Raw genomic sequence first — 115,594 nt, forward strand, 5'->3', positions numbered from 1 at the left:
TTTCGGTCACAGCCCAAAGCTCATGACCATATATGAGGGTGGGAACATAGATCGACTGATAAATTGAGAGCTTTGCCTTCCAGATCAGCTCTATCCTCACCACAGCGGTCCTGTACAATGGCCGCATTACTTCAAACTCTGCACCGATACGCTTGTCGATTTCACGCTCCAACCTTCCCTCACTGGTAAACAAGACCCCGAGTTACTTGAACTCCTCCACCTGGGGCAAGACTTCAATCCCAACCTGGAGGGTGCAATCCAACCTTTTCTGACTGACAACCAAAACCTCAGATTTGGAGGTGCTGATTCGCATCCCAGAAGCTTCACAATCAACTGCAAAATGCCATCAGGCCATCAGGACCACAACGTCCGCAAATAGCAGAGACGAGATCCTAAGATCCTCAAACCTGGACCCCCTCGATGCCTTGGATGCGCCTGGAAATTCTGTCCATAAAAATTATGAATTGGTGACCAAGAGCAGCCTTGACGGAGGCCAATGTTCACCGGGAACAGGCTCAACTTATTGAGAGGTTTCAATATGTTTTGACTAATAAAACAGTGATCATTAATGAATTTCTGAAAAACCACAATATACTGAGCGAGCATGAATTGAACAGCGCTATTGCAAGGGACGATTGTATTAGAGCCCTCTAAACATGAAATAACACCCATAAAGTCACCTTTATACTCCTATTACCCCGTCTATAGGTGACATAATAAGACCTAATTGTCACACCCTGGGTGTTTGTCAGCGTGACAGCTTGCTTATGTTCATCTTTTATGCATTAGTTCCGGTTCTGTGCTCGCATTTTGTAGTTACTTCCTGTTCTGTTCTGTTCAGTTTCCATTCCCCTTTATTTTCCTGCTCCGTCGCACCTGCTTCTCATTTCATGTTTATTTAGATTAGCCGGTGCGGTCTCTCCTGCTGCATTGTCAATGTCTATGTTGTATCCCGGCCGCTGCATAGCAGTCGTTATTATCAAAATATACTTTTACCTGCATTTGCGTCCTGCTCTCTGCGTCCTCAGGGTCGTTGCCACAACGCCACTAAGCCTAAACATGACATGAATAAGCCATTTAAAACATAAAGAAGACTCATGCGTGTTGCTATAAATGTGGTCCCTGGTGGAGATGAGTGGTGGGTGGACAGGAAGTGACATTGAGTTTTAGCTTGGGTTAACTCAAACCTGCAATAAAAGCCTGTTGTTCTGGCAAACTGTAATCATGCTGTCTCATCACGTTTCCTTTCAGTGTGGCCCTAACACTGTCACGGCTGTGTGATCCACGACCAAATTAAACCACTTCCCAACTGTGGTGTAACCTTTCAGGAGTTGATAACCAAAATGTAACATCAATCGGACTAAAAGTGTTGCTTTTCCTTTTCTACTCGGAGGCAGAGACAGTAGAGTACATTAATAATACTCTTTATGGGGGGAAGATAACAAGTCACACACATACACGGCATGTAGTTTCACAATTCCTGGAACACGGCTGACAGCATCTCCGTCGGAGGACTGAACACACCTCGAGCCTCTCACATGGAATGACAACACCGTTGGAGTGTTACACATTTAGTGACCCATGCTGATGACAAATCAATTTGCACTCAATAATCACTCTTAGACAAAGCAAAAGCAGCTGCTTAATAGAATCCTACACTCACTTTCCCTTTGACATGCAACACTTACACATTAGCTTTTACAGCAACGGTAAGACACATGAGAAAACATCTGTTATGTACAGTGACTTACATTATTGATAGCTCTGTTTTTTTATCAACAATATTTACACAGCAGTGAAGAAACCAAAGCTCTACTTTTCCACATAAAACATGATGGGCGCCACTCGCCAGGTTACAGGTCTGTTATTTGGCTTTAAAGAGTAATTCTCCGAAGCGACAATGATGATGTTTGCAGTAATCACAACATTGGACATCAACGACTCCTCCTCGCAGCCTGGGAAGGATCATCAGTGGGTTATCTGTTTAGAAAAAGCTTGTTAAATGTTTCATCGCATGTATGAAACACAGTAAACTCCTGATGAAAATGTTAAGGCCAGTTGAAAAATTGCAAGAATTTATGTTTTGCACTGTTGGATCTTAAGGAGGTTCTAAGTAGAACTTCAAAATGCAAAAAGAAGACATGGGTGTGAGGCAAAACAATTTTTGAGTAAGCAATTTAAACTTCTGCAAACATTCTGGGGGTCATGAAACAAAAAAGTCAAGTGGTAGACCCAAAAAAATGTCACCGGCCCTGAGCTGGAGGATACGATTGGCTGTTCATCAAGACACAGGACTATCCTCGGCCCAAATGCAGGTTGTTACTGGTCCCGAGTGCAGTCCAATAACCATCAGATGACATCTACGAGAGAAGGGTTTTCAGAACAAAAAACGTCTTCAAAGGCCTCGTCTCCTTCAACGCCACAAAATTGCCCGTTTTGGGATTTGCACAAGATCACCAAACATGGGACATTGAAAGGTGGAAGACATTTGTATTCTCTGATGACGGTCCTGGCATGACAAGGAGATCCCACCTTGACATGTTTTCCACCCGGCACAGTGGAGGGGGTGCCTTCATGATCTGGGCTGCTTTTTCTTTCAATGGAACAATGGAGCTTCAGGTTGTGCAGGGGCGTCAAATAGCAGCTGGCTATGTGGAAATGTTACAGGGGTCATCCCTCATGACTGAAGGCCCTCGTCTCTGTGGTAATGGCTGGCTTTTCAACAGGACAACGCTGCAGTTCAAGAACATTTGGGGATGGATGGTAAGAGAATTTTACAAAAATGGACATCAATTCCAGACAGACTTTGGGGATTTTGGGTTTTTTTTTAGCTATGGTCTTAAAGTTACGATCAGATGAAGAACAGCCTATTTCACTTTACTGGTTGTTTGTGGTAAATTGCTCACTCAAACACTTTTTTGTCTCACTTCCATTTGTTCTTTTAGCATTTTGAAGCTCTACTTAGAACCTCCTTCAGATCCAACAGTGCAAAATGTAAATTCTTGCAGTTTTTCAACTGGTCTTAAAATTCTGATAAGGAGTGCATATCAGCGATTAGACGAGAAACAGTAATGTGTTATTGTAAAGTATAGCTATTTGATGGCTGTCACTGATGGACCAACAAGGACGACATACGTTTCACAGCCCATTCATTTCTTCCAGTTTTTTATTGCAAAGATCCTCCATTCCACCGTATCCGTCAGTTTAGACGATGGATCCCTTGGAGGAGGACAGGTGGATGGACTGGATGCGGACAGCCAGAGTTTTTTCCAGGCTCTGCAGGATGTCACAGCTCGGGCTATCCGGGGGTACGTCGTACAGCAGCTGTTTGAAAGGCTCGAGTTCTATGAGCATGACCATGTTCTTTAGGAAGTAGCCCTCAATGTAGGACGCCAAGTCGGGAGCGTCCAGAAACTGTGTGGCGACAGCGAGACATGAGCTGAAATGGCGTCAAAATGGCAAACGAGAAAAAGCTGCCGTCTTGTTTTCACCTTGGTGTGGTTGTAGACCTCCACGCAAGTCTCTGTGTTGATGTTCTTTGAGCAGATAATCTCACAGTGCCTCTGCAATGCCTCCAACTGGAAGAACTTGGATGCGGACAGAAGCTGCAATAAAAAGTTCAAACGTGATACAGTTGGATCTGGATGTACAGTGTATGTATGGACAGTTTAATCGACTGTAGGAATCACAGCCGATGTATGCAGAGTACTTCCATAGCAGGGGACAATTGGCATATAGTAATCCCTCGTTTATCGCTGTTAATAGATAGAAAATCAGCCATTTAGGACATAAATAAAACTCGTGCTCACGTGTGTCGCAGAAAATGTGTTTTGGGTTACGGACGCAACAGTAGCCCGTGTTATTTTTATGACTGTTATTGTTACGATTATTATGTCATTATTGTGCCTGTTGTGAGATCATTTAAACCTGCAATAAAAAGCCTGTGCCTCCGCTTGTTCTGGTGCTTGTCTCACCGAACATTAAAGTAACATTACTGTCACCTATTACAGTAATGTGAATAAAAACAAAAAACAATTAGCGCCCAACACTCACAATTACGAGTGCGCCTGAACGCCTCATGGCGTGAGGAGAACGGAGCAGAAAGGAGACAGAGCATGAAGTAACTAATTTATTTCATTAATTACGTTAAATGTTTTTGTGTAATTAACGCATGCGCACCAGAGCAAGCACGCCTCTGTTATGACGGCAGGCGGGGCCGTCGCCACGAGCACAGTGGGGCGTCCTCACACAGTCACACAGACCCTGACGCTGTTTTATAACTTCATTCACTTCCAACACCATACAAAGTATGTATCTCCAACTAACAGACGTTTCAAGTCTGTTCAACCTTTCTCATTCTCATTAAAAGAACGAGAGATGCATTCAGGGACACTCTGATAAAATAAAAATTACCTAAATAAAAGTGTAAAAAATAACTAAAAATAAGGAAATATAAAAATGACTTAACCTCCTAAGACCCGAACTCTTGCAAGGCATGCATTTTTATTTTCTCTTTGATATTTAGGCTAATTGGGACCTGATGAGTGTAAAAACAAAGAATTATCTTTTTACATGATGTAGTTTCTGAGAAAAATGATGTCCGCATATGTGGACATTTGTTTTAAATTTGAGTGAACACAATAACGTCACAATTGAGTAATGATGTGCAAAGCTTTATTTGCTGCCTGAACACAGCAGCATTTTTTCCGAGTGCAAAAAGAAAATTCAAAGCAACAACTTGTGCCCCTTTCCGCAAGTCATATGAAGTGCTGCTATCAGTTGCAGGAGGACAGATATAAAACAAGTAAACCTTCAAAAATATTTTTCATTGCTACTGTTGAACTATTCATTTCAATTTCTGAACATGGTGTGAAACGTGAAACTTGCACACCAAAAGTGCTCCAACATTTTTTCCCCTTGGGAAAATGTGATGTCCACACATGTGGACGCCAAGTCGTAGGAGGTTAAATAAAAGTGTTAAAAAATAATTAAAAAGAAATACTAATAAAAATGGTTTAAATAAAAAATGGGTCACGACTAAATGACCATTGAAAAATGTGAGAACCGCTGCCCTAGGGAACATATTTATAGCAACACACACGAGCACAAGTCTTATTTATGCCTTAAATGGCTTATTTACTCTTATTATGCCGACTATATTGGGTAATAGGAGTGTAAGGGTAACTATAGGGATGTTAGATCATATCTAGAGGGCTCTAATAATGTTAAAAAGCATATTTAGAAGGTCCTAAATAGGTTTTCTATGCCTGAACTACGAAAACATTCCATTTATGAATAAAGAATCATCATCAGTCATCATTGAACTGTTCCTTAGCCATGTCGTAACACTCCATCATGCTTCACACATGATGCGCTACGCTATGAGCTGTTTCTTTCCTTTTCCATACTTCTCGTCACACGTTGATTCTTGTGCAAAGAATTTGATTCCAGGAACATCGGAAGCTTCTTTAGATGTTTTCTGTCTAATCTGGCCTCTCTGTGCATGAATGTAACCAGTGCTTTGCACCTGGTTGGGAACGCTCTCTATTTACAATCACAAAGGCGAGATTTTACAAAACTGTTAAAAGACAATTTGCCAGAAGATTAAACTAACCTCCATAACATCAGGGTTCCTAATGTGGAGCGCTTCTGTTCCCCCGAAGTAGAGATACTGCATCACCAGCTGAGAAGGAGATTGGCACAGTTTATTGCGACGCATGAATCCATACAGCACGCTGTTTTATCTAATGGCATTCACATTCAAGTCGCAATGCATTACCTGAAAGATGTGGTATTTCACATGGCTTATTTCAATGCAGGTGTTTTCACCACAAGGCCGGTTTGCTAGAAGAGTTTTGAACCTTCACAAAAAGACATCGAGGGGGGTTGATGTGAAAACTAGGAAGAACTTTGGAAAGATGAGATTTAATTCACTTAAAGCAGGGGTGTCCAAAGTGACGCCCGCTGGCCATTTGCCTGTGGCATATTCTAAAAATATAATTTAACAACAAAACTAAAAAAAAAAAAAAAAGACATGGCAAGAGGGAAAATGGAAAAAGCAGCAGTCATTGTACAAGAATAATGTCAAAATATTAAGAAAAAAGATCTAATATTATGAGAATAATGTTGTAATATTATGAGGAAAAGTGACATCCTTTCAATAACATAAACTTGAAATATTAAAGAAAGATGTTTTTTTTTAAACATCGGAATATGAAAAAACAAACAAAACAGAATATAAAATTGTAACTGGTGGAAAATTAGGTTGCGGAAAAATGTATAATAAAAACTAAAAATATTAAGGGAATGACATCATAGTATTATGAAAATAACATTATTTTTGTAGCATAAAGTTGAAATATTAAAGAAAGACTTTTTTATGTTGACTTGCTATGAAAAACAAAGAAAACAGCAAAAAAAGTTGTATTTTGTAGAAAATTAGACTGTGAAAAAATTTCTAATATTATGGGAATACAGTCAAAATATTAAGAGAATAAAGTAATACTATGAGGGAAAATAACTTTATTTAGGAGCATAAGCTTGAAATACGAAATAAATACTTTTTTTTAACCTAATAGTATGTAAAAACAAACAAAACAGCATATAGAGTTGTAATTTGTGGAAAATTAGTTTGTAGAAAAACTTCAAATATTATGGAAATAAAGTCAAAATATTACGAGAAAAATCAACAAATTAATTCTCTCACAAGAAAAAAACCCTGCATCATTCTGAGTGTATATAAATAATGTCATTTTAATAGCATGGAGTTGAAACATATAATATTAATATTAATACAATATTAATAAATAAATATAAATATTAATATTAATAAAAATTGAAAATTGGGTTGGGGAAATTGGGAAAAATAGAGCAAAAAGGCAGATTGTGAAGCGAAAAAGCTGAAATGTTGATACTAGTAACTAATAATAACAAAAAGCTTTGTCTTGAAATAGACATACTGTATAACAAACATTTTTATTTAGCCTTTTTACCAACCTGCATCTTATGATTTTTCAGTTTGGACACCACTGTATTAAGGTATTAATAATTTGATGTATGTAACACTCATAGTGCATTCAGTCACCAGTCACTTTATGCGAGGAATTACGTAAACAGAAGCGACCCCTTCACAACTACTAAACATAAAACACATGATAAAATACAAAACACTTCCTGCTGAACTGTACCTGTTGGAGGCTGTGAAGAGCAGGACTTTATGGGCATAAAAAGGTTTCCCCTCCACCAGAAAGGTCACATCTGACATCTCTTTATTGTTGAGGAAGTGAGGATCTATGAGATACAAATGCGGTTTATTTCTGATGCTCTGTAAAACACACACGTCCCACTCATGTGCAACTGCCATGAGTAATTAATGCTTTACCTCCTATCCCAGACCACAAGAGGGTGCTCTCTCCCTCTAATTAAGCGTTCATAACGGTTAACAATACATTTGGGATTTGGAATTGCACACCCTTAGCGCCGTTTCATTGTTGTTGTTGTTTTTTTTAATTCCATGCTGATGCACAGTTGTGCTCAGCATCAAATAGCATCTCTTGAACAAACCCAGTCTCACCGAGCCGTGACGACTGCTTGCGCTTGAGCTCTGCCAGTTTGGGGATGGGATAGGGCCCGTAACACTGCGTGAAGATTGCTGACAGCTGCTGGCTGATCACTTCATTCTGACAAAAACACACACAATTCAGCATTTCATTTCACACATACAAAATAGTGTCAAACGCATATCAGATATATTTGACACCTATGGTTCCTAAGAGATGAGTGGAAAGTGGAACACTGCGAAAAGGAAAAAATCAAAACAGGTATAATCTGACAGTTATTCCCACTTCTCCTGTGTGTGGGTTTGCCAAAGCAGAAGGGGAAAGAAGGAGCAGTGTAATTCGCAACAACCGACCCCCCCCAACCCACCCCCCTCCCGTGTGCAGTCAGGCTGTTTGCTCTTAATGAAGCGTGACACCAGCAAAAGGCTTGTATCCACCAGGAATAAATAGGTGTCTACAATGCAGAAGAGACGGATGGATGGAATCAACATACTGTATAACGGCAGGCACACACTAGGCCAGTCGTACCGCGCTTGGGCCCTCCTCACACCTAAACCGCGGCACGTTCGGCAAGTGCGAATGCTCTGATCTGCGTCTATGACTATGAATTTCTTACAAGGCCATTTCTGACAAGCATATAAATATCAACCCATTCAACTTGAATATCGATGTTATCAGGTTTCTTTTTACATGACTACACTTGATGAGATGACTACTTTTGAAAAGTTTGCTGCCTCAAAGTTGGTGTTACTTTTTTCAAACCTGTATTTTGTGAACGCAGGTAAACAGGATGTAGCTAAAAGTGCTCTTATTTTGAAGGCTGGAAGTGTGTTGTGTGACTTGAGACGGTCCCTTGACTGCTGCGAACAGAAACGTACTGTACAAATGATAAACTTGCATAACGGTAGCATAACTTTCACTTTGACACAATTTTTTTGCTTTTGTGACAGCTCATACATCGAAACAAATGTACCACGACATAAACAACACAAAAAAGGTCTGTTTTACAGCAAAATAACAATTTATTTATCAATATAATGCCATCACCTATTTACAATTTACACATCTGGAACTGTGCGCATGCACACGTGTGTGTGTTAAAATTTCCCTACAATGCGTAACCTTCTGCAGGCTTACACTCCTCCATGCTCCACTTCCTCCTTGCTGTCGAGTGTGTTAATACATGCAAATGAGCCGTGTAGAGCTCTTATCAAGTGCACTTCTGCCACCCTGTGGCTGTTTTTATGGCTTAAAACTGCAGTGACAGTGACATGCGCTAGTATGCAGTTGCGTCATCACCTCTTTTTGTCTCCCGTGCAAAAAAAACGTAAAAGATGTATAAATACGTCTTTGGGATCAGGCGTTCGGGTTTGTAAAAACGTATAAATACGTCTTTGGTATGAATGAGTTAATCATGTTGATGGTGCACCCTACTTTGCATGACATAATTGTGTTGCAAATCAGCCGACCGGCACGCTTTTTAGCCGCTTGTTCTTCGCTAGTGCTCGCCGGCCTCTTCTTCGTTGGTGTTCGCGGCGATTTCTTCCGGTCGGCAAAGTGTGCATTGAATCTAGAAATCAAAATAAAAACATTCCAACGATCCTGGGAGAATTGGAATGTCAGTTCCGGTTCCCATCGATGCTCGAGACTCGCTACTCCAACCTTACTCGTGACTACACTTGTGCTTAACATGTGTCATTTCATTAATGCAAGTAATTAAAAACATCCTACACTACAGTATTTCCAATAGAAATAAAATGCAAAGACTCAAAATAATCCAAAAGTCAACCCGACTGCACCTCCGCTCACATGCGACTACAGTAGAGTGCTTCATATGTGTCATTTAATTCATGTCATTGCTCCTCTCACAAGTTCTGAATGATAACCTAAACACCTTATAACAAAGCAGTAAGACTCAAAATAATCCAGAAACTAAACCCGCAGCGCACTCGCTCACCTGCGACTACATTCTACTGTGATTACAATCTTAGTATGTGCCATTTAATTAATGCAACACCCCTCCTCTTGCAAGCAATGAATGACAGCTACCAGCTCAGACAAAAAAAAAAAAATCAGATCGAGTCAAAACAAAACCGGAAATAATCCAATAAGACTATAATGCAGCGCAGGAAACTGCTGAAAATCAGCCGCCTACTGAGCAGGCCAGAGCTATTTGAAGTCTTTTCCTGTTTAATAAATAAATACAAATGCAAATCAGGGAAACTGGAGTAATACAACAGTGAAGAAGTGATGGGACAAGCAAACAGGTACAGTGTATCATCATATCTCTGACGAGCAATGCTTTCGATGAGAAGCTTCGATTGGAGTTTTACAGTAGTTATTAGTTGAGGCTCACTGATCACTGATACCCTTGTGAAAGGGTATACAGAGCGAGAGCGAGAGAGAGAGAGAGAGAGAGAGAGCGCATAAGCGTGACAGCTTGTACCTTGCTGGCTCTGAGGATCTGGAACATGAGAGGCAGGCCGTGTGTGATAAGCTCCTCCGTGTACTCTTCCTCTTCAATGCAGCTGAATTCTTTGAGAAGACCCTGGATGAGCGGTCGGCGGTGCTGGTAGAAACAAGTGCGCAGCGACTCCAGCCAAGTGTGCAACGTCCACGGCACCCCTGGGAAAGAGAAGGAGACGTACCAACAGAGCAAATCCACTTGTGATATCACCAAAAAAATAATCCATTGTAATGTTGATGGAACTAACCGAGGCTCCGTATGTCGATGGTGATGTCGACATGCCCGTGTTCTGAACTGTGATACATGGCTTCCTTGAGAGCTTTCAGTTTGGCCTTCCCTGTTCTGATCAGGTCCGTCTCAGATGAGCTTCTCCCCTCCAGCTCCGAGCCTTCTGCCAGAATCTCTTCTAGGGATAAGACGTCCCCTTTCCCCTTTTCTGTGTGAGACAGCAGCTTACGAAAGACATTTCTGAAAAAGAACCCCCCCCCAAAAAAAGTATATTGAAGAGCGGTGTACATGCTTTTGTGTAACTATAATAACAATTGCATAAAGTAGTTTGTCATTTTTTGTTTGTTTTTTATCAGTAACAAAGTATGCTGAGCTTATGTCATCAAATAAAGTCATTCATTCCGAACAGCAGATGTACAATTGATGTACAGGTGTCCCTTGCCGCTTTGCGGCCCGAATTTCTCGGCTTCACTCGATCGCGGTTTTTCAAAAATATCTAAATTAATAAATCGTGCTCTTATGTGGTTAAATACGGCCTATTATCTGTCAAAAAATATGCACATTGAAGCAAATTTTTCCATATTTTTGCCTAAAATAAGCATTTTCAAGCACAAAAATATAAAACATTAAGAAGACGCATTCAAAGACTCTCTGGATGATATGTGGTATTCTACACGGGTAAAAAGGTGTCAGTAATGTTACTGAAATGAACACAAACGGCAGACTTGATCGCCGGAGGAACAGGCTTTTATTGCAGCGTTGAATGATCTCACAACAGAGCAAATAATCTGTAATACAAATCCCTAATAAAACACGGGCCACTGTTGCTGCAGTAACCCACACCAAGATAAAACTCCCCCGACGTCACTTCCTCTCGACATGCCACTCAGCTCCCCTAGGGAACACATTTATATCAACACACACTAGCATGAGCCTTATTTATGTCCTAAATGACTTATTTACTCTGATTATGCCTACCATATTGGGTAATCGGAGTGTAAATGTGACGACAGGGGTGTTATTTCATGTCTAGGGGGCTCTGATAATGGGAAAAACCTTATTTAGATTTCGTTTTGCTGTTGTTGTTTTTTTATATTCCAAATATTTCTACTTTCTTCTTAAATAATCTTATTTTTTAATAAAATTAACATTTTCTTTTTGTAATATTATGACTTTATTTCCATAGTATAACTTTTCCCGCAACCTAATTTTCCAAAAATGCCAATTTTATTTTGTTTTGTTTGTTCCTCATAACATTAAGACTTTAAAAAATACTGTGGCCTTAAAAAGGCGGTTCATGCTCACCTAATTTTCCAAAAATTTAAACTTTATTCATTGTTTTGCTTGTTTTTCATAATATCAAGACTTAGCTTATTTTCAACTTCATGCTGTTAAAATAACGTAATTTTTCCTCATAATGTTATGACGTTATTCTCATAAAATTACAACATTTTCTCGTTAGATTACAACTTTTTTCTGTTAATGTTTTGACTTTATTCTTGTAAAATGACTGCTCATTTTTCAATTTTTTTGCTGTTGTTTTTTAAATTTTTTTTTCTCATTATATTATATTTTCAGAATGTGCCGCGAGCCAATAAAAAAACAGCCGCGTGCTGCATTTGGACACCCTGAGGTAGCGCAACTACAAGGATAAAAGCAAGAAGTTACTCTCTTCGTATTAATGTTTCATTTACTTCTTGCATTTAATCTTTTTATGACTGTATTTCATAACCATCATGCGTTCTCCGACAAATAGCGTACACATTAAAGTGGACTTCATCTATGTGAGCTTGAGCATGGTATGAAGAATAACAAGATGTACGAACAACAGAAGTTCCGTCACAGAATATTAATCATCTAATGACTCGCACAAGGTGTAAATTCGATGGTGCTGTATACTGCTGAGCTTGACTTTATGGGGTGGATGCAATTACTGTATATCGCGCACACAAAGAAGGAGCAACGGTTCTTTTTTTACTTGAGAGTGTGGAATGTCCACTGAATGTAGAAGCGATGTTTTTGTTGGTATCATACATCAGAGGTGTTCCGACTGTTTCCACCGAGAGCCGCACACTGAAAAATGAAAGGGTGCAATGGACGCTTTGATATTTTGTAAATGCTCATAAATTATATACACAGTGGTGTGAAATAATCTTTCCCCCCTTCGTGGTTCTTTTTTTTTTTTTGCATGTTTGTCACACTTACTGTAAATGTTTTAGATCATCAAAGACATTCAAATGTTAGTCAATGACAACACAACTGAACACAAAATGCAATTTTTAAATGAAACTTTTTATTATTATGGGAGAATTAAAAAAATCCAAACCTACATGACCTGGTGTGAAAAAGTGATTCCCCCCTGTTAAAACATAATTTAACGGAGATTAATTGAGATCTATCGGTCTGTAAAAGGCTATAAAACCATTCCTAAAGCTTTGGGACTCCAGCAAACCACAGTGAGAGCCATTATCCTCAAATAGTGAAAACATGGAACAGTGGTGAACCTTTTAGGAGTGGCCGGCCAGCCAAAATGACCCCAAGAGCGCAGCGATGACTCATCCAAGAGGTCACAAAAGACCCCGCAACAACATCCAAAGAACTGCAGGCATCACTTGCCACCATAAGAAAGACACTGGGCAAAAACGGCCTGCATAGCAGAGATCCAAGACGAAAACCAATGCTGAACAAACAGAACATTAAGGCTCGTGTCAATTTTGCCAGAAAGCATTTTGATGATCCCCAAGACCTTTGGGAAAATACTTTGTGGTCTTGCAACACAAAAGCTGAACTTTTTGGAAGGTTTTTTCCATTTCTGATGTTTTTATTTTATTATCCAACAATTTTAACTTTCTCCTTGTACATTTTCTTCTCGTAATTATGACTTTATTCCCATAATATTTCCAGTTTTTTTTCATAACATTATTCCACAACTTAATTTTCCAAAAATTACAACTTCATTTGTTGTTTTTTTTCTCATGATTTTGCAACTTTTAAAAAAGAACGTTTCTGTCTTTAATATTTTGACGTTATCCTACTAAAATGATCGTTCCTCAATATTATGATGCTTTTCTCGTAAAATTACGTCTTTTTCTTGTTAGATGACAACTTTGTTCTCTTGACATTTTTACTTTATTCTTGTAAAATTACTGCTGATTTTTTCCCCCATTTTTTCTGTTGTTTGCTGTTTTTCAAATGATATTTGTAGAATGTTCCGCGGGCCAATAAAAAAACGGCCGTGGGCTGCAAACGGCCGCACTTTGAACACCCCTGCCATGCATGTAAGTAAAAGTGTGCATCACCTGTGGCCGTGTGCAGCTGCCAGGCTGTAAGAGTTCATGTCTCCCTGTGGCGCGGTGGATATTCCATTGCGGTACATGGTTCCCACCATGGGGTCGGCCCCCCGCTCCAGCAGCAGGCTCACCAGTTCAAAGTTACCTGCGCATGAAAAGCAATCATGCACATGTGCAATGCAATACAAATAGAATGCGGGCAAGGCAAGCCACAATGTCCCTGCCAGCCCTGAGGAAAAATATCCCTCTCTAAGACGTAGAGCCAAAGATGGAGCTGGTTAGAAGCTAATTTGGTCGTGCGTACCTGCAGCAGCAGCCAGCTGCAGCGGGGTCTCAGTGTAGTTCTCCATGCCGTCTTGCAGTGATCCCTCCACATTGGCTTTGGCATCCAGCAGCAGCTACGGAGTGCAGGTGGGGACACAGAATGGGAAGGCAGAAGACTTAGTGTGGTGACTTTGAGCTTCTCTCACCTAAGACTCAGTTAATGAATGTTTGATTCTTCATTTAGGATACAGGCTGCCTTGGAATTAATTGTGTAGCTGCAGCCAGCTGCCACTCACTATCTTTAGCTAAGCACACCAACTAGAAATAGGCAGACAGTCCGCCAAAGAAAAGCTTGAAGAGATCTACCCAGTATCTACAGATTAATGAAAGATAATTACTGCCCTTTCCACAATAAAATATACATAACGTCGTTCCTCCAAACCAATGCGCAGACATCTATTTTTCTGTTTTGTAAGTCAGAAAATATCTTACACACTATGGCATATGCTGTCTTTATACACTAACAAGTTTTGCAAGGAAAATGATCTCGCGATGCAACGCATTTTTAAACACATCCTCAGAGATCAAAACACAGGGCACACGGTTTAATGATTTTCATATCAAATTAAATTACATAAATCCCAGTGCGCACATCATTTAGAGGGCACACTCAATTAGTTAAATGAGTTCGATTACAATTAGTCCGCAGTTTCACCTTCTAATTCACTTAATGGAGTCTGATCCATTTGGTAAAATCGAATCGACCGTCCCGATTGTTCACAAAAACCACTCGACCAGAACCCTTCTGGACCAGGTGAAAGTGGAAATAAAGAGACAGAGCACAACAATGATGACCAAGCACAGTGAGAAGTCATGAGAACATTGACAGATGAGTGAGAGGACGTCACTACCTGCACCACAGGCACATGTCCGTGTGACACAGCAAAAGTGAGGGGCGTCGCCTGGCGCGTTTCGGGAAAGACTGAGTGGTGCTTGTGCACCGAGTTTGGCACCTGGGGAAGGGACACAAGTGGGGGTTGGGTTGGACAGCCGGCGTGAGGGAGGGGGCCGTGAGAGGGAGAATGAGGGAGAGAGACATGAAGCCATTAAAAACTATAACATGGCCAAACCAGCAAAAGACAAGACTCTACAGCAGGGGTGTCCAAAATGCCCTAACCCTAACGCGGAACATTCTAAAAATACAATTAAACAAGAAAACTATTAAAAAAAAAAAAAAAACAACAGAAAAAATGTAAACATCTGCAGTAATAAAGAATAAAGTGAAAATATTAACGAGAAAAAGCCGTAATTATACAACAATAACATTGAAATATTATGAGGGAAGAAAACGCCATTTTAGCAGTATGAAGTTGGAACGTTAAAAAAAGATGTTTTTTTTTATTATGAGAAACAAATAAAACAACAAATAAAGTTGTCATTTTTAGAAAATTAGGCTGCGGCAAAAGTTATAATGTCACTGAGAATAAAGCCAAAATATTATTAAAATAAAGTCAGAATTATGAGAGGGGGGGAAAAAACAAGAAAGTTGAAATAGTTGGAAAATGTAAAAAAAAAACCCCCTGCAGTAATAAAAACACTGCTGTACTTTTACAGGAATAAAGTCAAAATATGAAGAGAAAAAAGCTGGATTCTAACAAAAAAAATAGTCCCATTTTAAGAAAATGAACTCATAATATTATGAGAAGACATTTTAAGAGCATAGAGTTGAAATACTAAAGAAAAAATGACATTATTACAGTATTTATTTAAAGTCATATTATTATGAGAAGCAAATAAAACAAAATCATGTTGTCATTTTTGGAAAATTAGGTGGCAGAAAAATTTACAAGGATACGAGAATAAATCATCAATTATCATCAAAATATTATGGGAATGAAGTCATGCTTACAAGAAGTAAATTTACAAGAAGAACTTTGAAATAATTGGAAAATTTAAAAAAACAGTCGCAATGAAAAAAAAACAGCTGTAAGTTTAGTAGAATAAAGTAAAAATATTAAGAGAAAAAAGTCTTATTCTAACAAGAAAAAAGGCACAATTAATAAACTCATCATATTAGCATGGAGTTGAAATATTAAAGAAAAAAGTTATAACATTATGAGAAATAGACAAAAAATACATTTGTAATTTCTGGAAAATTAGGTTGGGGAAAAAGTTATAATGTTATGGGAATAAAGTTAAAATATTAGGGGAATATAGTCATAATTTTAAGAAGTCATAATTTACAAAGCTTATCTAAGAAGAAAGCTGAAATATTTTTGAAAATAAAATTAATAACAGCAAAAATGGGGGAAAAAAAGCGTGAAGTTGATATTAACCGTGTACTTTTTCACCTACAGTATGTCACAAAGCTGAGATATACAGGTATATCATTTCTTAGCATATTTACAAAATATCAAAATGGCCCTTCCATCCTTCCATTTTTCACTATGTGGCCCTCGCTGGAAAAGGTTTGGACACTCCGTGGTTTACAGGGAGGACATGAGGACAGGAAGCTCTACAGGAGCAACGACACTAATTATCTAAGAGGCCTGGAGCTGCAGAGGACAACCTGTCAGCATGTTGACCTTGTAATGAACACAATAAATGGATCTGTCTAGTTAGGCCTCATCCTAATGGCTTGTGTCTGATCTCTCCTCCCTCCAGTCTGGTTTCTCTGACTGGGCTCTGACCTCTCAAAGAGAAAATGCTCAGGGAAAATGCAATGAATCAATGAACCACATGAAAGCTTAACACCAATTAACGCACGCTACTACTTTTAGAATGGGGATCAAAGAAGTTAACATGATTCGTTAATCAATTACAGGCAAAATCAGGGGTGTCCAAACTTTTTCCAGTGAGGGCCACATAGTAAAAACACATGAAGATAAGTGAAAGATAAGTGTAGATATGCTAAGAAGTTACAGTATAGTATACATTTCAAGAAAAAAAAATGCATCTCAGCTTTGCCATACAGATGAAAAAGCCTGTTAGTATGACGTAATACTACAGTAGTAATTTGATTGATTGATTTGATTAGTTTTTATTATATATATATATATTTATATGTATTTATATATATATATATATATATATATACTGTATATTTATATATATATATATATTTATATATATAAATACATATAAATATATATTATATATATATATATATATATATATATATATATATATATAAATATAAATATATGTATTTATATATATAAATATATATAAATATATATATATATATATATAAATATATATATATATATATATATATATATATATATATATATATATATATATATATATATATATATATATTTTATATATAATACTAACAGGCTTTTTCATCTGTATGGCAAAGCTATATATATATTTATATATATATTTTATTATATATTTACATATATATTTTGCATGTTCTCCCCGTGCGAGCGCGGCTTTTCTCCGGGTAGTCCGGTTTCCTCCCACATTCCAAAATGAATTAATTAATGGAATTCATGTAAAAATCAGCAGTAAATTTACAAGAATAAAGTCAAAATATTAAGGTAAAACTTGTAAAAGTTGTAAAAAAAACAAATAACGTCTTTTTTCGTAACTCCGATGTTATTCTCGTAAAATTACTGCTTTTTGTTGTTAGATTACAACTTTTATCAATATTTTGACTTTATTCTTGTAAATTTACTGCTGATTTTTACATTTTTGCTGTTTCTTTTGTTTTTTTTTTAAGTTTTTTTGTTAAAGTATACTTAGATACTACTGCTTAGATACTAAAATGTGCTATGGGTCAATAAAAAAAACAGCCACGAGACGCAAATGGCCCCCGTGCCACACTTTGGACACCCCGGGACTAAACTGATGCATAAACTAAGAAGGTCTTTGTGCTTTGGCCAGGAATCAACAGCATTAATGGACTGCAAATCATATGACGTAATGGTTGATGCTACAAGTTGCAGAGGTGACAATGAACAGGATCATGAGGCTTCAAATTTGATGTGGACTCTGACATGTGGACACCGTCCAAGCAGGATAAGCCGTCTCCTTTGCAGACTATGTGGGTGGTCATTTCAATGAGTCTGATCACTTTTTCCCCCAAGTAGCTTATTGAAGTGAATCATTATTTAGTGTAACCGAAATGGACAATTTATTAGGTATACCTACACCTGCATCTATCCATTTTCTACCACTTATCCTGTTCAGCGCCGTCCTTTTAAATTCACACCCACGCTTTCACTGTCACTGCCTGCAATGAGGTATGTCGCGTCAACCGCCAGACCTTCCGTGACTCACAATCGAATGATCTCCACCAGAATAGCCATCAGTCTGCATCAGCAGGACCAAAGCTGGAGCAGCCGGGGATGAGTGGTTAAGTTTGATTTGCCCTGTGACCAAAGAGACCCATCTCATCGCTCCGTGTGTGCTGTCAAGTTGAGAGCTGTTCGGACGTGTCGCTAATATTGTGCGCTTGTCGTCTTTATGACTCTGATGCGTTAAATGCAGAAGGACAATTTTGTGCATGTAAAAAAAATTAAATACAATTAGACAAAAAATGTGATTGCATTAGTGTTGGGGTGTCCAGACATTTTCCAGCAAGGGCCACAAAGTGAAAACGAAAAGGTGCAACTTTGCCACTTCGGTATTTTGTAAAGCAACACATGTAGATACAGTATGCTACGAAGTTATATGCAGGTATATTTTGTTGTGATATACTGTAGGTGAAAAAGTCTATTAGTAGTATGAACTTCACTTTTTGCTCTTTTTTCCCCATTTTTGCCAAACTAATCTTCATCAATTTTCTTTTCGGAATATTATGACTTTATTCCCATAATATTTTGACGTTATTGCCATAATATTAGTACTTTTTCCCCAACCTAATTTTCCAAAACTTGATTTTGTTTTGTTTGTTTCGCATAATATTATGACTTTTTTAAAAAGAACATATTTTTTCTTGAATATTTCAACATTATTCTCATAAAATCAAGACCTTTTTTGTCGTTAGAATGCGACTTTTTGCACTTCATATTTTGACTTTATTCTTTTCAAATTACTGCAGATTTGTTCATTTCTGGAGTTTTTTAAATTTTATTTTCAACTTTTCTTTTCTTTTACTTCTTGTAAATTTTCCTCTCGTACTTCTGACTTTATTCCCACAATATTTTTAATTTACTCCCATATTATAACTTTTCCCCCGACCTAATTAAAACAAAAATTACAACCTTATTTTTTTTCCTTCTCATCATATTCCAACTTTTAAAAAATAAACTATTTCATCCTTATGCTACTAAAATGACAATATTTTTCCTCATAATATTACAGATTTGTTCTCGTAAAATTGAGACTTTTTTCTCATTAGAATACAACTTTTTGTCTCTTAACATTTTGACTTTATTAAATTATTAAATTACAGCTGTTTTTTTTTCCATTTCTCCATATCTGTTTTTTTTCTTCTTCACCTTTTTTCTTGTAAATTTTCTTCTTGGGATGTTGATTTTATTCCCATAACATTTTTACTTTATTCTCGAACTATTACAACTTTTTTTCACAACCAAATTTTCCAAAATTACAAGTTTATTCATTGTTTTGTTTGATTGTCATAATATTATGACTTAAAAAAAAACCCAACATATTTTTGCTGTCATATTGCGACTTTTTCTCATTGGATTACAACACTTTTATCTCAATATTTTGAATATATTCTTGTAAAATTACTGCTCATTTTCCAATTTGTGTTGTTTTTTTTTTCCTTTTTAAACTATTTTGTTAAAATGTGCCTCGGGCCCACAAAAAAAACAGGCGTGGGCCTCAAATGGCCCCCGGTCTACATCTAGGACACCCCTGGTGTAGAAATACATTGCTTGATGTGGTGAGGTATTTCTTTATTATCACTACATTGTTTTGTTGGCTTCCCTTCTTTGTGTTAATGAGTGGAGCAAAAGATTATTCACAGGTTTCAACACACCCCACAATGACAAACATATTGCTAAAGGAACACCTTTCTAATAGGATCAAGCATTATTAACTTCTAACTATTTTGCCTCATGATCCTGGGTGCTTAAATGGTGCATGGAGAAGACGGCAGGTAAGATGATGGACGATATATTTGTTCTTCTCTACTCATCACGGCATATACTGTACATTCTATACATGAGTTTGCACATCAAAACATGCTTTCCTGACTTTTTTTTTTCCAGTTGGCCCCTCGAAATACCCCAACCAATTCCACATTATTGGCACTAACCTCGTTGTTTATATCAGCTCCAGCATCCAGCAACATCTGCACCATGGCCTCGTCTCCACGGACACAAGCATACATGAGTGGGGTCATCCCCTGCGTGAGCACAAACACAAAAGACAATTTGTCTTCAAAGTAGAATTACACCGTAAAAGCGACGCATTGGATTAACTAGGGCTAGGAATGATTTTATGTAAATATGTTTTATTGTCAGAATTGTTCACATTTATTATGACTTTTTTCCCCCAAATGCTTTGATACTAATGTACAAAAATATATAATACATAAAAATTCCCCCCCAAAATTACAACTTTATTTTGTTTTGTCTGTTTCCCATAATATTACGACTTTTTAAATGTTTTATTTATTTTTACATAGTTCAACTCTAAGCTACTAAAATGACATTATTTTTCCTCATGATAGTATGAAATTATTCTCAAAAAATGTCAATTTATTTCTCATTAGAACACAACTTTTTTAAACTAATTATTTGGCTTTTATTCTCATAAAATTACAGCTGTTTTTTTCCATTTCTGCTCCTGTTTTTTTTTTTTTTTCAAAATTTTGCAAGTAATTTCAACTTCAGCTTGTACATTTTAAATAATAAAAACCAGCCTAGATCTCAGCTTTGTGTTTATAGGAGACAAAGTGTGTTGTTATTTTGTTCTCCACTGCTCAATTTTGTATTATTGCTGCTGTTTTTAAATGTTAAAAGTTTAAAATTCACCTATTGTCTTTCTTTATAACACTATGACTTTATTTCCATAATATCTTGACTTGATATCACAACTTTTTCCCAAACTTATTTTCCAAAAAGTGCAACTTTATTCTTTGCTGTATTACTAATACTTTACTAATACTTTAGTAATACTTCTAAAATGATTCACATTTTTTCACATAGTATTAATGTAATCGTTTTTTGTGGTAATGTTACGGTCACACCCCGCGTGTCTCCCGGCGTGGCAGTTCGCTCATTTCTCTGTTTATGCCTTATTTCCGTTTCTTTATTTTGTTATTTCCGTTATTTCGTTTGGTTATTTCCGTTTGTTTTTGTTAGTTTTCTTGTTTAATTGCACTTTTAAATGTGCAGCGGGCCAATAAAAAAAATCAGCCACGGGCCGCAAATGGCCCCCGAGCCGCACTTTGGACACCCCCGATACAGTGCCGTGATTTAACCTTGCATGTTGCTTTTGCACTGTAGGAGGAAAACATTTCCATTTCCAACCCAGATCCTCCTGACTGTGAGGCAAACCTTCTAACCACATTTCCACTGTGCTGCCCCTCAGGGAAACTCAACTACGATGTTGTGTCGGAGTAGTTCTTTTAATGAAATGAATGTTCATACAACCCATTGGAAGATCAGCTGCAGAAGAAAAGATATTGTAATAAGGGTTAAGATATTACAGCCTTCGTGCTCACATGTCTGCACAATGCAGGAGATGAGGCAGTCACGGTTTACCAAGCAAACAACATCTTCTGTTCCACGGGCTGTGTGGGTCGTTCTGTGCTCATTCAGTGAGTGTAAACCTGCTTTCATATGAATTATTAAAGTGAGTTGACTGTGTCTCTAACCTGCTCACTCATGCTGTTGACACCATCCGGCCCCAGCAGGTTGACAGCCTGCTTCACCAGGTCTGTGCGTCCACAGCTGAGCATATGGAAGCCCAAGTTCTGCAGGAACTTTGCCTCCGTAGAGGCAGCATCCAGCTTCCTTGAGGCGCAGAAGCAGTCATCCGTTCTGCAGGGCAAAGCGCACAAAGTGAGCGAGTTGGATGCTTTCATGTGTGTAATGCCCCGCTATTTCCCCCGAAAACACCTGGAAAGTTTGAATTTTTTACACAGCTATACAGAAGGAATATACTTCCTTGAGGACGTGACTGGTGGAATACGTGTGTGCCTGCAGGAGTGCAGCTGTACCGGAGCTGGCGGGGCTCGCAGTCCACTCCAGGCAGCAGCAGTCTGGCAGCCTGCCGAACATCATCGCTGTCCACAGAGAAGCTCCGCCTGTGCTCAGTATGAACAACAGACACGCGCACCCACTCCATCAGCGGCGGCAGCACCATGAACGGCCTGTAGGGGAGGATAGAGGTGTTCCATGAGCAGGTGCACATTGAGCAATCCACCCGAGATACAATTTGCATACGTTATTTTAGAGATATTGCTCAGTGAGATAAGTGTGTGAGTAAAGGATGACCCCTGCCAAGAATATCAAATCAAAGAGTCAAAAATTCATACTATAGAGACGTGCTGATGTGAGAAAATTGCACATCTAATGCTGACCATCCAATTTGTGGCTAAAAAGATCATGTTCTTGATCAGCTTTGCTCTTTTCTGCAATGCCAAAGCTATTGAGGATAATTCACTTGGACTCCACTGGGAACTACAGGACAGCAGATCCCCGCTTTTGGCGGGGCCAGCGAATAGCCGTAAATTAAGCAAGAGTAATTAAGACGCCCATAAAAATGTCCGGTTTTGACACACGGCTCGCTTCCACCCCCTCGAAACCCTCCTGCCATTGTTCACTCGCAACACAATCCAGGTTTAAACCCCAAATATGCCTCACACACTTATTAAACCAGGGATGTACAAAGTGCGGCACACGGTCCATTCTAAGAATATAATTTCACGAGAAAACTGAAAAAAACAGCAGCAAAAATAGAAAAATCAGCAGTAATTTAAAAAGAATAAAGTCAAACTATTAAGACAAAAACATAGTAATCTAACGACAAAAAGTCGTAATTTTACGAGAATAACATTGGAATATGAGGAAAAATAACGTCATTTTAGTACCAGAAAGCTGAAATATTAAAGACAACAAATATATACATTTTTTTAAGTCGGAATATTCTGAGAAACAAACAAAACAGTGAAAAAATGTGTAATTTGCGGAAAAAGTTATAATGTTACGAGAATAAAGTCTGAATTCCGAGGAGAAAATGTATAAAAAAAAAGTTGAAATATTTGGGAAATTGGAAAAAAAAAACGACAGAAATGAAAAAGCAACAGCTGTAATTTTGCAAGAATACGGTCAAAATATTAAGAGAAATTAAGTCATATTCTAATGAGAAAAAAAGTCACAATTTTATCAGAATAAACTCGTAATATTATGAGAAGAAATAATGTCGTTTTAGTAGCAGAGAGTGGAAATAATAAAGAAAAAAATAGATAAAGTCATAATATTATGAGAAACAAAACAAAATAAAGTTGTCATTTTTGGAAAATTGGGGATAAAAGACAATCACAAATAAAAAAAACACTGCACTGTATTAAAAGAAGTAAAAAAAACAAACCGATGGAGCACATGGGTATCACACTACAGCATCGTATGTTATAAAGGTGGTAAGGGGGTACAGTGCATGTCTTCGCAGTCCTGCTGAGACAGATGCAGGGAATGACCGTAAGGTTGATCCTGACCCCACTGTTTACACTGTGTAGCTGAGGAGCGTGGCAGAATTCAAATGCTTGTGCAGCAGCAGACAAAGGCAAATCGATACAAAAAGGAGACTGACTTTAAGCAGGAAGCGGACCTGGTGCGTGTCATTGGATGTACAGTATAAGGATACATCAAAAACGGTCAGTTTCCTTTCTCCTGCCTACAACTTTCCGCTACTAATCCTGTGCTTACACATACTCGGTCCTTACCACAGCATATGCATAAATATCCATATGCATGATGCTGCAATTCGACCTTCACTGATGCACTGACAGCATGTTATGCATACAAATACGCATTTTCACTTGTGTTGTCATAAATACCAATTGCAAACATAAAACTGCATATTCTTCCCACAAACCATTCTTCATTAAATGGAAAATGTGACATGCGTTCCATGCTGCAAAGACAAAGCACACTGCAACAATCAATCTTTGATATCACTCTACGTTTGTGTTATCTATAGTTCTTCAATATGTTTTTGAAGAGACTTGCTCCACAGAGATTTAATAATGGAGAATGGTGGAAATACCTGCACAGATCGTGACAAGCATTACGAATCTGTCAATGGTGTTTATTTATCGATGCTTGTCAGGGATGGGAGGATGTATCATTTATTTATCATTAAGTTAGAGAGATGTGTCACACTCTTAGGTGTGCAGGTCTGATTAAAATAATGGAAAACACCTTATCAAAAGGCAAGGAACACCATCACAAGTCTGAAAGGAAAGGAAGTTCATGATCAGTTGAAGGTCTTGCTCCTTCAGTGCAGCCCTACTTAATAAATCCAGGCCCTGCCAGTGTGTTTAAGTTTGTGAAACTGTGATTTATTTTTAAATATCCAAGTTGGACCCCCGTGGGACACAAATGAGCTGATAGTGATAATGCCTGCAGCCCCAATGGAGGCCTGCCCAGACTCAGCTGTCAGCCTTGCATCACACCGCCGCTGTGAGCCGACGCCTTTCCACCTTTTTGCAGGAATTACCAAATAGCCCAAGGTATGAATGCAATATTGAATGCAACTATGAATATATCAGGGGTGTCCAAATTGCGGCCCGCGGGTCATTTGCGGCCCATGGCTGTTTATTTATTGGCTCGCGGCACATTCTGAAAATATAATTTAACAAAAAGATAAAAAAAAAAGACAACAGCAGTAAAAATGGAAAGATCAGCACTAATTTTACAAGAATAAAGTCAAAATATTAACACAAAAAATATAATCTAACGAGAAAAAGTTGTAATTACTGTATACAAGAATAATGTAATGTTATTAGGAAAAATAGTCATTATTAGCATAAAGTTGAAATTTAATTTAATATATTTGTCGTAATATGAAAAACAAGCAAAGATGGAAAAACCATCAGTAATTTTACAAAAATAAAGTCAAAATCTGAAGGTAAAGAAGTTGAAATCTAATGAGAAAAAGTTGTAATTTTAGGATACTAACGTAACATTATGAGGGAAAATGACATCAATTTAGGAGTATAGAGTTGAAATATTAACAAAAGACTTTTTTTTAAACTAATAATATGAAAAACAAACAAACAAAAAAAAACAAAGCCATAATTTTTTTTTTTTATTAGGTTGCGGAAAAAGTTATACTGTTACGAGAATAAAGTCATAATATTATGGAAATAAAGTCATAAGTACGAGAAGAAAATTTACAAGAAAAAAGTTGGAAAATAAAGCCCCCCACCAACAACAGAAATTGAAAAAAACACAGCGATATTTTTACAAGAATAAAGTGAAACTATTAAGAGAAAAAAAGTTGCATTTTAATGAGGAAAAAGCACAATTTTATGAGAACGTCATTTTGGTAGCATAAAGTTGAAATTAGAACATACAAAATACGTCAAGTCATAATATGAGAAGCAAAACAAAATAAATTTGTCATTCCTGGAAAATTAGGTTGGGGGAAAAGTTATAATACTACGGGAATAATGTCAAAATATTAGGGAAACAAAGTCCTAATATTACAAGAAGTAAATTTAAGAAGATTATTTTAGAGGAAAATTGAAATAGTTAAAAAAAAAAAAAACAACAGCAAAAATTGGGGGGGAACAGAAAAGACTGAAGTTGATAATAATATTAATAAGAATTTATAAAAATAAAAATAATTATAATAATAGGCTTTTTCACCTATATCACAAAGCTGAGATGCAGTTTTTTCATGAAATATCCAGTATATTACTGTATTTGCTTCACAAAATATCAAAGTGGCAAAGTTGCATCCTTTCATTTTTCACTATGTGACCCTCGCTGGAAAAAGTTTGGACACCCCTGCTCTACTGCCATTTCAGATGACTGCTCCATGCCTTCGCGTGCTCTGACTACAATGCTACTTAAGCGCAAGGCTACAATCAAGTTTGTGCAATCAAGGGAAATAACATTGACACATTGCCCAATCCTTACATCACTCCGACATACAGAGAGGTTCCTACTGCAGCATCAATCAATACTGGCTGGGCTGACGTGTCTGCGGGCCTGCTGCAACGACTCCTTCCTGCAGCTCCTCGGGTCATTTAAAGGACTTTATTATAATTGAATATGTTACTTTTATAAAGCAGTTCTTTGGGTCCTAGGGAGTACATCTGGTGTGTCACAGCGGGAGAAGGAGAAAATGTAATAAAAGCACAGTGTGCAGAGGTGCATGAGCACTGTGGAGTGATATAGGAGAATTACCAGTGGAGTCTACAGTTATATATATGCTGAGGTGAGAGGAGGGCATACTGTGTGCAGGGGTGTAAATTGTGCCAATGAGAAAAAGTCCCACAGCAGTCTTGTGGTGTTAAGTTATTGTACTGATGATCATCACACATAAAACATTTTTACAAGGTACAAGATGAGGAGCATGAGTGTGACAGATAAATCAGCACCATTCCCTCCATTCGGCTTGATTTAATAAAAGTTCCTCTGCATCAGCATCCAACTTTATATCTCATTTGAGTAATGGTGTGACAAACAAACATCTGAAGATTGAATTAGACAACTTACTTGCTTATCCTTTTTCCCCGTAGCTGCAATGTTGAGTCTCACCAAAAGAGTGTTTAACAGTTATTAGGATTGGATTTGAGTCTTGGTTCTGTTCCAGTTTGTTCCTGTTTGAAGGGAGTTGTTCCTTGCTACAATGGATCACCGCATAGTCGCTATGCACAGGACATTTTTGTTCAACATATATATATATATATATACTGTATATATATATATATATATATATATATATATATATATATATATATATATATATATAAAATGTATTTTCCCCAACATAATTTTTCAAAATGTAAAATTTTAATTTTTCAACTTTATTTTGTCATAATATTACGACTGAACGATTCTGGTTCCGATACATCAATCCCGGTTCCTAACAATTGTCGATTCTGTTGTTTTTAAGAGGCAGGGTCGGCTTGAATGATTCAAATGGGGGTGCTAACCAGAGTTCTTTTTGGATGAAATGTCTGAATTTCTCTATGAATTGTTAAATGAGAAAAACTTCAAAACCAGTACAGTGTTCCCTTGTTTATCGCGGGGGATAAGTTCCCAAAATAGCCCTCAATGAGCGAAATCCGCAAAGTAGCCAACTTTATTTGCAATGATTATATATGTTTTCAGGCTGATATTTTTAGAATGCGCCGTGGGCCAGTAAAAAAAATGCAGCGCCATTTGTGGCCCTCGGGCCGCACTTTGGACACCCCTGGTTTAGATGGATGGGGGGAAATGTTTTCATGCGTGCTTCAAGTGAACACTCCACATTGAATTCACAGTTCTACATCAGTAACAACAACAACAAAAGTTGTTGCATGTTTGCGTCTTACCTCTCAGTTTGTAAGGTAACTTTCGATGGCTCCACATTCGGGTTCTCCCACTCCATCTGGGGGCAGTGCATGAAGTAACACAGTGTGTAGATGGCCTCGGGGGCCCAGTGTATCGCTGCGCTCTTCTGGTGGATGGGTGTCCCATTGCTGTGGTTTTTGGTGTACAGAGGCTGCAGATAGTGCATTGCCCTGGACACCATATCACCTACACATCCGACACATGGACACCACAGAAGGGGAAATCAAAGAAAAAGGAGCAGTGAGGGTTCAGTTCATCTGCGAAATGTATAAATAAATGAACTGTACTGTTAGCATGCGTGTGCATTGTAGAGCAAGTACAGTCACTCCCATACACAAAGCCGTTGTTTCGTTCCTAAATTGCGCTGCCTGCCAAGAGTCCATTTAGCCTCAACAATGTGAGAGGCGAGTGTGAAAAGGGTGCTTGAATGAGAGAAGAGCATTCATGCAATGAAGCTGTCAGTCTCCTTTGGGAGCAGTGTGGACCTCCACTGGACATCATCATCGGGTGATGCAAGAAACTGGAACTACGAGGGAGGGTGCAAAGGACAACCTCTTGCACAGCTTTAATATCTCCGTGCTGCTGGGACGCTACAGTGGAAGTGAACCACCTTCTCGTATCATTTCAAGTAAAAACACGCTCATAAAAAGGTATACAGCCGTCCTCGCCACATCAAGCTTCAAATTTCGTAGCTTCACTCGATCACAGATTTTCAAAAACAATTGAATTAATAAATCATCACTCTTTTGTGGTTGACTATGGCCAATTATTAGTCAGAAATATGCATATTTAAGCAAATTTCAAGCATAAATTGGCTAAATGAAAAGCGCCAGTTTTTTTCAGTTTTGACGTTACTATTTCAAAAGTTGGTAGCTTGAAAATGGTTCAAGATAAAAGCATACTGTAAATTAGACAAATCATCAGTATGACCCAAAGTTTGTGATGGGGGTACATTTGCTCATCTAATGTGCATATTATGACGTCACCAGTCTCGGAATTTGTCAGATCCCTGTCTCCACGATACCGGCTCATCAACAGGCTCATCCAAACGTCTGATCCACTTGAGATACTCTTACTCATCTCTCACGCAAACCCAGCTATCATCATCATCATTTACAGCGGGATCTTGAACACCACTGCTGCCTCAAAGCGCATCATTACTGCTATTATTACATACAGGTAGATAGATAAAAAGTATCTATCTATCTATCTATTATGCCTGTGAATATAGGTCATTATATATACGCACACACTCATAGCACTATATTTATTTATTTGTATTAATGTCTCTTCTGTTGTTGTTGCTTAATTTATTGGTATTTATGTTTCTGATGTTCTTATTCATTTTCTTGTGTTTTTCTTTCTTTTTTGGGAGAATGAACAGAACAAGAACTACCTGTTTTACTGTGCATATGACAATAAAAACTCTTGCATCTTGAATTGTATACTCCAGTCATATCTATCTATTAGCAGTTTATTTTTTTCCAAGGAGTCTCCCGCGGATCGTACCGCATATGCCGCCATTTCCGCGTTTGTTTACATTCCCGCTACCCCCCCTCACCATTCGCAGTGTTTTGACAACCCACCACATCCTCTCCTGCCACCCCAAACACGATTTAGCAAAGCATCGGCTCAAGTGTGCTGCGTGTGGACTGTCATGATGGGCCGACTCGCTGCCGCACGCACAAGGGGCTTCAAAGTCTGTAAAATAATAAACTTTGCATAGAAACGCCCAAAAATGTTGCTCAGATTGAAGTCCCAGATGTTCATCACCTCCTGGTGTAAAGTGTTAACTACACAAGGCACCATATTTGCAGAAATGGCTCGTTAAATTCAGCAATGTTGCTTGTCGCAATTTTGCGACTTTGGCGATTAAAGGGTTAAATACCAATATAAGGCAGAAGACACATTGAAGACGCATTGAAAGACCTGTTGTGATATGTAGTATTCTACGTTGGTCACTGGGTGTCAGTAATGTTACATTACGTTACATTCATGAGACAATAGCCACCGCAGGAAGGATTGTTCAGAAACCGGAACAAAGAACTTTCACAATACTAGCATGTGCGAGTCTATCTTATGTCTCATTTTCTGGTATTATTTCTACTGTATTGGGTAATACGACTGTAAAGGTGACTTTAGGGGTGTTATTTAATGTCTTTAGGGCTCTAATAAAGTTAAAAAGCATATTTAAAAGGTCGTAAAGACGTTTTGTATGTTCTAACCATCAAAACATTCTATTTATAAATAAGGAATCCTACTTTGCGGAAATTAGCTTATTACGGTCAAGTCTGAAACCAATTAACTGTGATAAACGGGGGACTGTACAGTCATCTCTCGCCACATCAAGCTTCGAATTTCACAGCTTAACTCTATCCCGGTTTTTCTAAATATATTAATAACTCATCGCTGTTTCGTGGCTGACTATGGCCTATTACCAATCAAAAAATATGCATATTTAAGCAAATTGTACACATTTTTGGCCTTAATTAAGCATTTTCAAGCATAAAAATGGCTAAATGAAGTAAACTACAAATATAAGGAATTCATAAAACACACTTAAAGACATGTTGTGATATGTAGTATTTTACATTGGTCACTGGGTGTCAGTAATGTTACATTGTGTCTTATTTTCTATTACTGTATTATTATTTCATGTCTAGAGGGCTCCAATGTTAAAAAAACATATATAGAAGGTCACAAACAGATTTTCTATGCTCTAATTACAAAAATATTCAATTCATAAATAAGGAATCCTACTTTGTGTAAATTCTGGAACCAATTAATTGCAATAAACGAGGGATTGCCGTAATGACGAGTGATCCTGTCATCATCAGTGTATGCATATTCAATATTAAATTAAAGCATGCTAGCTGGTGCATGGCTGCAAACACTGATAGAGCAGCCGCTTTTGCAAAACAATAGCATATATAAAACACTTTTCACAATTCAGTTGAAGGGCCGTCTACATTTTGATTAAACTGTTTCACCCTTTTTTTTTTTTACAGTATAATCCCCATCATAAAGCAATACAACATCATTCAGTGGGATTTCCTTCGAGAGGCTGCCGCCTCTATCCGACACGTAGTTATTCCGTGGTATTAAAAGTAAACATCCCCCTCACGGTGAATGCTTACAGGAAAACAGTCCAGACAGTACATACCGAAAGATAAAATGAGACTACATGAGGAAGAAAAATTATATATTCTGTCAGCCTGTGTTTTGCATGATGCATTCTCGGTTTTTATACACCAAAAAGCAAAACAAGGAATGTCAAATTATGTATGGCACCATCTATCTATCAGCATTTCTATTAAAATATGCTAAAATGGCCTTTTGGCATAAGAGAAAATGAGAACTTACAAAGAGGTGAGTTGAAAGCAATGCGCTACAAGTGAGACCAAAATGCCACTGGCTGTCCCTGAGCTGGATGCCAAGTTGAGAGCAGTGAAGTATTTTACTTTGAAATATATTTAAAACCTGACCTGTCTTTTTATAGCTTATTCTTTGATCCCAAGACAGTCTTGTCTGTGTAAACATCGTTATTTATGGATGACTTTACCAGAGCAGATGACATTACTTCAGGACAAGTCTCTATGGTTGCCCAACATATGACGAACCCTTGCTTGACCTCATCAATGCTGACTGGCAAGAAGAACCTACCTAGAAACCTAGAAAATGTTTACTATGATGATGTTTTGCACTAGACAGAGCGCAAGGGTGTCCAAACATTTTCCGCCGAGGGGCCGCATACAATCGTTCCTCGCCAACATCACTCCCTCACTTTTCAAAAAAATAATAAATGATCACTGTTTCGTGGTTGATTATAGCCTATTATTAGTTAAAAAATAAGTTATATGTAGTATTCTACACTGGTCACTGGTCAGTAATGTTACATTGATAAGACATTAGCTTACATTACATTAACTTAACTTGTACTGCATGGAGTCAGACATAGATGCAGAGTGAACAGAAGTTCTCCTCCCATTCCCTGTGGAAGTGGTATGCTTTTGGCTTCTTACTTTGTCCTTCTTCCCCACTCCATTTCAAACACTTTTTCACGTTTCCACTAAATAATTTGGAGGCTAACCATTTAGCTTGGTCGCTTGCTTGGCTTAAAGTGGCATAAAGATAGCAGTAGTGCTAGTCAAGTGACAAACGTCATAGTAAGGATAGATGATAGGCTGACGTCAATCTTCTTTTTTAAAGCCATCAATCCACATTATGTTCAAGATGCGACAACAAGGAACCTTCCCAATGCTAACGTGTGCGTTATGTCTCATTATCGCTTTTCATGTCTACTATATTAGGTAATGCGTGCGTAAAGGTGACTGTAGGGGCGTTATTTCAAATCTACAAGGCTCTAATAATGATAAAACCCGTATCTAGGAATTCATAAACAGGTCTGTTATGCTCTAGCTACAAAAATATTCTATTTATTAATAATGCTTCCCTGCTTTCCGTAAATTCACTTATTGCGTAGGTCCACCAGCGAAGATGTCAACCTACAGTCACAACAAACATAGACACACAAGCACAACAATTGTCAGTGTCAGCTGCAAAGAATGCAGTACAGTCATCCCTCGTTTATGGCGGTTAATTGGTTCCAGACCCGACCGCGATAAGTGAGCTTCCCCAAAGTAGGCTTCAATATTAAGAAATGGAATATTTTCATAGTTATGACATAGAAAACCTGTTTACAATCTTCTAAATACGTTTTTTTAACATCATTAGAGACCTCAAGACATGAAATAACACCCATATAGTCACCTTGACACTCCTATTACCCAATATAGTAGATATAATAAGATAAGATAATAAGACATATTAGACGTAAGATATCATAGACTCACATGTTAGCAGTTCCTTGTTTTAGTACTTCCACCTGGCTTTACACTCGTATTATCCAACATAGTAAACAAAAGAGTAAATAAGCCATTTAAGTAATAAATAAAACACCTGCTCGAGCAGTGTCACAGTAAATGTGTTCCCTAGGGAACCTTAGTGACGAGTCTAGTGCCTGTCTCACTGAACACCGACACCTAGTGGCCGATGTAGAACACAGTACTACATTCACAATTAGAATGCTTCTTCTGCCTTCTATTTGTATTTTAGTTCATTTAGGTAATTCTTTTGACATTTTATGCTTGAAAATGCTTAATTTAGGCCAAGAATAAGTACAATTTGCTTAAATATGCATTTTTTAAAACTAATAATAGGCCATATTTAACCACAAACTGATCATTTACTAATGATATTTCCGTGACAGAGTGAGGGGAGCGATATTCGAACTGCGGTGTAGCGAGGGATGACTTGTCCTGCAGATCTAGAGAGGAAGCTGAGAGGGTTGCTTTTCATCACAAAGATGCAAGTATAAAAGCAGTAAACATGTTAAATGTTACTTAATGTCCTTATCAATTTTCTACTTTCTCCTGCCCACACAAGACCTTGTGTTGAGGTGAGAATAAAACCTGTGCAGTACCAGGATGTGGAGGGCCCCAGTGACTGGGTTTGCCTTGGGCCCCCAAATGACTAAATACGCCCCTGCTTCCACTGCTTCATCCATATTGTCCCTTTTTGGTTTCCATCAGTGAAATATTGAGGATAGTCTGCTTTCTTCGAGCCAGTCTTGATAATGCTGTTTAGGATGCCCCATGTTCCTGGAAGGTTATCTTGCGTTGTCTCAGTGATAAAGCATCATGTAAATACTTGGTGTACATAATGTTCGTAAACTCCATCAATATCATCTTCACTGTGTACATGCTCCCTTGCTTGTTCTTTGAAAGCATTCTTAAAGGCCTTAATGCTTTTCTCTGTGATTAGTCTTTTGTATTATTTCTTATTTTCTGTTTCTCTTTCTTAGAGTTCCTGGTACAGATTGTGAAGACAGGCAGATGATCATGAGTGTGACTGATTAAAAGACTCATACTACACATCCGTAAAGTCGTAAGTCGTTCCTTGCTTGTTAGGATTCAGAAGTTGCCACATATAAAGGTTACCTTTTGGTTATTATCTGTGAAGGTTGCATTCGGAAAGTAATCTGAAGCTCATTATCATTTAAATAATGAGCGCATTCAGTTATTATTCAGAGAGAGAGAGAGGGAGAGCAACTTGGAAACCATTATTCCGTGGCGTTATTTATCAGCTGTGGCTCTGAAGAATTCTATTTAATGACACAGCAACTCCTGATGATTCATTCCGCTTAATATGCACATTTACACGCACGCACAAGGGTTATTAGTGACAGATTTACTAATGCAGCGGGACAATATTTGGGCATAACTGAACGCTGCCATCATCATATTGTTGCATCAGCCTGTATGTCACCCAACACAGATGTGAAGAGTTGAGGTTCATGCAACAATATGGAGTAAATTGATCTGAAAATAGCAGCTTCAAAAATCATGTAGGTATGAATGTGAGTGTGAATGGTTGTTTGTCTATATGTGCCCTGTGATTGGCTGGCGACCAGTCCAGGGCGTACCCCGCCTGTCGCCCGAAGTCAGCTGGGATAGGCTCCAGCATGCCCCCGCGACCCTAATGAGGATGAAGCGGTATAGAAAATGGATGGACGGATGGTATGCAGGCTTTCTTGCAATAGTGGCTCTGTCATTGTCATGGCAACCCCCATCACATTCTTCAGGAGTCACACATTTAAAAACTAAAACCAGTCCAAGAAAATCCGTATCTTAGCCTGGAGTTGCAGTTGACAAAGCAAATACTTACAGTATTAGTGTATTGCTGATTTTTAGAAAATGCCGATAAAATGCCCCCCAGGGCCACACTTTGGACACTCTGGTTTTTAAAGTTGTGGGGTGGATTTGAGGACTTGGCTGTATTTCAGCCCCTCAGCTCAGCCCTGGATTTTACCTGTCGATCATCAATTTCAGCATTTGACACTGAGTAGCTCCACTTGAAGTGTTAGCTAGTTAATTGCCTTACTCAAGGGCACCTTGACTACAGAGACACACACACACACACACACACACACACACACACACACTATCACTCACTGAGTTCAGAGATGCTGCCCACTCGTGTGGCCAGTAAACACTGTTCAATGGAGCGCAGTTCAGACTGGCTGTAGGCGTTTCCCTCGCCACTCTTTCCCGCTCGCTGCTGCGGAGTCAGACCCTCTGGTAAGCAAAGAACACCTGAGAAAAAGAAAGAGGAGAGCATTTTGAGAACAAATTAAAAAAAATAAATAAATAAAAGGACGTATACAGTATATCGGCTGGACAGGACATTAGGCTGCATGCTATTCTTCTTAATTCATCCATTTTCACTTTCATACGTGTGCCAAAGTCATTTTATGTCTTTTAAACCAGGGGTTCTCAAATGGTCTCAACAGTCCATTAAGTCGCAACCCACTTGTATTGAAGTTTATTTACGTTGTTTTTAAATGTCATCTTTTGAAACAATACACAAAATGATATGCAAAATGATATGCCCAAAGTGCATTTTAGATGAATTACATTTTTTAAGGCATTTTATTAAGAGGAACCTGATAACTGCATGCGTACAAATAATGCATGAATTAGTTCCCGTAAATAAACACCACAAAAACAGATATTTCACTTTTAACTGTGCAATGAGTATGTATGAAGGAGAAAGATTGAAAAAATGCCTATGCTTACGTCAAAAGCCTATGAAGCCTAAAAAACAAAAAAAAAAGTGATTACATTTTTCCAATTAACCTTTTGACTAGCTTTCTGTGACCCACCCAGACTGAATCCTCGACCCACCTTTGGGTCCCAACCCAGCAGTTGAGAATCCCTGTTTTAAACCGTGGAATCCTTTCTATTAAGATGCAACCTTCCACCGTGGTGGAGGTCTGTCCCTAGAAGTCATTGTAGTCAAACAGACTCAGATCAGCGGCAAAAAAAGATTAGGCAAAAAAAAAAGAAAAAAAAATGGATAGCCTTCAGCATTATTTCTTCTTATCTGAGATGACTTCTTATAGCAACAGCAGCACTTCAGGATTACTAATAAGTCAGCACTTTGACTCCAGCGATCTGGAAAAGCCGACAGTCGAAACACAATTTACTGATTGCAAAACAGCAACTCTTGCACTAAGCCAAACCTTTCAAATTATTATCTTGCTGTTTCTCTACATTGTCCTTTTGTGGAGAATGTGGGGGAGTTAATTGCCCTTGCAATTTACAAGGAAATACATTTTGTAATAACAGATGCAAACAATTCGGCAGTTTCACAGAACTGGCTTAAAGAAACAGAAAAATGAAAGGATGCAAGGGCCAGTTTGATATTTTGTAAAGCAACACATGTAGATACGGTAAGAACTTATATATGTTTCAAGAAGAAAACTGCATTTGAGCCTTGTGTTATAGGTGAAAAAGCCTATTATTAGTGTCACCTTCTGTTAATTTTCCAAATATTTAAACTAAGGCTGTCAAATGATTACAATTTTAATCAAATTAATCACAGTTTTCAAATGAATTAATCATGATTCATCACCATTTGCCACTGTATGTCCCATAACCGAGACCGTGTACGAAAACTGAAACATACTTTTGACAATAATTATCATAGAAAGCTGAATCCTACAAAACTGCAGTGTATGAAACTTCCACTGTATACTGTATGCTGAATAATTATTTTGCTATCAGGTGTGTTTAAGTGTGTCTGAGTTCTAAAAGTTTCCAAGAACACATGCATTGATGTTCCTATTAGGGCTGCAACTAACAGTTATTTTCTTAATCTGAAGCTTGTTGTTTCGATTAATTGAGTAAGACAGACAGACAGACCAAATCAATATGAAGCAAACACAAACAGTTAGCCTTTTGGTCTGCAACATATCAGAAAAGAGGCACAAATGTCGATCCCTGTTTTCCAAAGTCAAAGCCGAAGTGTGTGAATATCTTGGTTTGCCTAAAACACACAAAAGTCAGGAAAATAGGTCTTCTTTCATGACTGACTAAGGAAATAAAGAGAGGCTGAAATCAGAAGGCATTTCCATTTTTTTATAAAAAAAAAACAACAATGAATCGAATACCAAAGTAGTTGTTGATTCATTGTTGCAACTCCAGTTCTTATTGAAACGTGCATGAGTAGAACCCATTTTTAATGAATGGTCCTGTTACTTTCACGCTATACTTTAGGGCCCTGGGAGTTTGACGGAATCGCTGACGGAATCGCCATCGAAATTGGCCAATAAAAACGGAATCTAGTGTTAAACGCAGAATCTCGCTGAAATTGACATAATATGAATGACATGCTGTCATCGCCAGGAGAGGGAACGTTTGTGTGGGGATGTATTTCCCCGGCGGACCGCTCAGTCGTGGCAGAATCTCATCACAAACACTAGCCCGCCCCTCCCGAATGAGATGGTGACCTTAACACCGGCAAAAGTTGCCGAAAAAACATAGAAACTCCGTTTTTACGGAACGCAAATGGAAGCTAGCGGGGATAGCTTAATTTAGCGTCTGTGTACGACTCAAGCTGTATGTATGTGTGTGTTTTAGAGTGTGTGTTTTACCACTTAATGCAAACGAGCGTTCTATAATGCCTGCTGACATCGTGGAAGTTCCGATTGAAATAAAGATGAGAGGAACATTTACTCTTGCTCCCAGCTCGTCCTAATTGTCAATAGATTTCTCAACACACACAAAACACTTCCGGCTTCCAAAATAAGAGCAGTTTGTTGAGGATTTTTTTTTGTGTGCAGAGATTAGAAAAGTTAGCCAAGCTACATCAGTTTCTAAAATACTGGGGAAAATTGGCCAATGATGTATTGCATCAATTAATTTAAGGATTTTTAAGGATTTTAATTAGCGTACATTTAATTTACTATCACAAAAGTGCACCCTCTATGCTGGTAAAATAAAAAAGACTTCATAGGGCCCTAATTGTTCTTAGAAAGTTCAGAATAAAGTCTCGATGTATTCTCACGGTTAATATGCAGCCAATCTGACACATGCGCCACAGTTTACAATCTGCATGCACAGTATCAGATCAGTGATAATTCCCAGTTGTTTAGCATAAAGCACAAAAACAGCTGCTTACCGAGCATCTAACCAGAGAGTCGACGCCCATTGACAACCTGCTACAAAGAGCAGCAGACACCGCCATCTGCTCCAAGTGTCAGGTGTCTTGAACAACTACATATTTAATCCAAATTTTGTAGCCAAGCCCAACAGATCAGTGACAAGGAAAACAATATTCACTTTGTTTCACAGGAACAGGACTTTAAGGATTACACCAAATACATCCTTTATTGTTGTTTGATTGCAAAGATGGAGTAAATCCATGGTAAAGCAACAGGGGCACCTTGTACATCTATTACAGCCAGTATTCTTAAATATTTATTTACCACAGTAAAGTAGGTACAGTGGTGCTACAAGCTATGCATGTTCCAACAACAACATGCTCACCAGTCTTCATTAATTATAGGTAAGGTTGACAGGAATGTAATTAGTTCCATTAAGTTGTAAATACCATTTTTAGCCAAGTTGATATTTGGCCCGGTGGTGGTGCTGGAGGGTTAATGTGTTGCAATTGTTATTTTTTTTTACCCTGGTAGTGAAAAAAGGGCTGTAGGCTTTATTCTCTGGAGACCACAGATGTCTGACCTTCTTTTTAGTGGTTGGAGAAATGTTCGAGTTGCCATTGTGTTTGATGCCATGAAAGACTTCAGAATATCTGAAGAAGAAAAAACTGAATGTACACCGCAAAGTCAGCTGTGTTTGGCCTTTAAGGAAATACGGTCCTAGCTCTCCGCTCTCCTCCCAGGTGTTACTGGCACGCTCAAATTCAACAAAGCAATTGTTCACATCATGTATGAATAAATCTGCAAGAATAAAAGCAAAAGTGGAGCATTTAGCCATCCATCTCCTTAGCATTGGTTGTGGGGAATATCAGCGAGGGCAGAACAAGCTGACAGTGAATTGCTGAATGCTCTTAGGATGGACCGAGGCAAGGTGACTCAGTGGCTCTCCTAATGCACGGCACTGTGTGTCCTCAGGGACACTGTTGGAGCGCTTACATGCCAGGCAGCCTATGTCTGCGTGTGTCTGCACCATAGGAACTCTTGTCAGTATCTTACGTCCTGACTGGCACTGTCGCTTCAGCGGAGCTCTGTCTCATGTGAAGCTGCACAAGACATCAGCAGAGTGACGATGATGTTGTACAACACTTGTTTTGGAAAGCATAATGTAATGTGATGATATTGGACACCTGTCATTCTTTTTATGAACTGCAGAGAAGGAGAGGAGCCTTTAACAAGATTTTACTAGAGACATTTTTTTTTGTTAGGAAAACATCTTTAAAGATCAACGAGCTGGATGTTGCTTCAGTTGCCGTTGTTCACTACTACCACACAGGAAACTAAATAGCTAGTCAACAAGAGTTGTGGTCGCTCACTCACACTGCCCCCCCAGCGTTTTGGTAGAGAAATACAAATATTTGAAGGTTTTTCAAAAATGCAACAAAATAATTACTTTCCCTCGTAACTAATTACATTTATGAAGGAGTAATTATTTTACTAATCTAACTACTTTTGGGGGAAAGTGACTAGTAAGTACAGTTGTCCCTCGCCACAGTGCTAGTCGAATTTCATGGCTTCACTCTATCACCGTTTTTCTAACATATATTAATGAATAAATCATGATGTTTCCTGGTTGAATCACTAGTAAATAAAAAATGGCTAAATGAACTAAAATACAAATCCAAGGCATTAAGGAGACGTATTCAAATTGTGAATGTAGTATTCTACATTGGTCACTAGGTGTCACTAATTGTTCAATGAGACAAGCACCAGACTTGATCACCAGAACAACAGGCTTTTATGGCAGGTATGAATTATCTCACAACAGGCACAATTATAATAACATCATAATCATCATAATAACGACACAGGCAACTGTTGTGGCCGTAATCCAGCTAAAACTCAACTCTGAACCCTCTGACATCAGTTCCTGTCCACACGTCTGGAACGCAATTATTGCAACACCCACATGCATGAGTCTTAATTATGTCTTAAATGCCTTATTTTCTCTGATTATGTTTACAATATTGGGTAAAATGAATGTAAGGGTGACTATAGGGATGTTATTTCATGTCCAGAGGGCTCTAATAATGTTAAAAACCGTATTGAAAAGGTCGTAAAAAGGTTTGCTATGCAATAACTACTATTTACTACTACTATTCATCAAGAAGAAATCCTACTTTGCGAAAATTCACTTACAACGGTTGGTTCTAGAACCAATTAACCATGAGAAACAAGGAATAACTGCAATCACTTTTTAAAAATAATTTGCTCAACACTGAGGGAAATAGAAAAAAGAAGCAAAGAAATATTGCATCCATTCATGCAAATTTAAAAAAAATGTCACACCCTAGTCCCTCATATAAAAAACAGTTACTGTATACTTTATATCATTTTGAAGAAATTCAGTGTTTTAAGGTGCTGCTACAAAGTCTGTGAACATAAGAGCCGCGGAGATGAGAGGAGGCTGAAAGATGCTCCTGGCAAGACATCATCACTGAAGAAGAAATAACATGTACAGGAGCTCCCATTAAAATGCCACTCAAAGAATCTCCGTTCGTCTCTGTGATAGGCAACCGCAAAGAAAAGGTTGCACACGAGCTTTCTTTAGGCAGCCTACCAGCTTATATGCTTGGACTCAAATACACAATTCATTTAGGCTCAGAAGCATACTTTTACATTCATGCATGCAGAAAATATGCACTGGTATTGTGTAATGAGCCATACCGTTTGTGAAACTTCCAATTAGACCGGTACTATATTTTTGGTTACCAATTGCCAGGCCATCGGCAGTCCGTCATGCTTAAAGCGTTTGGATTCACGAGAGCAGTAGAGCAGGAATGCCGACCTCGATGTGGCTCCTGCCCTGCACTTAAAATCTATTTTGGAAGGACTCACATCCTCGAATGCACCGCTGCTCTCGACTAACACTGGATGTGCCTTGTAGCAGAGGTGGGGGACTCCAGTCGCAAATCTGAGGACTTGGAACATGCCCGACTAACTCTGTAAAAAGGCTAGATTTGAGTTTGACTCGGTCTTCTTGACTTAACTTAACTTGCCTTAACGTCATTTTAGTGGCATAAAGTTGAAATAGTAAAGAAAAAAGACGTCATTTTTTGGAAGTCACAATATTATGAGAAACAACGAATAAAGTTGTAATTTTTGGATCATTAGGTTCATAACATAAACACTAATGGTCACTTGTTCATATATATTTCTGATTTATATGCCAGAAAAGGGACAGTAAGCCAAGAGGAAAAAGGTGAGGATACAGACTGCATACAGACTCTAAGGGGTTAACCGTGTTTTTATGGCACGTGGATCTGCACAGTACTGGGCTCAGCTCTGTTGTGCCAGGCCAGATGGCTACCATATGTATCTGAGCGGGTGATCATAGAGAGAAACGTAGCAAGACGAAAAGCTGACATGTGGTGTGTCAGAATTTCTTTCCTACTTTATGGCAGCTTTAAATATTCTTGATAATCTGTGTCATTCGTCCAGTGGAATGAGTAACGGTGTGAAAAGCAAAGAGGGGATCCCACAGAAGAGAAATTGGTGGTATGGCAGAGTAGACTGTGATTATTTTCGTCTGGGCTCTCCGGTGACCAGTTTGGTCTGATGTAGCCACAAGCCTGTAATACGTTAGTCGTATGTCAGCCACAGGGGCCCTGGTGTATGCGAGTATACGTGTAGATGTCAGCTAAAATTAAGAAACTGCAACACACAGAAGCAATATACAGCGAAATATCAATTTTCATCATTAACATCCAATATAACACAGAGAAAACGTCATAAGGGAGGTGCTTGCAGTATTCGCTTCATCCTGAGGGGGCGGCGATGCACGTAAGATGGAAGGTGCTTGTCACTGCCGTCCTTCTATACAGAGGAAAAGCCAGCGTTTTTTTTTTTTTTTTTTTTTTTTTTTTTACCAGGTGGAAAGCAGTCAAATGCAAGATACTTTTAAGCTCTGCTGAATGAATTTGACTGTCAAGATGAAGGATTGTATACCCGATCTCACTAGAAGATGATCAGACTACAAAAGTATCAGAGCTTTCCCGGAGAAGGAAACATGCAGGTACTTTATATACAGTCAAAATCTTATTCAGTTCATTTAACACAACAAATAAATGAGACTGAGAAGTAATTTCAAAACAATTTGAAAACATTTTAGCAACCTGTATCAACATAAAAAAAAAAAAAAACTCCCAAGGAGTCAGGGCCTCACCAGCCATGAACCTCACCGCACATCACTTACTCACTTGAACTTTATTGTGAACTTCAGCTGCAGGTACAATCATTAAACCATTCTCCCTGCAACTTGTATTAACTAAGTAATCTTTACATGCCAATCCTACTGTAACTGAGGCTACCTTCGTACTTTGCTCAGACTTATTTCTTCAATTCAATAGCGTTTCTCACCTTTTTTTAACCAAAGTTCTGGCACTTGTAACCTTCTTTCGAGTGGGTTATATTTTGCAGCCATAATATAAAAAAGCACACAAAATACTCAGAAATACACAATATCAGTGCAGGGTGCAGTGTGCGTTCTATTAACAAATAGCCCCCCCCCCCCCCCCCCCCCCCCACACACACACACACACACACACACACACACACACACACACACACAAAAAGGTTTCCCTGGACAGAATCCATCTGTAGTGTCCCAACTAAAAAAAACCCCACTATCCATTCCTCACAGAGACCGAGTCACCGACGCATGGATGCTTTGTTTGGGCACTGTTTGGTCATACAATAACTGGGACAGTGTGCCAAAAAAAACGAAACATACTGTATTTTTGACAATATCGAAAAGTGAATCCTTTGAAAACCCGTAGCAAACAAAAAGCAAGGTTCCACTGTATTTATATCCTGTGCAAACGTAACACATGGATAGTAATAGTAGGAGATTTTTTTTTAAATACAAATGTTGTCCTAGATAACAGACACAAAATCTCACAGACACTGAATCATGTGAAATAGTCCAATCCAACCAAAGGAAAGGTAAAGTGAAGTTCATCATTTGCGGTGAGGCAATTTCTACGAGTTAATAGAACATGCAGTCTGGTTTGAGATTTGATTGTACGAGTTAATAGAACATGCAGTCTGGTTTGAGATTTGATTGTGTTGATTGAATGCTCACCTGTTGAGGTGAGTACTCCAGATGTCAAGATACAGTATGATTAAAACCATCTGTCTTGAATCTGAAGCTTCATCTCTGCTGTAACTAAAGGAGCTCTTCAGTTTTCTCTTCTTTGTAAGAACTAGGGCACTCTAAGCGCTCTTTTGTTTGACTTTTTTAAGTACATACAGTCCATAAAGTGAGTATGGATGAAATTTCTACAATTTCACGTTCAGCATTTCTAATGGTGTACTCACACTAGGCTGTTTGAACAGTCTTGGGCACGATTCATCCTCCTTCTCCTTTCCCCTGCTGGCCTGGCCTTGGACTTTAACATTTTTACTTGAGACTTGGAATGAAAGACTTGAGACAGACTTGAGACTTGCAAAACATCGACTTTCTCCCACCTCTGCTTAATAGAATCAGTTTGCCAATGCCCACAGAAAGTAAGACAATTAAAGTAGCATTTAGGGGCTGTCCACGCGGAAACGTTTTTAGATCAAAATGGCAAAGTATTTTATCGTTTCAGCCTTTCCAATGACATTCTGGGTGCCCTGAAACAGCATTTTTTGAAAACAGCTTCCTGAGTGGGAAAATCTGGTTATGCCGGCTTGTCTTTTCTGTGTAAACAAGTGTTGGGTATAAGCACTGTTTTTAGTTTGATCTTTGTTGTTTTTTTTTTTTTTTTGCAGCACGCAGCTGATTGGCCCCACCCTTGCTGGAGTATATAAATGTGGGCAGGTGTGCTTTGCTCGCTCTCTGCTCCCTACCCTGCTCATGCTGCCTTCGTCCGCTGCAGGCTGCTGGCATGACGATGAGCAGCAACCTGGTTTTTGTTGTTCTTCTGTTAGTTTTTAGTTCTTGTTTGTCCTGGTGTGACCGGCTGTCCTGTTTTCGGGTTTGTTTTGCTTAGGGTTTAATTGTGTTTTTTTCCCTCATTTAGGGGCAGCGGTGAGGTGACAGGAAGACGGCCCTGTCTCGGGTTGGCCTGCTCACCTCACTGTCCTTTTGTTTGTTTGGTCCTGCGCATCAGGACCTTCTTTGTGCATGGGAGGGTTTTTTGTCTTTTTTTAGTTTATTCATGAATAAACTTGGATGCTGCGGCTGGCTGGCGACCAGTCCAGGGTGTTCCCCGCCTCTTGCCCGAAGTCAGCTCGGATAGGCTCCTGCATACCCCCGCGACCATAGTGAGGATAAGCGGCATAGAAAACAGATGGATGGATGGATGGATGGATGGATGGATGGATGGATGGATGGATGGATGGATGGATGGATGGATGGATGGATGGATGACTTGATTTCTCCACCTCCTGTGTCCTCATTAAATGTTTTGTTCCTTTGGGTCGTAAACTGCTTCCTTCTGAAAACGATGACTTCACCGCCCCGTTGGCGTCATGTGACCAGAAGTGACAAGCCGACAGCCAACATAATATCTGAATACTTTGACTGGCATGACTCACCCCAGACGACATTCTCTTGATATTTTGTTGTCTTGTTCTCCAAAATGACTCGCAGAAGTAATTCCACTTCCTTGTAAGTCTCGACAAGCCGGCCAAGCGGGCCAAGCGGAAGACGACGGACTTATACGTGTGCGTTATTTCTTCTTCGATAGTTTGGTGTGTCACGTGGTTCCGTCTGCGAGTCTGTTTACAGCGCCACAGGTGTCCCTTCTTTATTACATCGTTTTCACCCAGTGGTTACTTCCCGTCTGGACGCGACTATTCACAAATCTGACATTGTGGACGCACATTTTTTTCAACTGCCCAAAAATAAAAAATCCCCCAGGAGTGTTTCCGTGTTTAATCGCTCTTTACAACATTTGAACAATATATATTAGTGTGGTGGCAATTTGCAGAACTGTATTACAACATATGAAGAGGTGTTTCTGTGATGCACAAACCATAGTCTGCAAAAAAGTCCAATATAATATTAAAAACACCTCTCAGTATGATGCAGTTCTACACCACTGTGAACTATGTTCATTCCTTTTGGAAAAAACTGATTTTACAAACATGGCATGCGATTGCGCAGGTGTACCTATGTGTCACCTGTGTGTATGTACATCGATGCAAACACAAAGAAGCTAAAGAAAAAGAGACAGCGGAGGTAAAGTTAAGCAAGAAATACACATGCTAGACCAAAGCTCATCATCACACAATAGAGCGAGAGCACACATAGATGACTTGTGACGGGTGACCGGCGCACAACAAGGGCACAACTATTACGTAATCATCTCCAATCAGAGGGAAACCAGCCTCCCCCTTGGCTGTGTGTGTTACTCCGCCCCAAGGAGGCAGCTCTTTTGTTGTCGTTTCTTTCTTTTCTATCTCATTCCTCCTGCAAAGGGTAATAGGTCTGCATGTAGTATCCATGAGTAGTGCACTTCCTGCAGGATGCTTTGCAGACAATACCGGCAATCAGCAACAGCAAGGAATACTCAGAAGTCACTGAGCCGTGCACCCTCATCCCTCTCAGCAAGGACTACCTTTCTGTGAATAATGCCATGATCTTAGCTAAAAGTCTCTTATGCTGGCATGTAGACTACACATGCTTTGTTGGATTCAGCAACAAATAAAGGACAAACATGAAACATTTGGAGAGCTATCGACAAAACGTCCCTTGCACTCCAGTTAAATGCAACAATGTTTTGATGTAATTGCTCATTTAGCACTGAGGGCACTCGAGTAATTAAAAGATATGACTAATGCCGTGAAATGAGATTTTGCTACAAGGGGACGTTTTCCTCTGGGCCAGAGATGACATCATACCCAGCTGCTTGTAAACACAGGCTGCTTTTAAGCGAAGGCACTCATGGACATGAAAACTCAGCAGCACAAACACGACACAAAGTAGCAAAGCGGATAAGACAGTAAAGCCTACAGGCAGGAAAGGTACAGTCACTGGCTGTGCGTAATGTGCGCATGGTTCTTACGTCTGTGAGTCTGCATCACTTTACTGTATGACTGTCTGCCTTCTTTGTTTGTGCCTATTAAATAGAAAAGCTGGACGCAGCAAGGGGAAAATGCACTGGTAATCATGTACACTAAAACATTTTCACTTGAAAGGTTCCTGCTCTAACAACTTTGAGAAACTAAAAATAGCAAATAACCTCAAACAGCCTGGGAAAATGTACTGTAAATGTTTAATTTTAATTTTAGTAATGTGACACAAGGGTCGATAACAAGCGTGGCATACATCCATCCATCCATTTCCTATGCCGCTTCTCCTCATTAGGGTCACGGGGGTACTTCGGGCGACAGGCGGGGTACACCCTGGACTGGTCGCCAGCCAATCGCTGGGCAGATAGATCGAACCCAGGTCTTCACAATCTCCAGAATGTTACTGTGTGGCCAACATGCTATCCACTAGACCACCGTGCAGGCGTGTCATACAGTAAGTCCAAATTTCATTTCAATTTGGCCTCTCCAGGGAGTTATTTTTGGAATTTGGCAAAAATAATAATGATGTGGTCAGTGTGAGGCCACCCCATCACACATGACTTTTGCTGCGTCGTGCGTCACTTTCCAGTTATGTGATTGCTGCGCTCTCATTCCTCGTTTCAGTTCTTAATGTCAGTTTCTTGTACTCATATTTCGATGACAGGTTAGTTATTTTTCTCTATCATCTGTGCATTATATCACGTTTCTGTTTATTAGATAAGTATACAAAATCTCAAAATACACATCAAAAATAAAAGTGTTTCAGAGGCATAACAAAAACTACATTGATGATAAAAAAAGATGATCGATATGAAGTCTTTGCATTGGCATCTTCATCTGACTATCTCCCTGAGAGGTTTCAAGATGGGAGAGCAGCAAAATATGATGCATTGAGCTCCAAATTGCTCAGTAATTGTTTAAGTCACCTCGTGTAATCTATCATCCTGACTGCGCAAAGTGGCCGTGTGTAGCGCCCAAACAGACTGGAAGTGGGCCATGCCTGGCAGAGACTGATGAGGCCGGTGGCTATGTGGTGCTCTCTATTTCTTTCACCCCCACTCCAGCACCTCCTCTGAGGAAAGACCCTCATTGTTAGGGCCAGTGTTAGCAAATATCCCTGTCACTTCGATAATGCGAAAACACCCGTATCAGAAATGTGATCTTTCGATCGGACCAAAGCTCTAAACCTCACAGGAAAAGGCTTATTTAGTACTTTATCTAAAGAATATGGAAACTTTGAGAAAGTTTTCTACATTTGATGGGGGGATGACGACACATGCCTTTTGGGTAAGAACATTTGAAATAGTAATTGAGCAATTTTGCCAATTACCCCCTGCTCCACCTCCCTTGTGCTGGGACTAAATGTCAAATTCTTTACATTTATAGAGTGAATCTCTTTTCATTTATTTGCTTGGTCCAGAGTCTCACTCTGACATACACTCCTGGTCAAAACTTTAAGACCAGTTGAAAAATTGCAAGAATTTACATTTTGCACTGTTGAATTTCAAGGAGGTTCTCAGTAGAGGTTCAAAATGCAAAAAGATGAAGCGATGAATGAGAGCAAGACAAAAAAAAAAATTGCAATTTATTGCAAACAAGCATGAAAGAGAAATACGCTGTTGATCAGCTGATCAAAGGTTTAAAACCACAGCCTTTAAAAGCATCGTCTGTCAAACGTTTTCAGCATTTCTTGAAATGTGCTGTTCCGTTTGTATTTACTTGGCTAACCAAACGTCTCAGTGTTGACTGCCAGGACGAAGGCTCTGCATCTGGATGTGTAGTTTTTTCCCAGATGGAAAAACTGGATTCGGTGGATATGTTTGATGTAAGTCCATCAGTTCGTCCGTGTTGATGGGCTCACCTTGCTTATTCAGTTTGAAGCGGGGCTGGGGCATTTTCCTTTTCAAACATCTTATACCCTCCTAATTTCAACCTTTTACCTTGCATTGCTCCTCACAAGACGTATTTGCTGAGCTCTGTGTTTGTGTATGCTAGTGGTCCCACGTCACCACACAGAGACAAAGCGGCTGTATGACTGAGAACAGGTCTCACTCTGTTTAATCCACTGTTCTACATAACGGCGCTGTTCTATGAAGTGTCTAGTTACTGAACCAATGCACAGAGTGAACCACTTCCTGCCTGTCCGGAGCCAAGAGACGATCAAATCAGAGCATGCACATGGCAATATATGGAGGCTGACAAAATTATAGAGTTCATTTTCATTTATCTTGTGATTAATTCATTTATTTATCGTCACAAGACTGAATGACAAATGTCATCACGTTTTAATCTCAATAATCTCAAAATGTCATGACACCCCGACGAGAGGGGTCTGAATACTCGCTAAATAGTAGTAGTAGTAGTAGTATAATAGTAGTAGTAGAGTTGGCAACACCGATCCTTCCTGCTATGTTAAGTGGAGTTACAATGGCATCTACTGTACAGCGTAATAAGCTACAGTCACAGACAGTCCCATCTTAATGTGTTTATGAGTGAGAGCGAACAGGTAGAGCCAAACCTACTTGTTGTGGTCCAAATGCATTTGTGGTGGGCCGCCATTGTGACTGGGTTCTTGCGCACATTGATTCCTCTCATGAGCTGAGCATGCGTGACCTGATGACTTCCTTCTTGGGACACCACTTTACTAGATTGTACGGGTAAACAGTGAAGATGCATGATCTCTGAGAATGGAATAAAACTATCACAACCGCTGAATTTGGTAGTTTCCAGATGTTTGCTGCTTCATGATGTCAGAAACATCTTACAGTACATGCTTTAAGCAGTGCACTATTTTCATCTTTGAAAGGCCTTCAGTATTCCTGTTATGCTTTTTTAAACTTGGAAGCGAAGCCCACCTCAAAGTAAACCATGGCTATCTGAACAATGACTCCCTTATTGCATTTATACTGTGTGAACCTCACAACTTAACAGTGAAGCAGGGAAGTATTAATGCAGGGCATTTTTGCCAGTTTAGTACATCGGTACATGTGTTATAGCAGTGTGTGTGTGCGTGCGTGTGTGTGTGTATGTGTGTGTGCACACATTCCAGCTTTGTGACTGTGGATTATGCAGGGGTTTCTCCCAGCCTGCCAGCCTTCCCCACCCACTGTGCTGTCACAGCCGAGCCAGTGTTCCTTGAGGGGACCAAGCAGGAGGGAGCGACAGGCTGTATAACTTGCAGGAGCAAAATAAGGAAGCAGAAAGCTGGAGATACAGGGAGGGAAAAACCAGCTGAAAGAAGCTACAGCAAGGCAATGCAGGGGCAAAATACAGAAGAGAGTCCGAGCTGGACGGAGGTGCAGACAAAATTGCTGGAAGGGAGGTAAACAGTAGGGAGACCTAAAGGTAAAGGAATTAAATTAGTAAAGGAAACCAGAGGAAGCTGTGGGAGACATTTCTACTGGGAAGGAGAACAAGCTGGAGGAAGGTACAAGCACAGCAGGAAAGAGGCTCATTCTGAGAGCGTTGCAGGACGCCCTAGAAAGATCAAGATAACAAAGAAGATGGATTGATACGATTTATTTTCTCACCCTCTGTCCTTGATTCGGTCTTAGCGTGCACTCACACGTCAGGTGACGCTAAAGTCTGGTTCCTTCGGCTCATGTGAATACTCTGGGGTGTCATTTATAAAAGTGTGCGTAAGATTCCTACTAAAAGTGTGCATTCACATGAAAGACGAAGATGCGGGGGCAAAATATTCTAACTTATAAAATTGTGAGTACACACACCTGCACCCGCATTCTTCCTTTTATGAATCACATTCCACCTGGAAATGTAAGCCTCAGGGTCCACCTTTCAGCCACGCCCTCCGTGCGCCTACTTTCAACAAATTCTCTACGGTGCCTGGTCATGCATGCGTGCAATCGGGATGTGTCATACGCCTTTTTACTGACAACCGCCACCTTTTAAAAAACAAATTAACTATAAATGATGCTAATACAGTTGACATATTCCAGACTCAGCATTCACGGTCCCGCAAATTTGTGTGTTTTTGGTACAAAAAAAAAAAAAAAATCCTCAGAAAATAGGACAATTTTCCAACAAAAAACACATCTCATTCACCCTAAGTCGGTAATAATTTATAAATATATGATCATGCAAGTAAAATGTAAGAACACATACGCCACTGTAAAAAAAAAAAAAACTCAGAAAATTAAAAGAAAATAGGAGGAATTTACAATCAGTTTCTGTCTTTAGGCTTCACCGATAACACTTTCTCGTCAAGTGTCAAGATTTCGCACTTTGGCGGTCCTTGAACAAACCATGGCTGTGTGCTGTGACTGGCTACAACTCTCTGATTCCATCTGTTGCAACAGTCACTTTTATGGTCAGTGTTGATCCAAAATCCGTGAAGAATGTCAACGTCAAGCTCGCAGAAGGGTTTGGAAGTGGGGGTAACAGCGTGTTAAAGTAGACATTTTATTGGTGTATCAATTACTCGCTGATTTTGCCATTCACTGGTAGGCGTGGAGTGCAAGCTTTCCTCCCAATCGTCAACTTGCACAATAGAAATACTGTCGATGCAAAGACTCACAATATTCTGCAACGTCATAGCTCACGGTAGGCTTGTTCACGCACAACAGATGTGCCATTCGTGCAATCGCTCTTCTTTTTAAAAGATAATTGCCACGCACCTTGTACTAGCGCAGTGGTTCCACCTGAGATGTTTTCCACTTGGCACAGTGGAGGGGACTGCTTTTTCCTTCAATGGAACAATGGAGCTTCAGGTTGTGCAGGGGCGTCAAACGCCACCTGGCTATTTGGAGATGTTGAAAGGGCATCCCTCATGACTGAAGCCTAATGACTGCCTTTTTCAACAGGACAAACAAACAAACAAACCGGACAAAAAAACTTCAATTGAGAACATTTGGGGATGAATGTCAAGGGAAGTTTACAAAAATGGACATCAGTTACAGACAGTGGATGCCCTCCGTGAAGCCATCTTCACCATCTGGAGCAATATGCCCAAACCAATTTTTGAGGTGATTAACAAGAATGGTGCAGCTACTCAGCTACTCATTACTGACTCCTTATTTCAACATTTATCTTTATCATTCATCTATTTTAGGTAATTTTTTTTTATTTTTAGCTCTGGTCTTAAAGTTTTGATCAGCTGATGAACAGCCTATTTCACTTTAATGCTTGTTTGCTTACTAATTTTTTTTTTGGTCTCACTAGCATTTCTTCTTTTGCAGTTTGAAGCTCTACTGAGAACCTCCTTAAGATAGACAGAAGATAGTAGATAATGCATCTAATCATTATTTCGGTGTGTATACTTTTTGTGACATTTTTGTTTGGTGATGTGCCATGAGATTTTTCTTGTGTAACATATATGCCTCAACTCACTAAAGGTTTGGGACCACTGCTATAGGCCATGTGCTATCCCAGGCAGACACAAGTTTTTTTTCTGCTCGGGTGGCTGTGGCACTTGATCTGTGTAGCCTGATGCATTTGGCTGCATAGTCAGAACTGGAAAATGGCCAACTTTAAATAGCTTAGAGTTTAGCAATGACCTTTTCAAAAGTGGAGTCAAATGTTGTGTGAATATTCAAGTATCCTTGTAGAGAAGGGAAGTAAGGCATCCTTACAGTGCGTTGCACTTTTTGTTCTTTAAAACGCACACACACACACATGCGCTATTACCTCAACCGCAGCAGTAGAACTATTCCTATTAGACCAGGGGTGTCCAAACCTTTTCCAGCGTGGGCCGCATTGTGAAAAATAAAAGGATGCAATGGCCACTTTGCTATATTGTAATGCCATCCATCCATTTTCTTCCGCTTATCCGAGGTCGGGTCGCGGGGGCAGCAGCCTAAGCAGGGAAGCCCAGACTTCCATCCCCCAGCTACTTCGTCCAGCTCCTCCCAGGCCAGTTGAGAGACACAGTCTCTCCAATGTGTCCTGGGTCTTCCCAGAGGCCTCCTACTGGTTTGACGTGCCCTGAACACCTCCCCTGGGAGGCGTCCGGGGGGCATGCTGGCCAGATGTCCAAGCCACCTCATCTGGAGCAGTGGTTCTACTCCGAGCTTCTCTTTCTTCACCGCAGCGGGCTGATGCAGAGTCCGCATCACTGCAGACGCCGCACCAATCCGCCTGTCCATCTCGCGTTCCATCCTTCCCTCACTGGTGGACAAGACCCCAAGGTACTTAAACTCCTCCACTTGGGGCAGGGTCACGCCACCCTTTTCCGAGCAAGAACCATGGACTCAGGCTTGGAGGTGCTGATTCTCATCCCAGCTGCTTCACACTCAGCTCCGAACCAATCCAGTGAGAGTTGAAGGTCACGGCTCGATGAAGCCAGCAGGACCACATCATCTGCAAAAAGCAGAGACCCAATCCCGCAGCCACCAAACCAGAACCCCTCAGCTCCCTGGCTGCTCCTAGGAACTCTGTCCATAAAAGTAATGAACACAATCGGTGACAAAGGGCAACCCTGGCGGGCTCCAACCCTCACTGGAAACGGATTCAGGCTTATTGTCGGCAGGGAATGAACCGCCTGAATTAGGTGATCCGGTACCCCATATTCCCAGAGTACTCCCCACAGAATTCCTCGAGGAACACGGACAAATGCCTTCTACAAGTCCACAAAACACATGTAGACTGGTTGGGCAAACTCTATTGTAATGCTAAGAAGTTATACATATTTCAAGAAAAAAATTCATCTTAGATTTGTTAGGTGAAAAACAGTATTATCAGTATGAACTTTGGTCTTTGCTCTTGCCACCCTCCCCACCCCTTTTTTTTCCAAATATTTAAACTTAAATAATCTTTGTCAATGTTCTTCTGGTAATGTTATGACTTCATGCTGATAATATTTTGACTTGACTCCCATAACTTTTCCCCCAACCTAATTCTCCCAAAATGACAACTTTATTTTGTTTTGTTTGTTTCTCATAATATTACAACTTAAAAAAAAAATAACATATTTTTTCTTTAATAGTTCAACTCTAGTCTATTAAAATAACATTTCATCATAATATGATGAATTTATTCTCGTGAAAACTGAACTTTCTTTCTGTTTTTCATCTTAATATTTTGACTTCATTCTGAAAAAATTACAGCTGTTTTTTTTTTTATTTATGCTGTTTTTGTTTTTATTTTCCAACTATTTCACCTTTTGTCCTGTAAATTTTCTTCTTCTAATTATGACTTTATTCCCATAATATTTTGGCTTTATGCTCGTAATAAGACAACTTTTTCCACAACCTAATTTTTCCAAAAATTACAACTTTATTCCTTGTTTTGTTTGTTTCTAAAAATATTATGACTTTTTAAAAATGAATGCCTTTTTTCTTGAATATTTCAACATTTTAATATTTCATTATTGCTGCTAAAATGATGTTATTTTTCCTCATGATATTACGCTGTTATGGTCCTGGGTAAGACCATAAACTGCATCCATTGGCGAAACTCCACTACAGGAGTTATGGAGCTTTTGGGAGGGTGGAACAGCCCCGTAATTGCCATCATTCCCAGGTCCACTCTGGCCTGGTGTGGTAGCACCCACAAGGTCCCCAACTATGGGTTATATAGCCTCAATGTGTCATGCTCCGCAGGACTTTAATCATTACTTCCTGTTCTGCGCTGTTATTTTGGTGTACTTCCTCCTAGGTGTAAGGTGCAGTCGCTTGCGGCGTATATGTCTTCGAAAACAAGCCAAATCCAATCAAAAGAAGCTCTTCGCCAACGCAGACAACAGCACCGACAAAGATTGGGGACTGGAGTTTGCTGTTCTGTCTGTGGAAAGGTCTGTGCCTCAGTGTTTGGGCTCCGGGTCCATATGAGACCTCACGCCTCTGGGAACATCTCTTCCATCGATAACGATGGACCACCAAAGAAGATTACAACGTTATTGTGGTAATATTTAAACTTTTTCTTGTTAGATTGGAATTTTTTTTCTTATATTTTGACTTTATTCTTGTAAAATTACTGCTAATTTTTCAGTGTTTGCTGCTCTAGTTCTTTTTCTTTTTAGATTTCTTGTTAAAATACATTTTTAGAATGTACGGCGGCCAATAATAATATTAACACTTTGGACATCCCTGTATTAGACAGCGTCACTCCTTGTGAGGATGTCAGTGCTGCACAGTTAAACTACTGTATAAAGTCACCATGCCTTACATCAAGCAGGATCCCAAATGGGAGCCGTTTTAACGCGTTTTCCAAATGTTCTGCTTGCCTCATTTCTCTCCCGTAAGGAAACTTCTGGAGTTCAAAAAGCCTGAGAGCACTTAATGCATGGCAGAGAGCTTCAGTAAAGATCAGGGTTAGGATTAGGGCAAAGATGCCGCCAACCAAAAGGTTGTTCAATCAAAGACCGTTTGGTGACGTTTATGACTGGATATTTTAGGCAGTGAGTGTAATTTGCCATGTGGGGGCAAATGATTTGAGCAGTCACGGACTTATAAGCTTTGTGCCAGCCTTGTGAGCCCTGTGTCTTGTTCTGCAAAGTGAGCGCATTAATGCCCACTGCCCTGCCACAATTTAATATTGTCCCGTCTACATCACTGCACGTTTTTAATAAGCTTTTTGCTCAAAATGTGTCCCGTTCCTCATTTTTGTCTTGTGTTGCCACATTTCAGAATAATGAGTTCAGTAATTGTTTTGGGGTTTTTTTGCTGTTTACGTTACTTAGCTCCCTTAAGCCATCAAGAGCAGCCTCTTGTGTTTTCACAATAGACACTTTTATATGCATTATATAATGCTGACTTGGCTGCCAGGGGTATTACAGTCAAGGTCTTGATGGAGGGCATGAGCACAGAGGCCTTCCGCCTCAAACTGAAATCCGCCCTCCAGACTTTTCCAAAACACTCAGCTGCCTGTTCCAATCAGGTGGATCAAAGTGCTCCCCTCATTAGATTGTAAATTCCTCCTATTTTCTTTTAATTTTCTGCAACAATGTGTCCATTTGACTTGTGCCCATAAGTGAACCTTGTGTGTATGTTTGGTATTCGTGCATGCTTCTTTGTGCATGTGTGCAATCACAGTGAAGCGTGCCGCGGTGACGAAGTGCCTCAGAGCATGTGAGCTGCCTCCATGAGCATTGCTGTGTTTTCTGCCTTACTAGAGATTAGCCTGTCTGCACACAACACTGTAAATCACCCTTTGCCTACTTTCATATCATACGAGGATGGCAGTGTGGTAGTAGTCCATATGAATCATGTCATGCCATGTCACATTAGCTACCTTTATGTTAACCATTGCTGGGTTATGCAGTCCCGCAGCCATGTCAAAGTGATGGATGGGTGTCAGGAGCCAGCAACCACCATATAGATGGATGCCACTCAATGACATCCGCTGTTTTTAAAGGCAACGGTTATGTGAGTCAATGCAACTTAAACAGAGGTGAATATTACCTTGACATTTCTGCAGGACGGAGGGGCGTGTATTAATCTTTGCATTGTCATTTAGAAATAAAATTAAACACTGACAAATCCTAACACAAACCTTTCAATTTTGCAGAAATTACTTACAAAACTGCATGTCAGCCCTAGGTGAAAAAGTGTATTATTAGTATGAACCTCGCTCATTGCTGTTTTTTGTCCTATTTTTGCATTTTTTTTTTAAATTTGGTATTATTATGACTTCATTTCCATAATATTACAGCTGTTTCCCCAACCTAATTTACCAAAATTTCAAACTGATTTAGTTTTTTTTGTTTCTCATAATATTATGACTTTTAAAAAATAAGTCATTATTTTTCTTTAATTTCCAACTCTATGCTACTAAAATGACATTATTTTTCCTCATAACATTACAGGATTATCCATAATTACAGCTGTTTTTTTTTCCATTTTAGCTGTTGTTTTGTTTTTTTAATTTTCCCACTATTTCAGCTTTATTCTTGTCAATTTTCTTCTCGTAATTAAGACTTTATTCCCATAATATTTTGACTTTATTCTTGTAAAATTACTGCTGATGTTTCCATTTTTGCTGCTTTTGCTGTTTTTTAAATTTTCGTGATGAACGCTAGAAACAATGTATGTCTTGCTTGAATTCCAGCCCCCCCAAAAAATACAGTACATCAAAATGAAACGGATGAAATGAACAGGGTGACAACACCTTCTGGTTATTCAGACATTCTTGGGAAGATACAAACTTTGAACAGCACTTTGTGCATGCTGAAGCATAGAAAACACACATACAACTCTTTATGGTATACTGTATGTTTTACTTTTCGGTAATTATCTAAGCGCCAGGCATGTGGAAGGAGAAAGACTAGTACAGAAGGTGCAGGGATCTACTGTATGTGTAAAGAAAGCAAAAGTGATTAATTATAGATGTCAACAACCATGTGCAACCCCTCCCATGCAACATTTCATTAAGTATTACAGTATGTTGGGGCTTGGCCTGTTTTCGGTAGCCCTGCAGCAGTATAACCAAGTGAAGCGAGCAAAATGATTTGTTCACTTCAAGGAAGATATTTCTTTATTTCATAAAAACATGGGGGCAGCAGTGAATTTTTGGCAAGTGTTTTGGGAAATTAGAATCTGTTTGTGGTTAGAGTTGTCTGTGCTGCAGGATATCACATCATACATTGTGACTGTTAGACGAGGAAGCATGTTGGTATTTGTGAGGAGCTGCCGCAGTGATGGGGGGGGAATACAGCAGAAGTGGCATATTGAAGGACAATGCTTTATAAAGTTTTATCAAGTTGGCTGGGCTTAGGAGCCTTTGGAAGCTGCAAGTCAAGATTAATATTAATGATAGTGAAACTACTCATCATGTGAGTAAGGCAGAGATTGTGGGTCTGTTAGATGAATACGGTAGACAAAAATCATAAAGTTTTCAGGACACTGAAGGAATGTTAAACAGAATCATGCAGGGGTGGGTTGTGTACTGATTTTTTGCAGATCTGGCATTCGCTTGTCGCCACCTGTTTCTGCATCCACACTTTAATATATTTCCACATGCAGCTCTAGCCCTTTCTAGCCCCTTTATTAATCTAATACAGGGGTGTACAAACACATAGTGAAAAATGAAAATATGCAAGGGCCACTTTGATATTTTGTAAAGCAACACATGCAGATATGCTAAGAAGTTACAGTGGTGTGAAAAAGTGTTTTCCCCCTTCCTGAATTCTTATTTTTTTGAGGGGTTCGTCACACTGAAATGTTTCAGATCGTCAAACAAATTGAAATATTCGTCAATGACAACACAACTGAACACAAAATGCAGTTTTTAAAATAAACGTTTTATTATTAAGGGAGAAAAAAAATCCAAACCTACGTGGTCCTGTGTGGAAAAGTGATTGTGATTGTGAAAGGTCAAGACATCCAAAGTCTTCATTTTGTTTTTCTTCAGCTTTTTAGAGTTGGACTTTCTGGTGTGTTTTGGATCATTGTCCTGCTGCACAACCCAAGTTGGTTTCAGCTTGAGGTCAAAAAGAATAAATGACCGGACATTCTCCTTCAGGATTTTTTGGTAGACAGCAGAATTCATGGTTCCATTTATCATAGCAGGTCTTCCAGGTCCTGAAGCAGCAAAACAGCCCTAGACCATCACACTACCACCACCACATATTACTGTTGGTATGATGTTCTTTTTTCCAAAAAGTTCAAAGTATTTTCCCAAAGGTCTTGGGGATCATCACAATGTTTTCTGGCAAAATTGTGATGAGCCTTAATGTTAATTTTTTTTTATAATCTTATATTTTCTTCACTTATTTTTGTCTTGGAACTATCATTTTTTCCAAGGGTCTTTTTTATGGTGGAGTCATGATCACCAAACTTAACTAAGGCAAGTGAGACCTGCAGTTCTTTGGATGTTGTGGGTTCTTTTGTGACCTCTTGGATGAGTCACCGCTGCACTCTTGGGGTAATTTTGATTGGTCAGCCACTCCTGGGAGGTTCACCACTGTTCAATGTTTTCACCATTTGTAGCTAACGGCTCTCACTGTGGTCAGTGAACCCGACTTTATTCACCATAAAGAGGGGCTTGCTAGCTCTTTTCTGTCATAGCTAATGACTTTTTGCCATCCCATACAAGTTTCCCATGGGATGCTTTTTCAAATGAGCAATGAGGTTGCTTGTATTAAACTTCCTACGGTTTAGCACTCAGCTGTGACGTCTTTTTTGGACTTTAACGAAAAATACTGCCACACGGCCGACATCACTCGGTGGGCTCCATGGATAGACATGTTGGGGGTAGTGTCTGGAATCAAATGCTTGTATAATATCGGAGATTTTAGATGCAGGCCGACATAAATCAGATACTTGTTTTTTTGCTGATATCGGCCAAATATGTAAATATTAATATTGGATTGGGACACCCCTACTTTTAGTTTCATCAAACAAACAAATGTAGCCAGATTTTGCATACTACGTAATGGAGCATCATCACTAAAACCATCCATCCATTTTCTATGCTGCTTAGTGAGGCGGTGAACCGTAGTGAGGCGGTTGCGGGGTTACGCTGGAGCGTATCCTAGCTGACTTTGAGCAAGATGCAGGGTACACCCTGGACTGGTCGCTACCCGACTGCAGGGCACATATAGACAAATGAACCCAGATCTTCCCAATATCCTGCCTGTGTGGCCAACATGCTAACCACTACGCCACCGTGTGGCCTATCACTAAACCACCGGACTAAAATATTTTCAGTCTGTTTTTTTTTTTTATTATTATTCCGGACATTCAAAGCAAAACAAAAAAAGAAGACTGGGTGTTGTGAAAAAGCTAATTGTTTATGAGAATGAGCCACTCTGCACTTTTTCAGTCCCCTCCACCCACTGCCAATAACAGCTGCCATCAGCACTGACAAATAGTCTGCCATCAATTCAAATCAGTACAAAGAAAACAAATAACAGCTAACAACAGTGTCCTGTATTTTGATTGGAAAAAAATACATGAATAAATGCAAAGTTGCAGTACACATTGCCTAGCAATTGTTCACATATTATGTACTCTTCAAAAAAAAGAACTGATTGGGTCATTAAAAAACAATTTTCACTTGTGCAGCTTGAGCATATTATAAATACGTGTATTAAAACAATCCAGTCGGCTAAGTAAAGGTGAATGGTTTAATATAATGATGAGGAGATATCGTCATCCTGTGAACGGAAATAGTATGTGAATTTGTAGCAGCTTGCGCTACACTAGGGCAACTAGGCCCCCACGGGGAGTTTATATTGGCCAGAGAGGTTTTATTTGCCAGTGCCTGACTGGCAAGAAAGTTGTATGTGCCCTGAGGGAAGAGAATTAGTGCAAAAATGACCCTGGGTCAGGGCTAAATGGCTGACTGACTAGAAGATAGCACATTACAGATGCAGGTATCACCATCCCATCTACACACTCTGCATAAGCCTAAATAAGGTTCAGGTCTGAGTTTAAACATGGCTTTGGTTATGCATGTGTTAAGTTCCATACTTAGGGATATGGGACAATTTATCCATGCACAGTACAGAATGTGAGCAAAAATGACCAATATGGAGGGAAGAGACATGCGTCATGTTTCCTGCTCTATACCACCACAAAGTGATAATAGTTGCTCTGACTTACGATCTTGTAATGAACTGGATGCAACAGAACGAGGTTATAAATCATTGACAACCTTTGCATGCTTAAATAGCGTCATAGTATTTAGAATTAAAGCACTTAATTTACCCTCATATCAAGAAACCACCAGACATAGGTGAGCAAAAACATGTATAGTAGAGCTGCAGCAATTAATCGATGATTAATCAATTATCCAATTAATCAACACCTATTTTGGTATTCGATTAATTGTTTTCTTATTTAAAAAATAAAATATCCTCTGATATCAGCCCCTCAAATGTGAATATTTTTTTATTTTCTCAGTCATCCTTGCAAGCACACCTATTATCTTTGTGTTTTACAGAAAACAAGATATTCACAAACATCAGCTTTGACTTTGGGGAAACAGTGATCATTTGCTATGGGTATCACGATCTGATACTGATCTCGGATATCAGGCCGATAACAGCAAAAAAACGAGTATTGGATTATATCAGCCTGCATCTAAAATCTCAGATATTGGCACGCCGATACAAGCATTCATTTCCAGACTCCACCCCTGCACATCTACCCAGCAGCGACCGGATAGAGCCCATGTGATCACAACAACAGTGTTTAGCATGGAGTAGGAGTGATGTCGGCCGTGTGGCAGTAATGACATTGCAGCTGAGTGCAAGACTTGTCCTGCACAAGTTTCCAGTGTTGGCACAGAACCGGTGACATTTAATACGACCAAACTCGCCACACATTTGAAGCAGCGTTACATGGGAAACTCCCACAGGACGACAAGAAGTCATTAGGTATAACAGAAAAGATGACCAGCCCCTGTCTGTGGTGAGTAAAGTTAGCATTAAACGCTTCATTGAGCACCTCAAACCCCGCTACATTATGCCAAGCCACCAGTACATTGTGGATAAAACTATATCCCACATGCTTAAACAAGTACCACAATTTCCAGTGTATAAGTCACAAATTATCAAATATAGTCACAAAAAAAAACTAATATCACATTTTGAAGTCGTATGCAGCGATCTCTGACACATCTTAAGTAAGTTTGATCAAGTGCAAATTACTACACCTTCTGTTTGGACTGCTCGGACCGCCAACCGTCCACTATCACCAACAAAAGGCTGGACTACTGCGTGATGCTAATTCGCCTTGAGACAAAAGTCACACCAATAGCTGCAATAGAAGAGAGAGAGAGAGACTGACCAAGTGTGTGATGAAGGAATTATGGGGCTGTTCAATTGTGGTTTTAGTTCCTAGGAGGAATGGGTGAGGCTTAGACACCTGTGCGCTCTATAGCCCGGAAATTACGGTAAATGGGTGCGTTTTTCTCATACCTACTGTTGCTGATTATTGTTCACTGTTTTAGGAATACCACTTGATCAAGCTATTTCCAACATTCAACACTACCAAATAAGCAGTAAAAGTATGTATGATTCGCGCATATCGGATTGATATTGGTATCGGCCAGGCTGCAATATCGGTATCGGATACAAAGTGAAAAAGTTGTATCCCCTAATTTTTGTCCCTTAGCCCTTCTCTTCCACTAAAGAAAAACATAACACAGCTTAAAATTTTCTAAACTTTTCATCTTTCTTCATTTTACCTGTCACAACAAACACAAGTGCAGCGTGTGTAAGGGATGCCAGCTGGTGGGGTTGTGGTGCGTTGATAAAACCCCACAAGCTGACACCCTAAGAAATCTGCAGCAAAATAAGAGCAGCCTGTTCTTTTTAGCTTGCAGCGCAACTTAACCCTCAATCAGTGCACTTGTGTGGTCGTTGGTTCGACCCCACCGTGTGCAGGGCTGAACTACGGGGATGACCACTGTTACACATGTGTAGTCCTTCTTTGACATAAATTACTACATTTCAGAAAATGCTGAGTGCTTGTTTTCAAAGTCTTTCAAAGTTTTTTTTGGTTTGACAATTTTTCCAGAGCAACAGGTTGCCGACCCCTGGTCTAGGGCAAAACCGATAACTCGATTAATCAAAACAACAAGCCTTAGATTCACCGACAATTCATTGCAGCTCTAATGTAGGGGTAAGGTAAAACAATGGAGAATGACAAGCTGAAGGTCGGGAGTCAACAGGTTGAATCAATAAAGACATGGTGACAGTGATGGGCAGTCATTACACCAGAAAGAATGCGGAGGCTTGGCAGCCAGCGACTCACTTCCACTACCATCAAATAGTATGAAGATACACCATGCCAATGTGTGACCATCAGTCAGTTGAGGAAATAGTTGCAATGACCTTTGTGTTGAAGGTTGCCACGGTAGTCAAAATGCTGTAGTGGGAATTGTGATTGCGAGTCTGCCTCTGGGTTGTGTGAGCAGGACAAAACAGCCTGCAGAAATGTGAAACACAATCGCTCCCCGTCAGCAGCAGGTCAGCAATGTTTTGAGCACCAAAATAGGCTTTTGTTGTCAACGCCTGCGTCCTTTCGTCAGGAGTACTGCCTCATTTCAGCTCACCTCGCTTTTGTCTCCCATTAAGCCTTCTTTATGTGTCTAGTGAATGCTTAAATAAGGGCACATAAACACCAAAAAAGTCTTAAAACATGCTCTTTGGGGAGTACTACTGTGACAAAGAACTTACACTGACCACACATCTTTTGATGCACAAAAGCCACAATGGCATCTCAAGCTGGAGGATGTCCTTGCCACTGGCCAGCAGCCATCCAGGATGAGCAGCTCCACTGAGGAACTGAACAGTCTCAAATAGAGGCCTGACAGACGGCTGGCTAAGTGCATCAAGAACATTGCATTGATTGTCCAAAGACCAAAAGATTGTGCATGGTACTGATTAAGAGGGGTAAGGGCAGCATAGTAAATTGCTGGATAAAAGCAATAAGCTTCCCCACCACACAAAGTAATGACTACAACATGCAGACCGCAGGGTTATCTTACCATCCTCATTCCGTCCTCATTCCTGTCAATATAAAGACCGTTGGGTAAAAACCTCACCTCTTACCCAAACCAAAGGATGAAGCCGTCATTGACTGCTATGAATGGACAAATTTTTGTTCAAATTATGTTGAAATCAACCCCCGTTCATTAAAGTTATGTTAATGCTGATTGAAAGGGTTCTTTGGTTACTGACTAGAATGTTTCATCTCTGAATTTAAACGAATGCACTGCCTAAAGCAGGGCTATCCAACTGGCTGTCTGACACCAGACCGGCCTGCGAGTTCCGTTCAAGATTTGGAAGCTCTTAAAAACAGAAGAGTGCTAATGTCATACAGTGGATCTTTGACTACCGTGTTTGCAGAAGGTTCTTAAAAACGACAGAGCGCTCCTGTTGTACTTAGAACTTAGACCAGTGTAAACATATTGCTCGTGTTTGAATTTATGACTAATTAGCCATTTGGTAAAGTTAAACTTTGAAGTTATGGCAGATCCTTGCATTGACATTATACACAAAATAAGAATAATCATAAAGGGAGAAGTCCAGCTCCCTGGTTCTTAGTTTTCTGGAAATTTAGTGAAATAGCCCTGGCCTAAACTGTCCTACTAGGGGAAATGATATTTGATGTCGGTCATTACTCCCGGCAGGATGCAGGGTCTTTGAACACACAAGTAAAGAAATACGCACACGTGCAAAAAAATAATAACATAGCAACCCAGAGTGAATGGTGATGATCACCAACAAGGAAAACGAACTAGTTCAAAGGGCTTCGCGTGATGATCAGGTTCTGCCCAGCAGTTGTCCAAGGCCATAAAGAAGAGCTCTTCCCCTTAATCAAAGTTCAAAAGCAAAGTGTTCTACATGCTTTGGCCACGGAGGTGGGCAGAATGATGCACGTTTTTCAAACAGGTGGGAGCTGAGCTTTCTCTCTTTGTGTGTTAAAAAAACTACAGATCACCATCCATAATCAAGGATGATCTGCATAACTACCTATCAAGCACTTCTAATTTTCACTCAAGTTCACTCAAACTTTTACCCAGAAACACAATCTGCCAAAGCTATAATGCACAGCTCGTCTTGTCAATGCTATGTTATGATTACTACAATATGGAATTACAAAAATAGGGAGAAAGGAATTGATAAACAGAATGTGTGCAGGGTGTCAAGATTCTTTGAGAGAACTCTTCCAGAGTAATACACATTTTGTGTCATGTGTGATTTTCCACAATGCTTCATTTTGTACCACTTAATCTCCTTAAATTGTCAAGCCGCCCTGACTTCCCAGAGCTAGTCCTCATCACAGAGACAAAACAAAATCACAGTGAAACTGGAAATTGAATTTCAATACTACAAATGTTGCTTAATTCATCACAGAATAACGCGGCAAATCCTGATACCATGCACATTCAAACCCTAGGAGTCGTGAGAAGCACACATGATGAGAGCTGAGCAATCTTAAGACACTTTTGATGATGTCATAACGTCTGTGTTTGGGTTGAATAAAATCAGAATAAACAATTAGTGTGCTTTTGTTTTTGTGCATGTCCTACAGCAGGGGTGTCCAAACCTTTTCCACCCAAGGGCCACATACTGATGCAAGGGCCATGTTCATATTTTGGAAATGCAAAGAAGTGATATATATATATATTTCAAGAAAAAAATGCATATCAGCTTTGTGATATAGGTGAAAAAGTGTATTATTAATATGAACTTTCGCCTTTGCTTTTTTCAAACCATTTTAGCTGTTGTATTTTTTCAAAATATTTCCACTTTCTTCTTAAATAATCTTTGTAAATTTTCTTTTTGTAATATTCCTATAATATTATGTAACTAACATTTAGAGTTTATTCCTATAGTATTATGCTAGAGATGGCTACAATTCAATAATAGACGCACTGTAGGATTAAACAATGGAAGCACTGTTGCTTGAATTTTGCACACCTGATCAGCTAGCCTCAGCTTGCACACGTAAAAGGCACACACTCATACCCTAACCCTAACCCATCTAACCAGTTAGATGCAGACACATAGACACACATAGATCCATGTAGTGGAGTGGTGCCACCCCTGCGAGGGTAGGACCCGAGAACAGCATGATAGAGTAGGCACTTCCTAGTTCGAGACTTCTTACTTCTCCCCTGGTATGGACTGAAGTCCAGCGCTGAGCTTTGTGACATCTTCCAGACAATTACTTCACTAAAGATTGAAAATACAGAAAAGAGTGTCCTACTGACCTCTTCTCAGGATAAACAAACTTGTACGTTTCATGTGGGGCTTGTCCGGGACCCCAGGAGATCCTACACCGCTACAGTTTCCCTTTCAGCCAGCGGCCGCTTCTCCAAGTTTCTAAAGGTAATCAGAAAACCTGTTTCATCAAATTTCTGCATACATTTGGTTGGCTGAAGAGACAAACTGTTGTGGATGTTATATTAATATAATATACAGGTATGTCTGGAATATGTCAAAAGTTTAATAACTAGGGGCAACTACTGGGCGGAACTCGTATTATGTTGTCAGGGACCAACTTCTGGGCAGGACTGACCATTTTTGTGTGAGTTAAGGGTGTAAGGTTTAAAGGCCTTGGCAGCACTGATCAAGCGACCCACCTTTAGTGAACAGGGCAGTTGAAAAGGGCCTGGCATTCTAGTCTGGCATTATCGAACACAAAAGAGATTCCACTTATCCGTGTCCTGGACCAGATTCCAGATTTTGTTGTGTGCCTTTACTTTGTCGTGTGACAGTAACCTGTGTGTGTGGAGTGGTGTATTAAAATGATAATATTTGTCCTCATATATTACGTTACTGGAATTATGACTTTTTCTTGTTAGATTACAATAAAAAAATATATTTTCAGTTTATTATTGTAAAATTACGGCAGATTTTTTCCATTTTTGCTATTGTTGGTTTTTAGTTTAGGTTTCTTGTTCAATGATATTTTTAGAATGTGCCACAGGCCAATGAAAAAATGGCCACAGGCCGCAAATGGACCCCGGGCTGCACTTTGGACACCCCTGTCCTACAGTGTTGAGACAACTGATTGCCCGCCATCACCATTGAGCAGACAGCTTTAACACATCTCATAATAAGAGGAACCACCAGGGATTTCACACACTGATTAATTGTGTACTGATTTGAAAAGGTGAATGATTCTGTTGAATTCTTGAGTTTTAGTGGGGAAATGTGTGCTCTGGTTTGAAGTTCATAATAAAGGAAGCGCAAAAAGCCTGTGGATATTCATGTAATACAAACAGGAGTCTGCATTCTCTTTTCTATCTTAATTCCCTCAAGAAACAGAAGATTTCTAAGCAAACCAACTGTGTGTTTTTAATTATACCACTTTCATCCTAAATTATTCCCTGATGCTTCGGCCAAACAATTCCAAAATGGAACAAAAAACAGAGGTCAGTCGCAATGACAATTTGAATGAGAGCAATGAGAGCATTCTATTTTAATTCACATGTGGTAAAAGTTATGCTGCTTGTTATATTCTTACTCCAGTGCTGCATGGTACAAGCCAAGTTTATTCAAATGAGATGCAACTGTAGGCAACACAGCATAAGCGAGTGCATGCAGGGTGAGGGATCAGAGACACAGTATGACACATTAATCTCAATCCCTCTAGGAATCTAACAGCACCAGAACACCGCAGGTGAAAGAAGACCATTCAAACACTTGGATTAAGCAGCTGGTGTCACATGCTTCATAACAGTCCACAGTAATCAGTGAGCTCAGAAGGTCAGTATAACATTGCTGTTTTGCCCTTAACAACAGACATCTTATTTGATTACCCATACACTACAAAAATTGTAAATTTGTGGTGATGGTAGGCAGATGGATTCTGGCACATGTGAAACACAGCTATGTGCATCAAAAGAAAATTGATAGCTGCAAGTAGTAACCCAAGACATCCACTCCCAATGTTTTGCAGCTCTTGATGTACTACACTGCTGATGGGGATGTCATGCAACTTCATGTCAAAAAATCAGAAATATCCCTTTAAATGTCAGGCATTGTGAACTGCAGTGTTGCTCCTGTTGAACAAGCCAGTAGTTACCAGACAGACGAGGACCTTCAGTCATGAGGGATGCCCCCTGCAACATCTCCACATAGTCAATTACCGTCAGACGCCCCTGCACAACTAGAAGCTCCATTGTTCCATTGAAGGAAAAAGCAGCGCAGATCATGATGGCGCCCCTCCACTGAGCCGTGTGGAAAACATCTCAGGTGGGATCTCCTTGTCATGCCAATTACATTGGAAGCCATCAGCACAGTCAAGGTTACATTTTTTTCTCATCAGAGAATAAAACTTTCTTCCACCTTTCAATGTCCCATGGTTGGTGCCCTTGTGTAAATTCCAAATGGGCAATTTTGTGGCAATTTTGAAGAAGACGAGGCCTTTGAAGAAATTTTTTGTTCTTAAAAGCTTTCTCTCCCAGATGGTTAGTCGACTGCTCTCGGCACCAGTAACAAACTTCACTTGGGCCGAGGATGGTCCCGTGTCTTGACGGACAGCCAATGGGATCCTCTGGCTCTGGGCCCGTGACAGTTTTTTTTTTAGTCTACCAATTGACTTTTTTGTTCCATAACTCTTAGGATCTTTGAAGAAGTTTCAAATGACTGTCTTATTACGTCCAACCTCAGCAGCAATGGCGTGCTCTGAGAGGCCTTGCTTATGCAGCACAAAAATCGGAAATCATGACAATGTGAATGAATACCTGACACAAAGCCTAAGATTTTTGACCAGCTGATGAACAGCCTATTTCACTTTAATGCTTGTTTGCAACAAATTGCTTCATTGCTTTTTTGTATCACTTCCTTTTCTTCTTTTTTCATTTTGAAGTTCTACTTAGAACTCCTTAAGACACAACAGTGCAAAATGTAAATTCCTACAATTTTTCAACTCGTCTTAAAATTTTGATCAGGAGTGTATTTCGGTGGGTGGAAGGATTGTCACATCATATTTTTTATGATGTGACAGTGACTGAACACTGCAAAAAATAAGCACATTTCAAGTGCACCAAAAAGTGTAATTTTGACTTTCCTGTCCTTAGTAATCAGGTTTGGAGAACGTGTAATATTGGATCACAGACCGTGTTAAATCCAGACACATCTACCCTCAGCTCTCTTCTGATATGGATCCAAAAAGGAATGGATGTCTTGTTTATCAATGTGGCAGCCTATCGTCCGCCATCATCCCTCCACAGTTGCATCAGTGAATGTTGTTCTCATATTAGAAATTTCTCTATGTGGCTATCAACCAAATTTCCTTCAAAAGAACATGAACTGAAAAACCAGAAAAAAAACCAGCATGACCACAAGCCAAGCATGTGGGTATTCTCATTTCAGCATGCTGTCTATTTCAAACAAGCCCATGGAATCACTGTTATGTGATGTCATTAGGGTTTTTTCCATCAGCAGCATTATTAATGATTATTAATGAAAATTGTCTCCTGCAGCCACCTAAAAGCAGCTGCTGAGTGTTGCTGCTGTTGGAGGGCAGAATGACAATTTTACTTGATGTTCAAAAAATTAATTAAGGCTCCTTTTCTTGGTTTGAGTTGTACAGAGAAGGAAGGTTGCACTCAGAGATGAGGTATTATATATATGCTAATCACAGTCCTGGAAAATAGTACGACTATTAAATGAAAAGCTCTCACTGTACAGCTGAAATTTCCAGGCCAGCTTTTCCCAGCGCTCAAACTTCCAAAAGTGGACGATCCCAAAAGAATATTTGTTGTGTTTCCCTCCAAGCAGCTTTGCACAAGCTGTGTTGTTATGGTATGTGTGTTTAACAAAGTGGAGTGCAAGATCCTGCTGCTCATTATGTAGCTTAGTACTTTCCAGTACAGCAAAGTGTTTATCTTCTGGTTCTGTAATGATGCTATATTTTCCACTGAGTCTATGCGGCTGGTACAGACACAATCCCAAAAATAATACAGCATAAAACATATACTGTATGTAGAGCACTTGAGTTCACTTCTTTAGTTTTATTTCAATGTTTCTCAACAGATTATACAGTGGAACCTTTGTTAGCATCATTAATTTGTTCCAGAAGGTCCGACTCCAACTGAAACAGTTGGAGTTGGACCTTCCAATTAATCCGTTCCAGAAAGCCAAAATGTTAACACACATTATAGTTTTACAATTATAGTTCTGCATGCAGAAAACGATTCAAAATGCATACAAATATGTATAAATGACTAATAAAATGGAAAAATGAACATTTAAGGTTACTTTTGCCTTCATTGAAAATGTGATTGTTGCCAAAGACACGATGTGGCAGCGAGATCAATACCTTCTTCTTCAACACCACCTTCATGTTTTGCCTGTCTTGAATTCAATTGTGTTTCTCACGTTAATAACACAAAATGGAACAAAGAAAGTGCTAGCATTTTGATAAAGAATGTGAGAAATACTAATGAATTCAAAGAATAAGTCATGACAAAACACGGAGGTGGTGTTGAAGAGGAAGGTTTTGATCTCGCTTCCACATTGTGTCTTTGGGTTATATCTTTGTCATTTATATGCATTTAGAATTGTTTCATGGATGCAAAATTATAAAAACATTTCACAGAGTCAACAGCTGATGACATTATAGACCAGCCATCACCAAATGGTGGACCTTGGTTCGCTGAAACTGTAGCGCTAGTCAAAAGCGGAAATGTGACGTGACATTACCTGACAAAACACATCGTTCCAGAGGAAATATCCACCAAAGTATGATGTGAGAGTGCGGAAAATAAAACATCTTAGAGTCTAGTTTAAAAAAATCTACAAGAGTCATAATACATTCATTTACAGCACAGTAACGTGCAAGTGAGTGTTCACTAATGATTGTATGGATATTTGGGCAAGACAAAGAAATCCTTCACTGAGGGGAGAGTTGTGACAGAGTGCTTCTGCTGCAGAGATCCTACTCAAAGTTAACAAGAAGAGGAATTGTGTGACAAAATCAAGCAAATCCCAATATCAACTACAACAATAACAAGAAAATCTGAAATTTGAAGGAGATGCACTGTTGCTGCTTTTCTTTTAAAGAGACACGTATTAAATTGTTATATATTTTTTTCCCTGTAGAAACCAGTGCAGCTTTATTCAACTTAAATATAAGCCTCTTGTGTTCATTTCATTGTTCGTACAGTCAAACCTTTTATTATTTATGTGAAATTTGGTCGTGTTTTCTTTTAAACGTAATGTAGGTGCCTAGTTAATTGTGTCCAGTTCCGATTACAATTTTGTTAGCAAGCGAAGGATGCTAAGAGGACATTTTGTGATGAAAAACACATTAAGAAGATAGTTGGACTCATGCAGTGTATTATGTCGACAGTACGCAGGCCTTATTGTGAAATTTTGGTGTATATTTTCGACGTTAACTAAAAAACTCGCTAAATGAGGTTCAACTGTATTTAGAAACTAAGAGAACCTTGCTGCTGGGTGAAGCATTTGCATTAAACAACAGTCATTTCACATTGACACGCACACAAATACAAAGCTTTGATTACATGTAAAATGACCCTGGCACTCAAGGATTACTCTCCCATACCCTCATAACCTTCACTATGTCTTCCCTAAAGGAACATGTATGTTGTTTCAATCAGAAATTCAATATTCCTTATGATAGTAATAAATTGGCGTGGTCAACTCTCATCCAGCTATAACGCATATGCAAATGACTTCTATCTGTTTCAAATTGTAAATGGTAATCTTCGTCCTCAGAGAAAATCAAAGCCGAGGGTGGCTTCGAGCACCTTATAACCTTGGCTGATCTCACTTTATGAGCTGCTGACTTTCTTGAGGACAAGGTGTTGTGCTGTCAGCGAGGCACCCTCTGAAATGAAATCCCAACACTGTTCACCTAGGGTTTAAAATCTAGAAAAAATACCTTTATTTCCATCTATTCAAACTCTGTAAAGAAGAAATGGGAAGTTGAAATGTGTAATCTGACTGTTTCTTTGTACTAATTAAGAATGGAATCACTTGAAAGTTGCATGTCATTCAATTAGGGCTCAGAAAGACACTATGTGATGGTTTCAATGAAATGACGTGTCATTGTCCATACAGATTAAGTCATTATCTGAGGCTCCCAGTCTTACTCAACAGTGTCATCAGCTTCTCTGACACTTCTCTGTGCCCCGCTTTGGTCAATGTCACTGGTCAGTCCCACGGAGCTTCCTCTGTTTTTGTTATTGTTAGGAATGGAATATTTTGCCACTCTGTTCTGGATGGGCACTACAACATGTATCACAAGACCTTTCACTTGGAACAAAGGCACTCTGTTCTTTTTAATTAGTTTAATTATGAGGCACCCTTTCTGTCTAGTGGCTAAGACACCCAGCCCCCTAGCCAAGGACTCATTGAAACCAGATTAGACCAATGAACCAACTGCAGCAGTCTTATGAGGAAGAGGAACTTTAGAGATCCCTCTGACAGAGCTAGACCTTGGCTGGTGGGCTGACCACTGCAGCGCTGGCTTTGCAATTGCTTGTATTTACTCTTTTAAATATTAAATTGTAAACCTCACTTAAGACTCTTAGCATTGTTTTACAGCTGGTAGGAAAAAACTAAACTAAACTTAAATTGGAGCCATCTTAAGCCAGCTTGAACTGGCTCCAACTTCCCAACAACTAAAAAGGGAAGTTCTCTGACAGAAGTCAAAAGAGGGAGGAATAGAGTTGCTCTTTAGAGATCAATTGGACTTCGCTTAAACCTTCGTTGGCAGCTAATTGCTCTCCAGCACTGGCATCGCTTGTGTCTACTCCACTACTGTCCTTGAGACTGCTAGACTAATTTCACAGCTGTTACAATAAAAGAATGCGGGTGGACTTTTGCCCTGTAAAAGGGCCCCAACAGTAGTATTCTACACTGGACACGCAGCGTCAGTTGTGTTACTGTAATGTTGGGTGAGACACACAACCACACAAGCATCAGATTTGATCGCTACAACAACAGGCTTTTATTGCAGGTTTGAATGATCTCACAACAGGCACAATAATCCCTAATAAAAACTTGGGCTACTTTGCGCAAAGCTGAAACTCAATCCTGAAACCCAAAAGTCTCTTCCTGTCCGCATCTATTTCAGGTCCCCTAGGAAACACATTTACAGTACCACACATGAGCAGGACACAAGTCTTATTCATGTTTTACTCTTATTTTGTCTATTAAAGGGGACTACACGGGTGTTATTTCATGTGGAGAGGGCGCTAATCGTGTTAAAAACATATTTAGAAGGTCGTAAACAGGTTTTTCTATCGTCTAACTGCTTCACAGAATCCTACTTTATGGAAATTGACTTATCACGGTAGGGATTATAACCAATGAACCGTGATAAACGAGGGATTAATTAATTGTGTCCTTTGGGTTGGCATGATTTTGGACTATAAGATGCAAAAAATCCACAGTTCTGCGTCTGATCCTCCCAGTGGTCTTAACCTGTGTGAGCGTCTTTAAGAAAGAAGAATTTTCCAGCTGTGAGATCATGCAGCTCAAAGACATAACACAGAGTCGATGTAACATTATGTCAGGTACAAAACTGACAGATATCGCCCGCATGTGTGTTTTTGTCAACTCTCACCATCCATTTTATGAGTCACGCCGCATTCTCTAATTCTGTCCATTAAAAACAGTGATTATACAATAACTTTAATCAGTACACTGTGACAAGGTTGGGGCCATTGTACAAGGGTAGCTATGTGGGTGTTTTCCTGAAAATTCCTCTTCATTTAATTCATTATGTGTGACTTAATGGATTTATCCATACTGTGTTCAAATTCAGGTATTGGAAATTCATTTTTCTAAACGTGAAGGGGAAAAAGTTCCTTTATTCTTGCATCTGTCTTTTCACAGTATAGTTGTGACTATGCCAGTTTTGGGTCTACATCCAGAAATGGGAGCAAGCAGAAGGCAGCATATGTTAGCAATAAAAATTGTCATGAACCTATACCATATACCTTCTCCGGTTGTAATCTGTACCACATGCTACGCTCAGAAGAGGGTTGCAAAAACTCAGACAGAGCTGAGTAGAACTATTTCAAAATAAATGTTGTGAAACGCTCAATTCCAACAGACAGTCGAATACTCCAGCAAGGTCTTGCAGCTTGACTTGGTCTTTCACACACATTCTCACCGCCTGCACACAGCACAGCACAGCACAACAGCAACTACAACTACAGTTGGAGATGATCTGTCATGGTGGGCAGAGGCCTGTCTAAAGTGTGTGCCTTTCCTTTGGGGCACGACAAAACTATTCAGGAATTCAGGAAGCACTTCATCAAGACACCAGCAGCATTTGCAACCACTGCATCTGCTGTGCTGAAAAACAACACTGCATCTCTCTGCATCAGGGCATTCTTTTTTCTATGCATTTTAATCATTGCTTTGTGAGATACAGTAAATGTGCATCACAGTAATCCCTTGTTTATCGTGGTTAATTAGTTCCAGACATGACCGTGATAGGTGAATTTCCGCAAAGCAGGATTCCTTATTTAAAAATGGAATATTTTCATAGTTAGAGCATAGAAAACCTGTTTACGGCCTTCTAAATACAGTTGTTACCATTATTAGAGCCCTCTAGACATGAAATAACAGCCCTATTGTCACCTTTACACTCATATTACTCAATACAGTAGACTTCAGACTAAATAAACCATTTAAGACATAAATAAGACTCATGCTTGTGTGTGTTGCTATGAATGTATTACCTAGGCAGAGTGAACGACGGAGTTGAGTTTCAGCTTGGCGTAGGTTACGGCTGCAACCGTAGTCAGTGTTTTTATTCGGGACTATTGTGCCTGTTGTGAGATAATTCAAACCTGCAATGAAAGCCAGTTGTTGCTTGTGTGTCTCACCGAACATTACAGTAACATTAGTGACACCTAGTGACCAGCGTAGAATACTACGTCAATGTCTTTGAATGCGTCTTCTGAATGCCTTCTACATTGTATATGTATTTTAGTTCATTTAGACATTTTGATGCTTCAAAATGCTTAATTTAGGCAAAGAAATGTAAAATTTGCTTGATATTCAACCACAAGACAGCATGATTTATTAACCGTGATAGAGTGAAGCCGCGAAATTCAAACCACAAAGTGGTGAGGGATGACAATTTGTGGAAAAATGGACGTAACAACCTTATGTTTTTTTTCCCCATAGGCCTATAGTGTACAGAATTCTGTCTATTAACAAGAAGTCATACAAACGTGTGATGTGACTAGGAAAAAGTATCTGAGCAATGCTGTTGAGCCACGTTGCATCTGCTAGATAGTTAAAATGTTATTTTGGCTGTGAAGTTGTACAACAGATCATAAATGGGTTTTTTGTTGTCTGTGCAATTTAATACTTTGTCATTGGAAGGGAAAATGGTATTAAAAAGAGCACAACAGAGAGTCTACTGCTGTTTTTCTGGTCAAATGCAATAGCGGTCCTCGAAGAGAGACTCCTATTCATTACAGTCTTCACAATCTTACTAAAATGATCTTGTTAAATATTTAACGTCTGCACCCTGAAGAGAAATTGCTTATTCACAGTAACTCCCACATGCATATATCCACTATAAATACATGCACTGACACATGTTTGAAGGTCAGTGCTGTGAAGTCTCAGTGGAGGTAATGAGATCCCGCTTGAGTGGAAAAGAATCACGAGCACTTCAGCAGATTCACAGCCTCTTTGAGCTCTGCTAAGGCTTTCCGCTGGATTTTTTTTCTTGGGCTCTGTTTATTGCTCAAACCTTTGCTCGCACTGTAATTAAGGGGAAGAGTTTGACACACACACACAAAAAAAAATCGATTGAGGAAAATAGTGTAAGCTTGTTGATGTATATTTCCCAATGATGTGATCAAAACAAACCAGAAGGTGGATCATTCAGGCAGTCACATCCCTTAAGGGTATGTATCCCTTTAGGGTACGTTGGGCGAGAGAACTGGACTGGTTGCCAGCCAATTGCAAGGCACACTTTCATACCTATGCGCAATTTAGAGTCTCCAATTAATCTAACATATTTGCATATTTTTGGAATGCGGGAGGAAACCGCCGTACTCGAAGAAAACCCACGCACGCATGGGGAGAACATGCAAACTACACAAACGGAGATCCCAGATCTTCCCAATCCCCTTACTGTGTAGCCAACATGCTAACCATTAGGCCACCATGTGGCCCTGGTCTAAATCAGGTGTTCTTAAATGGTCTCAACCTGGGACCCACATTTTCAAATTGTCATGAAGTAATTTTACTTAAGTCATTTTTATTTGTACTATTTTTTTTACAAATTTGTTTAAGTCATTTTTATGTTTTACATTTTAAATAATTAAAAAAAAAAATTCTGTAATGCTTTTATTGCAGTCATTTTTCATTTTTATTTATTTGATATGCTTTTATTTAAAGCATTTGTATTTATTTTGTATTGATTTTTACATTTTTATTTAAGTCATTTTTGTTTTTTACACTTTCATTTACGTATGTCATTTTGATTATTTATTTTTATTGTTTTTAAACTTTTATTTAAGTGATTTTTATTGGAATTTTCTTTTAATTATTTTGTACACTTTTATTGAAGTCATTTAAAATGTGTATTAATTGTTGTTGTTTACCTTTATTGAAGTCATTTTTATTTGTATTATTTTGTACACTTTTATTTCAGCCATTTGTATTGTTTACAAATGTTTTTTTTTTTGTTAAATGGCCTATCATGTTTTGAAACATGAATCCACATAATTACATATCCAAAGTGCATTTTAGAGGAATTTATTAAGGCCTTTTGTCAAAAAATGAGGAAGAATCTGATAACTGCATTTTTACAAATAATGCATAGATGAAATATCATAAATATCATGTCGCTTCATATTCACAATAAGGTTGGTCGTATTAAACTTGCAAGTTCTGTGTCACCACGGGAAACTTGTGCATGACAAGTTTTGCACTCAGCTGCAACGTCTTTTTACCGCCACACACCTGACATGACTTCCGCTCCTTGCTACTTTGTTAGCATTCTAACAAACAATTTTGTTGTGATCACATGGGCTCTATCCAGTCACTGCTGCATAGACGTGCTGGGGTTGAGTCTAGACTCTTGTATCGGAGTGCCAGTATCAGAGATTTTCGATATAATCCAATTTTTTAGTTTTTATTCTTTGCAGATATCGGCCCGAAATCTGATACCAATATCGCATTGGGACATGCCAAATAATATATTATGTAATTCAAACAAAAGACAAAGGTAAATTGAGGTGTCTCGATCCGATATTGACAAAAGATAGCAACCGGATATCGATCCAATATCAGCAAACCGGATCCAGCATGCAGAGCCAACATGATTGTAACAACAGCGTGTGCTAACGAGCTAACTAAGTCGACTATGTGGCAGCATTTTTTGTTTAAATCAAAAAAGACGTTGCAAAACTTGTCATGCACAAGTTTCCTCTGGTGGCACAAAACCGGGGAAGTTTAATACGACCAACCTTATTGCGCATTTGATGCAACATCACAAAATACATCATGAGGATTTTTGCAAGACAACAGAGGAGAGGAAACAAACCATCATCCCTCAAACTATTCTCGTTTGAGGGATGATTTGTGCTGATATCATTTCGGATCAATATCTGTATGGGCCAATGTGCAAAGCTGTATATCTGCAAAAAGAGTGAAAAAGTTGTACCGCACAGACACATCAATATGGCGGCTAAAAGATGTGAAAATGCCGAAAATGAAATTGAAGATGCATCAGAGGTAGGCTGAACAATTAAGGGCGAACTGCTAAAATAGTTTTTCTACGCTGGGATTTATACATTATACCTTTTATTTTGGCCTAATTCCAACGCTTGAAGCAGCAAAAGATTCATTGATGACAGAATAAACTGCAAGAGTGCACACTGATATCTTTATTTTCAAGGATAATTATGTCTTCCCCGTGAAAGTCTGGGCCTATAATTATTCAATAGGAGGGCCAGTATGCCAAAAGAAGAGGTTGTTTATTTCTGCAGTAAATCCGCTCTGTATTTATAGCCTACAGCTGAATTGTGTGCTTTGTCATGTGTCGAGGAAACACGCAGTGGAATTGAAGAAGAGTGAAATAATAGAAGTGCAGCTCCCTGCGATCATGACCATGACCATCACCATTTGTTATCACTACAGCTTCGTGAAAGACTTCAACGGTGATTTTTTCAAATCATGACGATTCATTTGTTATAAACTTATAGATTACCCCAAAACGTAGGCAATGAGATATTCTTGTGTATGTTTGTTTGATAGGAAGGCAGAGCAGACAGGCATTGGTTACGCTTTGCTAAATGCTATACTGGTCCTACAGTTAAATATTCTTTCACTAATTTTGTTCAGGACCATGGGTGATCTGGAGCCTATCCCGGCTGACTTTTAGGTCATGGTACAGCCTGGACTTGGTCAGCCGTCAATCACAGGGCACATATGGACAAACAAACAGAGTCTCCAATTGACTGAACCTACGTGTTTTTGGACTGCGGGGAGGAAATCAGAGTATATCAGATCCTTGTCTTTTGGAAGGGTTACGTTACTGGACCACTAGCGGATGGCGACAAACTGCGAGAAATTGATATGCCCAAAACAATGTCTATTTTTGACACATGGCTAGGGCCCATAACTATGATGCGTTCAAAGACCGCCAAACAAAGTGCGAAATGTCAAAAATTGCCAAAAAAACATTATCAGTGAGCAATAAACACAAAAATGTAAAAATTGTGGTGTACATGTATGCTGTATATTTTACCTGTATTATCACCTATTTATAAATTATTAAAAATATATGAAAAAATACAGCGTAACATTGGTGGGCATTATTAATTCATTCCAGAAGGTCCAACTACTCTAACCGAAACGGACGCTAACTGAATAAATTTATCCCACAAGAAATAATGTAAATCCAATTAATCCATCCCAGGCTGTCAAAAAATGTTAACACACAACACGCTTTTATACTTTTCCAATTATGGTTTTACATGCAGTAAACAATTCCAAATGCATATAAATGATGAATGAAAGGGATAAATGAACATTTAAGGTTACTTTTACCGTCACTGAAGACATGATTGTTGATGTGAGTGTTGCTAAAAACACAACGTGGCAGCGAGACACAACACGGACACCACCTTCCTGTTGAGATATTTCTTTAATTCAATTGTGTTTGTCACCTCAATAACCCAAAATGGTGCCAAATAGAGTTTCAAGTGCCTGCATTTTGGTAAAGAAGGTCAAAAATCACTATTGAATTGAGTTGAATTCAATAAATAACTTGTGACCAAACAGGAAGGTGGTGTCCGCGTTGTGTCTCGCTGCCACATCGTGTCTTCGGGAACACTCACATCAAGAATCACGTCTTCAATGAAGGTAAAAGTAACCTTAAATGTTCATTTATCCCTTTCATTCATCATTTATATGCATTTACAATTGTTTTATGCATGTAAAACCATAAAACAACATTTTTGAGAGTCAACCGCTGATGAGATCATAGGCTGGCTATGTAGCTGACTTACTGTATATGTATACTTATACTTGTATGTAAACCGAGGCAAAATTTTGGTGTAAATTTTTTACATTAACTGAAAAACACGCTAACTGGAGTTCCACGGTATATCAATATGAAAAATTTCTGCAGAATAAATTTTCAAATAATGCTTTGGACCAATAATACGTGAATTTGAGGGGCACCGCACACGAAACTCTGGTTTCAAACCCACAACCACCTGGCTGCAAGACAAATGCGCTAATCACATTACCACCGTGGAATATGTTTAAACTATTTGATTCTCAATAAAGGTCTCCCAACAATCGGAATAGAGCGGTTACACAAAGCCATCGCAAAAAATACAGAGGTAAGACAGTAACCATGAAACCAAACACATTATGCTGATTTTCTAGCAATGAGTGCACCCTGACGATGTTGACATTGCCAGGGTTATTATAGAGATAATTTCCTATCAGTGTAAAAGGTCATATATAAAAATGAGAAAATTCTGTCAAATGAGAGGAAAGCTTCACCTAATGTTCTCAAATGACATCACACAATGGAGGACCGTGACCGTGTTGAGATTACCGGTAATACAAATACAGTTGATATACTTCTTTCAGAAGGCTTCTGGAATTCTATGCTTTAGGATATCAGTACTGATGAAAAGAAGTATGAATTAACTGGGTCTTAACTAAAACCAAAAGTAATGAGCGTGTAGGCGTTTCTGACCGGGTTTAAGGTGTAATGAACATTGACAGCAAGGAACCTAAACTATCCACAGTAGGTTAAACCACTGGGGAAATGTATTGAAAAACATATTTGTTGACAAAGTGTTTTTTTGACTTTCAAACATTCAGTTGTTTTTATCAATACAAAAACTCACACAAAAAGGTCCATAAAATTAACTACATTTCATCGATTGTCTTAAGTCTCTCTCTCATACTGAAGTTTAACAATTCCACCTGCCTGTGTCTAAACATTTACGTCAGACTGTGCCATATGGCGGCAAATCCCAATTTTTTGGCCAGAGTAATGAGTAATGCCCAAATACATCTCAGAAACGCCTGCTTAAGTATGACTTATGAACGAAACAGCTGAAAAATGTCAGAGTCAACATCTAGTTTGCTTCTGATAAAAGGCCAAGCTGCGCCCATCGCTTCATCACAACAGTCGTAGGTCCTGTACAGTTCACATCGCTCGTTTAGAAATTATACGTGGATCCCTATCTGGGAATACTTTTATTTGAATCAGTATTATTTTTGGAATACTATTATTTAGGGCTGCACCAATTAATCCGTGAATCAACGATTAATCCATTATCCAACTATTTTGGTAATAGATTAATCGTTTGTGTTTGTGTTTAGTTCATGCTGATTTGGTGCATCTAGGGACTAACTGATTACTCCTTTAATCCAAACAACAAGCTTCAGAGTCACCAACCATGAAAATAATCCATAGTCGCCGCCCTAATGTTATTTACATATCCTGCGAGAGAGGGAGAGTGACAACAAGAGGGATGCCTACATGAAATATGTGTGTACACAACATGCCATGGCTGTGAAAAAATGTATTTTTTTAATCCTATTGTTGTCAAAATGTTGCCATGTAGCGTATGTGAGTTTTGCACAAGCTTTCCATCTGCCCAACAGTCTAAAAAGCAGTAAGATTCCGCCTGAGTAACGGTGAAAATGGCAAAAAACAGAAAAGAAAAAAAGCCAGTGTAACATATGACACCAGCCAATCGATATCCAAATGTTGGGACCAGCCCTTTTACAGGGCGAAAGTCCAACCAAATTCTTTTATCAGCTGTAAAAATTTGGAGTCTCAAGGACCGTTTACAATTTAATTCAGGGCTGGAGAGAGCAACTAGCAGCCAACAAAGGTTTAGCGAAGTCCAATCGATCCCCGAAGAGGAACCCTGTTTTTTTATGACTTCTTTCAGAGAGGTTGTACAATGGGTGTAAACTTCCCTTTTTTCGTTATTCGCTCGTCTCAGTTGGACAGCTAATCACTCCTCAGACACAGCTTAAAATGGTGACATATCTAGAAACTATGTGTGTGTGCAAGATAGCTTTGAGAACAGTTTTTGTATCAGCCAAGATGGCCTCGTGATCGTGCGTCATGTTTCCGCTATTGCCAAGCCCTCAGCATGTCAACATGTCATGTTCAAAGTGGAGGGAAAATATTCCATTTCTAACACAAAGCTGGCCGTCGGAAAACTTTTTTTTTCACAGTTTGGAACGGCTAGCTGAAAAACAAATTTAAAAAAAACTCCAAAAAAACATGGACCTTTGGAATCATTAAATGATGCAGTGGGACAAAGCCTTTGTCTTCATCAATATGCGTGAACTCTGAAAATATACATCCAGCATTCCCTTCCTGTATCTATATCACAACAGTAGTAATACTCTACCAGAATCCAAGTGACATAAGCAGCCAACATTTCCATCTCAAGCATACGGTTGAAATAATTCCAGAGTTATGTGTGACTCAGAAAGAGTGCATCCTTGTCTTTGCATCCTTTCCACCGCTTCATGTCATGTTGCTGCCTGTTATTCATGTCGTCGCCAGCAAGTCCCTGAGCTGCTGTGTAAGGGTTTCCCGCCCAGATATGGTGTACTGTACTATATCTCACCCAGGATTAATGAGTACTGGTCTCCCCCAGTACAGAGTGGTACTATTACGCCTCCTGTTAATTCCTGTCTGTCTGCCCGCCCTCCCCACAGCATGTGTGCACCAGGCACCACACAACAATGGTAATGATTGGTTCAGGAAGAAAAGACCTGTAAATGAAGTGAGACCTTCATTTTCAAGCCCACGGCGGACTAATGAAACAGCTCAAAGCAACACAGTAAAGCATCACAGCTGTTACAGCAATTACAATACCAAAATGTCCATGTACCAATGGATGACCTCCAGTTGCTCCAGGCGCGTAAATGGAACTGCTTGGTGATAAAGTAAGACAATGCCAAACTTCTACACTACATCTGGCGCAGTTCAGAATCAATATTTATCTAAAAACGAAACAAAAACCTACAACTTTTAAATAAAATACATCTACTCGGCAGACATGTTAACTTCTCCTCAATCAGCCATTGCGAACCTGCAGTCATTTGAATTTAATTTGTTTTTAAATTTATGATACTGATTTTAATCCCTCAAGGGGAAACTCAACTTCCACTATGCTGTGTATATTGTGTTGCACAACACACATGCATGCATGTAAGCTGTCAGAGTGCAGATTCAGGCAAATGGTGACGTGCCCCTGAGTTGAGACTGGGGGGTTCTGCGAATTGCTCAAGGGCACCATGACAGTAGTCCAGATGCAGAACATCATCTTTCCAACAAAGAGGTGCAATTTATTTTTTGTTCTGCCTTCAGCGGGAATCAGGTTCTGAAACCCAAGTTTTACTGCGGTTAATCATTAATACAAGTAACCGTTACATCCCTAACTGTCACTAAGTGGGCGGACCGCAGGACATCAGGTGAGTCTACCACTAGATTCAACCGTCATTTAGTGTCATGAAAAATATGTTGTGGGTTATGAAGGTAAGACAAGGCAAAAACATTTGTGTCTCTTGTGTTTTCTTTTTTTATTGCGTTACACCAGGGGTGTCCAAACTTTTTCCAACGAGGGCAACATACTAAAAAAAATGAAAGTAGGAAAGAGCCACTTTAAGATTTTGCAAACCAACGCATGTATGTGTTTTTATTCTTCTTGTAAATTTTTTTTCTCGTAATTATGACTTTCTTGCCATAATATTTTGACTTTATTCTCATATAATTATAACTTTTTAATTAGAACTTTAATCGTTGTTTTCTTTTTCTTTTTTCCCCCAATTTATTTGATAAACAAAGGAAATAAAAAGAAAAAAAAACAATACCAATCCCAACCAGCTCCACAACACCCAGAAAGATAAAAATCCACACAAAACAATCGAGAAGGGAAGACACACAAATACAATGTTTTTTTCTCATAATATTACATTTTTAAAAAGAATGTATTTTTTCTTTAATACTTCAAATTTATGCTACAAAAGTAACGTTATTTTTCCTCACAACATTATGTAAAATTACGTCTTTTTCTCGTGTGATTAAAAACTCCTCCTTCGAGTGTGCTGTGCTTATTCCGAAAGCCATGGATATCACAGTAACATTAGCATGTCATTAAACACTATGTTCGTGGGTCTTGTGGGAACTGCGAGAAATATTTTGCCATGTTTCCTGTTCTGACACCACTGCCATAGAAGGGAAACCCAACACCCACCTGCAACTAACACTGAGTCAGATGTGGTGAGAGGAGCCACTGACATCTTGATGCATGTGTGTGTGTGTGTGTCTGTGTGTAGGAGGCTCACCATATGCTAGATGAGGCATTACTGAACTGATGCAGCAGGTGAGAACAGACATTACAGCATAGGGTAACTATTAGCCCACATTCCATGTTTTGTTTATTCATGGCTAGATGTGTGTTGGGATATCATGCGCTAGCTATGTGCTCCACGTATTACAATCAATCTCATGGTGACTTACTTGCTGGACAGTTGTTCGTCTGGTCCAGCTGGTTTGGGGCATGTTTTCCAGTTTTCTTAGGGTAGGTGGAAAAACATTTCTATCACTGCAGGGTTTGTTAGCGCTAACAATTTTTCGTTCATTGTGATGCACTCTCTTGGAGCACCGTCCTAATCGCCATACACTCAAAGCCTTTCCATCAGTGGTAAAACTGCATGCCACTCAGTGCAGCAAAAACACTCCATTTCTGTCGGCACGGCTTGGCAAGCTCCACATTTACACCAAGTCATGCCGCTGTAATCACTTGCCCTCCATCTGCTACCTTCAAAGTTTCACTCTCTCTTCTTACGAGCTCAGCTTATACAACCTGTAGCTCATCCTCCGTATATTGAGGCTCAGAAAAGACAAGGTTCTGGATCCTCATGTGACAATGGAAATGGAATAAATGAACTTACACAATGTTTGCAAAAAATGCACACTGCACTGGGTCTTATTACTTTTCTTTGTTGAGTCTAATGCCAGGTTACGCTATGTCACTTTGCTGCAATGTCGCATCATTTACATGGCTGACGTCACTCTCGTTATCCTGCCTCCACATCCCACAGGAAGAGATGCAAGCCAAAACAAGATTTAGAGTTCTAAACCATACAGTGCAGACAATATAAGCCTTTTGTCAAGCTAAAAAATTATAATGACTCATTGCAGAGATACCTAGTGGTGAACAGGGGACAACAATCACTCCAAAAACTTAGTGAATTTGTGACAAACATAAGGGGAATCAGCCTTGATGGAAGAGATGCAATAGAAATATTCATAAACATTCTAAGAAAAGCTGGCAATAATAGTATAATATGTAAGTAAATAAATAAATAAATACATAAAATCACCTCCATTATTCTCAATTAGTAGAAAAAAAAGAGGAAAAAAATAGATCACCCAACTTGGCAAAATGGCAGGCAGTGGCTCAAGTTGGACCTTTCCACCACTCGGCTCAACTTGCAGCAAATGACATGCAGGTGATTCTAGCATACAACATGATCAGATTTCCTCCAGGACGCCTTGCATGTTAAAATGCAGTCGTGAAATCCTCTCCAACATGGATCACCTGCAGCATATGAGCCAGTGTTACAACCGCAGGTATTACATCAACTTTCCAAATGTTCCCCGCCCCCCATCTCATGCTGTTCACCCGTCTAATGTACCACTGAACACTTGCCACACCTAATCTACCGCTGGAGACCTGCTTCATGCCAAATAGCCTGAACTACTTGTACTGCAATTTAAAAAGTCATTTTTATGGTCTGTCAGCTATCTGCCCCATTGAGGTGCTTCAAAAGGTTGTCACCCAATCTTGGTTATTACCTCATTTGCCAGAAAGCGGGGGGACAAATGCACCACGCTTTCATTGTGACAGCATAAATATGTGACATCTACCATCTAGAGAAAGTAAGTCTAAGAGGAGAAAATCAGCTGCAGAATTCAACTGCAGTCCAGTAAGAGCATACAAATGGTTGCATTCTTATTGCTGGGTTTCAACCACATGACCCAGAGTCAGTTTGTCACTTCCGGTGAGCAGACGGGGGCAAGCATAAGCTACGGCTGCAAGCGCACTCGGTATGTTTGTGCAATATTTTGGATATTAAAGAGAATAACAGCGCATGTCATTGAAAATATTTGCTCTTATTGTGTGAGTGTGCATGGCGTGACGCATGAAGACATAAATTAGTTAAGAACAACACAATCAAAAAGCAGTTAACGCTTGTCTTCAGCGTCAGTCGTTTTGAAACTAATGCTTCTAATGTGTCTATTTGCATTCTTACCCCAAAATCAGTCTGCATGAATACATTCTTGTATGTGTCCTTCAGCGTTTCGCTGCATTGTTTGGCAAAGTCTGAGCACTATAGCCAAGCTCCCGGACTTCTAGGGTGATGGTGTCTGCTTGCCGTTTCAGCCGGATTTCACTCACTATTTCTGGGCTTCTACAAGCCCCGGACCATGCCACACTTAAAAACCCTCCGTGGTGTATTGCTGGACATTCTTCCAGGTGGAACACCTCGCAGTTTGAGCCGGGGAACCAGTGTGGAGGGGCCAGAGACACCTTCCTTGCCTGTCTGCCTTTGAGCCATCATGGGGCAGAAGGGACAGTGAGGCTGAATGATGAACGGCGCATTTATGTGGCATTTTGCTCTGATTTTACATGACCTCTAGTTATGAATTCACCTGTTTGCACCCCATCTCTTTGAGCCTGTGACTACAACAAAGGGAGAAATCCAGCAATCGTGTTTTGGGCATTTACTTTCAAACTGTGATGTCAAATTTATTGCGCTTTCATTTCAATGACAACAAAAATTTTAAAAAAAAACAGCTACCGTATGAACCATTCAAAATCACAAAATATGACAGTTTCTTTTACAGTTTCCCTCTTTGCCACATTACATGCCAAAACATGCAGGGTGACAGTTATATGACACAGTGTGACACACTGCAGCATATTCTGCCACTCAGTCTGACTGAACAATGTGTTCCAGTGGGAAAGTGAAGTCTAAACGGCATACACTGTAAGAAAGATGCAAATGCAAGCAAACTGCCACGGCTTCTGACTGCGCTTAACTGAGTGGACACTTCCAACCAAAGTGGTGAATTCTGTACAACATATTTGGAGAGGCTAAACAAACACGGTTGTACACAAATGTTGTCAGGCTATTTAGGCATCCATTGATGACGCATAAATACAGTACAGTCAGCCTCTCAAACTTTCTCTCTGTTTATCTGCCTCACTCAAGAACTCAGTTTTGTTCACACTATTCTGCATAATGGATGATAGCACATAGGTCCCCCAAGGCCTTTCATTATGTAAACCTGTTGCAAGAAGAGCCACAGCAGCAGTTTTTCTACATCCATCAAACCAACAAGCATGTATTAGAGTGCTGTGTGATGTATTGCCAGTTACGCAGCCGTAAAGCCTGAATACAATTACTTTCAAAGGACAAGAACAAAAAGTACAACGGGAGAGGCAGTGTGAAAAGTACAAAAGGGGTATTATCAGCACTAGTATCAGCATTTGCACGCGGCCATGCAGCGCCATTGTTTTGGGGAGGATTCAAAACTCACATTTAGCTGCAGGGCATGATGTCTGCAAGAAATTGTGGTGGAATCTCTCACGGATGAGGCAATGTTATACTGTAAGATTTTAAGGATTTAGTGGATTAACAAAACTACACGTAATAGTACTGTACTAAGGTCACCTTAGGCTACGTTCACACTTCAGGGTACGATGCCCAATTCAGACATTTTGTTCACATTAACCAGAAAAATGCAACTTATAACGAACGAGATGCGTCCGGGAAGTGACGTGCATGCGCAAAACATGATGTTACACTCACTGCCATGTGTTTACAAAAGTAAATACTGCCCCAGTTCGTGCTCTCCTTAGCACGTTTGTGGCGATTTCAAAGATGTTGTGCTTCGGCGGTCAACATTTTCTTAACCAAATGATTCCACGTAGGAGATTAAGAAGAGGGCAAGAAATGTTGGCAATGGCAGTTCATGGAGGACTTGTTGCGACGCTGTTCCGAGGAGCGTGTGCGTGGCAAGAGTGGTGGGACATTGTCGTGGTCTGCTTCAATGACACTTTTTAAAAATTATTTTCGGATGACAAGAAGAACTTTTACCTACATCGGTGAGTACCTTTATCCAAGTCTCGAACGGTAAATCACACCTTTCGATGACGTATAGGTCAGATTTATACGACCTGACTGTTCAGACTTCAGTAGACTGGACACATATCAGATTTTTATCCACATACGAACGAGCCCTGAGTCGCATTTGAAAAAAAGTCTGAATTGTACTGTTCACACTGACATGAAATAATCGGAATTGTACTGTTCACACTGACATGAAAAAAATCAGACACAGGTTACATATGAGCAAAAAAAATCTGAACTGACATGCAGTCTGAATGTATCCTATATTGTAGCAATGACAATATTTTCATTAACAAAAATTAAATGACTCATTTTCTACTGCTTGTCCTGCTAAGGATAACAGGTTGGCTGTAGCCTATCCCAGCTGACTTTTGGAATCCCTGGACAGGTACCAATCCAATAAAGGGCACATATAGACAAACACTCACATTCATACCCATGGACTCAATTGGAAACTGAGATTCAAATTCAGAACATTCAGAACTAAAAACATATTCATAGTGTGGCATATTTACGTTAATTTATTCATCTGGGGATTAGTCACCAGCCTATTTCCTAGTTTATGGAGGATGGCGAACAGACAAGCACTGTCATTATGACTGTGGTTGTGTGGGCCATCCCATCCCATAGTCATTCAAATGGTGACAATTAATTCCTGGATGTGCACTTGTATACAAATCCTCAGCAAAATACACTGCCTGGCCAAAAAAAAGGTAACACACATTTCATTAAACGTCTTAAGCTTTGATTACGGTATGCATATGCTGTGTGACATCGTTACCACAAGCTTCTGCAAAACCACATTTATTTTTGTTACATTTATTTTTTGCCAAGGTATTGATGACAGGCGATTCGGACCACTATGTCCTCTACAGAAAAGATTCTCCATGAAGTGCAGGTCTGGACTCTGTGGTCTGGACTCATGCTTCAGGGAGCATGCTTCAGCAGCATTTCACAATTGTCTGGCATTGTCATCTTGGAATAGGAAGAAAAATCCATTGATGGATAAACAGGTCATTCAGTCGTCACGCATCATAGTTTCAGCTGCAACAACACTCCCCTTCTCTCTTTATTTGCCATCGTTCACATGCGACGGGAAGCTAACAAGCTAAATTGTTGTTTAGAGATGTGGTTGCTCACAGAATTGCTATAAAAGAATGTGTGTCCAAAGTGCAGTCCAGAGGCCATTTGTGGCCCATGGCTCATTTTTTCTTGGCACTTGTTGCACATATCATCAATAGGGTAAAACTAACCTAAAAAAAACAGCAAAAAATTGGAAAAATAGATCATAAGGCATAATGTAATGTTAAGAATGATTCTGAGTGAATACTGCAACATGTATGAGCTTATCTACAGCACTCACAAGACCTTTCGCTTGGAACAAAACACACATAGTTTCATTATGACCTTCTGTCTCCTGGCTTGGATGCTCAGCCATCTAGCCAAGAATTGTTTGAAAGCAGATCAGACCAATATACCAACAAACACTTAACAGGAAGTTTCCTGATCATTGGGACGGCCTCCACAGATGGCTTATGAGGAAGAGGAACTAAATTTCCCTTTAGAGACCGCTTGGCCTGCCTTATTCCTGGCTGGCTGACCTTTCTCTCCAGCACTGGCATTACAATTGCTTGTATACACTCCAAATGAAACAAATTGTTAAAATGACTTTTTGACTCAGATACTTATTTCACAGTTGGGAGAATTAAAGAACCTCCATAGTTCCCGCCCTGCTAAAAGGGATAGACAGAACAAGAAAAAGCTGAACTATTGATATGAATAACTAATAATAACACAAGGGGGGTAGACTACTTATAAAATGTCTTCAAGGTTGGCGGGTCTGCACACTATTTACTTAGTTTTTTGGACAGGCAGTGTATTTACTGTTGTATTATCAAAAGTCTCAAACTTTTGCACAGTACTGTATATCACAAAACACACCAAACAGATAGAATAGATTACATGGGGGCTGACAGACAGAAAGTTAGGTACACTTCAAGTAAATGAGCAACTGAGATGTTCATTGCCCTAATGGCCTTTCAGCAATTACAAGTCAACCAATACATTAAACTGGATCAGGTGCATCACTTTTAGTTTAAGAATGTTAAGTACTGTAGATACAGTAAGTGGGGAGAGACCCTCCTGCAGCATCAACATAACTCACCGCTTGCATTCTTTCCGCAGATCAGGTGTTGCCAGGGCTGCAGTGACCCCCACAGCTCAGCATCACTGCCGACGGCCTGCTCCAGGCTCTCCACACTCAACTTGGGGATGCCGTTGTCCCTCTCGAGCAGCGCACTGCGGAGCACCCGCGCGTGTATCTCGCGGAAGAGGCTCTCCATGCAGGCGGCCAGGTAGATAGCGGCGTGTTCGTGGATCCTGACCGCGATCCTGCCGTCGACCATCCACCTGAAGAATTTGCCCACGTTGAAGACGAGCCCGCAGCGCACCGACTTGCCGCGGCCGAACTTGTCCTCCTCCGTCGTCATGTTGTAGAGGGACAAGGCGCCGAGGGCAGCGCCGATACAGTTCACGGAGACGGCCCACGACAAGACCATCTTTATGGCACTTTGGATCTCGTATTTGGTGCATTTGGCGTAGCGCAAACTCAAGCGCTGCGCCTCCTTGGCGACCCTAACGAGGGCCCGGCTGGCCAGCACAGAGAGCCGGAGCAGGACGTCCTGTGGTGGGCTCGGCACGCTCATGCCCTCGTCCCTGCTCAGGGCTCTCGCCACCTCCCCGAGGCTCCACGGCACATCCTCAAGCTCCAGTAGTTTAGCGCACTGCCCGGTGCACTCCAGGATCTCGGCGTCTTCGACCAGGACCGTGTTGACAGTGTCCAGGCTGTTGTTTCGGCTGTGCATGGAGTCCGTTAGTTGCCAGCAGTTCCCCCCATGCGCCTCCGAGCAGCACAGCGACGCACTGGAAGACCTGAAGGAGTCCGCAGCTCCACCATAACCCGAGTCCAGAGTCAAATCCTCCAGGGTCCTCGCTGCTGCTGACTTGCTACTCCTTGCCATAACTGTGCTTCATAGCGAAAAGGGAAAGTGAAAATGTCTGGGTGTGGATACGCGCGCTCCATGCACGGGAAATGCAATGATTTAGACTATATACGTGAACTGTTACCACTGATGTGTTATAAAGTTAAGAGTACCAGCTCAGTGCACCAGCCGTCACACTGTGTTTTGCCAACGCAGTGCCTGACAGTTGGGGGCGGGACTACGGCGCCAAGCCAACAGCCAATCGACACTGGAGATGAAGCAGTGACGCTTTTTGATTGGACTATCCTCAGTGATCAATAGAAAGTAGGTCCATCAGAAGACGTATTAATAAAAAAATGTCATGTAGACAACATTGTCAGTGTAGATGCTTTTGTCTATATGTGCCCTGTGATTGGCGGGTGATCCGACCAGGCTGTACCCCCTCTGACCCAAAGTCATCTGGTATAGGTTTCAGCTCACCCCATGACCCTGAACAGGATAAGGTAGAAAATGAATGGTTTGAGAGTTACCCTCAAAATCTGAGGTATACACACACACACACATATCAATATATTTTAAACTATGAAAAATCACTCAACGACTGACACTGAAATATGTTTCTATAGATCAGGGGTGTCCAAAGTGCGGCCCCGCAGGAACACAAATGTTTGTCCATACATGTATATTCATATAACTTTTTTAGCCTTTTTTATTTGCCACTATGCAGCCAGACACCGCTGCTAGTGATAATTTTAAATTAATGTAATTACCTCAATAGAACATGGCTTAGAAGTACATTTCTCATGAGGATCAGGACTTTTCCAAGACTTTTTTCATGCCTATGTCTAATTGTAACATGACTCAAGACCATTAATAATATATTACAGGCATAATGTATCACTGTGTCTTGCGTTGGTGGGTAACCCACCGAGAAGACCTGAATTCAATGTAATTTGCTAGTATCAAATTCAGGGTCTAACCTGGTCATACGGCACGTTGTGAGGGTCTTTCCCTCTGTTTATGATCCCAAACCTTAACACAAACACAGATCATGAATAGATAGAAGCACAGGTAATTGGATATTTTTATAGGTTCTTAAAAAAATGACCTGAATAGTGAGGATAGTATAAATTGATGGTAAAACAGTCACATTATAGATTGCAGATTGCTTACTAACCTTTTGTTTCTGTCCCTGATGCATGCAGCAACACTGCAGTCCACGGGATTGACATTCTTCTGGAGCAACAGTGACCCCTGGTGTCAGAGAGTTGAACTTTACTTTATTTGACAACGTAACTGGAATTAACGCCATTGGATATAAATACATGCATAATGTAGGTAAATACGCTGGAACTTCTAATCAACATATTGTAGTCTTCCATTCATTCATTTTCTGTACCGCTTATCCTCACTCGAGTTGTGAGTGTTACATTTTTTTTAATGTTATTATATATTGATTGTGAAATGCTTCAGATGATGTTGTAGTGTATATGTTTGGAGTTGTCTGAACTTTTCATCACAGAGTCGATCTATTTATGCTTGCCACATTAGGCTGAGCCACAATTTTACAAGCGCTGGTGTACCGCTGATCTCTGATGGAAATTAGTCACTAACTCGAAATTACTATAGCAGTAATATAAGTCAGGCATATCGGTGACTGTATTTAAAGATAAGGGGACTTTTTGAAGAGTGCCGTCGCCCCCCGCTACATCGCACTTTTTAAAAAATGTATTAATAAATGATTAACGTTTCGTGGTTGAATACAGCCTATTATTAGGAAAAGAAAGCATATTTATGAATGCAAATTTAAGCAAATTGTACATCTGCCTAAATTAAGCATTTTCAAAATGTTAAAAATGGCAAAATGAATCAAAATACAAATATAAAGCATTCAGAAGACATGATATGAAGTGTAATCTCGTATCTGTGACTTGTGTGCGCCCTTTAAGAAGCAGGGCCTGGGAAGTGACGTGTGTGACGTCAGCTAGCTACAGTTGACTGTTAGCGGAGTGCTAGCAGCAGGTCTGCAATGTAGAGAGTGGCCGACAGCAGCTCCTGTGTGAATGTACACTGTATGTGTTCTCTGCTTTTTAATAAAGCAATTGAAGCCACTGCAGTGGCTGTCAATGCTAAAGTGTGAGCCTATCTTATTTATGTCTAAGCTCATTTTCTATTACTGTGTCTACTATATTGGGTAACAAGTATAAAGATAACGATAGGGGTGTTATTACATGTCTGCAGGGCTCTAATAATGGTAAAAAACGTATTTAGAAGGTCATATAAAAGGTTTTATTTTCTCTAACAACAAAAATATTTTATTTATTAATATTGAATCTTACTTCGTGGAAATTCACTTATCGCGGTCAGGTCTGGACCCGCAGCACTAACGAGTCAAGCACTCTACATGGGCAACTGTAGTTCAAAACTACACCATGGCAAACATTTGCTATCTTTATTTTTTTGTTTTTGGTACTGACGCTCAGTGTCGAGCCAAAACATTTTTGGCCAGCCCACCAACGGCTCACACAGGTACCAAAGGCACCACCAGCCACTGGTTGTATGTTGTTCCAAAGGCAAAGCCCTTGGTTTTGAAGCCAGTAAAAATGACAATGGTGATGATGACACTTGCATGTTCTTTTGTTTTTGAAGAGGAAGGCCAAATGTGCTGCGCATATGGCCTAAAACAGGAAGGACCGACAATGTCATAGTAAGGAAATTGCATAAATGGTTCTCAGGCATGTGTATATTAATTGCTTTCATCAAATCTGATGATGATGAGGAGGAGGAAGAGATTAAGGACTGTCTTGCATTTATCCATGAACTCATCATCCATGGTTTTTGCTTAAGTAGAGTAGTTATATGATAAAGAGTTTCTCCTTTAATCTAAAAACTAACCTTGGAGGTCTTTATTGCTTTGGTTGATAATTTCATCCCACTTTTTTTAATGTGGTGGGGGCTATTGAGCTCAAATGTAATTCAAAGGGAGCATATAATGAGGTCATTTAAGGTGCTATGGTAGCAAGCCTTGCTTAAAAATGTTAACTAATACTGTATTTACATCTTCTGCTGACCATGCTAGATAAGAATATTATTGTCAGTTTAGGTCACTGATTGCAAATAAATAGTTGATGGGTTTAACTGTATCATATATTCTGGGTCCTTGTCAATCATACATCTATATTGACCAAACTGTGGAAGTGTATGATTCTGTAAAGTAGTGTCCAGATTTCAATGTGATGTGTATTTTGATGGCTCCTTGTTGATGCACTAGACCTCATTTTTCTTGCTTATAAATATAGACACACATTATGTTCTGTTACACAAACCTTTTTACTGCGACTGTGTAACGTAAACTGCATTTGTCGTTTTTGTAGCACAGTCCATGTTTAAAAAGCTGAAACTGGGTCATAAATAAAACATGAATTGTTATAAGGACACCTGCCAAACTAGGTTTTCACATCATTAACACTAAAAGTACATGGCAAAAAATGACATCATTATGGAGAAGCAGTTTTCAGCAAATAAGTACGTAAGTACTGTATATGGATACCAAACTGTGCTGGAACTAACCAAATAAAACAGTGACCGTACTTGGTAAATGTGTTCATCATACTGTATTGGTAAATCGGCGCTGACGATATCACAAATCAAGCGCACCTCTCCAATACAGGCCTCCTCGCCGCGAGGCATGTGTTCATCCGGGTACCTTGGGGTATAACCAGGGAGAGGTTAGGGCAATTCCGCTTTCCATATACTGTAATAGGTAATTATTAAAAACGTGATTTTTTTTCCATGAGGCCTAGAATTCCTGGCGGCACCCCTGAGTGTAAAACTTACCTCAACTCCAAACCTCTGATTAGTATATTTTAGCAAAGCTTCTTTGTGTGTTTATTTTTCCCCACTGAGTGATGTACTTTCCCACACAATGTATAGCGATTTCGACCAAAATGGACGTACATAGCTTTATAAACCATTCAAGGACAACATGTAAGCAGTGGCCAACAAGCACATTACGGAAACGTGACCGAGGGAAGGGTTGTATAATAACGTGTGCTGACCAATCACAGCACTCTGTTTCTTCTCGGGTATTCTAGTGGGAGGAGATGTTGACAAGCACAAGGACATCTTGCACCGCGGACCAGCCAGCCTGACTGTATTCGTTTATATATTACAAATATAAAGCTTGCTTGAGGGGATGTAGTTCATTTAGACCAACATTATTTTTGGAACTATGCTGAAACGCTGACGATTTTCTACCGGCTTTTGGACGCTTGTGTAAGGATCCGCGCCTCCCCAATGTGAACTGTCAACGTCGCTGCTGTTTGTAAACGTGTTAATGGTGGATTTTGTTCCCTGTAGGAGACAACATTAATTTTCAGCAAGATATACTTTGTTTTTGTGTTTTTACTTTGTCAACTGTGGTTATCTGCTGTCCATACATGTGGTCACGGCTGGTCAGGAGGCTTAACTGTGAGGATAAATTAATGGAGCTAGGTTAACTTTAGCCCGAGCGCTAACGTTGGCCCGAAAATTCACCGACTTGTTAAATGAATGCATCTCTTTATGGACTATTTCGCCAAAACAACGTAGAAGATATTTGTGTTGTTTGCCGTTTATTGCTGGGCACTCCCCCCACTCAATCTTTCTCAGCCCACCCAATTTACAGCACGCTGTCAATATGGTGGTCAACACAATCCACTGGTTTCGCAAGGGACTGAGACTGCACGACAACCCGTCTTTGAGGGACTCTATCCGGGGAGCAGACTCTTTACGTTGCATCTACATTCTGGATCCCTGGTTTGCAGGGTCGTCCAACGTAGGCATCAACAGGTGGAGGTAAGGCTTGTATTAAATTCCTAAATTGATTAAAAATGAACTTGATTGTGCAATATTCTGTTTTCGTGCAGTGTAAATGTAAACAGACATCATCACGGAGATCAGTTTGTGTTGGAAGACTACATACACACGGGCCATTTTAATAACTATCGGGCTTGCATCCGTCTGCTATGACGACAGCATTTTTTATGCTCAGCCACAAGAGGGTGGAATGTTACAGGCGTTGATTGTATTAGTGGTAGTTTGTTGCTCATTAAATGCGGGTCACACTAGTGTTATTGCGCAAATAAAAGTGATAGTACCAACATTTCTTCATGACTTTAAACTCGGTGAACACAATATGCAGCTTTTACATGATTGGTAAACTATGATGCTCACAGCCCCTGAGGAATGTACATGCCTGATCAAAATTTTAAGTTCAGTTGGAAAAAATGCAAGAATTGACATTTTGCACTGTTTGATCTTAAGGAGGTTCTACGAAGAGCTTCAAAATACCAACAGAAAAAATGGGAGTGGGACATAAACATTTTGGAGTAAGCAAACAAGCATTAAAGTGAAATAGGCTGATCAAAAGTTTAAGGCCATAGCTAAAAAAAATAGAAAGAAAATGTTAAAAAAGGAGTCAGTCATGAGTGGCTGCACTGTTGTTGTTAATCAGCTGAAAAATTGGTTTGGGCATGCTTGATGCTAGTGCTTCCAGGAGGCTAGTGGGACTGTTGTGAGGTACATTGAAGTCATCTTTCATTTCTCATTCTTTTGGTTTGTTACTGGTATAAGTTTGTTGATGTGGCCCTGCTCAACACCCTGTTTGTGTGGTTCCAGGTTTTTGTTGCATTGCTTAGAAGACTTAGATGCCAGTCTGCGCAAACTCAACTCCCGCCTGTTTGTCATCCGAGGTCAACCCACAGATGTCATCCCCAGAATATTTAAGGTACGATACATTGGGCAAAATAGCAATTCCTGACATGTAAATATGGTTGTGTTTTGTCTACGTATTAATAATTGTAAGTCTCTTGTTCTTTCTTTCACACACACACACACAGTTTGTCATGTGACATGAGTGACTAGAAGGTCAGCTGGTGCAATGTTGTGGTACCACCACAGCGAAACAAAAGTTGTTCCAAGCTCTACAATGCTACATTTTTGATGCTGCATGTTCAAATCTTACAATTGACATGGTAACCTCTAACATTTCTTGATCAAATCATGTGATTAACTTGGTTAAATAGTCTTAGGATGCAAGGGCCGCTTTGATATTTTGTAAATCAATATAAATATGCTAATAAGTTATATATTTCACGAAAAAAAACTGTATCTCAGCTTTGTGATATAGGTGAAAGTGTATTATTACTACGAATGTCAGCCTTTTCTCTTTTTTTCCCCAATTTTTTTTTATTTCCAAATATTTCAATTTACATAATCTTCATAAATTTTCTTTTCGTAATGACTTTATTCTCATAATATTTGGACCTTATTATTATTATAATATAACTTTTTCCCCAACCAAATTTTCGAAAAATTACAGCTTTTTGTTTTTGTGATACTACATTTAAAAAAAAAAAAAATTCTTTAATAGTTCTACTCAATGCTACTACAATACCTAAAGTTTTCCTCATAAAATCATGACTTTTTCTCCTTAGAATATCACTTTTTTTGTCTTAATATTTTGACTTTATTCTCAAAAAATTACAGCAGTTTTTTTTCCCCCCACTCCTTTTTTTATTTTCCAACTATTTCAACTTTTTTCAACTATGACTTTATTCGTATATTATTTTTACTTTATTCTCTACAACATATTCTGCCACCCACTTTTCCCAAAATTACAAATTTATTTTGTTTTGTTTCTCATAATGACTTAAAAAAAACAACACTTTTTTCTTTAATATTTCAACTTTATGCTACTAAAATCATGTTATTTTTCCTCATGATATTACGGCGTTGTTGATCCGATTCCGTACAACTTTTTTCCTTTTAATATTTTGACTTTATTCTTGTAAAATTACTGCTGATTTAAAAGAATTTGCTAATAAAGTTTTCTTGTTAAATTCTAAGTTTAGAATGTGCCGCAGGCCACTTAAAAAAAAAAAAAAAAGTCATAGTCACAAATTGCCCTCGGGCCGCACCTCGAACACTAAGTAAATCAGCACTGGGACCATGCAATCAGACCGCTTGCAAGCCAACAATGATCATCAGTCTTTTACAACACCAGTTTTACATCCAAGACACCCATGTGCATTCTTGAACCAAATCTTAAGGTTATCACTCAGTTCCACTTGAAAAAATGGTTGGACATTATCAATAATTAATGAATCAATAAACAACAGAAATATATTTTTAACTGTCTTGTAGTTGCGGCTACACAGATCAACAACTTGTTTTGAATTTGTAGTTCACAAGCGTCTCTAACATAAGACCAACTTGGACGGGGAGTGTACATGATGGACACTTGACATGTCCACTTGGCTGTGGGAAAGTCAGACAAGACACACAAAAAATTGCTCTAAAAAAATTTACAAAAAATTACTCAAAAAACAGCACAAGCAGGATTAAGAAAAAAGTATTGAAGAAAGAAGTCAAAGGATTCCTCTCCCACTGGCCAAGTCCCATCATAATCAGGAGGGCTAACAGGTAGTGTTGAGTATTAAACTTTGAAACTGGTGGAATTATTGACCACTCTTGTCAGAGAACACAACGTCATCAGATAGACTCATCGGCGTGAATTGTGGACTTTGAGGTGTCCACACAGTGCATTACTTTAGTTAAATAAACTCAATCTCTCCGTCTTACATGCATATAAACGGGATATTAATATTAACAATGGCAGCAAATACACTCAGTGTCCAATAAACTGCGTTCTTAAATCAGCACGTGCATTCCGCTCATTTGTTTAGCAGCCAGATGCAATTTATGAAGTAGTGACCTTCATGAATAAATGAATATATGGGAAACACTGTTATGAAACTGACCTTACCATAAATTGTGTAATCAGCGTCCGTGTAGCACTAGTCAACTTTAACATGGATGTAATGTCAGAATAATGCAAGAGACGATGTATTTTCAAAAATGATTATTATTGTTGTATGTGTTTTTTTTATTATTGTATGTTGTGGATTTTCTCCTCAGGAATGGCAGATCACCCATTTATCCTATGAATATGACTCTGAGCCTTTTGGCAAGGAACGTGATGCTGCTATTCAAAAGCTAGCAAGTGAGGCGGGGGTTGAAGTCATGGTGCGGATTTCACACACGCTCTATGATCTGGACAAGTAAGTGGTTGTTTTAAGGACAGTGGTATCTCTGTTTTTGTTATTAAGCCATTCCAAAAGGTCAGACAAAAACTGAAACATCCAAAAAATAATAAGCAATTTTTCTCGTTGGAAATAATGTTAATCCAATAGAGAAAACAGAGAAATGAATATTAATGATTAATGAATTGGTTATCCATCCATCCATTTTCTATACCGCTTCTCCTCATTAGGATCACAGGGGCATGCCGGAGCCTATCCCAGCTGACTTTGCGCGACAGGCGGGGTCAGCCTATTTCACTAATGCTTGTTTGCTTAATCCGGGGTAGGGAATGAAATGGATATATTGACATTTAACATGACTATTACCTTTTTAATTTGGTCAAAAACTGAATCATACGAAAACTGGGTTGTGCGAAAACGGGCGTTTGACTGTATAGGCACTTTTAAACGGCATATGTTTGTATTAAGGCAGTGGGTTATTTTCTGTTCATAGGATCATAGACGTTAATGGTGGTCAGCCTCCTCTCACATACAAGCGCTTCCAGGCCCTCATCAATTGCATGGATGCTGTGGAATCTCCTGCAGAGACAATCACGTCTGAGGTTCTCAAAAACTGTGCCACACCCATTAGAGAAGACCATGACGAGAAGTTCGGAGTGCCATCACTGGAGGAACTTGGTAAGACTTTGACCAATAGTATGGCTGCTGTTGTCACTGGCACAGTAATACAGGCGTTACTACTACCTAATAAATATTACTTTGTTCATTGCATAAAAAAGTCAAATGATCAAGTATGCATTAATGTAGTTGCACATTTTTAATGCATGTATTTACAGTACAGTAATTTACTTTACCTTGAAATGTGATCTTGACAAGAGCTTGATGATTCTTTGAAAAGGTGTATGAACTCTGCAATAGGACGGTGCTCTTAGGTTTTTGTTTCCTCCTCAGGTTTTGAGACAGAGGGCCTAACGACAGCAGTATGGCCAGGTGGAGAAACAGAAGCCCTCTTGAGACTAGAGAGACATCTGGAGAGGAAGGTACAAGGACCACATGGGATATATGGTTTTGAAGAAACGGCCTGTTTTTTCTATCGTGTTTTCTAAATCTAATACTTAGATTTGATGAACACGTACGTGGTTTGCATGTACATCAGGTTTTGTGTTTTTACTATATTGCGTGATTCCCATCAAAACCCTTGACTGCATGATTACTAAGTGATACAAAAGCACGTTTCTTTAATGATGGTTGAAAAAGTAATTAATGAATAAACTCATGATCAAAATTTTAAGACCAGTTGAAAAATTGCAAGAATTTATATTTTTGCACAGTTGGATCCTAAGGAGGTCCTAAGTAGAGCTTCAAAACACAAAAAGAATAAATGGGAGTAAGACAATGACGCACTGCGAGAGGCCTTGCTTATGCAGCTCAACAATCCGACCGAGTTCCAAGAGGGAAAGCTTTTTTGTATTTGCCATCAAGACATCATGACAGTGTGAATACCTGACATAAAATGACATTGAATCGACATTTGTGCCAACATTTTGCTTTTTAAAGGCTGTGGTCTTTAAACTTTCGATCAGCTGATGAACAGCCCATTTCACTTTAATGCTTGTAAATAAAATGCTGACCTAAATTTTTTTTGTTTCACTCTCACGTCTTCTTTTTGTATTTTGAAGCTCTACTTAGAATCTCCTTAAGATCCAACAATGCAAAATGTAAATTCTTGTAATGTGGTCTTAAAATTCTGATCAGGGCTGTGTGTGTGTCAGACTTTGGCTGTGAAGTATTCTGTGTGAACACAAACCCTGTGAACAATGTTTTTGTTTACAGGCATGGGTGGCAAATTTTGAGCGTCCTCGAATGAATGCCAACTCGCTCCTGGCAAGTCCTGCAGGCCTCAGCCCCTACCTTCGCTTTGGATGCCTGTCTTGTCGACTTTTCTATTTTAAGCTTACTGACTTATACATGAAGGTAGTAAAATATATTTTTTTGGTTTAGCTAACCTCTTGAATCTTGTAGAAGTTTTTCTTATTTTTAAACTTTTGTGTGTCTATTAGGTTAAAAAGAACAACACACCACCACTTTCCTTGTATGGCCAGCTGCTGTGGAGGGAGTTCTTCTATACCACCGCCACCAACAACCCTTGTTTTGATAAGATGGAGGGAAACCCTGTATGTGTCCAGATCCCCTGGGACCGAAACCCAGAGGCGCTGGCCAAGTGGGCAGAAGGACAGACAGGCTTTCCTTGGATAGATGCAATTATGACCCAGCTGAGGCAGGAGGGGTGGATCCATCATTTGGCCCGACACGCTGTGGCCTGCTTCCTCACCAGGGGAGATCTTTGGATCAACTGGGAGGAAGGCATGAAGGTAGGCGTACACAGCTCAATTTGTAATCTCTTGTCGCAGTTTAAAAAAAAACAATAGGTTCCACAGCACGCTGCCCATCTTCTTTCCTAAATGTCTGCATTCTGATAGGTGTTTGAGGAGTTGCTGTTAGATGCAGACTGGAGTGTGAATGCTGGCAGCTGGATGTGGCTTTCTTGCAGTTCCTTTTTCCAGCAGTTTTTTCACTGTTACTGCCCAGTCGTATTTGGACGACGAGCAGACCCCAACGGCGACTACATAAGGTGTGTAGAGTTGGTCTTGGAAATAGACTGATTTGCACTTCCAATCATGTCTTTCTTTACGTGGGCGCGCACGCACACACACAGATGAACGGGGGCGGTGACACATAGCAAAATGATGACACTGACACGTCATGTGAAATAAATTAACCACCTGCCGTGACCCACGGCACCCTTCTGCCTCAGCTAGCTGATATTTTTTACTTTTCTGCTGACAGTTATCTCCAATTAATCATCATGTCTGTTCATCATGGACGCATACACAGTGTATGTAAAACCCAAAGAGTTTCATCTACTCTGTTGGAATCCAAGTGTACAGTCATGGCCAAAAGTTTTGTGAATGACACAAATATACATTTTCACAAAGTCTGCTGCCTCAGTTTTTATGATGGCAATGTGAATAAACTCCGGAATGTTATGAAGAGTGATAAGATGAATGGCAATTAATTGCAATGTTGCGATTGCGCCATTTCACGGAATATCAACCAAAATAAATATCCCCCCCAAAATATCCGCTGACTTGCAACTCCGTCCAATCCCCTCACATTTAGGCCAATCATCATCATCATCATTTTCGTCAAACAAATTTCTCCCCCACAACCCATGTCCTCACTTCCTTGTTTACTCTGATGAAGATGTAGATGTGCGATCGATCATCTCTACTAACCTCTCTTTTACCAACAAAAATCATTGCTATAGATTGATCTCAATGGTTCCCCAATGCTTTTAACAAAACCTGGGGTAAACCAAGGAGATTTTACAACAGGACAGCCGACTCAGCATCCACTTCCGTATTATGCCCTGGGTGGGTTTGGCTGCCATTTTAGCGTGCAGAATCCAGAAAATGTGCATTGAAAACAGGTCCTCAGCACACTGCTCAGCCATTAATTGGTCAAATAGTCGGTCTGAAAGACCAGATTTGTCATTTTTCAGGTTCCCCAAAAACAAAGACAGGTATGTGTCATATAAATGTTGTAGATTTATAACGCTGGTTGTTGTAAATAAACAGAATATAGGACAAGACTTAAGTGTATATTGTATGGGACTACCACACAATATGTCTTTAAGCTACGGTAATTTGTTTCTGGGGGTGATTAGCTGAATTAATGACAAGTCAGTGAAGTAAAGTTTGATGATGTAACGATAGCAAGAGTAAACGTATGTTTCCTCCTTAGGCAAGGTATGTGTGAGCTTTAGTCCTACAAGGCACTTCAGACTTGCAATGTACAAGTTAAGTATAATAATAAAATTATAATAATAATGTTGCTTGTTTAGCTTTAGTAACACTAAGGGAGGAAAAATATTTTTTATTTATTTATTTATACAATTACAATTATTGTGATGTATTATAATTTTGTATATTGGTTGTTAAGTGTTGGGAACACTAAAAAGAAGGAAAAAAGTAAATTAAAGAAGGAAAAAGTTGCTTTCATACTGCTGCTCGGGTTTTTAATGACAACATGTAGGTCACATTTCTGCAGTATAATGGATTTTTACCCATATATATTTACACACACACACACACATTCATTGTGTTCACTAAATAACATTTGTCCATTTTATCAAAGTGTACGCACAACGTATAACTTTATTTTATACTCAGTTCAGAACTAGTGAATACATACTCTATTGTTCACCTAGCCCCGCCCACCTCTCTTGCGCCCTATCACGGCGGACCATTCGTTTTCAGCAGAGTCGGCAATCCTGTTCTTAACTCTACAATCCTTGGGGTAAACTACATGCAATATGTTGGAGCAGAAACGAAAGTTTACCATTGACAAACACTTTAACTGTAACACATCAGGCCTTCAAAATAAAAGCAGTCACATGTAAAAATGCCAGCAGATGGAACATGTAACAGGCCCTGGATATGAGGTCCTGTTAAGTACAGCACGGGTCCCCAACCGGTCCGTGGGCAGGACGGAGCCGGGCGGTGGGAAACTTTCAGAAGCAATGATCAAGAAAGATATACAGTATATATATACATTTTTTTTTTTATAGTTTTTTAAATAACTACACTGAATTTCATTGAAATGCATGTCAATCTCGGAAATGAAAGCTATTTTACTGGAAAAAATAAAATACTGTTAGAAAGCCCATAGTTTTTTACATGTTTGTCATTTTGTTTCAATTGTTTCACGGACCGTGTATTCCTAATGGTCTTTGAACGCATCATAGTTTGGTGCTGCCACAAATACGTATATTTTTCCCATTCTTCTTTAACCTCAAACATTGTTCCGCGATTCTGGTTGTGGGTGTGAATGCATACAGGTGAGGTTGGATCATGTTATTATGTGTGTGTTGAGTGCTCGTGTCGGTATTTATTCTGTGTCAAATTAATATATGCTAGTACACTGGCTGTTTACCCACACATCAAAATACTATGTGATCATCTTCTTTCTTTATTGAGTCTGTATTCATTTGCATTTAATTTGATGGTTTAAAAAGCTACTTTTCTGAGACTTTTTGTTCAGTGCAGTCAGACAAGTGACCACACATTATAGTGTGTCACAGTTCCACAGAACACTTAAACATCGATAAATTCATAAAATGACCAGCTGATTGCAATGATATTGAAGAAAGTAAGCCTCAAATCGTCGCAACAATCACAAAACAAGCCTGCAAAATTCTGGGGGGACTGATGAAATAAAATCAAAATCATCAGCCTGTCAAGTTAACCCGTTCTTCACATCTGTGCTTGCAGGCGATATTTGCCTATATTGAAAGGCTTTCCAGCCAAATATATCTATGATCCATGGAATGCCCCAGAAGAGCTACAGAAGGCCGCCAAGTGTGTCATTGGAGTCCACTATCCAAAGCCCATGGTGAACCATGCTGAGGCCAGCCGCATCAACATCGAGAGGATGAAGCAAATTTATCAGCATCTTTCTTGCTACAGAGGATTGTGTAAGAGCAACACCAGCACTCACTTTCATGGGAAGTCACTGACAGTCCTCACTCTCAGTAATCACAAACATGCAGTCACGAGAGAGAGTAGGTAGAAAGGTATGCAATATTTTAACGTAGTGAAGGGTAGGGTTGGGCATCAAGTCTCGAGCATCGATGGGAACTGGGAGTAACATTGCAATTCTCCCGGGATCGTTGACATTTTTTTTAATTTACATTCTAGTTTCGATGCTCATTTCCCAAATAGCCGCAAACACCAGTGAAGAAGCAGCAGCTAAAAAGTTTGGCATACCATCATAAATACAGTATGAGCGGTCGGCTCAATGCAACATTTGCAACACAATTTCATCATGCAAAAGAGGGTCAACATGATTAAACACCTCCGGATTCATGGTGTGGAAATAAAAAGAATACCTCGTCTTTGATGCGCTACGTCGGACTTCCTCGAAGCAGTCAGAATCAAGCAAGTCAAACAATAAATGACAACTATCCCATGCCAATGCAACCAAGGGTTTCAGGATGCCTGCTGATGTGTGCATGGCTAGTCTCGTTTAGCATCAGTCAAGAAACCTTCTCAACCCACACAACACACTTCCGGGAGCTCTGCTGGCTACATCCTGTTTACTTACAACAAAATAAGGATGTCATAAAAAATAGTTTACACCAATATTGAGGCTGCAAACAAAGTATACTAGTGCTAAGTGATAACATTAGCCTGTGTACCTTTTCATAGACAAATCTTACAAGTTGTTAGATTGTGCATGTTTAAGTGGGTGCCTCATCACACACTCACTAACACATAAACAACAGCAAACATATGTGGAAATGTTTTTTCATTAGCTTTTCAGAAGTAAACATCTTTTGTTAAAGTGCAGTCCTGTAGAAAGAAACTTCACAACATTTATATTCAAGTTGAATAGTTTGATATTTCGATACTGGTTGAACATAGCTCTCTGAGAAATAAGTAGAAAAAAAAGGTTCATATCATTAAACAATTCATGGAGAACTTCAGACCTTTCATCCAAGATGAATTGTGGTTAGCGCCCTCATTTAAACCATGCAAACTTTTATGACCCTTACTCTTAAAAGCATCGGGATCGAGAATCGTTAGGAACCAGAATTGGAATCGTTCAAATTGTAAACGATGCCCAACCCTAGTGAAGGGGGAGGTTATGTAAGAGTGCCGTTAAACTGATGCTCTGTGTGTCGCTCTTCGTTTGCACAAGTACATTGTTCACTGATTTATATTCACCTTATTGTGCGGAATATGCTGTGAATGATTATGTAGGCCAGGGGTGTCCATACTTTTTCCAGCAAGGACCACATAGTGAAAAATGAAAAGATGCAAGGGTCACTTTGAAATATGTTAAGAAGTTGTATATAGTTCAAGAAAAAAACTGCATCTCTTGTCTCAGCTCCTGTCTTCATTAATTTTTGCTGTCTTTTTAAAAAAATGTTCCATATATTTCAACTTAAAATAGGGCTTAATATAGCATAATATGACTTTATGCCTATAATAGTTTGACTTTATTCCCATAATATAACTTTTCCCCAACCTAAATTACAACTTTATTTTGTTTTTTCTCATATTACGACTTTAAAAAAAAATAACAGCTTTTTTCATCAATATTTTCACTCTATGCTACTAAAATAACAATTTTTCCTCATAATGATGTTTTTTCTTGTAAAATTGACATTTTTCTCATTAGAATACAGCATTTTTTCATAATATTTTGATGTTATTCTCGTAAAATTACAGCAGTTTTCATTTCCGCTGTTTTTTAAGCTTTTAACTATTTAAATTTTCTTCTTGTAATTTTTCTTTTTATTTATTTTATTTTCATAACATTTTTACTTTATTTCCATATTATAACTTTTCCCCAAACCCAAGTTTCCAAAATTACAACTGTTGTTTTCTCATAATGTTACAACTTTAAAAAAAAATGTTTTTAGTATTTTTATAGTAATATATAATAATATAATAATAATATTCAATCTTTATGCTACTAATGATGTTATTTTTCCTCAAAATACTACGACGTTATGCTTAGGACTTTTTTTCGTTAGATTACAACTTTTCTTCTCTAAATAGTTTGACTTTATTCTTGTAAAGTCTCTGCTGATTTGTAATTTTTTTTCCTACTGTTGGTTAAATGTGCGGCTTTGCTTATGTTTCAGGTTTGTTGGCAACAGTCCCACATAATCCTAGCAGTGAGACAAATGACAGTAACGTGGGAGTAAACCTAGGGTCTAGCCAAGGGCCAGAGGACTCCTCAGAAGATGTCTCAGTACGGAAGGGGACATCCCAAGCAGGTACAGTGATTGCTGTCTAAATAGGTTGTATAAAATATTAAATATAATTTAGCCAAGTTTGACCAAGCTGGAGGGGACTGTCCAAGAAAAAAGATGTCCTCTCTCATTGAGTGTATTTGTCCTATTATAGTGTCATTCCCGCATGTGCTATACCAAGGTTATAATCTGTATGACACAAATTTATTTTTTATTGCTCCAGTGTAATTTTGCTCTTCTGTATTGTGGTCTGAATGCAGATAGAGGGCAGTGTACGCAGAAACGACGGCATGAAGAAGACCCAGCTGAGAGCCATCCCAAATCCTTGAGGCAAAGCAAATAGTGTTGCAAAAGACAAAATACAAACAATCCCTCAGTCATTCTGGACGGCATCCTCTCCTACTGTGCCCTCAGCAAACTTATAACAGGAACTGGAACATGTTTTCCCTCAGGAGTTGCACTGGAGAGATCTAGATGAAAATCCTGACTGTTGATTGTCTAGTCATGCATGCTCACCATTGCTATTTGAAATCACTTCCAGATTAGGCATCAAACATTCCGGGAACTTGGCCTCAGGTTGGGCTTGGGCTCCATCAGGTGCAAATCTTTGACCACGTTTACATCCACACAATACTCTACAGTTAAGGTTCATATTCTCCTTAAGATAAGCAATAAGAATACAGTAGAACCTTGGTTAGCATCATTCATTTGTTCCAGAATGTCCGACTCTAACCAAACCAGACGCTAACTGAATACATTTTTTCCATAAGAAATAATGTAAATCCAATTCAGCCCTTCCAGAAAGCCCAAAAAGTTGACACAAAAAACATTTATAGTTTTACAATTGAAGTTTTACATGCAGAAAACAATTGGAAATCCATACAAGTACATATAAATGATGAATAGAAGGGGTAAATGAACATTTACAGTTACTTTTACCTTCACTGAAGATGTGATTCTTGATGTGCTGTTCCCAAAGATACGATGTGGCAGCAAGACACCACATGGACACCACCTCAATTCAAGAAATAACTCATGGCAAACCAGGAAGGTGGTGTCCGTGTGGTGTCTTGCTTGCCACATCGTGTCTTTGGGAACACTCACAAATACAGTATCAAACATCAAAGCAAACTCAAGCTAAGGTGATCCGAGAGTTATGAACGGGTACTGTTCATAGGACGTGTTAGTCGGAACTCATACCTAAATGAACACGTAAGTCACTCACACTGTACACAAAACACATGAAGGACTTAAAATACAGTAATAAAAACACTTGAGACATTTTAAACAGTGAAAAATGTATTGTTTTGAGATCAATATGCACGGCTCAAAAAAATTAAAGGGACACTTGGAAAACACATCAGATCTAAACTGGGGGAAAAATGATCTTGAATATCTTTCCTGATAATAAGTGGGTGATGCAATAGTAACAAAATGATGCCACATGATTTGATAGAAATGAAAATGATCACCCTAGGAGGAGATCCCCCAGGACCCCATCCGTAGTCTCATTAGGAGCATGCCCCGACGTTGTCAGGCATGCGTACAAGCACGTGGGGGCCACACAAACTACTGAGAATGATTTTGAGTTGCTACAATGACATTTTAGCTAAATGGACCAGTCTGCTGCATCATTTTTTCACTTTCATTTTTGGGGTGTCTTTGATTTCCCCCCTCTATAGGGTGATCATTTTCATTTCTATCAAATTATGTGGCATCATTGTGTTACTAATACATCACCCACTTATTATCAGGAAAGATATTCAACATCATTTTTCCCCCAGTATTAGATCTCATGTGTTCCTTTAATTTTTTTGAGCAGTATATATACAGTATATATATATACACACACACACACACACACACACACACACACGAAGAGATGTATATAACCATTAAGAGAATCTGATTTGGAGATCACAAGATGATGTATTTTGTAAATATTTGCCTTTCTTTCAAAACGTTTGTATATTTGGGGTTCCACAACTCTTTTTGTAAGGAGCGCCTATCTTACCAAACCACAACGTTTTAGGGGGGGTGGCATGGAATGTATCACCCTGTTGGTCTCAAATCTTTTTTTAATATAAATAAAGACCAAAGTAATGCATTGATAATATATGTTTTGGAAATAAACCAACACTGTCGTATCTGATGTTTTTTTTGTCCGATATATGCATTTCTGTGTAGCCTGCTAATTTCCTGGGACGTTAAGTGCTGCTACATGCATCATGTTTGCATTGAGCAGCTGCCATGGCTGATTGGAAGCACTGATGTACCGAATAAATTGGCCGCATGTGCTGTACGTTCAAAGGCTGTCGCATTCGTGATGAACTGTATAAACTCGCGTTCCAGCCTATGCCTCTGGCGCAATTTGGAGCCGGTTTTCTTAGCGGTGGAAACGAGGTTCTGACCAATAGCAGCTGAAGCTGAGTGGGGGCGGCGACAGAAGACTCAACTCAACGACGCATCAAGGTTGCAAATCGAAACGGGTGGGCATCTTGTGTGAGTCTCGTTTCACTGTGTGGCCGCCAACAATGGAAGAGAGTCGGTGGGAAGTTCAGAAGAAACCAGTGCGTGTCATCGCAGCGGTGGGCCAAAACGGAGGCATCGGCAAAGATGGCAAACTCCCTTGGAATCTCCCGTAAGACCCGACACACACATTTCAAAGAGTTGAGCAAGTTACAAATGCCTGTTGATGTGCTTGTTTAAAACATGTTTAGAGTTGGATAAGTGATGTGGTGTCGGGGGAGGCAGTTGAGGTAGAGTTTTCACGACGAAACAAAACTAATTAAATATTGTAGAGCTCACAGTCGAGCTAATAGGATTGTAGCTAATATAATATAGCCTATAGTTAATAGGATTAACCAAAACGGGCGTAAACTGAATCCATTTTTCCTATAAATAATGTAAATCCAATTAATCCGTTCCAGAAAGCCCAAAATTATTATTTTTTTACAGTTACAGTTTTACATGCAGAAAATGCATTCGAAATGCATGTAAATACATATAAATGATGAATGAATGGGATAAATGAATTTTAAGGTTACTTTTATCATACATTTTTTGATAAATTAACTCTTTCACATGATGAAAACAGGGAGGTGGTGGTGGTTGATCTCACTGCCACATCGTGCCTTTGGGGGGGAAAAAAACATTTCAGAGCACCCAGAATGCTGTTTCTGTGTGGATGAAAGGCTGAAACAATAAGTTTTGACCTGAAAACGTTCCCCTGAGGACAGTTTCTAAATTGAGTTCCCCTTTTTTCCCTTTAACACACAATGGGACCACAGATAAGCAGACACCGACATGGCAACTACTAATACTACCTGGAATGACAAACAGCTTACATGATATTAAACACGTAACATTTACAGCTATTTGCAAAGCAGTCCCAGCAAGACCTGTTGGCCACTGAATTATATAGTAAGTGTATCTTCCAAATGATTCCAATGGTTTTTTACATTTTCTTAAAGTAAAAATTTCTGAATTTGCACATTTCCTAAGAAAATACAGCACAGTGCAATAAAATCCAATACTTGCAGATTTTTCAATTTTAGCTGTTTTTGTGTGTGTGTGTGTGTGTGTGTGTGTGTGTGTGTGTGTGTGTGTGTGCAGTTTTCTTGTGAAATGATATTTTTACAATGTGCTGCAGGCCAATAAAAGGCCGCACTTTGGACACCCCGATCCACTTGCATGTGTCTCATGCTCTACTATTACAAAATCACAATTCTCTTTTAAAAAAATATATTGACCAGACATATACTAAGGTATGTACTGTACAGACACATTTAAGAATATATAGCTCATACAAGAGTATTTTTGAGGCTTCTGCATTAGTTTGTATTTGTACTATTTTGATTGATATCACACAGACACTTGATTTAAATAACATTTTATATAATGGTATCTTTGGGTGGTACAGTGTGTGTGTGTGTGTGATTTGGGGGGATTGGGCCGACAAAGACACAAACATGCGCGCACATGCACCCTCCACAGTTACATTTCACAGACTTTCCTAATACAAAGACTCCAAAATAATGCACAAAGTCAAAATAAAGATGTGTTGTTTCCTTAATGTGAGAACAGATGAGAAATTGCAACCCTCTGGCCGCAAAAGCCAAATCCTTACAGACGGATCAAAATGTTGCCATTGCTGCCGATTAACTTTAGAGGCATTTTTCTGAGAAACCGTGTTCATAGTCACACTAGTGAAGACTAACTGTGATTAATGATTAAAACACGTCTCCCTACTTCACCTCTCCTTCTCTTGTCACGTTCTTTTGATAACCAAGGCAAAATGCGAAGGTGAGAAGCATCACAGCCAAGTCTTCCGCATCGCAAGTGTAAAAACAAGTTTGTCACAATGGAGTCTTCCAGTTTTTACATGTGCGTTCACTTACTTTGACAAACCTCCGGTGTGTATTGATCTTCTTTTCTCACGTTCTTCTTGTCTTAATGTCCCTTGCCAAAACCGGCCCCTTTCCCGGAATAAGTGTTCTAAAAAGACAAAGAAAAAGAAACACATGCGCTCAGTCACTGCAGCAAAGTCTGATTTTCCCTCACATTTGGTGGTCACAAACAGGCTCTAGGGCATCTACGACATATATCCCGATATTTTTTAAGCATAGTGAGTTTAGACATAATATGCGTGTCAAGGTGTTTTCTTAAAATAAACATTTAACATGAGGATGTTTTTTGACATTTAAAGCTTCATGCAAGATGCACATAAAGAAAATAGCCCCAAAAATAATGGAGGCTATTTTCTTTTCAAAATAAATATAGAAAGAGAAGACAAGCATGTCCTTATTTTGTACCAGGAACACCAACCTGTCAACTGCATCAGGCTTGGCAACTGTCTAACTTCCTTGTACATTTGTGGTAGAGCTCATTGTGCTAAATAATTGTGACTGCGAAGCTCGCTGGACACCGGGAGTCCATCATTTTCAGCAGATTTTTAAAGCTGTTTTTCCACTGATCATACGGAGACCATATCTTAGCAATGTGACAGGGCTCCACTTTGCTTTTCCTTTCATGAGGAACGCAACAGGAGCGTGGCAGGCAGCCTCGCAGCGTCACACATTCCTCACATTGGAGTTTGTGCCAAGTTTTAAGACGGTGAAAAGAGATTTTTTTTCTATGCTCTTGTGGCAACGTGAGGGTTATGAGGTAAATTTTAACAAAAGGAGACCGACAACGCCACCTTGGGAATTACACCCAAGGAAATGATTATCCAATATAAATAAAAGGCATGCTAGGTTTGTTGGACCAGTGAGGCAGGAGACGTGTTTTCAAGCATACAAAGTTATTTTTTATTACAATTTTGTTAAAAGGGCATTCAAAGTTACCATAGGGGAAAAGATTGTGATAAAATATCAAATTCAAACTCAAAAACACTGCAAACCCACAGCAAAAGCAAGAAAAAGTAAAATCAATACCAAAAGCAAATATGTAATACTACACACCAAACAAGAGTGAAAACAATCACTATAACGAAAGTAGTAATAAATACTATAAATAAACCAAAAGCACGACCGTGCGCACGCACACACAGTCACGTCAGATGGGTCACGAAGGGCCAAAATATTTAAAGGGGCGACGCCCATCAACAAGATCAAATTTGAAGCCAAACTTTGTATCTGAAGGCAGCCAGTCGTGAGCGCTGGAATAGTATACTGCCACACGTCCGTAAGATTTCCATGCCGCGAAAGGGCAGATCAGACACCATACCCCAGCGGCGAAACTGCCAACATAATGAGGAGGTTACACAGGTGGCTGGACGCCAAGAACAACTAGGACCACGTACCTGTCAACCGCAGCACTGGGAGAACAAGACAGTCTGAAGCCAACAACTCGTTCCGCAATTACACAACAGGAAATCTATGACAGTAGGGCCGCAATATAACTACCTACAGTAATTGTAATTGTCATATACGAGCCTACCCTTTATTTCCTGGGGATCTGGCTTGTACGAGCTGACCAGAAGGGGGTCGTACATCAGCAGCAATAAGCAAGAGAAAGGGGACGATAACACGGCCCCTTTTAATAGGGTGTCCTCTAGCGTTTGGCAGACGGTCACAGCAGGCAACCCACTATTATGCTGGATGACCAAATCCATCCTGCCACACTCTGAATTCAATGTACCTCCACATTACTGAGGTACCGCTTATTCCTTGATGACTAATTCTTCCACCGCAGACGCTGTCGCAAAGCTTCGACTGGAGCCGCCGGGCTTATGCTCCGCCCCCCAACCCCCTTCCTCTTGCATGCAGGGATGAGAGAGATACAGCGCAAATCTAGTCTATAACGATATCAACGACGTGGTTGGTTTTTATATAGTGCTTAAACTAAATATTATTATTTTTAAAATATCAATATATCACCCAGATCTAATTATAACAGTTGTTTACTTGGTCTCAAAAATGCTGACATTAAATTTGTGGGACAATAAACACTTCAAAATGCACCTGCATTGTTTTTTGATTCTGTTAAATAAAAGTCATTTTCGTTGTACTTTTCTTAAAATGAATGTTAAAACCTCATCACGTCTCATCTCATGTCATGGACCCAATCTCGTGCATCGTCTCGTGAGTTAGGTGTCTCGTGACACCACTAGTTGTAATGTCATTAAAAAGTCAATTTTCCATAATAGGGACCTTTTAAGGTAATCAACTCAGTAAAAGGTATTAAATGTAGGCTGAGACATGCTTAGAAATCAGATATGCATAAAGACAAGTGATCTTCAGACATGTGAAAACTACATCATGCCTTACGATTAGAATATGCTTTTAATCCAACACTGAGGAAATTATTTTGTCCGTTTATTCAACTGTAGTTGTAAATAAATAGGTTTGCAATCAATGCCTCTAAATGTAGTCATTGTGGTTGAGCGTTGCCAGATGTACTACGATTATAGTAGATATGGTCTTTGTATTATAATTATCGTATACATACTATAATTTCACTCGTACGATCAATAATTCCAAAAAGCCTAGAATGTACGATAATTTCACCCTGTCATTACAAGGCTATCAGCAAACACTAACACTGCACTTGCGCCTCATGTTGCGCTTTGTTTCACTTGCTTCTTTGCCAGCCAGGTGGGGGCGAAGTTTTTTCCAACAGTGTAGAAATATGATCCTTTTAAGCCTTCTGGTACCGTAAACTGATGTGGCTTATTTAAACACAAATATACGATTAAATTAAATTCACTTACCACTTTTACAAGCCTGATTGACATTGAAGTTTGCATCAAAAAAATCACCAAACTTAATGTGGTTCCCACGTCGTACAATAAGATGACGATTGGGTAATTTCCTTAAGTTTGTTAGCTAGTACAGAAAAATAGGCTAGCGTCAGTCTATATTTGGCTTTTGCTCGGCGCTTTTCTCTAGCTTTAAACACTATACTTCTTCCTATTTTTACAAACACGGCTGACTGCACACATTTTTATGTTTTTTAAACGTTCAGCGCTTCGCCATTTTTCTTCTTTGGCTGCACCTGCTGGGCTGATAAAGGCTAACTGGCGTCTGAGCACCCCCACCTGGTGTCCAAACTATGAAGTGCAACCAAACCCAGAATAATCGAAGTTGCCTGAATGAACGTTAAATTAGGTTAAACTGAGATGGGGAAAAAAATGTCGTAATATGTATCAAAACTGTTAATTTACCTTTTTGATTATATTTACTTCCCTGTCAATAAGGATAAGTAATTTATTGAATAATTTGAATAAGTTTGGAGGGAGGTAGAACCCCCACAGTGATGAACTGTTTCCAATTTTGCAGGTCTGAATTCCAGTATTTTCTGCACACCGTGACACAGGTGTCAAAACCAGGTATGAAGGCAAGCCATATAGAAAATGCATGAAAATATGTTGCATTAGTGTATACAGTACACGTGTACATTGTTGTTTAGCACAATAATGTGTGTGTTTGTGCATTGCTTACATACAGGTATTAGAGCTGCAAAATACTGCAAAAAATCCTCATTGTCTCGTTCGGCTTTAAACAAACTTACAATGGTCTTTCTGTCGTTCTTCATGGAAGGTCCCGGAAGGACAGTTGACGGGGGATATTCCTAATAGAAATGGACAGAAAGATTGAAAATAAGTCAAATAAAAATGTCAATAATTAAGCCTCTGGTGGACACTGGTCAAGCCAAACTTGTTGTCTTTTACAGGAAAGATCAACATGTTGGTATGGGGCAAACTGTGCTGGTACGCCAACCCTCCATCTATGTTCCCAATGGCAAATGTCCTGCATGTGGTGCTGAGTGAAACACTCACGTGAGTGCGCCAATAAAACCTAAACCCCTATACAGACAATGAACCCTACATTATGGTGGCTTAGTGCAGGGGTGTCTAAAGGGCGGCCCGGGGGGGCTTTTGCGGCACACGGCACATAAAAAAAAAATTAATTTAATGAAAAAAAAGTACCAAAAAAACAACAGCAGAAATGGAAAAATCAGCAGTAATTTTACAAGAATAGAGTCAAAATATATGAAGAGAAAAAAGTTGTAATCTAACGAGAAAATGTCGTAATTTTACGAGAACGTTGTAATATTATGAGGAAAACATGACATCATTTAAGTAGCATACTGTTGAAATGTTAAAGAAAAAAGATGTCATGTCTTTTAAAGTCATAATTTTCTGAGAAACAAACAAAACAACGAATAGTTGTAATTTTTGGAAAATTAGGTTGTGGAAAAAGTTATAATGTTACGAGAATAAAGTCAAAATATTATGGGAATAAAGTCAATTATGAGAAGAAAATTTACAGAACAATGTTGACAGTAGGAAAATGTAAAAAAAAAAAAAAAATCAGCAGTAAATTTTGAGAATAAAGTCAAAATATTAAGAGAAAAAAATTTTAATCTTACACGAAAAAGTCGTAATTTTATGAGACTCGAAATGTAATTATTTCATTTCAGTCATTTTAGTTGCATAAATTTGAAATATGAATGAAGAAAGACATCATTTCTAAAGTCGGAATATTATGACAAAACAAAACTATGAATAAAGTTAGAACTTTTGGAAAATTAGACGTGGAAATGTAGTTTTACGAGAATAAAGTCAAAATATTGAGAGAAAAAAGTTGCATTCTAACGAGAAAAAAGTCGCAATTTTACAAGAATAAACTTGTAATTTTATGAGGAAAAGTAATGTCATGTTAGCAGCTTAGAGTTTCAATATTTAAAAACATATATCTATATTTTTTAAGTCGGAATATTATGAGAAAGAAGCAAAACAAAATAAAAAAGTTATAATATTATGGGAATAAAGTCATAAAATTACAAAAAGAAAGTTTGCAAGGATTATTTAAGAACAAAGTTGAAGTATTTGGAAAATTTAAAACAACAAACAGCAAAAAATATCATAAAGCTGAGATGCAGTTTTTTTCTTTAAATATATTTATAACTTCTTAGCATTTAGAAATATCAGAGTGGCCCTTGCGTCCTTTCATTTTTCACTATGTGGCCCTCGCTGAAAAAAGTTTTTGACACCCCCTGGCTTCGTGTGGCACAGCGGCCATCTGCTCATTTGCTTTTTTTTTACATCACAACAGGGCGGTTCCAGATCACGCCCACTTCCTGTGTCGGAACCTGGAGAGCGCTGTCCTTTTGGCTGCACAGTACCCACTTGCAGACTTGATTGAGACCATCTGGATCGCTGGAGGCACACGAGTGTACAAGGTAAACTCCAGTGGTGAACAGAGAGCAAGTTTATTGCATGGCTGTTCCACAACTGAGAAACATTGGTGGAGTTTGACCAGGATGCCCGCTAAGTAGACATTCAGGCAAGCGGATGACAGAGCACACACCTCATAGCTGTCACATGTAGCTGTCAACTCATACACGCCCACAGTGTACACCGTCACTTTTCAATAGGATGTGGTTGTGTTTTGACCAGGATGCACTGCAGCATCGCTGGTGTGATTTGGTTTACCTGACAGACGTCATGGCCAGCTTTGACTGTGATGTCTTCTTCCCCGAGCTGGATGAAGAAGTGTTCAAAAAGCAGGAGAGGTAAGTGTGGTCTCGTCCATGTTGCTTGCTCTGCACCCCATGAACACGACGACACCAATGCCACTGTTAGGAATGCAATATTCATTCATTCATTCATATAAACGTTAGGAGCGACATGCCCGCCTCTACCTGTAGCGTTGTTGCTGATTTGATTAACCTTGTTACTTGTTGTGGTGTTTACTTTTTGCACTCAACAAACTGACATGTTTTGTTGTCTCCAAACAAGATTTGCTGGCGTGCCACCAGGAATCCATGAGGAGAATGGCATTAAGTATGAATTCCAAGTATTCAAGAGAGAAGATGCACATTGAAGAAATGAAGACGACGCTTTAAATGAGGCTTGTTAAGTTATCTGACCATTTGAAACCATTTGAAAGGGTTGTTGCACACACTGTAATGTATTGTACTTGTACTTGTGTGTATATATATATATATATATATATGTGTGTGTATATATATATATACACACACATATACATATATCATATACATATGTCATATACATATATATACATATATATATATATACATATATATATATATACATATATATATATATATACATATATATATATATATATACATATATATACATATACATATATACATATATATATATATACATATATATACATATACATATATACATATATATACATACATATACATATATATATATACATATATATACATATACATATATACATATATATACATATATATACATATATATACATATATATATATATATATACATATATATACATATACATATATATACATATATATACATATATATACATATATATACATATATATACATATATATATATATATATATATATATATATATATATATATATATATATATATATATATATATAGTGTCTTCCTTATGGTGGAGTCATGAACACTGACCTTAACTGAGGCAAGTGAGGCCTGCAGTTCTTTGGATGTTTTGTGACCTCTTGGATGAGTTGTCGCTGCCCTCTTGGGATAATTTTTTATTTTTTTTTAAATCAGCAACAATAAGGTCATAGGGCTGTCCAACGACTACATTTTATTTTGTCATGCTGCGCATGCGTTAATTACGCTAAAAATGTTGATGTAATTAATGAAATTTAAAAAAGTGAAATAACAACATTCACGTTGGTGATAAAACATTAAAAGGGTTCATAAAGATTCTACATTGTAAAACAATGTTAACTTACACTGACTTCAAGCGGGGTATTTAT

General features: G+C 39.2%; 3 protein-coding genes across 5 annotated transcripts; 2 read left to right on the forward strand and 1 right to left on the reverse strand.

Moving 5' to 3' along the window:
* Positions 1 to 1,330: 1,330 nt before the first annotated feature.
* btbd11b (BTB (POZ) domain containing 11b) lies at positions 1,331 to 88,623 on the reverse strand. Of its 3 annotated transcripts, XR_008570333.1 has the most exons (18): positions 87,614 to 88,623; positions 34,321 to 34,461; positions 27,289 to 27,493; positions 21,958 to 22,110; positions 21,613 to 21,778; positions 20,047 to 20,136; positions 14,720 to 14,821; positions 13,849 to 13,942; positions 13,554 to 13,689; positions 10,274 to 10,494; positions 10,006 to 10,184; positions 7,574 to 7,679; positions 7,188 to 7,290; positions 5,780 to 5,861; positions 5,615 to 5,683; positions 3,492 to 3,605; positions 3,136 to 3,414; positions 1,331 to 1,980 (listed from the first exon to the last, which is right to left on the reverse strand). XR_008570333.1 is itself a non-coding variant. In XM_054775505.1 (17 exons), the coding sequence occupies exons 1-17, from the start codon at positions 88,467 to 88,469 to the stop codon at positions 3,205 to 3,207; spliced, it is 3,027 nt and encodes a 1,008-aa protein (XP_054631480.1). In that variant the 5' UTR covers positions 88,470 to 88,623; the 3' UTR covers positions 1,333 to 3,204. The 3 variants fall into 3 exon arrangements, 2 of the variants coding, with proteins under 2 accessions (XP_054631481.1, XP_054631480.1); XM_054775505.1 differs by having other exon boundaries at positions 1,333 to 3,414; XM_054775506.1 differs by lacking the exon at positions 14,720 to 14,821 and having other exon boundaries at positions 1,332 to 3,414.
* A 3,893-nt stretch (positions 88,624 to 92,516) lies between these two features.
* Positions 92,517 to 106,473, forward strand: cry1b (cryptochrome circadian regulator 1b). The gene is made up of 11 exons (XM_054775507.1): positions 92,517 to 93,266; positions 94,089 to 94,197; positions 96,390 to 96,532; positions 97,008 to 97,192; positions 97,466 to 97,554; positions 98,348 to 98,488; positions 98,575 to 98,886; positions 98,995 to 99,146; positions 101,848 to 102,050; positions 104,229 to 104,363; positions 104,600 to 106,473. Exons 1-11 carry the CDS (start codon positions 93,109 to 93,111, stop codon positions 104,680 to 104,682), a joined length of 1,710 nt encoding a protein of 569 aa, XP_054631482.1. The 5' UTR covers positions 92,517 to 93,108; the 3' UTR covers positions 104,683 to 106,473.
* Positions 106,474 to 106,685: 212 nt separating this feature from the next.
* On the forward strand, positions 106,686 to 114,814 carry zgc:153031. The gene is made up of 6 exons (XM_054775508.1): positions 106,686 to 106,980; positions 112,121 to 112,170; positions 112,515 to 112,620; positions 113,900 to 114,026; positions 114,244 to 114,359; positions 114,586 to 114,814. The coding sequence occupies exons 1-6, from the start codon at positions 106,874 to 106,876 to the stop codon at positions 114,668 to 114,670; spliced, it is 591 nt and encodes a 196-aa protein (XP_054631483.1). The 5' UTR covers positions 106,686 to 106,873; the 3' UTR covers positions 114,671 to 114,814.
* The last annotated feature ends 780 nt before the right edge of the window (positions 114,815 to 115,594 follow it).

The sequence above is a fragment of the Dunckerocampus dactyliophorus genome, chromosome 5, assembly GCF_027744805.1.
Source record: "Dunckerocampus dactyliophorus isolate RoL2022-P2 chromosome 5, RoL_Ddac_1.1, whole genome shotgun sequence".
NCBI classification, from domain to species: Eukaryota; Metazoa; Chordata; class Actinopteri; order Syngnathiformes; family Syngnathidae; genus Dunckerocampus; species Dunckerocampus dactyliophorus.

Bases quoted from the DNA above. Each gene is read 5' to 3' on its own strand.
- btbd11b (XM_054775505.1), bottom strand. From the start codon at position 88,469: ATGGCAAGGAGTAGCAAGTCAGCAGCAGCGAGGACCCTGGAGGATTTG. The intron at 21,779-21,957 runs GTACAGCTGCAC...TTTGCCCTGCAG, and splicing joins TGCGAGCCCCGCCAGCTCCG to AACGGATGACTGCTTCTGCG. The intron at 5,684-5,779 runs GTAATGCATTGC...TCTCCTTCTCAG, and splicing joins TGAAATACCACATCTTTCAG to CTGGTGATGCAGTATCTCTA.
- cry1b (XM_054775507.1), top strand. From the start codon at position 93,109: ATGGTGGTCAACACAATCCACTGGTTTCGCAAGGGACTGAGACTGCAC. The intron at 93,267-94,088 runs GTAAGGCTTGTA...GTGTGGTTCCAG, and splicing joins GTAGGCATCAACAGGTGGAG to GTTTTTGTTGCATTGCTTAG. The intron at 97,555-98,347 runs GTACAAGGACCA...TTTTGTTTACAG, and splicing joins AGAGACATCTGGAGAGGAAG to GCATGGGTGGCAAATTTTGA.
- zgc:153031 (XM_054775508.1), top strand. From the start codon at position 106,874: ATGGAAGAGAGTCGGTGGGAAGTTCAGAAGAAACCAGTGCGTGTCATC. The intron at 112,621-113,899 runs GTGAGTGCGCCA...ACATCACAACAG, and splicing joins GTGCTGAGTGAAACACTCAC to GGCGGTTCCAGATCACGCCC. The intron at 114,027-114,243 runs GTAAACTCCAGT...TGTTTTGACCAG, and splicing joins GAGGCACACGAGTGTACAAG to GATGCACTGCAGCATCGCTG.